General features: G+C 39.0%; 3 protein-coding genes across 9 annotated transcripts in view; 2 read left to right on the plus strand and 1 right to left on the minus strand.

Moving 5' to 3' along the window:
* magixa (MAGI family member, X-linked a) overlaps nt 1-6956 on the plus strand; it is a 66534-nt gene extending 59578 nt beyond the window's left edge. For all 4 annotated transcript variants that reach the window (XM_060882356.1, XM_060882353.1, XM_060882355.1 and 1 more), the window contains exons 15-17: nt 1-43; nt 269-407; nt 1744-6956. The exon at nt 1-43 is cut by the window's left edge. In XM_060882356.1, coding sequence (XP_060738339.1) covers nt 1-43; nt 269-407; nt 1744-2582 — 1021 coding nt within the window. In that variant the 3' untranslated portion in view covers nt 2583-6956. The remainder of the gene's footprint in view (nt 44-268; nt 408-1743) is intronic.
* An 11853-nt stretch (nt 6957-18809) lies between these two features.
* LOC132853895 (IQ motif and SEC7 domain-containing protein 1) lies at nt 18810-101523 on the plus strand. Of its 4 annotated transcripts, none has more exons than XM_060881923.1 (16): nt 18810-21061; nt 26511-26537; nt 88134-88422; nt 88848-89048; nt 89673-89867; nt 90510-91582; nt 91986-92147; nt 92451-92573; nt 92724-92890; nt 93916-94055; nt 94199-94324; nt 95242-95341; nt 95839-96000; nt 96260-96454; nt 96771-96820; nt 97250-101523. In XM_060881923.1, the coding sequence occupies exons 1-16, from the start codon at nt 20565-20567 to the stop codon at nt 98411-98413; spliced, it is 4671 nt and encodes a 1556-aa protein (XP_060737906.1). In that variant the 5' UTR covers nt 18810-20564; the 3' UTR covers nt 98414-101523. The 4 variants fall into 4 exon arrangements, with proteins under 4 accessions (XP_060737906.1, XP_060737907.1, XP_060737909.1 ...); XM_060881924.1 differs by having other exon boundaries at nt 89673-89849; XM_060881926.1 differs by lacking the exon at nt 26511-26537.
* Nucleotides 101524-101972: 449 nt separating this feature from the next.
* On the minus strand, nt 101973-117501 carry pdzd4 (PDZ domain containing 4). Its single transcript, XM_060882439.1, has 8 exons — nt 116634-117501; nt 112930-112968; nt 111972-112261; nt 110943-111030; nt 110681-110779; nt 110538-110600; nt 107996-108097; nt 101973-106666 (listed from the first exon to the last, which is right to left on the minus strand). Exons 1-8 carry the CDS (start codon nt 116691-116693, stop codon nt 104708-104710), a joined length of 2700 nt encoding a protein of 899 aa, XP_060738422.1. The 5' UTR covers nt 116694-117501; the 3' UTR covers nt 101973-104707.
* Nucleotides 117502-124459: the final 6958 nt, after the last annotated feature.

The following is a 124459-nucleotide window of genomic DNA, read 5'->3' on the forward strand; positions in this document are numbered from 1 at the left end:
GCTAATGGAAGGAGGACCAGCATCTCGCAGCCAAAAAATACAGGTAAACGTTTACACACACACATTCAAAATCCTTTCTGACACGTTCTGTACACATCGTTATATACCACATTCTTAACACAACCTGGAGCATAAGACACCTCAAAATACAGTAAATTCTTCCAATATAATCCAGCACAGCATAGCATGGCTTACCTTTGTGGCAGGTGGTGTTTGCTCGTTAATTTGCTCAGTAAATTGTTCAGTAAGGCCTGTCATGTCGATTTAGGTGAGTGATCAGCTGGTGGAGATTAATGGGGACAGCACAGCAGGCATGACGCATAGCCAAGCCGTGGAACAGATACGCAAAGGAGGACACCGCATCCACCTGGTCCTGAAGAGAGGAAATGGATATGTACCAGACTACGGTAAGGAGAAAGGGACATGTAGGTATTGCTCTTGGTATTTCAGTACTCTTCTTTTGGTCTTAGCGTGTGTAGAGGGAATCTCTCTGTTCACTTCCAGCACGATGGGCAACTTTCTGTTCACCTTTTCCTAACTATGCTTTGGGATTTTTCTTCTTTGTCTTGTCTGTTTTTTGTCCCCCCTCTTTTTTTTTTTCCCTATCGGTCTTCCATGCGGCTGTCATCCACCCTCCCCCTTCTCTTTCCCTTTTTTCTTTCTCTCTCTATCCCTCAGTGGAGCTTTCCAGCTTATCGCTCTGCATGACCAACTCCAAACAGGGCGAGCCTTGCTTCTATGTCATCGGCCGGACAGAAAACACACGGTTGGTAGCTGTTCCTATTAGTTTTGCCTGTTTTTTTTTTTCTTTTCAGGTTGCCTTAGGTTCTCAGCAGTGTTTTTGCCTCTTTTTGTTTACTCCCTGCTTCTTGTCTTTAAATGACTGCTAGAGATAACCTTTCACCTTCATCTTGTCTATTCTGTACACTCCTTGACAGCACTCACTTACAGATTACAGATTCAATCCGTCATTGCTTTCTAATTAGGCTTAGGTTTAGGGTTAGTCCAGTGGACAGGCAATATGCATATACAGGGTTAGAATACTGTACTTCAAGTCATCTGAAGTGGGTTTTTATTGTCATTCCTCTCTATACATTGAAACGAAATGTCATGTCTCCAGGAACTTGAGTCATGACATAACAATATGCAGAACAGTGGGCTGTAAACTGTGAACTGTTTGGTTGTGTAGCAGCAATAAGTATAGCATTAATTAGTGCCATTCTGACTTCACTGTAAATTGGTTTGTTCTAATATTAGAAAAAAAACAAGCCTAAATCTTTAACCTTAACTCTCATCCAACGAACAATAATGGCTGCCAATAGCTAATCATACAGTGAGTGTTTACCAAGTGTATGTCAGGTAGGGATTAGATAACACTGAATGATGCTTGATGCTATATTTTTATTTCTGAATATAATAAAGAACACATTATTATTTCAAATGTAACATGGAAAGGGTTTATACTTGAAGTGATGTAGTATGCAGCCGGCATGGTGTCTGATTACAGCGAAGTGAAAAGGAGATTAATGCAATGTGGCAGTTCAGTTCATAGCATTTCTGTTTACTCATTTGTCTCTTCACCTCACATTCATTCCAGTCTACTATAATAATGAGCTCTCATATGGGTGAGTGTGTGTATCATTTCAAGTTCAACTCTCTCTCTCTCTCTCTCTCTCTCTCTCTCTCTCTCTCTCTTTGTATCTACCTTTCTCTCTATCTTTCTCTCTCTATCTTTTCTATCAGGCCATGAAGGCGGAGCAGCCTCCCCCTCCTCCTTACGCTCTGAAGAACTGGGTGAGAGTGGAGTGGCTTTCTCCCTGCCAAGGAGCATTGAGAAAAGTGTGGACAGAGAGGCAGAGAGACAAAAGGGGCGGAAACAAGGACGTAGCAGCCGAGGAGGAGCAGAGGAGGAGAGGAGAGGCACTCCAGAGATTGAGCAGGCTTCAGGTGACTTGGTCAGCATCACAGCGAGCTCCCACTCAGGGAGGAAGAGAGAGAGAGAGAAACCAAGGCAGAGTACAACCAAAAAGGCTCCAAGAAGTACCGAGGGGGTGGAAGAGGACATTCAGCGAAGTGAGAGGAAGGAGAAGGAGAAAAGGAGGAGTTCTGGAGGCAGGAGGAACAAAGTGAAAATTGGAACTCATGAGAGAGAAGAGAGGGAACAGGAAGAGGAAAGGGAGCAGTCAGATTCAAGAGGGAGGTGGAGGAGAGATGAAAAGAAGGAGGGAAAAAAGTATGGAAATATAGAAAACAACAACAATGATGTGCCTGAGGGCACAGAAGAGGTTACTGGGGTCATACAGAAAGCACCCTTCTCCTTCCTCATGTCTCTGGGTGATGATGGCAATCTTTCTGACGCTGACTCTGCACTCAGCATTTCTGAAGTCAGCGTGTCTGCAGCTAGCATCTCGTTCACAGGGGCGCATTGGCCCATTGACCCCAGAGACCTCAGCAACACCCTAGAGATCTCTGCTACCCCAAACCTCACCCCGGGCCCATGGCTCGTCCCCAGCCCCTATAAACTCTCTCAGGTCTTAGAAGGTAACCGGTTGAGCCAGCATTCAGGAGGCCTTTGGTTATAAAAAGCTTACTCTCTCTGAACTCTCTCTCTCTCATACACAAACACACACACACACACATGCATGTCATTTGGAGACCAGCACACCACCTTCATCCCACCAGCTCTCGTCCATCTTGAAAAGAAAAAAAAAAAAAACACACCTGCTTTCACATTTTCAAGAAGAGCCGCTTGAATTGCAACCAGCGCCCGTGTCTGCAGTCCAGGCGAACTGAAAGGACCATCACTTAGAGGCCGGTGACACAAAAGGAGAGAGCATGCTGCCATCATGGGATGGTTCTGATTGGTTGCTAAACTGCAAGGCAAATCCATATGCGTGTATGTATTCATAGTGTTGTTCATAGCATGTACAAGTTCTTTTTTATCTCGTCATTTTGACATTTTTTTTATTTTGATATTTTTATTTTCTTATGAATGCATTAAGATTCTATTACAGAAAAATAGAGGAAGATTTATTTAAGATCTGTATTAGCTGCTTGCTTTTCCGTGACCAGACTGTAACCCTCTCCCCCACCGAGTGTGTCGATCTAGCTGTCCGTGCTGGGGAAAGGACGGGGAAAGAACTGTTTTATTATGAGGCTAGTGAGCCATCTCAGACTTCTCCAGGTGCCTTCTGCTTCTTTAGCTGGTGTTTACCAAAAAAAGAAAAAAGTATCTATATAATAATAAAAAAAAAAGATCATATAAACAAAAGATTAAATGACGTAGCAAAGTAGAGAGTGTGCAATTAAGCATTCTTCTGCCTCTTGAACTATAAACCTTTGCAAGACTCAGTACACAAGACAGAGGAAAAAAAAAATACTGCACACATTCTGCAACCGGTCAGCGAGTCATTACAAGTGCCTCATGTGATATTCCTTTACGTGAAACACTAGACTTCTGTTAGGACGTCTGTGTTGAATTCAGGATCCCGGAGTATATGTTTCTCATGTTTCTCATGTTGTGTTTAGAATTGCCGTTTCAGAGCCATTCCAGATTCCCAGCGCATTGCAAAATGGCAGAAAAAGAAACAAACCCCAAGACCAGATAGATCCCCTTTGCTCAGCCCTCCTCCAGTATGCATCAAGATTGCTGTTCCCACATCTATCACACACTCTCTTAGCTTCACGCGTCGATCCCTCGTTTCAGGAGATAAAAAGGGCATTTTGATACTGGTGTCCTCTATGCATTTTGTAAGACTTACTGATCAAAATTGCGGAGGAGTTTTTTTCTACCGAGGCCTAGATTGGGAATATTGTGTACTTTAATAAAGCACGGGAGGTTTGCTGAGAAATGACTGGCATGAAACAGAAGGGAAGACTTTCTGAGGTCATCTAGTGTCAGACGTACTGCAGCACCAGCTTATGCATCTCTCTTTACCTCTGACTAAGCAATAGGAGGCCATCTCCCTGTTTCCTGTTTCAGTATACACCACGTATCTTTACCCTAAAACAAATTTCACTACATAGCAGTATTTAAAAACGTTAATTAAGAATAAAAAAAAAGAACAAGTATTTCTTCTATAAGATTTATAACACTAGTAGATGCGTATGCAGGATATGTCATGTTATTCATGCTGTATGTAATAGCATGTCATAAGCATTTATCGAGTTACAAGGAGTCCAACTGTATTATAAGAGTAGAAGCGAAATGTGACGAGCTCACAAGTTTATTCTGGAGACTTTAACCAGCCTAAGTGTTCACTTTGTATTCGATTCCTAAAAGAGCAAATCTGCATTGTCGTGTTTGTATCGAATTGGGATGATGTTTGGTAACCTTTTTCACGTCAGAGAGAGACAGTACTGTAGCAGATGCTTCTTGTAAAGCAAGACTATCGTGCATAAAGAAAACTCCCAGAAAACTTGTAGGCTTTATACCAGAACAATATTTTAAAGTCTAGTCTGATTTATCAGCTACAAACATATCAGAAATACTATATGTAGCACAGAATATAATATTCTTCAAGCTATGTTTACAATAATAAAAACAACAGCATATTATTATTATTATTATTATTATTATTATCATTATTATTATTATTATAGTTATTATACCCTGGCACACAAAAACAGGCTAAAAAGTGCCGATATCTTCCATGATGTAACATGATGTTCGAAACATGGTGAAAATAAGTTAGATGCATGACTGTTAGATGTACTCTGCGAGCATCATCCTATAGAAAGATATGTTTTTATTGTCCTGACCTGTCTTTTGACACTTTGTCCTAATGTAACGTGGTGAAATGTGCAATGCTTTTTAGTGGCCCTTTAATCCCCTTGATAAGAAATCTCAGCATGGTCAGACCCTAGTGCTTTTTTTATTTATTCTGCAACACACAAGTTAACAGGCTCCTTGCTTTAGCTCCCTTCTTCGCTATCAAAACTAAGGTGAATAGTCACCCACAGTGCCAATGTATAAGTATGCGGTTCTGAACAACACGCCCAATAATCACCACGTCAAAGGCGTCTCGTCCTACCTGTCGATTAACTTCAGCCAGTAGCCCGTTAGACCATCAAGTGTAGGTTGAAAATAAAAACAAATAAACCAACAAAAAAAAACATGAGGTTGACTTACAAGAAGGAGCCATAATATGAGCCAATCATTATATTTAAGAAACGGTGCCATGTTTTGATACTATAACTTCTGAGGTCAATCTACTCGGCAGCGCTACGGCGCTATTGAAATGCTAATTAACGATGTCATCCTCGTTCTCTTTGCAGAAAGGAATAAGGCCTTTGTTCTTGTATGTTTTTGTAAGTGTCGACAGTCGAAATGTCAAAATGTGAAAGTTAAGGTTCAGCTTTGAATTTCAACTTGAATTTATTACATTAGCCTTGTTAAGGAATCAGCCATTGTACAGAACAATTAAGAACAAAACAAAAAAAAAAAAGAAAACATTGCTTTTCCCCACTAGACTATATATTCTGTAGACAGTAGTTAGAGAAGTAGCAGGAGCAGCTGGACAGCTAGGAGAAAGATGACTGAAGGAGAGGGCACAGCCGGCAAAGCAGCACATTTCTGCAACACCTTTGTTTTTTTACACTTGAAAACCGTTGCAGGAGTGTACATGCTTTTGTACATGCTTCAGTGGCATGATGCTTGCAGCCGAATTAGACGTATACGGCGCCCTGATGTGCGCATGACTGCTGCTGTGCCGCTTGCCGTGTGTAGCTGGTTTAAAAGAGCTACAATGATTAATGCTTCTGGCTTGAAATAAGGATGTAACCACATTATCATGTCTTGTATGGCAAGAAACTAATTTGTCAGCGTAAATGCTTTTGGGGTTACAAACATACCACCGCAAAGTAGGGATGCACCGAGATTTCCTCCAACACCTGTAAATAAATGGTGCTGACTGAAAAACTCACTTTTTAGACTGAATACAAGCAACATATTGTAGCTAATAATACATCACTGACGTATATGTAGTGAATCACTTTGTTCAGTGTTGCCAGATTATGCTAGATCCCACATTTCTGTTTGAACTCTAAATCAGTGGATCCACTCTGGAAACCCTGCATCAGTTTTTTTCTGTTGCATTATTTGTGTGCGCCATTGCACACACAAACACACACAAACACAACTACATTTTCTGGCACTATCCATAATGCACATGCCAACGATGGACACTTATTTGTAATTGCATGTGTTTTTGCAGTGCTGGATTTTTTTTTAAATGCTACCTGCTATGCAAACGATCAGTGATGTTACTTCATCACCATGTACTGCTTGGTTGAATTATCTGAACTATTCCAAAGCATAAATAAAAGGGTCATTATTTTAAGTAATTCCTGCAATGGTTAAGAAAATAAACACATTTTTTAAAATATATATAACTTTTTCAGTCCAGTGTGTCCTACATTTTGGTCTGAGACAGGACTTATTTTCGGTGCATCACTACCTCTAAGATGTAAAAGGCTTGATTAGACTGAAATATTTGCATGCTTGATATAGCACACTGCTCCTGGTTATATCCTAAACCACAGTCATTACTTTAACCCTAGCCAGAAATATACCTATAAATATATTCCTCTACAACTTCTGCCCTCTCCTTTGTTTTCTTTCTTCTGCTTCAGTTATACAGGAAGAAGATGTAGGCAGATTTTTTTTTATTTGATTTGTTAACCAGGTCTCGGATTCCCTCCTCCTGACTTGAAGCTGAACAAGTAGCCACTGTTCTCAAGCTGCGCTCGTGCAGCAGGAACTTTGACTATTACCTGAGGGTGTGTATATAGCAGTCTACTCGACACTTAATAGTACAGATGTACAGGTTTTTATTCTTTGCTCTTGATATGTATGAAGATAATTGTATTGTTTTTGAATGCATCAACAGGGAGTTTTGAATTATGAACAATGAAATAATGACATGCAGTTACCACAATAAAGTGATTAAACTGAATGGTGTTGCTCGTGTTCACTGATTTATCCTGGCATGTTTGCTTGATTTGTTTGTTTTTTTTTTCTCTCTCTGAACTACTTCAGTTCTGAATAACGCAGTACTCCTTTGTATAGACATGTTAGGCTTTACTCCTTTTAGTTTAGAGTTAACTGTTACATTTTTATCATGCTTTTATTTTTTTTCATTTTGAAGAAAATGTCCTTCAGAAACCATCAGGAAGAAATGCATTCTCAATTTCACCACTCTGTAATTTCATTCATAGGTTGAATCTGTTTAATTTCATTCTGGTACACACAAACAGACAGATTGGGAGATGTTTAACTCCCACACAAAGTAATACACAGTCTCCCACCTACACATCAGTCGTGTTACCGCATAGAGATCAGATTCTTCTCTTTAGAAAGAAATGCTTGAAGCCCTTTTTGAAGCACACACACAATCACACTCAATGATATCATCAGTAGTGAAACTGTTTGCATAATTTTACCCCAATAGATAGATACTTTATTGTCATCGCATAGTACAGGTACGTACAGCAACAAAATTTCGTTTAGCATCTACCAGAAAATGATATAAAAAAAATACTAAAATAAAAAAGTGTATATTAGTATATTATATTAAAGTATATTAGCACATATACGCATATTTATATGTACATAAATTATAATTTTATATATGTATAAATTTACATTTATACATAAGCATATACGCATAATACACATTAATATGCGTATATGTGCTAATTGTATAGACAGCACAATATGTCTAAAAAATATATGCATATCTGTGCAAATGTGTGCATTAGGGTTATTGTATGTACAACACTAACCGAGAAATATACAGTGTATGTACAAATAATACATGTAAATGGAGGCAAACTAGGGTGAATGAATTTATAGTTATATACATTTAGAATTAGGTAAAGAAGATGTGACGGAGTTTACAGAGTGAAGTAGAACTGCAATGTGAATACAGATAGTGATGTGTTAGAGAGACATCAGGGCACTAGCAGTGTAGTATAGAGTTCAGTAGGTTTATGGTTGTGGGGAAAAAACTGGTTCTGAACCTGCTGGTTCTGGTGCAGATGGTCCTGGTTGAACAGTTTGTGACTAGAGTGGAAGGAGATCTTGATGATTTTGTGCTTTTCGCAGACATCTACTGTGGTGAAGAGTCTCAATGGCAGGGAGTTGGGTGCCAGCGATGCGTTGGGTGATTTTCACCACCATTTGCAGTGATTTATTTATTTATTTATTTTGGGCACACTGTGAAGTTGCCGCACCAAACTGTGACGGAGATTGACAGGATGCTCTGAATGATGCAGTGATAAAAATTGGTCAGGATCTTTGGGGATTGGTGAACTTTTTTCAGTCTTCTCAGGAAGTAAAGATGCTCTTGTGCCTTCCTAACCAGGGATGATGTGTTCTCATAGACAGCCTAGACAGATGCTCCAAGATATGGACTCCCAGGAACTTAAAGCTGGAGACAAGCTCTACTTCATTCACATTTGATTTTGATAGAGGAGTACTGCTATTAGTTTTAGTTAAGGGTGAATCACATCTCAATAATGTGTCCCAATAAGGATCAATACAAGTTTTATATTTTTTACACAAATAGAAACAACTATCACAAATGATCTTATAGTTAATAGTAAATTCAATGTTAATTTACTTGCCCCAAAATGTATGTATAAACTGTTGGGTACTGCAGACTTCCTCTGCCCTATGTTCACTAAACCCAAGAAAACTTCTTGTTCTGCTCCTTGGCTTTCAGATGTGCTGCGCAACAATCGAAGAGAGCTAAGATCATCCGAGAGAAATTTGAAGAAATCACAAATTGATGCAGATCTTGATTCTTACCGAACACTTCTTGCCAAGTTCTCCTCAGATGTGACTTCTGCCAAGACTTCCTTCTACAAGGAAAAGCTTGAAGCTTCCTCACATGACCCTCGGAAATTCCACAATATCATTTCTTCTCTGCTCAACCCCCCGGCTCCTCCTCCTTCGTCCTCCCTGACTGCAGAAGACTTTGCTTCTTTCAACCAGGAGAAGATTGAAGAAATCTGCCGGACCTTCACAAGGATTCCCCTACACCTTCGTTGTCACATTTCTCAACTGTAGCAGCAGAAGAGATTTTACAACTCATCCAGTCCTGCAATCATACCACCTGCCCATTGGATCCACTCCCTTCCACTATGCTCCAGACCATCTCGCAAGACCTTCTGCCCTTCATTACCACTATCATCAATAGATCCATAGCATCTGGTCAGGTACCAACTACTTTCAAGAGAGCAAGGGTTATTCCCATCCTAAAGAAACCTGCTCTGGATCCATCAGATGTCAGTAACTACAGACCGGTATCACTTCTCTCGTTTCTTTCAAAAATTCTTGAACGCATTGTCTATAATCAACTGTCTGTCTATCTCTCACAGAACAACCTCCAAGACCCCAACCAGTCTGGCTTTAAAGCAGCTCATTCCACAGAGACAGCCCTTTTGGATGTCTCTGAGAAACTACATGCTGCTAGATCAGCCAATCTCTCATCCGTCCTTATCCTCCTTGACCTTCCAGCAGCGTTTGATACGGTCAACCACAAGACTCTCTTATCCACCCTCAGGAGTCTTGGGATTTGCGGATCAGCTTGGGAATGGTTTACTTCCTACCTGGAAGGACGCTCATATCAGGTAACATGGAGGGGAGTGACATCTGCTCCATGCAGACTCTCCACTGGTGTCCCACAGGGCTCAGTACTTGGTCCTCTTCTTTTCTCCCTGTATACTCACTCTCTTGGTGAAGTTATTTCCTCACATGGGTTCTCTTACCACTGCTATGCTGATGATACACAACTTATCTTCTCTTTCCCACCCTCAGATGCCACAGCTTCTGACCGGATCTCAGCATGTCTGGCAGAAAATTCATCATGGATGACTGCTAATCAGTTAAAGCTCAATTCTAGCAAAACTGAACTGCTGTTGATCCCAGGTGATTCATCCCCAGGTCATGATCTTGCTATATCCTTGCACAACGATCTGATCTCCCCTTCAGCCACAGCTCGCAACCTTGGGGTATCCATGGACAATCAACTGTCCTTTTCCTCTCATGTTGCTAATGTGACTCGCTCATGTCGGTTTCTTCTCTACAACATTAGAAGGATTCGGCCATTTCTGTCCACACAGGCTGCTCAGGTACTTGTTCAGTCTCTTGTCATTTCTAGACTGGATTACTGCAATGCACTGCTGGCAGGTCTACCTATGAACGCAATCCGTCCTCTGCAAATGATCCAAAATGCAGCTGCCCGGCTTGTTTTCAACCTGCCAAAGTTCTCACATACCACCCCGCTGCTGCGATCCCTCCACTGGCTTCCGGTAGCTGCACGCATCAGATTCAAAACACTGATGCTGGCCTACAAAGCCAAAAATGGCCCAGCTCCCTCTTACCTCAAAGCCCTCATCACTGAACCCCGCACCCTCCGATCTACCAGCACTGCTCAACTGGGTCCACCATCTCTCAGGGTAAGAGGCAAGTATACTACAAGACTCTTCTCTGCACTGGCACCAAGGTGGTGGAATGAACTTCCCCTAGAGGTCCGGACAGCTGAGTCACTGGCTATTTTCAAGCGGCGGTTGAAGACCTACAGTACTTATTCAGGAAACACTTCAACTAGCACTTCTTTCCTTATCTTTTACATTTAAAAAAAAAAACACCTTTGACACTTTTCTCATTGTAACTTTGAACAAATGTTTTAAACTCATGGTATCTTAAGTATGTACCTTAGTGAGCCAGCATTAATGTATTCAATGTTAGAGATTTAAGCACTTATGTATATCGCTCTGGATAAGGGCGTCTGCCAAATGCTGTAAATGTAAATGTAAATGTATTGGTTGGTATTTATTGGAGCCTAGCTGTTCACCTACCTGTTAACAGGTAGCGATAATTATATTTGTGCGTGAATTTTAATGCAATTTGAACTCCCTTTCCCAAACTTTGTCTCATACTTTTAAAAAATTAAAAAAATACTAGCTTATTTGCTAGTCACCTGGCCAAGTGGAAGCTCCCATGTTTTGGTTGTCGTAAAACCGTGTGGACTAGGCTAAAGATTCTGGCTTCCTGAGCTGGTTAAAGTGCATTAATAAGACACAAATCTTGTAATCCTTTTTATAATATAGTGTGTGATGTCTGAAATAGCACAATTTGTTTCCAATCTTGACAAAATGTCTGCATGTTGTTGGCCAAATTTGTTGGTGGCTGCATGCAGTAAGCAGGAACGTTATTTGACAGCTTTGTGGTTAACTTTATTTCGTTGATTTGTTGCTTTATTTTACATACATACATTTACACATTAGTATTCCCAATTCTGGAAATGTTCTGTCATTTACACATGTTAATTAATGCACTGAGTAACACTGATGTGTGTAGTGCAGCAAGCATTTGAGCAACGGTCTACAGTTCCATCACTACGGAGCATCACTACTGTGAAGCACTATGTACAGAAAAATACGCTGCATACCAAATGAAAACCTCGACAGTAAACAAAGTATAGAGTAAATAAAGCATGAAAACCTCTGGTAGAAATAAACCCTGTTTCGTCATTTATCACTTTAATCAGTGTTCAGTACTCAGTACTGTGATGCAAATCCGAAATCCTGACTAAAAGATGAATATTCCACTGTAAGTATGAGCTTTTCTGGAAGTTGGAGATAAAAATGGAGATTTGATATTGGTCTATAGTTAGAAAACAGTCAAGTCAAGGTTTTAAAAGGATTTAAGATTTGCTAGTTTCACCACTAGCCTACTGAACATATACAGTATAATGATACTGTATGCCCTTCCGAAAACAACTCGCCCATTTTTATTCTTGGGAACTGCACTAACAGTGTCGGGTTGGTTCTCTGCCCAGGAATCGAACCCAGCCCATGCAATAATGCAATTCATTCGAATGGAGTGAGATACGAGTGAACTGGCTGTAACACAAAATTGTTCTAATACATTGTGTCAAAGGGCATTATATTATATTATATTATCATTCCTTTGTTTATTTTTATTGGATACAAGCTGATGAGAAACAGAATAAGCCAGTTGGGGTGATATATTTTCCTTGTTTTTGTTTATAGGCAGTAGCTAGATATTTTAAGCACAGAGATATGGAAGTGAGCACTGGTAAAGTAGCTGCTGGTGTTTACTGCATTAAAAAAGTGGTTCAGGGTTTATAATTAAGTGTCATTTCTGCCAATTAATTAATGATATTTTAATCATTTTCAGTCCAACTGAACATCAAGGTATTTTATGACAATACGTAAAGATAAACTGTACTGTGCAAATCTGAGTGTTAAAGTGCATTGTGTTCATTGTGTAGTACAGTTCGAAACAGTAAGGAATGTCAGTATTGAATTTTCCCCCCAAGTGGAATTAAAGAGCCTCATTGATGGGAGAGGAACAGAAATGGAGATTTTTGTTCCTAACTGGAAACGATGTTGTGCAGTTGATGCTACAGTGGATGCTACATGCTACAGGATGTTCTAATATCTTTGGCCTTGTTTCTATTTCTATTCAATATAAAGAAACGTTAAATCAAGCTAGAATCAGTGAAGTAACCCTGAGCAACATTCGCACAACATCTTGCTCATCCAAGCTCAGTTCGTTGCTCTAAAAAACAAACATTTAATTAAATTATAAAACCTAAAATCGGCATAAAAAATTCTGAATGCTGAATGAAACATGTTTGTGTTTTAATATTGGCTTGTTTCTATAAGCCCTTTAATAACTCTTTGTCTCTCTGTAAACTTTAAAACACTCGCTTCCCACACACTCCCAACACCCCTTGTAGCATCACATCTCTAAGCACAGACATTAGCATACATCAAAACACATTTGTACCACTGATGATCACACTTAAGCTACACATTGTCAGCTGTGTCTGTGGGCTCCTCTGGGGAATCGTGAACAGTCTCTTAATTGCGCTTGCTAATTACACTCTCCATGCTCTGCTATGCTAACTCTGAAATAAGGGGGCGGACAAAATGGACGGGGAGTGTTGTGGAAATTTTCACCCTTGTCTGCAGATTCTCAAAACCTGATTAAAAGGAATTGAGAGCAGAAAATTTGCATTGGAAAATTTATGAGATTTTAAGGTTAGGTTTATTAAGATGCTAATTTCTTTAACCAAAACCTTTTACATTTTAAATGATCTGCATCCATGGATCTTTCATTCATTTTCACACCATCTTTTCAGTCTGCTGCTCATGCTGTATCACATGGTAGGATGTGGTAGCTCAGTGGTTAAGGTGTTCGACTACTGATCTGAAGATCATTTGTTTGAATCCCAGGTCCACCGAGTTGCCACTGCAGGGCCCCTGAGCAAGGCCCTTAACCCTCAATTGCTCAGGTGTATAAACTGAAATAAAATAAAAATGTGTCACTCTGGATAAGAGTGTCTGCTAAATGCTGTAAATGTAAATGGTAGTGTAACATGTGCAGAAAACTACTATCTGCCCTCTTCACTCATAGACATTTATGTGACCTTGTGACTAACTTTAATTTGATGTTATAATTTAATCATCTCTAAACTGGCTACCTGTTAAGTTTAGAATTGATTACAAACTGCTGCTACTTACGTACATGGTTTAGCTCTCATGTATCTAACCAGTCTTCTGACATGCTACAATCCTTTGATCACTCTTTGAGATCACAAAACTCAGAACTTCTGGTAGTTCCCAGAATATCAAAATCTACTAAAGGCCGTAGAGCGTTTTCGTATTTAGCTCCCAAACTTTGGAATAGCCTTTCTGACAGTGTTCGGGGCTCAGACACAGTCTCACAGTATAAATGTAGATTAAAGCCCTATCTTTAGTCAGGCATACACATAATACTTTCCATAATCTTCTGCCTTAGTACATGCACATTATCATCTAGTGCTAGTTCGATTCTGCGTATTCGGACGTTCTAAGAGGAGATGCCAACTACATGAGTCTCTAAAGACAAAACAACCTCCTAATCAATTCACAATTGCTGGACCGTATATTTATAATCACACCCTCCAGCATCCAAATAAGGATGGGTTCCCTTTTGAGTCTGATACCTCTCAAGGTTTCTTCCTTTTCCATCTAAGGGAGTTTTTCCTTGCCACAGTCGCCTCAGTCACCTTAGGCTTGCTCATTGGGGATAAATCCAAACACATTTAAATATAAAGTAATCTTGATTTTTATTGTATTAATCTTAGTATAATATTAAGCTTTTTGTATTATGTTTATGTTCTGTAAAGCTGCTTTGAGACAATGTCCATTGTTAAAAGCACTATACAAATCAATTTGAATTGAATTAAATTGAATTATAGTAATTGTACATACATCCATTCATTCATCTTAAACTTCCGGTGGAGGAAAACACTATTTACAGTAGTCGCAGTCATCAGTAGTCGCAGTCATCAGTTTATCAGTGGTCCACGAACATATAGTTTAATAGGTATCAGATACATTTCCTTTTTTGCCATCCCCATTTATTTGACAAATATTTTCAGCTTCATTTCCAAACGTTTGACTGCTTTTGGTTTCATCTGACCGCAACACATGGCTTCAGTTATAGATCCATTGAAGCTTAACATTCACCTTCATCAGCCTCACTATGGACTGTATTCAAGTTTAAAAAGTATGTAGGAAACAGGTTCAGAGTAATATTACACATGCACTAAAATTGATTTCTTGGACATCCCTTTCAGATGTGCAGAGTTTTAGTTACACCAACAACACTGCCAGATTTTACTTGATTAAAAGTATCTGAGATTAAGTTATTCAGTAGTGTTAGGGCCACCACATATAATTACAAGCACTTGCTGTTAAGCCTGAAAAAAACCCAAAATAACAAAAAGAAAAATAGTTGGATAGAAAATGAATAAGCAGATTTCTCTGATATCTAGTTCAATGAGCTAACCAAAAATAAATAATAAACAAATAAAAAGGATGCTTATTACAATGATATATGATCGAAAAGATGGCAAAAAAAAAACATTAGTCAATATACTTTACTGCTGCATGAGTAGTCTTAGTAGTAATCGCCATATTAATCACTGCAAATTTCATTTAACAATATGGCTTCCACACTTATTCAGCAATTTAAAAATAGCACCTCATTACACTGCACTGTACTGTAGCATGAAGAGCAGTTGAAAGATGCACCCTTACTGACACATACAGTAACCGAATACTGGGTAGAAACTTTGGTGAGCAAGTTTGGAAGAAAATTCGCAAAAATCTGAATTTCTAACCTGCTCCTCACTTATGCCCCTCAATAGTGTGAATAGTGCATTGCAATGGACTGGCATACCACTCTATGTGTTTTCCTGTCACACACCCAGTGTTGCTGGAATAGACTCTGGAACTACTGAGACCCTAAAGTCCTGAATGAATGTATGTTCCAACAATCTTTCAACAATGGCACTGGACTTCTGAAACTAATACAAAGAATCATAATTCATTGGAACTGAGAGACCACTCTGTTTTCAGAGTGCATTCAACTGTACAAGTAGTGCATAAGTCTGTAGTTGCAGGTCTTAATATTGATGCGCAATATATGTTACACTCTACAAACACTGAGTTGTGGTTGTGTCAACTCAAAAGTTTTGTTGGTGATTTTTTTATATGGTCATGAGTATATGTTTATAAATGCCAGTTACATGTAATGGCCAAGTGTGTTCACAGCTGATCAGCACAAAACACTGTAAAATGCAGATTTGAAAAATTTAGGCCAAAATTACAGCAAAGCTGTACAAGAGCTCTTCCTTAGTGTGTCCTAAATCATTCAGAAATGTTGCTCAGCATTGCAGAGCATCTCTTTATAATTTATAGATTGCTCATGAGTTTCACCAAACTTGTGTGTGTAACTGAAATAAACAAGCCTTATAATAATTGATGTAGAGGTTAATAAGCATACAACCAATATAGTATAATTGATATTAGTATAATAATATTATTAGCAAACTGCAATATTCATGCTCCCTGTGTGCCCTGGTCTTCATATTCAAATCTCATGGATGGTGAGCAATTTGGTATTCTTAAATGTCCTTCAATTTAATTATCTTCTTTAATTATCTAATTTAAGCCCATTGTAGGTGTGCTCACTTTCCTGTTGAATATTGGCAAGGTACACAGTGGGAGTCAAGCAGCAGGGAAATGTCATGTTGACCTTTTGATTCACAGCACTGGTGGATGCTCCAGATGAATTAAGGAGGGCCTGTGTCACTCAATCACACTATAATCAGCTCCAGGCTATGCCACTGCCACCATTTTATATTATTATAACATCTGTAATCCTTTCATAAGATAGAATTGTGCTCTCTGTGGCCAAGAACCAGGGTCACATAATAATTTTTTTTGTGTCATCATGTTCTGGAGAATTAGAGGAGAGGTAGAGGAGAATTATTGAAACAGCAAGGCCACTTCTTTTGTTTTACACTAAAGACATTTGGGTTTCAGGTAAAGAGATAAATATATGAGACGAAAGATCAGAATTTCAGCTGTTGGACCCTCAACCCTCACTGCTCCAGGGTTGCTGTATCATGGCTGACCCTGTGCTCTGACCCCAAACTCCAAAGTTGGAAAATGAAAGGTAAGAATTTCACTGTGCTGTAATGTATATGAGACAAAAGAAAGTCTTCTATATACTATTATATAGTATCTAAATATTTGAATGTATTTATTTACAAGTGATCAAATCTAGAATTTAGAACTAATTAGAACATCGGACTGAAAGGTTATTCTTTTTCCTGGTCTGGCCTGTTAGATAGATTCTTTAAACAATTAACATTGCACTGAACATCTACTCTTGGACGTATTGAAGACTGTGAAGGCTTCATTTGTTATTAAAAAGACCAGAGATCTGTCTATGGAAGAAATGCAAGTCATTTTAAAGCTGAGAAAAAATGGAAAATCTATCAGAAGTATTGTAAAAACCATCAACAACAGTGTGGAATTTCCATAAAAAAATTCTAAACATACAGTACAACCCCACTGATCAAGCATAGTGGAGGTAGTGGCATGGTTTGAGCTGGCAAGGCTGCTTCTGAAATGGGATCACCAATCCTTATTGATGATGTAACTCATAATGTTAGCAGCATAATGAATTCAGAAGTCTACAGACACATTCTCTCTGCCAATTAACAAAGAAATGTGCTTAATCTAATCAGTTGAACTTCATCATGCAGCAAAACACATTTGTTCCTATATGGTTGCTGACCTAAAAATTGGGTGGTCTGTCAATAAAGGTGCCAAGTTTTTTTTTTTTTTTTTTTTAACACATCTGATCAAATATATCAAGTAAATACCAAGAAAGACAACTATTTTTTTAAAATTATCTTTTGATCGCAAACCCAAAGTGTAGTGCAAAAACGAATGAATTAGCCTTGCTTTCTTTTACATATTTCTCTCACACTAAAGTTAAAACCAAAGACTTTTTTAAGTCTAATCTTATTTAATCCATGATTTCACTGCAGCTATTCACATACTAGACACAGTTATTCATTTCAACAGCGACTAATAGATTCCTCTTCTTCTCTCCTTAGATTTTTTTCACTACACACACAAGACACATTTAAAAACCAAATGACTGACTCTACAGTGTTAAGCAAATATTGAACACTTGAAGAATTTAAAATTGATATCGAATGTTTGTGTCTCCTTATGAATGTATACATAAAGGCAAGGAAGTATTTCTTAAAAAAAAAAAAAAAAGATGGATAGAAGTGATAGAACAAACGAAAAGCATTGGTTAGATGTCTCAGTAGAGATCTTCAGATTGTTGGCCCTTCCAATTCTACCCAGGCAGATGTAGAGACAGACAGGCTAATGAACAAACACAGAAAAAGCACATTAATACGAATGATCAGAATTCCTTTTTTGCTGCGGCTGAATAATTAAAGCCATTGTGTGGGTGTATCAGAAATGTATTGCTCTCTTCATCACTCTCTCTTTCTCACTCTCTCCATTCTGTCCATATTCACACTGTTACATAAACACACACTAGATATCATTATTCTCAGCGTAAAGGCAAAAGAAACACGATTTGTTCTTCATTTGGATGCACAAACACTTACTTGTCCTTGTTATTAGTTATGTGGAATCTGAAGAGGAAAGCAGGTGAAAAAGATGCAGTTCTGCCCATAGACAGAATGTTGTAAAGATTAATACAAGCTGCTCATCTTAATCGGTATAATCACATATTAAACCTTAACATAAACATCGGTGTCAACATTGCAGACACAAGGGGGAATTCAACAACAGCTTAATTACGTATATCCTATCCTTATCCAGCACCTATCCTTAGGTCTTTCCTTATACTTTTTTTTGTTAGTCTCACTGTAGTTACATATAATTATTGAGGTTTTATGACAATATCTAACTTTGCTCAAAGGAAGATTTCCACAAAAATGACTAAGAGGTTTTGCCCTGTGATTGGTTGGCACTCCATCCAGGGTGTATCCTGCCTTGATGCCCGATGACGCCTGAGATGGGCACAGGCTCCCCGTGACCCGAGGTAGTTCGGATAAGTGGTAGAACATGAATGAATGAATGAATGACTAAGAGGTTGTTGTGAGTGAGTAAATCACACCAACCAAGCCTCTCCACACCAACCCCAACATATGATGCAATTTCCAAACTTGTACAGTATTCCCAGTGAACCCAAGAGGAGAAAAATGGTGTATTAACTTGTGAACTTTTGAGGGACCAAAAAAAAGTCAGATTTAACAGAAATAAAAACTAGTTCAAATGGTGAATTTCGGAATAGGACAAAGCTACAGTTCACACTGCTTTCTCTTTCTGCAGAATCAATGCAGCACACGAGAGAGAGAGAGATTGTGTGTCACTGTGTCCATTGCGGCTCTGCCTGAGAAATTTCACCGCCGAGTAAAACGGCTCTTTAGATCCAAGATGGCCGCCTCATCGCTCCCAGTTTCCTTCATGTATCTCTAGTTTTATGCATTACGAGCACCAGAACCTCAGCTAAAGGAAATGTGTATATACTTTGAAAGTGGGACCTGAATTTTGAGCTTGAAGCCGGTTGGGACAGGAAATGAGGTAGGAAAAGGTAGGTTGTGAGGGGAGACACTGGCTTTGACGCATGTGGACAGCGTGGACACTGCGGTGGTGGATGCTGAATGGCGGCAGGTGCAGCACAGACCACAGCACAGGGAATCAGGCCACACTACAGCTAATGTGAATTCGTTACTAACGCGCTGGCACGCTAAGAAGCTGCTGAAATGAATCGTGTACAACTCGCTGTGTTTTCAGCCACCGTGTACGTGTGTGTGTGTGTTAGTGAGTGAGTGCGTGCGCGCGCGTGCGTGTGCAATGGGCAGCTGCGCGCTGCTTGCCAATTAGGAAGCGAGTCATAACGCACACGAAGGCGAAGTTAGTTAAAACGCTGCCGCACAGCCTACAGCTAGCTGTCCGTAATGAATAACAAGGCGAATGTGTTCACAGCTGATGGAGGAACCTAAAGCCGGGTAAAGCCGCAATATAAAACCTCCTCCTGCTGCTGCTGCTGCTGTAGAAAATGACTGCGAAAAGCAACGCGTTTTTAAAGCAAAGGAGAAGGAGCTTCGGGGATGAATAACGACGAAACGGATGAAGAAAAGCTATTTTGGACCTTACACGTTTTAAGTCCAAGGAGGAATATTCGAGCTGAACGAGAAACCTCAGGCGAGTGAAGGAGCTGGAGCGAGTTTGTGTGAGCATCAGCAGAGAAACAGGCTTCAGTCATGTGTTGTAGTGACAGCTATAGGTCCTAGTGTATGGATGTGGTCAGTCTGCCACTGCAATGCATGAAGGTGGGACGTGGACGTTGAGATGATTGAAGAAAAGGCCATGAGGTTGAGAAGAAGCGAGAAAAGAGCAGATCTGCTTTGGTTCCATTAAGACATGCGCACATCAAGCAATTTTCATTTTGCTCTGCGGTGGAAAGGTTCAACTTTTGTTACCCCCCCTCCTTTACTCATAGGAATGGCTCAGCGAGAAAATGTCTCCCAGCCTCTTCTCCACGCTATGAGTCATGAAGGCTCTGTGGCGAGGAAGCATCTGCACCGCTGCGACATTTGACATTCAGCTCCATGCTGGAGAAGGAAAGGAGACACCAGTATGTGCTGGAGACGCAGATGAAAGCAAGACGGTTCCACTTTCTTCGTTGTCTTCGTCTACACCGATCAGACATGTTGGTAAGATGCTGAATCTTTGAACCACAGAGAGGAAATAGATTAATCTGAGCAGATGATTTGTTCACGTTGTTGCATGGCGGACCCTGTGAAAGCTTGAGAATCTGCTGACTCAGACATTCCCATCCATCCCATTCTCTCCTATGTTCATGTAAATTTGAAACTTGGATCATCAAATGAATCGACCACTTTGATACAAATTATTCTTCCTGTCCTTAACGGACGTCAACAGCAGAGTAAAAACAGTGTGTATCTGTTCGATTCCTCCCCAACAGCCAGTATTTAGTTTGCTCTCTCTCCCCCCCCACTAGCATCACGTGGGGGGGAGAGCTGTCATATTTGGGGTGATTGTAATCCCACAGCTCCATCTGTGCTTCAGCAGTGAACAGCTGTTCCAAGGCACAAGGTTCCTTAAGCATGGACACGGGCCAGGGCAGCCCGGAGAGCCCCAACCGGGCTGTGGAGTACCTGTTGGAGCTCAACAACATTATCGAAAGCCAGCAGAAGTTGCTGGAGACACAGCGGCGACGCATCGAGGAGCTGGAGGTGCAGCTGGACCGCCTCAACCAGGAGAACAAGGATCTCCGACTGGACAGGCAGCCATGTCCACCCCCACCACTGCCGCCATTAGGGGCCTCCAATCAGACCCATGGGCACTCTTCACATGTGCAGAACTCAGCCACAGTGTACCCCATCCAGAGCCACAACAACGTGCCAGGCCCTAATGCCACATCTGCCCCAGCCCCTCCTCCACCTCCTCCGCCCGTGCCTCCACGAGACCGGCGTGTTGTCAATGCACATACGCGCCTCAGCCGTGGCCTGTCCACTGGGTCCAACCCAACAGAAAATGAGAGGGACAGAGAACGACACAGAGAGACCGTCAGCACCGGCACAGCCACCACTCTGCAGAGACAGTAAGTATAGGCATGCAAGCTCTTCTGCTGCAGACCTGTGGATACTGTGACTTTAAACTCTGTTTGTATGGCTGTTAGATAGATTGGGAACTTCTGCAGCCCTCAGAAGAGTTAAAGAAAGTGTTTGTTTATGCAGCTGTGATTTTGTTTCAGATAACCTTATGGTTATGTAACATTTTCAAGCAACTGAGCTCTCTGAGTCTGTAACGTAGAGTGTATTTAGGTGGACACTCGATTGTCATGGCAACCAGAAAGCTGAATTTCATACCCACGTTTGGTGAAAGCATTGCGTATCAGAAATTTTGATTTTGAACTGCTTTTAAGACTTGAATCCAAATTTGATTAAGGTGCCAATCACGTTGAATTGCTACCAGTTGATTTCACTCTCTGACTATCTTTTGAATCAGCTGTTGCATCTAAGATGTTTGTAATTTGATGCTATGCTAACTGATCTGATGAATGCTAAGCCAAAGTTCACCTAAATCCAGTCTAAAGTCATGCTCCTGTGGGATTGACATCAATCAGGCTAAATATAGAAAAAAAGTGGTGCTGGGATTGTTCAAATTTCTAATGAGATTATTTCAGATTCAGGTTGTAAGCAGAGGATATACCACACCTTTTATTATGGGGTAAAAAAAAATCTCAGTTTGGGATTCAATTCTTTTCATAGCACATGTATCACCATTTTTCTCTTCTGCTCTGGGTTCTCTGGTTTTGTGTCACCTCCCAAAAACCATGCTGTTTGCTAGATTGCCTACTTCAAATGATCCCCTAATTGTGTGTGCAGTATACTGCAGTGGACTGGCATCCTGTTCAGGGTGTATTCCCACTTCATCCCCACTGTTCCTGGGTTGAACTCTGTCTCCACTTTCACTCTGACAAGGCGTTGCTGTACCTGAATAAATGAATGGATGAGTGACAGTAGGTAGGCGGTCTTAGAGAAGACAACCTTAAAACTGTATGAAGCTGTAAACCAGACAAGAAATTCAAATTTTATTTGTCACATAAACAAGCATATACATCACACACACAAAATGGAGTAAAAGGCTATTTCGACTGTCATTAGAATCAAAATAAAATAAATATAAATATACAGGAAGGAAAAGTAAAGTATCGCCAATTGGTGACAAAACAGCATGACTTCTGTATAAATTGCAGATTTTTTCGGTTTAAATGAACCTGACCATTCATGGATGGTCAGAAACTACTAATGCTGTCATATTTGTTGGTAAAAAAAAAAATCGAAACTTGTCACAAACACACATGCTAGCTACCCTTAAAAACAGGGTATAATAAATATAATAATTTTTTAATAATATAAAAGTTGTTATAACTTTTACAAACACTGAGCCTGTTTGTAGTTTTCCCTAAGCCTGGAAGATTCGGCACTCACACTAATGTGAATGTCTACCATCATCTCACAAATTCCTCTGTCCTTGGGTTTCAGTTTACATTTTCACTAGCTAAACGGGTAACTGTCTTGCAAAGGGGTGTCCAGTCTTATTGGAAAAGGGCGATGTGTTTGCAGGTTTTCGTTCCAATCAAGCAGAATCCAACCATGAGTTTGTTGAAAGCCAAGATCAACCGATTAAACAGTTGGAATCAGCACACTGACATCCTGTGAGGATAAGATCGGACATGCCTGATCGAACAAGTCAAAACAGGATCAGTTTTGTGATAGCATTGCTGATGCTCAACCCGTTCAATCAGTCAACGAACGCCAACAGACAATCCAACGGACATCTGAGCTTTCCTATTTCCTTATAGTAGATAGTTGAAATACTAAAAGTTTCTGTCAGTCAAATTGCTTTCAAAATTTTGGACAGATTTTCTTCTATAATCAGTCACATGAGCAGGTTGAAGCTCTGAAGGTAGAGTGCTGTCCTGGTCAATCCAGACTTCTTGCCTTGCTTTAAATCCTTAAATCCCCAAACTGTTTTTCAGTTTGTCTCCAACACTGCAACTTGTAGTTCAAGGGCTTTTTAGTATATTTTGGGCACAGCGCATAGTTGAGTCTGTAGGAAGAAACTGAGGCATTGCTCTTCGAGAGGACTTTGGGGCCATTTTGTGGATTCGCATGAAGCACCGGCACTGGTTGTGTAGGAGAGTTTGTGATTAATATTCACTGCAGTGTCAGATTGTGGACTGTGCTTGTGTGGGAGCACAGAGGGAAAGAGAGAATGCTAGTGAGCATTTGTTTGTAAGAGAATGCCAGAAAGGTCAAGAGAAAGATATTTCTTTTCAATCTGAGCTCCCTTTGTTTTTTTTTCCATCCACACACTCCACTGCTTTCCCTCTGTCTCTTTTTCTTACTGGGAGTTGGCTAAACGTATACTATTTTCTACCTCTCTGATGGGAGCATAGCATAGTAAGTAGTAAGTTGAATACTGTATACTGGTGTCTCGTTACTTGAGCCAGCAGACACAAAGACGGTCCAGGACTGACTCAGTCTGTGTGCTGGTGTGTCCATCTGTTCCTTTAGCTGTAGTGCTGCTAGCATTAGCATTACCTGAACACACAGAATTGTAGATACTAAATCCTAACTGCTTAACGGAAAGGATTTGTGCAGAGGTTTGGCCGCTTTAAATGAAGAAAAATGTTTTTCGAACGTAATTTCTTGATCTTCAGTTCTTTTCCTTTCTCCATCCTTCATCCTTCCCTCTGTACTGAGCAGATGGTAGATCATGTGATCCTTTTCTCTGATTTGCATTACACTCATAGGGGACTTGGGAATCATCCTTTCTTTCTTTCTTCTTTCTTTCTCTCACACATATTTTATAAATTAGAGGATGTTTGTTGAGCCATTGTTGATCATGGTAATATAAAAATGTGTATTGTCTGTTACAGAGTGACACTTAACAAGCCTATGCTGTTTGTAAAGACTCATATTCCAAGTCTGATCTTCAGAAAACTGTTGCTGAGCCAAAATACAGGCAACAAGCCAAGAGAGAGCACTATCATACAATCAAAGCAATGAATTATTCCTTGCTTTTGGAAAAAAAGGGTGTTTTTAACCGCAGCTAAATCGAGTCGGGGTCAAAAAGCCATAAGCTCCCAGCAGATCTGTGGCAGAATAAAACGAATGAGTAAACATGAACAAAAAATTCAGCTGTTGTGTCAGTCATTATATATTGTGATTAATGCAACAAGGCTTAAACAGTAAAACCTTAAAGTACTGTTATCTTTTAAAAGTATTTTTCAGTTTTGTTTGCTGAAACGTCAGGACTAGCTAAGATGACTTAGCAAAAAGTCTATTTATTTTTCCTAAGAGTTTAAATTCATATAAATACAGATGTTCCTGAGAGACTGACACAGCTGTCAATATAATAGGAGTAACAATACAACAAGCTAACAATGCTGTTGTGATCCATAGGAACTTATCTTACAAAATATTCTCATTTTGACACAAAAGACCACATCGTGTGGATTGTTAACACTAGCTATCAGTTTTCCCTTTACCCGCACACACTTTTCCTCATTAAGACAAAGTATTAAATCTATCGTAGCAGGAAACCTCTGAGCATCGAAGAGCACTGTAACTGGAGACTCCTTACCTGAAATACACCATCCGTTATTATATAATGTCTTTTGTTAAATAACAGCACATTTCTTTGATCCATGTACTGTATTATCAGGCTTAGATTAGATAAAGTGTCAGCAATGATATTTAATGTGAACGAGATGTAGAGAAGATAAGGTTATTATTACATTAATAAACGTGTGTTATTTAAATTAGTCAGCACTGCCGTGTTAGAGAAAATGAATCAACACATTCCGATCAGCCAGATTCGAAGAATGTGAAATAATGTACTTGTAACTTTTATATCAAGGCTGATATATTTTAATATATCAGTAGTCACACATTGGGGTTTAGTTCATGACATAAACTAGGCATTCTACCTCAAGCTGATTTTTCTTTAATAGTCAGTATTGGCAACAGTGAGAACATGTTCTATACACAGCTCTTATTAATTAACTGCATTTGATGATGAAATGGAAAAAAAAAAAGCTGTGACTAATTCATCATTATCTTTATTGCCATTAAAGTCAAAACAGTAATTCCTGTCAGACTTCAAGTTCTGGGAGAAAAGTTCCAGTTATTGTACTAAATCTATCACAGTCTCAACAATGGTGGATTTAGCACAATAAAAGGTGTTAGCTATTGATAGATAAAATTTTGTCTGCACAAGTGTCTAGGAAATGTTTGACTGGTCAGGTGTGAACATGAATCTAAATCTGCCTAAAGATTAGTCTACTTGTCAGTCAAACAATTCACCAGTCGAGTTGCGAAAATCTGTACTTTTTCTTTACCATGTTTTAAAGTTCATTGTTTTAACAGCAAACTACACTACAGACCTATAGGAGTGATCTAATGTATGTTAATACTTTGAGTGGGAGAATAATTAGCGTGTCTGTGTTAATTACATTCGTCCAATTGATAGGTGGCAATTACTGTCATGAATAGGAGGCAGTGAGTAATATCTGGGGTGGCAGAGGTTTGAGCGTTGGAGGTATTGTCATATTAAGCCCCTAATGGAACACATGGATCAGGGACTTAGCTGTTCAGATTCAACACCTGTTCGGTTCAGCAGTCAAATAATTGTCATTGTTACTAAGCTGCCAGAACAGTTTTGAACCCCTTTAAACCATATTTGGTTAAGCACAAGCTCAATCCGGTAGCTGTCAGACCCAACTGAATGAGTCCAATGTAGGAACATGGCTGAGTTTGAATAAGAATACCAAAATTATTCAGTCTGAAGTGTACACGTGAATAGGAGGTGCACTTGTCTTTTTATTTATTTATTTATTTTTAATAAAAGCAGGCCAGGGAGATATCCAGGGCATGTGGTTGAGACTAGAGACTTTGCTTCAAAACTGTGATTCCCACATGATGCAGTGAAAAATTTGCATGTCTTGCAGGGACAAATGAGTGCCCAAATATCAGGCTTCCGGATAAACACAGACCATGTTCATTCACATTAACGTGAACGTGTGGCTGTGTAGGATTCATTTACAGCATTAATTCCTTCATCCTTAGTAACTGCCTGGTCAGGGTCATGGTGGTGTAATTTAAACTACATGGTGTTTATATGTTGTGAATAATAACTGTACAAACAGGATCAGAGGATCCTCTAGGAACAGGATTCATACTTAGATTCAAAGAAAGGATATTTGGAGCATTAAACGGATACAGATGCATAGAACTTAGTGGCATTGTGTTACATCTCTAGCCCAATCTGGTAAATTGTAAATAAAAAATGGCAGTATTTCTGTCAGGTCCTGGTATTTGCATGGGGCTATAACTGTTTATTCCTGTCATGATATTGTTGAACGATTGACCTCTTTCACTGCATTTACCTCTACATGTTTTGTGTCTTTCTTTCCGTTTTCCTGCTTCTTTTTCTCTCTCCTGTCTCTCTCACCACCCCTCACCCTGCTGGATGTGTAGGCCAGACGGAAACTTCAACAAACACAGGTCTGTAACGACCCTTTCAGTTCTCTCTTTCCTCATTTCCCCCCCTCTTGTCCTGCTCAAACGAGGTTGTAGACCGTATCCTCGACGCTGCTGGCAGACCACTGTTTAGGCTCGTGTTACTCTGCAGGAAGAGGGAAGTAGTCCCGGTTTGTTGCAGTAGCTAATCCTCAGTCATAATGAGTCATTGATTAGAATGACTGATTAACTTTTCTGCTGGAACACCTTCATCTAGGCTGCAGTAATGAGCTGTGGCCCTGCAGGTCACAGTCATATCGACACATTCCAAGAATTTAGTGCCAGAAGCTTGAAAGACTAAAAATTACATAACCTACCAAAGCATCATCTAAGCTTGTGTATCAGTTTTGAGATACCAATAAGCTGTAGCGATGCCTAGTAAATATATGCAGATAATCGTCCAGCGCTGCCTCTCACGGATTCAGTAGGACACACTGGTTATTATACAGCTGTTGTGAGGGGAAATGTCTGGTGGAATGTAATAGATTTCAAGGCTTTCTTATTCTATGCATAATTAAGGCATCAGTGATCCTACTGCATTAAAGCTATGATTTTGTGTATACAGATATATATTTTTTACCCACATTGCTCTGTTGGAGCTGGAGTGTAATACGGTTATCTCTAGGTAACTTTCTTTGCTCTGTAATAGGTTTAGGACAGCTCACTAGGATGAAAATGAACCATGCATCTGAAGGATAAGTGATGGGTTGTCATAGCAACAACTCTAGATGAACTGCATTGCTTAAAAAAAAGGAGAAAAAAGTTGCACGCTTACCTCGCAGTTCTCCCTTTATTCCTCTGTGTATGTGCAAGAGAGAGAGAGAGAGGGTGAGAGATGGAGTGAGAGAGAGGGTGAGAGACCGACAGCGAGAATGCACGTGCATGTGTCTTCCATCCCCAGGACAACTTATTTTGTGTAGCACATTCTATCACCATACACGGTCGTAGGACAAGGCAAGGACATTGCACTTAAGGACAAGGACAAATGATGTCACGTTTCAAAATAATTAAGCCCACTCAGTTGTCCTTGCGTTCTGGTTCACATGGGGCTCATAATGATTTTCAGGAACAGCATTTTCTAATAATTTGGCACGTCGTCAGTTTTGTCTGCATTAACGTGTTTTGTGCTTTGCTATGACACTTACGAACAAAAAGAATGTAACAAACGGCCGGGAGCGATTAACAAATTCGCTGTTGTGATCTTATCCTGTCATTCCGTACTTAACTGGATGTGACTGTATATGAGAGTGCCTTCTCTCCACTGGCTATCAGGGCAAAAAATAGCTCAGAGAGGGAGGTTTTGTGTGAGCCTACCATCAGCTTCCTTCGCATTGCAACACAGAGGCAACCGCAGTCATCCCACAACAATACATCATTCTGTCCAAGCCAGGGCAGCGAAGAAAGATTGTGTGTGTGTGTGTGTGTGTGTGTGTGTGTGTGTGTGTGTGTGTGTGTGTGTGTGTGTGTGTGTGTGTGTGTGTGTGTGTGTGTGTGTGTGTGTGAGAGAAATCTCTAGATGCCACTCAGTAGCTGCAACAATAGATATGATGAATAGTTTAATCTTATGACATCCTAAAATGACTGTGTGTGCACTATAAATATAACTGCAGAATTTAGTTGTAACTCAGATATTAAATTCTATGTGTTATAATACACACACACACACCTACTAAGCAAGGTATGATGTGTACAGTACATAGCATCATGGTAACCGTAAATATGCAGTACGACAAGAGGTCAGTAGACTATCGAGTTAAATATAAAGCATGAACAAGTCTTTTTCCCGAAAGATTTAAATGACAATAAAACCGATAGAAAATGTGATGACATACTGTACTGTAGGTTTATTCTGACTGTCGTGTGATTGGATTTAAATTTAAGAATATTTTGTTCCCAGTGTAATGTATTGTGTTCTGAAACAATACTGGCATTTACCAAATCCTAGAGTGAACTGACAAATAGAGTAGTGATGATGGGATGCATATGAAAGCTACTGATGGACAGAGAATAATATTCAAATGAAGCTTAAGCTTTTGAAACGTTTTCTGTTTAAGTCCAGATCACACAGTTTGATGGCATAAAGCAGAATGTAATCATTTTATTGCTGATCTAATCTGACCTGCAGAACATGTTATGATCTGTTATCTTGTGTAGTGAGATGATTATTCATCTTCAATGACACACAACTGGCTGAAGGGTGGTTTTTTGTTTTACTTCTTTTCTGTCCCTATTTGTGTAAATCTGACAGATCCAATCAGGCATGATCGTAGCACTTTCCTAGTTAAGCATTTGTTGCACAAAGTCAGCTGATTTGATAAAGATATTGATCATTATCTGCTGAGAATGCTCTCACACAATCTGGGAGTGTCAGGATGGACACTTTCTACTAAACGTACCTTCTGGTTAACACAATAATACCTTGTACCTAACGTAAATATAAAAAGTTTACAACAATTTGTTAGAACCTTGTTGCATTATTCTGTAAACCTCTAAACAAGCTAAATATAAAAAGAAATATATATCTGTTCAATTATATCTGTATGCTAAAATATCTGTTAATATCTACTAAATTCAGCATTAACTGCTTGTGCTCAGCCCTCTTCACATCATGTGACAGGTTTTTAGGAGGATTTCGATCTGCGCTTTCCCAAAACGTTGATCTACTTTGATCCCTTGGATCCTTCTTCTGTTAACTTGGATTTGTGTTTTGAGTTGTTATAAAGCTGAAAGGGGTTTTTTTTCTTTCTAAATCTTCAGCTGTCTAACAGACGTCCGGTGTTTTTTTTTTTTTTTTTTAACAGAATAGATTAATATTTGGATTTGACTTGAGCCCCAGTCCCAGCCGGAGAGGGATGTCTTTTATAGCATGATGCTGCCACCACCGTGCTTCACGGTTGTTATTTTGTTCTTCACATGATAAGCAGTCTATTTTTGTGTGTCTACTTACTGCTTTGAGTATTATGCACAAAAAGTTCTACTTTGGTCTCATTGGACTATAACACCTTTTGCCTCATGGCAAATCATTGGGGTGATTCAAGGTGGATTGGATGGTTTTTTAATACATATATAGAGAAAGATCTTCCATCTAGCCATGCTACTTCATACCCCTGGCACAAGCAGGTAGTGACCAGGACATGCCAGATATTCCTGCAGCTCCTTTAATTTTGCTGTATTGTTCTTCGCAGCCTCCCTGATAAGTTCCTCTCTTGCCCTTTCATCAGTTTTGAAGTCACATTTTGTTCTCGGTGCCTCATTTTTTTTCCACTAGGAAAAATCATATATCCTATTATAAGTTTGTGATTTAATGAGAATGCATCCGTAAATAAATGATGTGTCTGTGTGCAATATGAATACAGAAGAAAGGAGATCAGGGGAACCGACAGCGCTAAAATGGTGGATGAATTTTTGCTTGGGTGAAAGTTGCTGGAATGAAACACCACGGTCATCTGAGCAGTGGTGCTTATTTCTCACAGCATGGTTTAACATAATAACTGTCCAGCAAAGACTCTGCAGATGGAATTGAAACGTTTTTGATTGGACCTTGCTGAATCGAGAGGCGGGCTGGAGAGCTTTGCCACATGCCTTTTGGTATTGTACCAACCTTCCAAGCTGCTCTTTTCACTCTCAGCGGCGACGATGCCTTCAGCACAAGGGAATCGGATCAATTTCACATTACTGTAGTTGAATATTTGAGACCAGCATTGCTTTTCCCTTTTCCTGTCTTCCTAGCTCTCCTGTGCCTCCCCTTTCTCTTCTTCGCCTTCTCCCTCCCTCTCTGGCCTCCCGTCCTCTGCCTCGTGCTTTCTCCTGGGTTTCAGCTACAGAATGGTTGCTGTGGGAACGTGGAGAGTTATCACAAGTGCATTTACGTGAAGAAGCGAGTGGGCGATGGAGAGACTGAGAGGGAGAGAACGAAGAGAAAGAAGGGAACGGTAGTGAGCATTGAGCAAAAAATGGACGAGGAATTCTGCATGTAGAACAACAAGGAATGAGGAGAACGATAGCTCGACACATCCGGTGAAAAGAAAGAGAACACAAGCACACGTGTATACACAACAACTAGACACTTGTACACGAAATCTATACACAGATGCATTTCAGTCTGAGCGTTTGGCAATGTTGAAAGCACTGTGTGTGTCTGTGTGAGCGTTTGTGTAGCTCTAAGGGTTGCACCTGTTGTCATCAAAACCTGTCTTCAAAAGGTAGCACTTGTAGGAAAGGCTGCTTTATTTATTTATTTATTTTTTTTTATTGAAAGCAGTGAAGCCTTTTCAAATCCCGCTTGATTAGTAGTAACGTGTGACATCTGGCGGTCTCTCATGGATAAGAACATTTTCAGAAGGGCCATTATTTCTGATCTCTGCATCAAATGATGAACAGTTTTTATGCTTGAGCACTGCACTTGCCTGAACTCCAAATTTTTCATTTTGCGAGGTCAAGAGGAGAATTCCCTGTGGCTGATGGACAGATTTGTGTGTGTGTGTGTGTGAGTAGTTGGTCAGTGTATTTGTTAGATGTTATGTAAAGGCAGATTTTGCTAATTCTTAAAAGACTGCTGTAAAAGTTGACTTTGTTTAAGAACCGCCAATATTCATTTTCCATTGACTGTCCTCTAATCCAACTCTATTGTCCAGAGACAGTGTCTTTAATTGATCTGAGGAGGACAGAAAGGCAGTACAATACTTAGAGCAAGTATTGTATTTGTTTTCTTACTTGCTCCCTCTGGCAAATCATTCGAAAACACTTCCATGAAACAAGCAGTTAGTTTCCCGTAGATCCCTTTGTTTATTCACCTGGCACCTCCTGCCTGTTCTCTCCACACGCCGAACCAAGGATGTCCCACTTCGACAACCCGAACACACTCGAACACTCATTTCCTGCATCACTCCATCTCTCCCCTCTGCCCACACAGTCATCACTCGCTCCCATAACACACATTCATTCACACCTCCATTTCTGCTATACTTCTCTCTCTCCCCTCTCCTCACTTCTCTCCCTCACAGTGCTCTCTCTCTCTCTCTCTCTCTCTCTCTCTCTCTCTCCTCAGTTTATATTTCTGTTGCTTATGTCCCAGGTTTAAGTTGGCATCCCTTTCTCTCCCTCTCCCCCTCCTGTGCTGTGTGTCTTTGTGTCTGCTTTAGCTATTGATGCCGCTATTGCTGTATTTGATGTGTCCTTGTTCAGTGTGAGCCTAATAGATCAGATTAATCCACGACCGGTTGGATCCTTTCAGAAGATGAAGAAACGGCTGGAAGTACGTTTGGTCAGCAGCTGTGTTTTAAACGTAAGCCTTGGTAGCTTTGAAAGGCAAATTCTCCCCTTTATTAGAAAGGTATGCGAGATGAGAAATATATTACTTAATATTCCTGTAGGCTGCGCTGCGTATATATCTAACTGAGCTCATGCAAAATTGTGTGGAGGTGTGGGTGCATGCGTCTGAACGTAATTACTGTGCACCTTAAATAAACATGTAATTACGTTGCTCAACCTGAGCCTTGGTTAACGCTTTATACCCTACTTTCCTTCATGATTGATTAAGACCGAGTTTATTCTTATTTCCCATAATGCAGTCATGAAATGCTGTCTTTTATTTATATTTATATATATATATATATAAATATAATATATATATATATATATATAATTTGCTTATTTATTTATTTATTTGCTTTCATTTTCGTTTTGTTTTTTGCCTTTCACTGTAAGCTCTCTGACATGTGCCTTAGAATTCATCGAAGTGTTTCAGGAGAACTACTGTAGATCATTAGTTTGCTCAGTGAAATGATTCATGATTGGATTATTGTTTATTCCACACCACACCTCCATCCATTGTTTACTATCGTAATGCACGATTTGATGAGAATTTGAACAGTTGTAGAGTTTTGTTAATTTGCTCTCTTCTGGTCACTAGTGGCAAATGTAAGTATGTAAAGAAGTAAGTATATAAAGTGCAACAATTCCATCGAAAATTACTTCAGGTCAAAGTCCTACATAACCATACATAACTACTGCTTCATAAGTGTGACTTTGTGTCTGTATAACTCCATTAAAACATTAGACAAAACCTAATACCACATAACTCTATCTAATGCTGCCTAACTGTGCTTCTACTGCTGCTGCTAAAGTGTTTGTATTGTATGCATGTGGCTGTCTTTGTTGTCTGTTTCTTTTTGTTTCTTTCTTGACTTTTTTCTCTCTTTTTTTCTCTCTCTCTCTTCTCTGGCGTCTATCTCTATCATCTCCTCTGTACTTCCCTCTCTCTCTCTCCTCTCTTTCTCTCTCTCTCTCTCTCTCTCTCTCTCTCTCTCTCTCTCTCTGTCAGGTCACCACCCTATTCCACCTGTTCTACTAGTTGTACCAATCCTACCACCACCACCACTTCTGCTACTTCTCCTCCTGCTACTACTACTACCTCTCTCCACACCAGTCTGAGCGCAAACAGCCACTCGAGCCAGCACCAGTACTGCTGCCCCGCGCGGCTTCTGCTGCCCAAGCCGCCATGCCATGCCCTCCCCCCTGCCCGGCATCCGGAGCAGGCAAGGTAAGGGCCAGAGCCCCAGAAACCCAACCCCTCTGTCCCCATACTCCCTGCATCTTTCTCTCCACCTGCCCACACACTCACTCCTCATCTTCCTCCTCTGTTCATGTACAACACATTTACCAGACACTAAGACACACAACTCCCATAGTGACTGTCTGATCACCCCAGAGCACTCATCATTTATAGATAAAATTTTATTAGGTATAAATCAGTATTAGGATGTTAGGTTTACAACCCTGTTCTTAGTCCAGTTCACCTTCATTGTTGTTGATGTGCTGCAATTTAAAGACAAGACAGAAATGACATTTAGTAATATATTAGTATTGTATATGTATAAAGTATTTAGTAACAACCCCAATTTACTGTATACAGGACTAATTGTAAAATGGAAAAAATATCCACCCTGAACAACCTTCATATCATTCTTTAGAACTAACATGTGAGCTTCAGTGGAGTTCAGGATGTATTTAGTAATAAAAGCCTTTTTGATTTAAACCTGTCCTGCTACTTCACTTAACAGTTTCGTACATTACCCCGTTTAGCTTCCGTCTGGATCTAGCCCTTACTTCATCTAAAGAGAGCGATGCAGCAGCACTTTAGTCTTCTTGTCCTTTATCTGGCTTGGTCAAATCCTCATTTCTGTAACTAACTTTCCAAACAGATAATGTTCCAAAGCTTTGTGCATCCATTCGTGCTAATAGCGCAGTAGATCACTGTCTAGCCGAGGAGAGTCTCATTGTAGCTCAGCACAACTGGGGCTTTATAGCTGCATCGTGTTCTGGTGTTTTAAGTCCAATGTGTGGTCTCTATTGAACCCATATTATATTGAACCAACAAATATGGTACTGAATCTTTTTTGACTAACTGTTATTTGTTATGGTTGAGGCCACTGAATTTAGCGTAACCGTGTTCGCAATATTTCTCAGTACACAAGCACTAACATCTCTGAAGAATAACAAAACTACAGCACCGGCCAGCAAATTAGCATGAGATTCACAGGACACGTCACACTTATTTCAGTATAAACATGTTTTTCAGGGTGGAGTTGACCTCAAACACAAGCAAGATTTGTTATATAATATCCAGATTGACCTTGAGTTGTTCTTCTCGTTCTATGATTTTTATGAAGATGTTGAAGTGAGCCTCTCTCTCTCTCTCTCTTAACAAGTCCTTCCATGTTTTACTTCAGTGTCTCCGGTCACCAACGTGCAATTACGCCATCCGCACACAAATAACACCGGACCAAATTAGTTTGCAAAACAAGGCTCACGCTCGACCACACATGCCCACACCCTGATAGCAGATACTTGAACACGGTTCCTCGCACCGCTTCAGGCATGAATCACACACAGTTACAGATCACAGACGAAACTCCCTGCTCCCCCATAAACACACACACACACATTCTGAAGCCCACTCTGAATTCTCCCATGTGATGTCACTGCATGATCCACCCAGTCATAAGTTCACTCTCTGTCTCTATCATCTAATCATTTCCACACTGAGCAGATCTGTATTTGGCCTATTACAATATCAGTCATTTGTAAACACGTACACTGATAAGAGTGTGGCTTGATTTGTTTTATAATTTTGCGTTTGATGTGTTTCAGATATAGAGACTGCGTATAAATATTACAAACAGCTGAAACATTTCAGGAATTATTTTTATTAGGGAATCTATTTAGTTGCTTGTAGTTCAGATCAGAGCAGCCGTTGGAGGAACTAGGGGAGCGCGGCGGCCTTCGTGTGGCTAATGATGTAAGACTGCCACCTGCTGGATGTGATGCTTAACACAGCTTTGTTCTGGCAAAGAAATAAAAAAAAAAAATCCAATGGAACATATTAGCATCTTCTAACAGTGATTTACAATCCAGTCCAACGGATCCCTTAATGATCCATGTAAATTCTCTATTCCATCTTCCAACAAAATTCAACAAACAATCGAGAACAGCCTTTGTTCGACATTACTATTTAAACACTATCATTTACATGTATTTACACGGCCTTCCCTCAGGGAAGGGGAGAGTTCATCTTATGGGCTGTGTCATTACTGTATTAACTCCATTGGAGGGCGTTAGAGACGAGCCCTCAGAGAGCAGTAGGAACAAGCTGACGTCACTACACTACAGGAGCAATCACAGGAGTGAAGTCACAGGACAAGCTTCTTTTCAAGGAAAATATAAGCAGCAATGAAATAATTAACACACATCAAATGTACCACTTGCTAGGTTGAATTTTTAATTTAGCCAACGACTCCATATATACGGCTCCATTTATACATTGATCATGGCATGCACTCTGCAGAAGCTTAAGTATTCGCTTTAGTATTCACTCCTGTTGCCGTGAAACGCATAAACTATTTCCAGTTCAACCAGGATGTCACATAATTAGTTGTTTACAGTTGCAGAAATAAATACACCTGTGCCTGAAATGGTCCAGGGTCCTAAACAAATGGTCCTAAACAAACAGTAGGGAGGGAGGAAGTCCAGGAGAAAGTTCTGGAGAAAAAAAAAATAAATAAAATTATATATATAATGAAATTATATACTTTTTGTTTTGTTTTAACACACAACACATTATGTGCTGTCTTGTGGTCACTGAGCTCTGGATTGGGAAACATTGTGTGCTTCACGGTGCTTTTAGTGCCCTCTAATCACAATTACAGTAGATCTAAACAGAAGAAAGCAGTTCAGATGCTTTAGGCCAAATCAGAGTCACTGTCCATTATGCTCTTCTGTCATTATCTCTCCTCAGTTCATTCCTGGTCCATGCTTCGTCTTCCTTTCCCCATATTACCCCATTCATCCATTTTATATGTCTGAATCTCTGTCTCTCTTTCTCTCTGCCCTTCTCTGCTCATCTTCCTGTCGGTTGGCAGAGAAGAGGATGATGATGACATCGCCCATCAGTTCTGTTGCCCTGCCTCTGAGTGCAGTAGCCCTTCCTCTAGGTAACCAGCAGCACCTCGATCTGCAGTTTGTTCTCTCAGCAGCTCCTTCAACCAGGAATCGGTGGATAAACTCTCATCAGCAGGACGTTGGATCTCAGACTCAGTGCTTAGACTCAAAAACCTGCTTCAACTGAACTGAAAGCATAATCTAATAAAACAAATAAACAACGACAAAAAAACATTTCCTTTCTTTGCACTAGCATGCCACCTGCATCCTACCACCTCTCTGACATGGACAGATAACTTTCTTCATGCTGATGAAAAGGAAATAAATGCGAGGCGAGAGAGATTGTTACAAGCTGGATGAACAAGCTGGAGTGATAGAGTTGAAGAAACAAGGGATGAAAAAGCAACAAAAGGGACATTCGAGCCCTTATCCTCCACATCCCATTCATGTATTTTCTGCTTATTTTTTTGTTTAATTCTGCTCTCTAGAAACTCTTGCTTTGTCCACCAAGCCACTGTGATGCTACAGTGTCATCTGTGTCGTGTTGTCCTGTGCTCCTCACGTTATCTGTTAAAATAAGCGTCCGTCTGTGTGTTACTCTTTCTCTTTTTCTCATTAGGAATAACGTGTCAGCCATCCGCTTCACCGTCAAAAGAAACTGCAAAAGATTGTAAGTGAAGAGAAGATAGTCGATAATCTCATGCCACCTACGTGCAGTGATTCAGGTCGACTTTAGGGTCAGGTGACATGGGGATTCTCCTAAAGCCATATTTGAATGTACAATTTAAGTATATAGCGTTGGTATTTTCTCTACCTCCTTTTTCTCCCGTTTCTGGCAATTCTATCCTCTCTTTTGCTGTGCTGTTGATCTGCACCGGTTTGTATGTGCTGCTTGACCTCAGTCTATGCGTTGTAAGAACCTTGGTGTTATAAGAAGACCCATTATTATTAACACCACCCCCTTGTTCGATGCATCATTTGTCCTGTGGAAACCGTGCAGTAAGGTGACCATGATGGCATTTCCTGTTGGAACTGTTACACTGGGGGGCAGCACAGTGGCACAGCAGGTAACTTTTTTCCACTTCCCTGCCCCAGTTCAATCCTGAGCTCGGGTTACTGTCCGAGTGTAGCTCTGTCTGTTCTCTCTGTTTTTCTGTGGGGTTCCTCCAAGTTCTCTGGTGTCTTCTCACCCAAGACGTGCCAGTATATGAATTCGGCTATTCAAGCTTGCCCTTAGCTGTCCATCCATGCTGCACTGTGATGGATTGGTGTCCCATTCAGAGTGTGTTCCTGCCTCTCTGAGGGCTCCAACGATAGGCTCCAGATCCACAACTACGATCAGATTTGCTTTTACTGACGTAGTTACTGAAGATGAATGAATGAAACGCGCATCTTTTTTTAGCAGGCCAAACTGGTGGCCTTCCTGATTCTTGCTACCATACCACTCAAGCTAATATAATACCGTGTATGGTACTTTGCATCATAGTAGGGTGTGGATATATGAATATTATGCAGTGCAGGACACTATATGCTGATGGCTTGGAGGAGTGAAGTAACACATGATTAAACGCTAGACCTAGTGATAAACAAATTGATTTGACCACATTATTGAGAAATCAGTTAAATTAGTAACGACCTTATTTAACAGTCCACTTTATTGCACACATTTGGATCAACATGATGATGTAATATTAATATTGAAAGGTTTTTACTGTATTTTAATGCTTACCACACCTCAGGTATACAAATCAAACATAAATCAAGTGTTTACCGCTTACATTCTAATAAATCACAACATTCGTTTTTGATTCTTTCTAATCAACACTAATGCACGTCTGTGCACGTCAATATGGCTGCTGATGTCAGTAACTAGGCAACGTGACAGCTGGCCTGATGTCATACAACAAGGATGTTTCTGTAAAAGAAATCAGTTATCTCTGCAAAATTACTTATCTCATGGTACAAAGAATGCAGAAGAATGAAGCTCTTTCTTTGTCTCTCATTTTCAGTTTCTCTTGCTCTGTCGTCGTGTTTCTGTGTCTAACTGTTCGTCTCTTACTCGCACATTCACCAACGTGTCGACTGGCTCCGTGTTCGGTGCAGAAGAAAGCTCTCCAGAATAACCCTGACCTTACTGTTAACATGCACAAAATGAATAGCTGAGTGTCAGGTGAACCGTACAAAAATATTCACGTGAGCGTCTTTCATGCACATTTATCGTTATAGACTTTTTCCATCTCTGTACCTTTTTTACTTTAACAGACTCTTGTTTATTTTTCTTTTACGGTGAAACATTTCATTTGGTGTTTTTTAACGTTATTGTATAAGTCAAGCAGAACTAACACGAAGGCATCCAGCTCTCTACTTGTTTCTCAGTAAGATTTATTTTACTTTAGGTTCAGTGATCTTTTTAGGGAAGCATTTGTTCCCAGTTCCAATCTTTCTTTCAGTTGTTTGGAGACAGCTTTCTGACAGTTGTCTGTATCTGTTTGTTACCTGCAGTCAGTTAAAGTAGCAGGAACCGACATACAGTATGGATTTGATGGCCGTGGCACAAAAATGACATTTGTTTGCTACTGTATGATTTGAATTTTGGATTTAATTTCACATGAATTCATCAATTGCATTTCTTAATTATGCAAAAAGAGAATACTAACTTATTTACTGACTATCAATTCCTCTTGTAAAGTATCAGGCATTGTTCAGATGACGTAATACAGTATTTTGTGGATTTTTAAGACATTAGAATGGATTTTGAATTGGATTTTGAATTCCTCCAGGCTGGAATCCTGGGCGACTTTTATATCCCAAAGCCCTGACTTTGATGCTAGAGTCTTTAGTTAGAGCTGAGAACAGTGTTGGGGTTATGTTATGAAATTCTAATCTTTCTTGATTAACAAATTAACATAAAATCTCTTTTACAAATGCAAATTGGGTTTTGTAAGAACACGTCGAGGTTAAAAACAAATGAACTGTATGCACACTAGTGACAAAGCAGTTTTTCACTATTAAAGACACTTTTTTTTTTCTTCCCGTTTTTCCCCCCTCCTCTCATTCTCCAACCCAGCAGCCCAACTACTGTGCTCCATCTGGCCATTTAACCTTTCTGTTTGTATCAAGATTAAGAATTTCATGGTTCAGATAGGGCTTTTTTTTTAATTAATGCAAAAGTAATAAATGGATTAAAGGAAAAAGTAGCCAAATTTGAGATGAGCATCAGATTCTCCTGATGATGCCTCAGATACAAGAAATGTTTCCATTTATAGAAGTCATGGATTATAATTTGGGATTATTTGAGTTTAACACTTTAATTCCAGAATTCTTGGCACATTTCTGTACAGGATTTATAAAATAACAAACCAAGAAAAGAAAAGGCAAAATGCAATTTTTGTTTTTAGCACTTAGTTATTACTGAAAATGAAACTTTTTGCTAGACGGAAGGCCATATCTAGGTGACTAAACTAAACCCTCTCGATCACACACAAAGTCTCACGACGTTAAACGTGAAACTCTTTCTCCTCTACTGAACACATCACTGCTAGCAGTCAAGCTTCATGGAGCAGGCTGTGATGATAAAAATCGAGAAAATAAAATATGGCATTTGACTCGAGGAGATAACAGAAGACAACCGGGACCCTACGGGGAGAATTGGGAAGCGTGGCTTGGACTGCAGCCAGCGCAGGGTTGCCATATTGTCTGTATTTAGCACATTCTTACAGAGGGAATGAATGATGAAAGAGTCCTTCTTTACTATTTTTATTCCCCTTCCATCTGTCATTGCAGTGCTGTATATACAAATACGCTCTTACTCCTGCTACTTTAGGAGGTGGGCCATTCATTGTTGTCTGTATATTTCATGAATGATAACAGCTATATAATACTGAACCATTAAAGAATATAATTTACTGAATTCTATACGAATGTTAATGATGGTTATGATGTTGACAATGAATAAAAGCTCCAGTTATTCAGATAACTTAAGAGCGGACTATGCAGTCTGTCTGTGAATTTCTTTCTAGCAAAATCCCTCATGTCAGATGAACACTATAGAAAATATCTATAGCGACTTGTGGATCGTTGATGTAGACCCCTGCATGTGCAGCTGTCTGCACATGTTACTACAATACATTCTACAAGACAAGGTCAAGGCAGGGATAATCTGATTAAAGTCTTAGTGATTGAGAGCGAGAGAGAGAGAAACACCAGTGTTGGATAAGAAGAGTAATAACAATGCAGAAAATTGCTCCTGTTAGAAAGAGGAATGAAGATAAGAAGGACAAGAAGCAATTCCGTCGCCTTAATGCAAGGTGCACTTTTCTTTTGCTATTGATATAAAGGGTTTCAAGAAAATTCAACTTTATTCTAATTTAAAATGATGTAACATACAGTCATGTCTGTAAATATTTGTATTTTTTTTTATATCTGCCAGTGTATAACAGGAGTTTCTGTTAAATAATGTATATAAGCTCAAAAGGGAATTTAATTGAAGCTTATTTACTTCCAAGGCAGGTGAACAGTGTAACCCTTATAGACATCCCCAGATGCTGTGTTTTTTCCCTGGTGATGCTCTGCCAGGTCTCTACTACCTGCCAGTTCCTGCTTGTTCTTAAGGCATTTTGGCTTTAATAAATACAAGGAATCCAGATCCACTGGCAGTTATACATGCCCACGCTCTCTATATACTCTTCTCTTCCTTACATTCTGGTACAAGTTCATCATTTTCTCATCTGAGTCAGAACTGCACAGTTTTTATTTATTTATGTATTTTTTTGGCTAACACCAATCTGTGCTTCGTGTTTTTGAGGTTTATATCCTGTGGTTTATATCTTGTGAGAAACTAGATTTTAAGTTAAAGCTGAAACCTTAAAGCACGTTGACATATTATATAATTTATGACTCCTGTATACAGTAAAATAATAACTTTGTCTGCGTTTACATATTCATCTGTATATATTTATTGATTATATCTATCATAAAGTTATACTTTGTTTTTTCTTTAGCAGTGTTTAGAATTAAGACTCAAACTCAAAAAGAATATCCTCAATCAATAAAGGACGATTTCCAGGACAGATAGTGTTGTCTTGCCGATTGTATGCATTAGCTGTCTGTACCCCTTTCCTTGAGTAGGATCAAACTCAAGATTGTTCTCTGGCCACATTAGCATTTTTCTGAATATTTTACGGGCCATAATTCAACTCCGTTTATTTTTAAACGTGTTCTTATTCATTTCAGTTGATGCTGATAACCTTGATCCTACAAATAGAATAAAGAAGGGCAAACATAAACTATTCAGCTATATGAAGTATTGGGTGATAACATCTATTATACCGGTAAAGGTTTTGTTTGGTTGTTTTTTAAATATACACACCGGTCAGCCATAATATTTAAGTCGCCTGCCTAATATTGTGTAGGTCCCCCTTCTATCACCGAAACCTCTGAAGGTGTGCTGTTGTATCAGATTCTTAAAGTCCTGTGAGTTGAGAGGTGAGTCCTCCGTGGATCAGACTCGAACCATTCCTGGACAAGTTTTGCAGTGTATTATACAATACCTTTGCCATAAAGGTGTGTACTTGATGAACTAGGTGGTAGTTAAGTGGCATGAAAGCCAGCATTTAAAGTCTTCCAGCAGAACATTGCCCGGAGCAACATACTGCCTTCACCAGCTTTCCTTCTTCCCTTAGTGCATCCTGGTGCTGTCTCTTCCTCAAGGTAAACAACGCACACGCACCCAGCCATCCACATGATGTAAAAGTACTTGTCAGTGTCACTCCAGTCCTTATGCTTGCCCATGTCTTATGCTTCCAACACTTCCATCAACTTGGAGAACTGACTGTTCACTTGCCGACTAATATTCCCCAGCTGACAGCTGCCACCGTAACAAGATACTCAGTGTTGCTCACGTCACCTCTTAGTGGTTTTAATGTTGTGGCTGAGCTGTATATATATATATCTGTTTTTCAAATATTAGAAATCTATAATGTAAAGAACTTACAGTACATGGGATTGTCTCTTCTACATCTATCTTGTCTTCAAATGTTCATCAACATATTTATAGCTCTCTACACTGGCTGATACATTTCTGGTTTTGGAATCAATCAATGAATCATACTGATGCCCAGGACCAAGAGGCACAGCAGAAGAAGTAGGGATTTTGGGTTTATATAAAACTGAAATATTTTCTAAATGCTTATTTGTGGGGGATAAACAATATAAAGAGCAGTTGAATAGATGCAGAGCAAATAATTGCACTACAATGCTGTTCATATACAAAGGTCCATATTTTGAAAAGAAGAGTGAAACCATTTTTTGTTCTCATCATGTTATTTAAATAATTTACAGTGGAACTGTAGTACAGGTTGTTTATATGGAAAGGACTGGATTACTGTAGACTAAGTGACTAAATAACCAAATCCCATCACTGCTTTGTTTATTGTGTACCTGTAGCTTCCACCCAAAATGCAGGAGGGCGTCACACATTTTAATTTCACTGTACAGATGAAAAGGAGCATGATTTTATTTAGAATGTTCCCTCACCCCATTGTACCCTTACGATCACATATCTGCGGCTCTATGAGTAATGAGAAAATGTTTATACGTGTCGAGGAAAATTTTGGGTGTGCCAAATGAAATGATAGAGAGCTAATTTGGGACGGACCCTGAGTTTGAGGCATGTAATTTAAAATAACAGCCAGGCTTTCAGCTCAAGCATCATCCAGCAGACACAGTGTGTGCGTGTGTGTGTGATGGACAAGTACTGAAAAAAAGGGCCTTGACAGTTGTGTTGGGCACGCCTCATTCATTCACAGCATGGCGACAGGACTGAGTAGTTTGTAATAATAGTGTCAAGATGTCAGCAAGTGGCTGTGGCTATACAGAAGAGAGAAAGAAGGAGCTCGGTGTATAATATTTGTTGTGGCCTGCATGTATTCAGACTTTGGATATTTTTTATTGCTAAGTTCAGACAGAGCCTGTCACAGGTAGGTTAAAAGAGCTGCCACTATCCAAAAACACACTGTAGCCGAAACGAGACAGTTCAGATTTTTTAATTTTTGTAGATTTTGGCAACGCATAAATAAAAGTAGATGCAGTGCAGCCGGAACATACTTAAGTCATGTAGGTTTGGTTACAAAATCCAGTATCATGCAAAGTAATGAGCCATTAGACACTGATATGATTCCTTGGTCCCTGCTTTGCTTGTTGTAACAACTCCCATTCTTCTGGGAAGATAATCTATAGATTTGTCCATTCTGCAGCAAAACCATCAGTGAGGTTGGGCAGTGACGTCATGTGAGAACATCTGGAGTGCAGTCGCTGTTTCAGCTCATCCCAGAAGGTGTTCAGTGGGGTAGAGGGTCAGGATAGGTTCAAGTCTCTTAGCTCCAATAAAGGAAAATCTTAATGCTACAGCATGCAAAGCCATCCTATAAAGTTTGAAGAACAACTACATTTTTGTGTAATGGTCAGTTGTCTACAAACTCCTGGCCCTATAGTACAGAGTCTTGCATAAAGTCTCTATTACTACTTAAATCTCATATAACATTGTTAATGCAATGTCCAAACAGTTGTAGCGATTTTGGCTCGCAAAGCAAGGTAAATATTTATAAGTAATTATAACGTGTTATAGTGACTCCTAAATATTTTAACCTAAGGTGAAATTGACGGTAATGGAATTAACGTTACACTTATTTGGTCTGTTCGTCCGGTGAACAGGCCGTGTAACCTTTATTAATTCTATGAGGGCGGTATCTTCCCTTTTACTTTATACCGTAATTTCAATTAAATTAACTTAATAGAGCATGTAGTTCAGACCAGATGTTGCAGGTACCTTACGTTTATGAGCGATACTCAGAGACAATCACTTGTGGAGCAAAAATATGGCGTTTAATGAAAGAGACAAACACAACATAAAACTAACTACACGAACAACAAAAGAAATAGAGAAAACAAAGATGAAAATAAAACACACAAAAGGAATTGAAAGTGGGGAAAGGGAGGAAGAGACTGGAATGGAAGAAATTAGAAAGGAAGGAAAGGAATGGCAAGCTTAGACTACAAAATTAATCACACCCTGACTGGGAAATCGTCACAGAAACTTAAATTTACCTTACGATTCAATGCGAGATTCCTACTTGAAATACGCATCTAAATTGTTCGGTAAAGGGAACGGTTACTTGCATTGGCTTGCTGCACAAGAGTCCGGATGCAACAGAGAAATCTCTGAAGAGCCAGTTAGGGTGGGGTCAGATGTTCTTCCAAGATCAGAGCAGTTGTTGTTACTGGAAATGAAGCTTGTTGGAAGATCCTTGAAGGAAGATGGAGTCGTCTCCAAGCTGTTCCGAAAGTCTGACCACGGATTGGTGGTGTTTGTGACAATTTAAAGGTCCCGAACTCCACCCATCTTTGGGGAGATGGCCAATACTACGACCCGGATTTCGGAGGGAAAACTCTTTGTTTCAGGTGTCTGTGGGCGTGGTTTGGCTATCAAATTTTTAGATGACACTAAAGTTTTTATCCAAGGTGTATTAAGATGGTATAGCATCTTTCATGCTCAAATAAAATACACCATTGATTGAAAAATGAGTAACTGATAATTTTGTGGTCATTTGGATACTAAACATGAAGGGGAATGACGGTATAAAGGCATCGGTACATTATATACACAGATCAGTAATCAAAGTGTAACTGATGTTATTGCGATATTGTGTTCTGATAAAGGAGAAAGAAACAAAAATAGAGTATCTTATCTACTTGTTTTATTAGTAAAAAGGAATGTCCCATTGTGTTGTGTGTGTATGCGTTTGCAGGGGAGTGTGTGTGTGTGTGTGTGTGTGTGTGTGTGTGCGTGTTTGGTTGAGGTCCCTATGAGTTCAATCAGAGAAACAGCGTGGTCTTATCTGGTTTTTGTGTAGGATCCCAGACCTCCTGGAGCCAGGTGTGTGTGACACTGTGGAAAGTGGCCCTCAATAAAACCGTAAAACTGGGTCGCTCATTGGTTGGTTGAGGAGTAGATGCCGAAGTTTAGGGTGCCTTGGATATGAAATCTAAATGACTTGTACCAGACGCTACACAGTCATGTACTAATGTCTTAATGCGTTAGAGTTTCTTAATAATCTGGCAGATATTTCTTGCTTCTTTCTAGAAATGAATGCTTAACATTCGCAAAAAGACCTTCCAGGAGAGCAAGACTATTTCAAGTTTGAAACTAGTAACAAATGTCCAGAGAAAGGTTTAAAAATCTTAAATATGGTCCATTAGACTCATATATTTGGTCTAAACACAACAAGGCTGTGGTAAAGAGTCACAATCACGGCTGCAGGAATAAGTCCCAAAATGAGTTTCATCCGGTTCTGAAGCAAGCATATTTGGTCTGTGGTTAAAACAAGCTTAAGATATTTTCATTTTATATTCTACGATAAAAAATATACTGTAGCAGTTTTTACATGTATTGAAACAGGCAGTTGCTAACAAGCAGCTAATTTTGGACTATAGATGTTTTAGTAGACGTTAAATCATATCACCCTGAACAAGGAAACTCCTTTACCACAACCTTGATGTGTTTATATTCACACTCTTGCAAACTATTCCAGCAAACTTTTCATTTATTCAGATCCATCCACAAGAAGAGCACAGTGGATCTTTATCAGGAAACATCATCTTCAAATAAAGATTGACTGAGATGTTGAATGTTGTTATTGGCTGTGACTTTAAAGTCATGTGATCGTAGTATATTTCGTTTGTTGACTAACGAAGTAAAAGTTAAAGTTAGTCAACAAACGAAATATTGAACAAAAGTCAGTTGGGTTCATTTGTGAAAATTATCTTGATTAACAAAACATGTAAGATTTTGTTTTCTCTAGTAATCCAGAATCAGTGGAATAATCCTGTTGGCTTTTTGTTGAGGGAACCAGGGGAACTTTCGAGTCGGGCCTAGACAAATATATCATCATATACTCTTAACAGAACTGTTAGAGCAATATGACTGTATTAAGCTAGTTTTTGCAATGCTCTTATCCTCATTTTACTCCTCACGGTCTGTGACAGCAAGCTGTGTAACATGTAGAGTGCATTCCTACTAGTGTTACATTTTTAATATCAGTTTATCACATTATGATATTCGTTTCCCTTTCCTTGTTAATGCTTGCTGAGACCCTAAGCACCCGATACCGAGCTAATGAAGCTGAGCTTATCTCAGTCAGCCTCTAAGCAATCCCGATCCCACACTGCTGCTAGAGAGAAACCATAGCATGTGAGTTAAATCTAAATATAATCCAACAGTGCAATAACAGATTATTTTACATGTTACACATTAACAAATGCACAGTAACAATGTTTGCAGGCCTAGTGGGACAAGTATGCAAATGTGGCATGTGGGTATCATTTATTCTTACTGATGTATTATTGATTGTACATTGCATATTGATTACACTATTACGTTGACTGAACTGAACCAGTGGGCAGATTTGTACTTTGTTTGTGCACAGGTTCTGTTCGTTCTGTGACCTGATGCGCGCGTGTGTGTGTGTGCGCGTGCGTGCGTGTGAGAAATCTGCATATTATCATAAACCTTTGATTTGCACTGTAGATGGTTTTTTTGACCTAGTCTCACTTTCATAGAAAATTCATCAACACCTACATAATGTACTACAGCCATCTAAACATTACAAAGGCATTTTTAATTAAAGAGCATTTATTAAAAATAAATATCTGATTATCTATAAATGAAAACGACTGTTCTGACATTGTGGTTTTGTTTCACTACTCATAACACCTAAGGGCTGTGTGAGTCACCTGGATAGCTTCTTGTGTCCAATCACATGCTGAGACTTTCAACCAAACATGTTGCAATATTTAAAATTACTGTCGTTATACAGCCATCATTTCCCTTCATCTCTATGCACATACCAGACCTCATTTGCATCGTTTAGCTACAGCAAGCGAGTGTATTTTATACTTTTTGGAGTCAATGTTGAACTCTTGCTTTTAGCTTCAGTTGGGTAAATCTACCACTGTTTCTTTTTCCACGAGTTAGCTACGAAAAATTTTCTCTGTTTTTTTCCTCAGCGCTGAGTTGTTCTTTTTTTTCCAAGCCATCTACAGAGCTGCAGAATGGAGAGCACATGATTGAGTGGTCCTCCCTCGTCATATCATATTGCGGAGTGCGGTAGAACGCTTGTTACATAGAACTGCACCAACCCTGTCATTGGGAAGCAGTGCTGATTCGGGGGATCTCCTTGAGAAGTTTCCAGGGAAACAATGGCTGTATGACAACAGTATTTATATCAGATACTATATCATACATCCACTTTGTGACATTGTTGAAGGTTTCAGCATGCTTGTATCTTTACAACAGAAGGATCCTCGTGATATGCACCACCCCTGGCACTAAGTGGATCTCTTTTATATGCATTCAAAAGGAAAGTCTTCTTTGTGCAATACACACGATAGAAAATCACTTCCAGAAGTCATGGTACTGTTTCCATGATCTACATTTTATGCAGTAGGTTTGGATTGGCACCAACATAGGAATATTTTCTAGGAGCTAATTAAAGGTGTATTGGCAAGCATTTGTTATAGTGGTAGAGTCCAATTAGCAGGTGAATTAAGGACATATGTGCTAAAAATAACGCCATCTTTTCTTCAGTGTTAAATTTTTAATTTTTTTGTGTAATCTGCTACCTACAGTAAATCACACTTGTAATGAAAACACGGATGAACACTTCAATCCTGCTAACTAACCCAGTCCATCTGCTGAAATGATGTTTTTCTGTTGGGAAAAAAATTCATGGCTGATCGTCTTTGGCTCTGGTTTGTGGTAGAGAGTTGGTTTGTTAGTTAAGGCGGTATGGTTGGGCGGGGGGCGGGGCTTCTTTGTGAGATAGACCACAGACTCTGTACTACGTTTAACAATTATAAAAACAGGCACGTGCAACCTAGCTAGCAGGTGAAGAACTCAAACAACAAAATCACCAGCTAACTTACTTTAAATTTGCAAGAACTATAGACTAATACAGTAACAGGCTTAAATAAACCCAAAACATAAGTCCACTTACAGTTCTCACGGATACACGTTTTATCAACTGGCTAGTTATCCTCCAGACAGTGACGGACCACGTCTTTCTCTCATTTCGGCTGTGTGGCGCGCGTGCCCACTCGCGGTGTGAAGCGCGTCCGCGCTATTCTCCGAGATGTTCTTGACGGCCTTTTGTGCAGCGGAATTATTATTTTTTTGGACGACCTAGTTAAGGCGGTAGGGTTTCCCAGCTTAGGCAGGCCGCCCGAACTGCAAAGTGCTGCGGGAAACCCTGCAAATTTTTCACAAATGCAGAATAAGCCTATGAAATTGTATGTTGTTACAGTCCTAATCATCATTATGAGCTTTGACAATTGAAATATGCAGTGTGTATGTGCCACAACATCTGCTTTCCTTTTCTGACCCATGTCTTTAGATTTTATATACAGTATAATGTAGAGTAAATTTGGATTTCAAATATACCTACACATTTGGTCATATAGGAATAAACTGTGTGGGTAAAGGTTTGTGGATGCCTGACCATCACACCCATATGCTCTTGTTTACCATCTGATTTCAAACCCATGGACATTACAATAGTGTTATAATAACTGCCAATCTTCTGGAACGGAGTTATCCATTCAGGTACAAGAGCTGGAGTGAGGTCAGGAACTGATGAAGACTTTTACACCAACCATGTCAAGCCTTTTTTTTATTGATTTGATATATTCAACATAAGGGGCATTGTTATGATGAAATAACAATGGTCCCTCAATTCTAAGGTAAATTTTGCATGTAAAGACATTTGAGACAAATCGGTTTGGAGACAAATCACATACAAGTGTGAAGGTCAGGTGTCCGTACATTTTTTTTTTAGCCAGCTAATGAATATACAGTACTAGTGCTGCCAAAATGAACATTTGCAATTCATTTATATAAAATAATAAATAAAATATTTAATGCATTACTTCCTGTGTCAGCTGATCTTTGCCTTGGGATGTCATGTGCATCTCTAAACCAAATCATCCTGGATAAAGTAAGAACTAAATAAAGAACTTCTGGCTAGAAGGAATTTTAGGTGAAAAGTTTCACTTTAAAAGCTGAGAAAAAGCTCTGGGCAGCAAAAAAAAAAAAAGGGGGGGGGGGGGGGACTGCACAGTTTGCAAGCCTGAATTTAATTTCCTCAGAAGTAATTTGCCTTTTTAATGTATGACCTCAAAGCAAAATGTCTTCTATCTCTGCGGCTTCACCAGTCTACATTACAATAGTGTGCTACATATGGACATATCACTAAACCCGTATGGGAGAATGTAAGAAGGTTTTCACAGAATTTAACTCTACGTTAATGTGAGATATAAATGAGGTCAAAGATATTTCTTTTACATTGAAATATCTATTATTACAATAATTAGCTTTTACAGGCTTCTTAAGAAGAACAAATTGTGTGATTAACAGATCTAGTACAGTACATGCACAACTATTTACCATGAAGCTCGCAAAAAACATCTGATTTAGGAATCTTCTTTGTTTGACTGAGCTAGAAAATTCTTCATTTTTTGGATTCAGTCATATGGAGACATTAAGGTGTTTGACATTATTTTCTGTATCTGTTTAGTGTTCCAGCTATCGATTGTCTGAACTGGATTTAAACCCAAAGTGATGTGTGGCCTGAACTGGAAGCTGTGGAAAGTTATTTTTGTTTGTACCTACCTGTGATATTTTTCTAATGAGATTAGTTGGTCTGGTTCCTAAAATATAGACAAATTAATACCTTGAACCTCGGCGAACCTGAACAGGCAGTTACTAAGGAAACTGTAAATGCACAGAATCAACACGCTTAACATGTACACATCACATAAATGTCACGTTCTTCTCATCTGACTGTTTATTTGTGTCAGTAAAAGTAAAACTTCTTGTGAGACATTTTCGGTTGTGTCCCACAGGATTCCAGTCTTTATGGCATATACAGTAGAACATTATATATGCAACTATAGCCTTAACCATATTCTTTATGAACATCTTTAATCAATGAAAAGAAATATGTAGTGCAAACAGAAATGAATACTGCCCTTCCTTCTCACAACTTTATTACTCTCTATCTTCTTTACTTCCATTTATCTTTACCTGTTTAGAACACGTTATCGGTTCAGTTGTGAATAACGTATTCCCGTTCAGTCACGTCACTAAAAGCGACACATGCAGCAGAAAAATTTGAAGAAACCACAATATGGCTCAGTACTGAATTTCTGGATTACTGTAGAGACGGATTATATGAATTGCATACAGACTTTTAGATGAATATGTGCACTGTGGCTGTTCACCTGATTTGTGGCATGACAGCATGCTCATCTCATTTCTGCAGTTCCTCCACATGCAGTGCACAGCTTACAGCTCATTCACACATCTGTGTGTGTGTGTGTGTGTGTAAGAGTGAAAAGGAATGCAGTCATGCATTTTGCCAGAGAGAGTGAGAGTGTCAGAGGAATGAATGAGGTAGAGAGAGGAAGAGCGAGATAGGGAACGAGTGGGTTAAGGGGATCGAGAGAGAAATGGCTTGTTTTCCAATACACTGATATACAAGATTAAGATTTTTTTTTTGCAGGACGCCTCTCTGAACGGTAAGGTCCTGTTCATTCATTATATCTACCTGCATGATTTTGTCTCACTCTCAGTTTGTGTTTGCCAGAATCTCTGTACTGTAATATTTACTGCAAGCATGTATGCATGTACATAGAAGTGCAGCGTAGTGCTATATTTTTTATTTGCTTATGTATATCTCTTCTGTAGTGATTTTTCTTTATTGGATATTACAGTGTTCATGTTTGGGACAGTTCCAAGTAGAGATTGCAGTAGCTCAGCTTTAATTAGGCATAGCAGGCCTTTGCCATTACATTGCTCTTTATCATAGCGTTATCTGTCTGTCTGTCTGTCTGTCTGTCTGTCCGTCCGTCCGTCCGTCCGTCCGTCCGTCCGTCTGTCTACAGAATCGTAAGTGACTATTGTTTTGATTTACATTGCATTAGTTTATTGAGTAGTTTATTTCAGTATGAGGTATTTATGGCAAGCTTTACGTGAATGTTGTTCACATAATATAAACCCTCAACCCATCAGGGCCTGAATGAAGTGAAGTGTAATGTACCAGAGTGAAGCAACTCAATAATTTACCACTCTGGAATAGCATTGTGCAGCTGCACGCATGCTTCGCTGCTTGCTGTGAGGGTAGATGGGAAACAGAACGAGTAGGACGTTTTCCCTTTTCTTACTTTACTTTACTTCTCAGTGCTCTGATGCTGAGGGAAACCGTGGGCAGAACACAGAAAAGAGGTCACACGTCATTACGTTACCCTTAAACAAGAGAGGTTCAGATCCATGTTAATGAAACTTGTTATTGCTGATTCTTTGACAGAATGTGTGGGTTTAAGAAGGAGGGAAAAAAACAGCATTAATGGCTTTTATGCAGTGTGGGTTTTATTTCTTTCTTTTGTTTGGGGGTAGACAGTGATGAAATGACACCTGGAGGAAAATAGTGACAGCCTGAGAAATCAACACAAACATGTTATCCTGTTTTATACATGTTTTTTTTTGTTTGTTTGTTTGCTTGGTTGGTTGCGTTTTTTTTTGTTTTGTTTTGTTGTTTTTTTTGTTTGTTTTTTTTGTTTGTTTTTTTGCATCTTGATTCTGGATTGTGTCCTGATAAGATTTTAAGCACATACATTTATACTTCTATAGTATACTTTTTATAATACTATCAGTGCATCCCTTCTCAGGCAGACTGGGGTATTGACATTAATATGCGATTTAGCTCATTCCCTTTAAACGTCAGCTTCCACTAGTGTTCGTGTTTTTTTATTATGAATAAGGTGGTGGCAGCTCCAAAAATAGTGATTCTTCATGACCATTTTTTTCAATCTTGCTGTTGTTTTAAAAGTGCAAACATGACCATGGAGTGACGGCGTGTCTCTGGCTGGGAGTGGTTTTGGCTGTCAAATGTGTTGTAACACTTGCACAGTAAGGGGGATCAGGAAATAAGTGCTTTATTATTTAAAGCAAGAAAGAAGTGCAGCTTGAAGGTGAGTAGTGAGGGTGTTGGTGAAGGTTTTTGCAGCAGGGTGGTGGTGCTGGGGAGTGTAGGGAGGTTGAAGGCCCCCAGAGCTTGGATCAGCTCAGCAGATTGGGCAGCATTGTTTTCTTCACACAGGCAAGTCGTTAGAGACACAGAGGGAAGGAGGCGCCATTAGTTCTTCCCGAAGCTCAAATCTTACCTCCCCTTACTGCTGAGCCAGACTCTTTCAGCGTGCCTTCTCTCGGAGGGTGAGGAGTTAGAGGATGCTCCTGATTGGCTCCTCCGGTTTTGTCGGGCTACAAGACGAATACATTTACACTCATGTTACTAAACCGCCTCCTGAAGTGTTTTTTTCACCATCAGATTTACAGTAAATCTGCTGTAAAGGAGTCCTGTGTGCATTTAAACCATTATTTTATATGAATAAACTGTGGGGGATGGAGTGTTTGAGAGGAAACATAATATATGGTTAAATAATCTGTATTATCAACAGTATAGTAGTTAATATCAATTCGACTATTATTAGAATATTTAAATAGACTACTAGAGGAGGTAAAGAATAGACATTTTAAGTGTTATTGGGTTTGTCTTATTCAGCTCCATAGTTCAGTAGACAAGTCACTCATCAATCGCAAAAATGTTCACTCCCTGAAATAATCCCAGACGGCACCACAAAAACCAGGGAGCACTGATGCTCACTATGTTCCCTTACTGAAACAATGTCAGATCTTCTGATGCCTCTTAGCTCCAAAAAAAAACCTCTCAGGTAACTTTAACATATGTAAGTAGCCATTTTTAACTTTATTTCACATTCTGCATGTTTTTATAAGTCTAACGACTTTTGAATGTTTAATGGTTATTAAAAATCCACTAGCTAGAAATGGTACAAGGATATGTAACAGACCAATCAAAGTCTTTTCCATAATGCACTTTAACAACATAAACAAATAATGGCAGAAAGATATCATTCCTGCCTGATCTTCATAAATGCCAGTGGTGAGGATTAACAATACAAATATGTAGTCATGTCATAAATCGAGCTATCGGCAAGTCAGCCTTCTTACCGGTGCCTAAACTCATGTACACTATATACTAATTCATAGTCTAGAGCTCTGAGGATGATTGAGATGCACCCAGTGTCAGTTTCAAATGACTGGGGAGCTGGAAAGTCCTAAAAGCTTGTGGGTGAAGGACGAGAGAGAAATGGCGTGTCAACCCCACGGTCCCCTCCGAGCACCAGTCAAATATCCATGTATATGTTTTTAACACAAAAAATCCTCCCAGTCACTAAATCTTTAATGTTCCACAATCATTCAATGCCTATTTGGCAGCACATAATTATAGCTATTCATTAGAATACACAAAAGCAGTCAGCGTGTTGTCAGTAATTGTAATAATCAGTGATGCCGATATTATACGGTTCTCTTTCTAATATAGTGCATAGGAACTTTGTGTAGGATTAAAACACCATGCTGTGTATGGAATTTGTCAAGTGTTAATTTGTTAATACATCCTGGAAGGAGAGAGGACATGGAAGGATAATCCGGCTGGTTAAACCGTGGCTGTCAGGTCATCATGACGGGGAATGAAGCAGCAGATTAAGGAGCACACATCAAAGCCACTAAGGCTGTTGGAAACTTTTTATTCTGGTCTTCTAGATTGAAGAAATACTGTAGGTTATTGTCCCTGCCAGGAAAGAAATTCTGAATGCCAGCACTATTTATATTACATCAAAAATGAACAAAATAATGTGGCAATAGATCTCTTTAAAAATCTCTTTTAAAAGAGTGACCTGGCCAAGAGGACAGCAACAATTAACATATTATTTAAAATATTGCATTGGGGCGGTCATGTATATTATATCACCATACTTGGGTAAAAATGTCGCAGACACCAAATACTTTATGACAATGATAAGCAAAGGTTTATTTCCAAAATAAAATCATAAATTTAACAATATGATCAGTGTGTGGCTTGAATGTCAACTACTTATCTAAGACAATTACTAGGTACATATGATTTTGAACAAATTCAAATAAATAACAGTATTTCAATTTAAATCTACAATTCCTTTGTGTTACTTTTACATAATTCTACAAGTACAAAGTTTAAACCTGAAAGAAAAACAACTAATTACAACTAATTGTGTGATTAATTTTTTTTATTGATCGACAACACTAGATGTTACATGTAAATGTTTAATTCCCCATTGGACCAGTTAAATTTTAAGTATAACAACTTTTTTAGCTGACTAACTCTTCAAAATATAAAGCAGGGTTTCAGTAAACAGACATATTTATGAAACGTCATCAATGCAGAGAAATCAGCAGTCGCTTAATAGTTATAAAGAATTATATAAGCAACACAGAGATGATAGTAAAATAAAATTGGACCTAAAAGTGACCCCTGAGGAACTCCTTTGACAATTGATACCACAGATCACTTCTGTATATACACACACTCAGTTCTTTTGATTAGCTTAGTGAAGTATATTATGAAGTTGGAAAATAACTTGGCTCTGTGTTTTTGGAACTGGGAGTTGGTCAGACAAATCTGGAATTTTCAGCATGGCCTTCAAATTAAAATGTAAATATTCTGTGTATATATATATATATAATTCTACTAATGGCTACAAAGGCTTGACTGGGGTAACATATGAGACAGAAGAGTGTTCAGCTACCTACAAGTTTCCTCCATGACAGTAAGTTTCAATCAACCTGTGTCAAAAAAAGAAATAGCAAAATGATAACCATCTGAACTGATTTGTGCAAACCATTCACACAATGCGGAGCAGGAGCTCGGAATCACATCATTTTCAAGAAAGCAGTCATGTTAATATGAAGTCAGTTCCTAACTAGAACCAGGCCAGAAATGATGAGTTACAGGTCAGGATGCTTGTCTGCCAGAGACTTTTATATATTTAATATATAAATATATTAAAAAAACCTTGAAATACCCTATAATTTCTACTTGTGTAACTAAATAAAAAAAAAATCACAGACCCCTGGGGTTCCCAGAACTCCACTTTGAGAACCATTTCTTTAAAAAAAATCTAATAAAAAGAACTATTGCTTTGGGGCAGCAGACCTCCAGAGATTGCTTTGCTGTTCTAGCATGCCAAAGCCAGTTAATGAAAGTCTGATAAATTGAGTCAGCTGTGTTTGACCTTCCAGTAGTATAGCTTGACACCCTGCTGTAGCTGGTCGCACAGACCACATGATGCACACAAGGCTCATTATGATCTCAAATCAAATATAACAGCTTTGTTTTGCTTTGCTACATTATCAAGCCTTCAAACACAGTGATTGGCAGTCAACAAAAACAAGAAACTGACCATGGACACTCCTCATTATCAGAAAGATTTAGGGCTGTGCAGCGAACCTAAATCCAGCAAATCCTCTGAATCAGATATTCTGTTAGACTGATAAACACTCCACTGTGCGAAGCAGCAAGGACACGCATAATGAGAAACCAAGAAAAAAAGAGGTAAAAGCTGCACATTTAAAGCACAGTCCTAGTTAAAGGTTTCATTTCCTGGTGTAGTATTAACTAAAGAAATAATCTGAAACTGAAAATAAAGATGTGTTCTAAGAAGTCAGGAAATGGGAAATTTTTAAGTGGATTGCTGGAGAAAAATCAATGCAAGGGGAACTACAATATATGGCACATGCTTTTGCTTATAATAAGCTCCATGCTCTATACATGAACACAAACATAATGCCTTAAAATATATTTGTGCTACACTGCAGTACTTTTGTTAATGATCTGGAAGGGTAGCCAACTAATGAACTGTTTCATGTGTGTTTCCTGTGCAGTTACATCTCAATATGTCCAGGTTTAGGCTGTTCCTCCAGCTTTAATTCCTACTTACATTCATCAAAATGAATCTTTGCTCTCTCTCTTACTGCTGGAGACTCTGGAGGTGCTGAACTTTGATCAAATCAAGTAGACTTTATAGTTATTAAAGTTAGGAATAAAATATTGTTCCCTCACGATCACAGTGTTGTGTTAAACGTGAAATGACGAGACAAGAGGTTTAGTAAAAGAATTAAAAAAATGGAAGAAAATACTAACAGTACAGAGTAGAATAAATACTGAGAATAAACTATACTGTAGGTTAGATGCAAGCCAGTAAACTAAGAATGCATAGAGTGCAAAGCAAATTCACAGAAATATTGTGAGGGTCCAGGCATGTGCTCAAGCAGCCACCCATTTAGTCTCTTTTTCTCTCTCTCTCTCTCTCTCTCTCTCTCTCTCTCTCTCTCTCTCTCTCTTTATCTCTCTCATTTGATCTATTTAGTTAGATAGATAGATAGATAGATAGATAGATAGATAGATAGATAGATAGATTATGTTGTAGTTGTTGTTTTAAAATCTTAAAGCCCCGGTTTTGAGCCACAGCCCCGGTTTTTTAAGTTTTTCTGCCATTTGGCTCTTACTCAGTTATACCCTTATCCCTTTTCCGAATAAGCTAAATTAACTAATTAATTTCAGAAGCTCTTTATTGACCCTGATTTGTCTTTTATGCTGCACTTTTTTTTTCAGCACTAGTGCTATAATGTCTATATTCAGCTCAGTGTGATGTCACTGAACGATTTAACGGTTATTAAACATTTAATGCTTAAAATCAGGTAAAATAAGAATTCATGGTATGAAGCATAGAAGAGAGATGGATCTAGAACAAAATTAAAAGTGCTTTGGTCAGAAAAATGAAGACAAAATGAAATGGGTGAAAATGAGCACCTCTTGTAGGGCAAGGATGGCTTGAAGATAGTTTACTAAAATAACTCTTATGCCGAGAGAAGAGTCTGTCTATTTGAATAGTTGTGTTCTGTATCAGATACTTAGAAGGGCTGCTTACACAGCATCTTGCTGTAAAAAAAATGAATTTAGTCCTTCAAATATTTGGAAATAAATATAACTTTAAAACTAGTTAACTACGAAAAGTGTAGGAATTCCTTTGGTATTTTATTCTGCTGCCTGTTTCAGGTCATTTCTCTGTAAAGTGCTTGTTAAAATACAAAGCACGGTTTCCAACCACCCACTTCTGTGCTTCTTTTGCCTCCCTTAATTAGCGACCATAAAAAATAGTGTTCAAACCTTGTTAGCAAGAAAAGCTCTTATGATTAACCCGTTAAACTCTCAGCTTCATATTCAATTCTCAATCTTAGAGCATATTATTAAGCGACTGCTGATTTCTCTGCATTGATGATGTTTCATAAATATGTCTACTTACTGAAACCCTGCTTTATATTTTGAAGAGTTAGCCAGCTTAAAAAGTTGTTATACTTAAAATTTAACTGGTCCAATGGGGAATTAAACATTTACATGTAACATCTAGTGTTGTCGATCAATAAAAAAAATAATCACACAATTAGTTGTAATTAATTGTTTTTCTTTCAGGTTTAAACTTTTTACTTGTAGAATTATGTAAAAGTAACACAAAGGAATTGTAGATTTAAATTGAAATACTGTTATTTAATAGCATCTTTTTTGACTTCTGAGAAAACCATCAAGTCAAGCTTTTGTTGTCATTTAAACCATATATAGCTGACGCAGTACATAGTGAAATGAAACAACGTTCCTCCAGGACCATGGTGCTACATAAAACAACACAGAGCTACATAAAACAAAAACAAGACCCTCAGTATTGACTGTTGGCTTGAACGGCATATTTCTTCCTCTTTCAACTGTGTAAATTGGGTGGCGGTTTTGAACTACCCAATTAGCCAAAGCATTAGTCTCATTCTCACTTACAGGTTTTGTACTCCTGTAATGTAGGATGTTGAGTCCCTGTAGATGCTTCAGTTGCCAGTGTATTTCCTCCTAAGTCATAGGTCAAAATTACCACATTTATTCAGATAGCACTAGTAAAATGACATTCCTTTATAGCAATATGCAGAAAAGTGATTCATTTATAGATGATTAAAATGAAATAGATAGAGGAGTGTTTCTCACAGGTCATAATTATGTGGCGTTGAACTGGTTATGAAAGGAACTGTTTCATTCAGTCCATACAATTTACAATACTAAACATTTCCACACTAGCTCCAGCTCTCTGAGCAGTCAACAACCCATCAAAAATATTTCTTTAATACCTTTAACCACTGCAATAAATGTTATCACCTATTAATGCCTAGTATATGTTAACTCTTAGTCATGTCTTCTGCTAGATTTGGGTTCGAACTCTATCCCAGAATGCAGCACATTCTGTGTTGTGCTGTGTACTAATTCACCTTACCGTATAATATGCACTAAAAGTATTGTACTCATTTTTTTGAAATAGTTTTGAGTGTGTAGCAAAAAAGTATATTATGCACTGAGACATACTAACAAAAGGGAAGAGTTGACTAGTTATGCATGCTGTTATCAGAAACAAGCTTGTCGGTTCATTTCAGCTTTTTGTTTATTCATTTTTCCTTATATAATGTATACATTATAATTTAAATGATTATTCATTTGACTTCTTTTTGCTCATTTCATTTAAACCTATTTACAATGCACTGAAGCAAACCATCAAAAAACGTCTCCCTTTCCCAAGGAGATGTGGGCAATATTATAAAAAAAAGTGTTCACAGATTTCCACTTCAAAAATCTACTGGAAATTCTAGACCATCCCAGTACCTTTGGGAGTTTCATTTCAGAATACTACGATTTGAGGCTAACCCTGATCTCCTTGGACTGCAAGATTCACACATTATCACATTCACTGTCACTTTCAGAGTCACCTGATTACTAAATACACAAACCTGGACTTTATCATCACTCAACTCTATATAAACTCACTTTAAACATACCCTTACTGTGAGAGAGCCACTCTTTTTCACAGCTGATGTACCAAGCCTTCATTCATATTAATGCTTCAGATTGTTTACCTCGTTTGTGATTTTTATCTTGATCACTGATTGTTCATTACTTTGTGCCTGTCTCTCCACAACTGTCACTGCCCCAGCCATCTGATGCTTGTCTTCTTTTTAAACCATCCTGATGTACTTTCAGAGCGGCAGGTTTTATGGTTAATCAATAGAATTGGAAGTAATACAATTAAAATAATTGAATAACTTTTGTTAATGGCACTTAAACTCCCTGGGAAGATCGAGGATGATGCTTCTGCTCTAATGGACAGCATGTTTAACTAAAAGAGCAGGGAAAGAGAAGGGTTCTTTCACATACACAAAATGATCACTCTATATGAGTAAGGGGGTCTCAGTCAAAAGAAAAGTTGCAGTCACACAAAATGTCTTCATCTAGTTGTTAGTATAATTATCTACTCATTTATTGAGTGCTGACTCTGTGTTCTCCATGCTTGGGTGATTTGTGAGAATTCAGTAAACACTCAGTGGTGGTTTGTTTGCCTTTCCTCTGCACTGTGTGCTTACACATTAATAATGTACTCATTCAAAACCAAGTCATTTTACTCCACACTGTTCTTGCCAATAATTGCAGTAATGGCAACACAAAAATAAACAGGATCACAGTCTTATGCTTGTTAACATTTTGACTTTCATTATGTAGTTCAACTTTCACTCAGAATTTTGTGAGAACGTCTCAAATATACTCAGTGATGTAATTAAAATTGCTAACCTTAACAATTTTTTTACCTTTTGCATAGAACCTTGGCCATTAACCATAAAATAAGTTTTCATTTATTATTTACAATGGTAAAATATAATTGGATATTCTTTTATGTTCTTTGCATGCACATTATCCCACGCACATTATTAGGAACACCTGTACATCTTATTTATACACTTATCCTATCAGCCCATCATGTGGCATCAAGATAATGCATTAATTCATTCAGATACAGGTGGTCGGCTTTGTGTTGATAATTGGATAACTGCATAAATGAGCAGGTGTTCAGGCGTGTGTGTGTGGGGGGGTGTGTGAATGAAGAAATCCAGATATATAGGATCTCATTTTCACCTTGTGTTTCTTCAGCACCATGGACAGTTCCTCATAAGCATGTTGAAAACATTTTGTTATAGCACATCTGTTATCCTTCTGTAAATCTGTATATTATGCTCATAGTACACACACATCTGTAAATCACTTCCATATTACCACTTTATTTAACTTATTTAAATCTTGTAAAAACTGTATATCCTGCACTTGCTGCTATTGCACTCTGGTTAGACCTAAACTGCATTTTGGTGCCTTGTACTTGTACATGTGTAATGACAATAAAGTTGAATCTAATCTAATCTAATCTAAAACTTGCCTTACCCATCAGGACAACGCTTTTCTTTACCTACCACCATGATAAACATGCTAAGAGAATCTAGAAATAATGTCTTAGGTTCATGTTAGAGTCTAAGTATGATGTTATCTCTCTGTTCTCCATACTTACTATTGATATATATTATGCAGCTTATGTAAAGTTTAATTATGTGTGTGTGTGTGGGTACTGTTCCTATATACACTATATAGACAAAAGTGTTGGACCGATACATATTGCATCCTAAATACATAACCATTAATACGGTAATCGACCCTCTTTGCAGCTATAAATTTATTTCTTGTACTGTAGCTATAAGCAAGTATTTTTGTGTTTTTGTGGGGATTTTTGCTTATTCAACCAGGAGAACATTTGTAAGTCAGACACTGATGCTGAACTTAAAGGCCTGCCTTGCGATCTCTGTTCCAGTTCATCCTAAAGGTATTTATTGGGGTTGAGGTCAGGGCTCTGTGTTGGCCAATCAAGTTCTTCCACACCAAACTCAACCGTGCCTTCATGGGCCTTGCTCTGTCCACTGGGAAGCAGGAATTCTGGGGAAAAAAAGGGTCTTTTCCAAACTGTTATGACAAAGTTAGAAGCATATAATTATCCAAAATGTCTTGGTATGTAATGCTAAAGCATTATCATTTCTCCTCATTGGAAGTCAGGGCCCTAGTCTAACCTCTGAAAACCAGCATACCTAGAGCATTATTCCTCCTTTACCAGACATGACAGTTGGCACAGTACAGTCAGGCAGGTAACAATCTCTGCAGTCAGGCAGGTAACAAGTGTAATTGGTGAAGGCTTAAAGTGGCATTTCGGCCATGGTAACCCATTTTTTATGAGGCTCCTGCCACACAATTTTAGCCAGTTTGCAAGTTTGGAACTCTTCAGCTATGGAATCAGCAGTGACTTTTACACACCATGCACCTCAGCACTCAGTGACCTTGCTATGTTTGTGACTTTACGTGGTCTGCTGCTTTGTGGCTGAGTTGCTGCTCTTTATAAACATTACTTCTTTTTACAATAATACCACTTATAGTTTAATTTGCTGAGCTTTTCAGAATGACCCATTTTTTCCAGTAATGTGTGTAAATGCAAATGGAGACTGCATGGCTAGGTGCTTGGTATGTGATAGATAGATAGATAGATAGATAGATAGGAAGATAGGAAATCACATGCATATTTGCATAGGGTGGAGGGGGCTTTGCACATATGTGCATGTGTGTTTGTGTGCATGTGTGTTTCTCTCTGTCTGTGAGCATATGTGGATGTGCATGGGCATAATCTGCTCTTTGAGCCCTCCTATCTTGCGACAAATTCAATAAGACAGTGTGAAACCTTGGTTGCCAAGGCAACACCACTCTCAACTCCGGTTCACTGCACCCTCCCACATCCGTTACTCGGTTACTGTTACCAAGCAACCCTCCCCTCTCTTGCTCTCTTCCATTTCTCTGTCTCTACCCCCAGTCTGACATGATTAGGAAAGATTGACAGCATAGGGATGAGAGTGGAGGGATGGATAGAGTGACAGAAGGAGAGGTATAAAAAGCAGAAGAAGGGTTAGAAATAAATAAACAGAGGTAATTATAATCAGTGGTTTCAAACTCAAGAAATAGGGATGAGGGAAATGCAGAGAGATAAATTATGAATGTTAGGAAATAAAAAATAAGCGACAGGAGAAAGTGGTTCATGTTATCATTTTATAATGTTCATCAAAACCAAGCAAACCCTTGTTTTTATGTTGTATTATTTTTCTACATAGTAACTTAACTTGATGTAAACTAAATGTAGGTGTTAACAAGCTGATTTGAGAAATAGAACTTTATAAATATGTGATGTAAAATAAGATTTTTATGTAAAGGGGAACTTGAACTAGAAGCCAACAAACCTGGACAATTGAAGACTGAAAAGGATTGAGGATTTTTTTTGTCTAAACGTCACCTGTCCAGTGTGGCTGTGTCTGTGCCCATTACAGATGCCTCAGATTCCTGTACGAGGCTGATTTGCTCTTCTGCATTTGTTGCTCATCCACATGATTTGTTGTGCATCTTGAGATGCTTTTATGGCTATTTCCTCTGACCTCTCTTATAAACAAGGTGTTTCGACCCTCAGAACTGTCACTCACAGGAAGTTTTTGTTTTTGGCACCAGGCTGTGTAAACTCTAGAGATTGTTGTGTATGAAGAACAAGGGGAAATCATTTCTTAAAACTATTTCTTAAATATTCAAACCAGTCCAACTGGAATCAATATCTATACAATGGTTTAAGTCACAGGCATCACAGTTTTTCTTCATTCTGATGATAGATGTGACCGCAGCTGTAAAGATGTTCCTATTAAAGTGGACATTTTATAGTAGCCTTCTAAGAAAAAAACGTTAATAGAAGTTGAACACAAATTTATGAATGTATTTTTGAGTAAATTACATCATCAAATCTCTTGAACAGGAGAGATTCAATTCAATTCAAGTTTATTTGTATAGCGCTTTTTACAATGGACATTGTCTCAAAGCAGCTTTACAGAACATAAACATAGAGCAGAAGGTAAACATAAGGAAAAGTAAAAAGAATTAATACAATACCTATATTTGTAAAGTTCGTTGCGACAAACTTTGATGTTGGCTTTGACGAGGCAAGTATTCGCAAAGGCCGGTGCTTTTTGGAGGCGAGTGGACATAAGGGTCAGTGTTACTTTTGGAGGCAAGTGGACAGAAAGATAGGGTGCCAAAACATTTGGAGGCAAGTGGAGACAAGCATGTGACGTCATTCGAATACTCCTGAGGAAGTTCCCCTCATTGGGCTGAGTGTTTTGATATGTCACATGTTCATGTTGTGCTAATTTTTGATTTTCACATGACGTCATGTGACATCATCAGAATGCACGTGTGGAAGTTCCTCTCATTGTTGTGAGTGTTTTGATATGTCACATGTCCATGTTGTAAAAAGTTTTTTGATTTTGCATATTTGGGGCGGGCCTGCGGCACAACCAAAAGGCCAGTCGGTACACCAATTTAAAACTTTGTTCAGAGTATCACCCTAAAGGAGCTGGCCGAGTTTGGTGTAGATAGTTCGAAAGCTTGCCGAGTTATAAACCTCCAAAGTTTATAATGGGAGTCTATGGGAAAAAAGGCCAATTTGAGACTCAGTACCGGAAGTACCGGTACTCGGAATGCTTAGAAAAGTAAGTGCAACAAACTTCAGACCAGGGTCTACAACATATCCGAATTTGGTGCATGTGGCTCGAAAGCCCTAGGCCGCATTAAATTTTATAAATTTTTGTCTAAGCTTAAATAGGAAAACAGAATGTTGGCTTCTACAAAGCCAACATAAAAATTCAAGATATATATAGTTCACAGTATGTATGTATGTATGTATGAATGTATGTACGTATGTATATGTATTTATCCCCAATGAGCAAGTTTGAGGTGACTCAGGCAGCAGTGGCAAGGAAAAACTCCCTTAAATTGGTAAGGAAGAAACCTTCAGAGGAACCAGACTCAAAGGGGAACCTATCCTCATATGGGTGACACTAGAGGGTGTGATTACAAATATACAGTCAAACAAATGCTGTATTGGTGTAAGGATCACATGGAGTTCAGATCTCCTCTTAGTATCACAGAGTCCAACTGGAGCTGGTAGATCTGTAGATGTCTCAGGATTCTCACAGAGTCGGCCTCATCTCAGTGGAGGTCCGAGATCTTCATCACACGGAAGATGATCGGAGCTGGTACAATGTCTGGATGCCTCGGGATGGGTAGAAAGAGAGAAGCAGTGGAGAGGGATTAACATATCTGCTGTTCATAAAAATGTGCAAGTCTAATGTAATAGTGCACAAGATTATGGGATGTATTATGTGTATGCCTGACTAAAGAGATGAGTTTTTAATCTGCTTTTGAACCGGGAAAGTGTGTCTGAGCCCCGAACACTATCAGGAAGACTATTCCAGGGTTTGGGAGCTAAATAAGAAAACGCTCTCCCACCTTTAGTGGACTTAGATATTCTGGGAACTACCAGAAGTCCTGAGTTTTGTGATCTCAGAGAGCATCAGAGAGAATTGTAACGTGTTAGGAGACTAATTAGATACGTGGGAGCTAAATCTTTAAGAGCCTTGTATGTAAGTAGCAGCAGTTTGTAATCAATTCTAAACTTAACAGGTAGCCAGTGTAGAGATGATAAAATTGGGGTTATTTGGTCATACTTTCTTGTCCTAGTGAGAACTCTGGCAGCTGCATGTTGGACTAACTGTAGCCTATTTATTAAAGATGCAGGACAACCACCTAGTAATGCATTACAATAGTCCAGTCTAGAGGTCATGAAAGCATGAACTAGCTTAAATCTGATCTGTTGTGAGTAAAAGAAAATCACAAGAGCACAAACATCCAAGCACAAATCAGGCAAAAAATGTTCCAAAGCGTTCTGTAAGGTAAAGCGCATGGGTGGCAACAAGACCCTGTGTGACTCTTTCTGACAAGTTTGGGGCAACCTTCTAATGAAAGCATTAAGCCAGCATTTTTAAAAATGAAAACCTGGACACAAAACCAGTCAAATGTTTCTAAGAAGGGTTGTGTGTTTAAAACCGCAGGTAAAGCTGATGGATTAGAAAAAATCTTGAAATCTGAGCTTGAAATCTCAGTGGGTATTGTTAGTCTAATAATTTAGACCAAAAGATTTCAGTTGAAACAATGGTTAAACCCCCCTGGTTAGCACATGGTTCAGTTTAAGCCAGCCGAAGTTTTTTCTCTTTTTTCCAACAAGTTGCTACATCAGCAAAACCTTTCATTTTAAGGGCATCTATGTTGTTCTTGTGTGATAAAATAGAGGTAAATTTGTATTAGGCTACATAAAATTTCTGTAGTGTCTAAAACCATTAAAAAGACAGGAAATTCTTATAAGGCTGTCATTTCTGGGTAAGAACTTCATTAGAGATTGTGAGTGCTCCCATAGACTATTGCATGAAATTCTAATCTATTGGAAATACTGTATCAGGACACATTATATATCATGTCAAGACACTAATATAAAAAAAGCCATTTTGGATAAAGGCATCTGACAAAATTAATAAATGTAAATGTTGTTAATTTGTATATATACAATATTAAAATAATCATAATAATAATAAGTCGCAGGCATCACAATTTTTCTTCATTCTGATGATAGATGTGACCGCAGCTGTAAAGATGTTCCTATTAAAGTGGACATTTTATAGTAGCCTTCTAAGAAAAAAACGTTAATAGAAGTTGAACACAAATTTATGAATGTATTTTTGGGTAAATTACATCATCAAATCTCTTGAACAGGAGAGATTCAATTCAATTCAAGTTTATTTGTATAGCGCTTTTTACAATGGACATTGTCTCAAAGCAGCTTTACAGAACATAAACATAGAGCAGAAGGTAAACATAAGGAAAAGTAAAAAGAATTAATATAATAACTATATTTGTAAAGTTCGTCGCGACAAACTTTGATGTTGGCTTTGACGAGGCAAGTATTCGCAAAGGCCGGTGCTTTTTAATAAATTAATAAATGTAAATGTTGTTAATTTGTATATATACAATATTAAAATAATCAAATAACCAAAAATATGGTTCATGCAGAAGATAATAAGTAATATAATAATACAATTCACCCGGAACAAGTATGAAAGATGGAGGTTGGCACGTCCTCTCAGCCATCGTTGTAATGAGAATGCGAGTGTAAGGAGTAGAGCCAGTGATTTTGCTTGTATCCCTGCTGGGAGGGATATGCAGTCTGGGTGTGCTTTATAGGTCTAGGTGCACTGGCACAAGGCCACTGAAAATGAATTAATTCATTTGTGTGGCATTTTTTTTGAGTCGCCTTGAAAAAAGAACAACTTCAAATACTCAGACTAGCATGTGGTTCAAACATGACTCTCTGTGACTTATGATTATTACTGATCTTCCGTACAAGGTAAGGATTACAGAAGGGAAAATATAAAGAATAATATGATGACTGTGATGCAAGTGATTAAACCTTATTGAAAGGACTTTTTAAAGGGTGCCGTAATCATTTGCTGCCCAAATTTGCAAAATGTGATACTGAATAGCTTCTCCCCAAACATTTGCTTAGAAATATTGTCATTCCTTAACTGTGGGCTGTATCATATATGCGAACAGTTAAGAAAGAGAACAACACATAAAAATAATATAAATACAAGCCTTCAGAAGTGTACTAGTGTTGTACTTTCAGCTTTTGGTGGTCTACTGCTAAAGAGCTCATCCTTCTCTTAGGTAGGTAGGTGGATGTATGGATGGATGGATAGATGAATGGATGGATGGATGGATAGAACCTTACTAAGAAAACATTAAATTATAAACTTTATAGGCATTATACAATTACAGACTGTTACTTTATCACAAAACACATTCTGTTGTTATACATATATACATATACATTATACTGCTATATATTTCTGACCTCACAATTACACCTGCTGTTGTATTTTATAAGAAACAAGAAAAAGAGTGAAGTTTTATACTGCCAAGATAAAAAAATGTGTAAGTCACAGAGGACCACAGACTGGTGTGGTTTATAACAATGAAGAAGTATAAAAAGACTAGCATAAACATATGGAAGCGATTCAGAGCCATAGTGAAACACACTCTCAGTAGTAAAAAAATACAATATAAAGATAATACTGCTTTTAATTAGTTACATGCAGAAAGTGCACCACAGTAAGAAAACCCATAACATAATTCTTTATATCTACTGTGAGTTGTATTTTAAGTCATATTAAAACATATTTTTAGCAATTCTGAAATCAACAAGAAAGGTCATCCCTTTATATAGTAGGTTGCATTTTATGGAAATGCACTGCAATTGGGACTTCTGGCACAAGGTCTGTGTGTCATCCTTTTACAATATCTCACTGACATTACTAAGAGTAATGGAGTGAACATTTAGCTTTTTAATATAAAATGTTTTCTGCAAGTCATCATTAAAAATGTACCGAGCCCTGACCTTAATCCCACTGAAACCTTTGGGATGAACTGAAGTACAGTACTGACCTGAAGCCTTCTTCCCAGAAGAGCAGAGGCTAGTATGGAGATCAACTCTGGGTTTGAGAATGCGTACATATGGGTGTGACAGTTGGGTGTCCACATACTTTTTTGGCATATAGTGTATACTCCAATAAATTAAGAAGTGTTGAATATGCAGTAATTGGCTAAATGATAAAAAGGCTTATACAGTTTGTTATGAGAGGCCGTTTAGGAAATAATACATACTCATGTGTGAGAGTATGATTGTATGCGTGCAAGATTATGATAGTGTGTGTGTGAGTATGATTGTATGCGTGTGAGGGTATGATAGTGTGTGTGTGAGAGTATGATTGTATGCATGCGAGGGTATTATAGTGTGTGTGAAAGTATGATTGTATGCGTGCGAGTGTATGATAGTGTGTGTAATAGTATGATTGTATGCGTTCTAGGGTATGATAGTGTGTGTGTGTGTGTGAGAGTATGATTGTACATTGTGAGAAGCCGTTTAGGCCATAATACATACTCACATGTGTGTGAGTATGATTGTATGCATTCTAGGGTATGATAGTGTGTGTGTGAGTATGACTGTATGCGTGCGAGTGTATGATAGTGTGTGTGTGAGAGTATGATTGTATGCGTGCGAGGGTATTATAGTGTGTGTGTGAGTATGATTGTATGCGTTCTAGGGTATGATAGTGTGTGTGTGAGTATGATTGTATGCGTGCGAGTGTATGATAGTGTGTGTGTGAGAGTATGACTGTATGCGTGCGAGATTATGATAGTGTGTGTGAGCATGTGAGAGTATAGATGTATGGTTGCAAGTGTATGGTTGTGTGTGTGTGTGTGTGTGTGTAAGTGAGTACAGTTATGTGTGTGTGCAAGGGTATTACAGAATGTGTGAGGAAGTATGTATTATGACCTAAACAGCTTCTTATAGTTTGTTACCGACAGTAAGTTTTGACGTTTTTACTGAAGGTTTTAACTGAACGAATTAATGAGTCGAATCATGTTACTAAACTCAATTACCGATTCATAAAAAGAATCATTTTGTTTATCGCAACTGCTATGAGTGCTGTGTCACGCCGAAGGCGCGCGAGCCACATTTTACCGCGTCGAGGATTTAAAGGCGGGAGCGAGAGAGAGAGAATGTGAGAGAGAGAGTGAGCGACAGAGTGTGTGTGTGTGTGAGAGAGAGAGAGTGTGTGTGTGTGTGTGTGAGAGAGAGAGAGAGAGAGAGAGAGAGAGAGAGAGAGAGTGTGTGTGTGTGAGAGAGAGAGAGAGAGAGTGTGTGTGTGTGAATGAGAGAGAGAGAGAGAGAGAGAGAGAGTGTACGTGAGAGAGAGAGAGAGAGAGAGAGAGAAATGGAGAGAGCGACGCTTTGACGTTTCCCCTCAGCTCTGTAGCAGGAGTTCATCTCACAAACCCTGCCTTTTATTCCCGTGTTGTAATGGAGACCGGAGACAAGTGAACGCTAAAGAGCTAAAGCGGCTACACGATTAGCAGCGATGTGGTGCATCAACTGCGCGTCGGATAAGACTCCTGCTATTCTCAATAACAAGCTTGTTTACTGGTAAGACCCTGTGCTGTAATTCGCTTTATTTTTAGTTCATTGTATTTATTTTAGAATTTGGCTCGAGAACCTGTTTTTGAAGGTCATAATTGTAATCCTGTGGTTTTAAGCATCAGCTGAAGTGATGTGATAGCAGCTGGAAAAGGACACAGCGTCAATGCGCGCGCGCACACACACTGCAAAACAAGTGCGCGTGAGTGTGGTGTTTTCTGTTCCAATGTTAGGATGACAGGCATCAGGTGAAATAAATGCAGCGTTGATGTGATATTGTGTTATACTGCGTTAGTCTGGTGGTCTGTGTGTGTGTGTGTGAGTGTGTGTGCTGTTACTCAGACAGAGAGGATTTGTGCAATCTGCTTGCACACAGATGTGCACTGGAAGAGCTGCAAGCTGTCAACAGATCAGTTCAGCATGAGGAATCCATGCAGTGGCAACATGACATTTGATTCACACTGTAACCCTTTTGCGCAGTGAACAGAACGCAGTGAGGTGTTGGGAGAAACATCAGTGCCATGTTAGATGCATGATTCACTAATGATCCTAGTGCTGCTTTTTTTTGTTGTTCCAGTTGCTGTTGTAAACCAGTTGGATTAAACATACAGGTGTGAAATGTAATAGTGTGGAATAAGTTCAGGGCAGCAGGGCAGTGCAGGGGGTAGTTTAGCTGCTTCAGAGGTCCAGGATCCTTGGTTCCATCCTGCATCATGCATCGTCTGTGCATGTCGGGGTTCTGTCTTTTGCTCGTTGTTCCTGTGCCTGTGTGTGGTCTCTGGTGTCCTTTTAGCTCCTAAAAACATTCATGTATGCAGGTGTGCAATGATGAAATGCCCATAAATATGAAAAAGTGTCTGAATGTGACAGGTGGGGTCCTAACACCCTGCCTCTCGCCCCGTGTTCCAGGGTCCGCTGCGACCCTGACTAGGATAAAGCAGTAAACATGAATGGTATCAGTGTTCGTTCAGTTCTGTGTGCACAAAAGCACCTGGTCCTTCTTTTTTCAGCAGTAAAAGCAATGGACTTGCTTGAACTAGGACTGTAATACTGACATGCTGTCAAAACTTAAATTACAGAATAATCCCTCTAGGCAGTGAAGTGGTGATGTTTGTACAGTGCATGTGAGACACTCGTGAGTTTTTGTGTCCACGTGTTGTGTCCACTTTTTTTTTTTGGACTGTCTGTTTTTTGTCTCTCTGGTCCATCTGGATTTACATAAACACAGTAGGTGTTAAATTAGCACTATTGGTGTTAATCCAACACTGTAGGTGTTAATCCAGCATGTTTTTTTCAGTGCTACAGATTTGGCAGGGTGTATTTTAATCTCAACATAATTGCTCCTCTGCAATGTGCACAATCACTGTTTTATAAATGGACTTGACATCACTGACAATGTACAGTATAAATACTGATATGCTGTCAAAATATTGGGCTCATAGCCTTGTTCAGGAAATAGTTTATTTACAAAAAAGAAAGTCGGTCCAAAGAATGACATACAGTATACTGAAATATACATATACTGGAATATAGTCATATGTATGTTGTTTTCCTGTTATATGATTAGATTTAAACAAACAATATGATTCCTTTTTCTTTTCTTTTTTTTATTACTAGTATTACATTTGAAATATTCTTTTAGTAGATAAATTATTCTCATATTAAGATTTCTTTCAAGAAAGAGGCAAAATTATTAACTAATAAAATACTCTAAAACAGGCTGAAAATGTTTAACTTATAACAATCGCATAAAAAGAGAACGTTGCTAAAAAGTGAACACTTGCTAAGATATCATTTTTACAGTGTTATTTCCATTCTCTTTGAAACATCAGCATTGCTGTTTATTTTATGGTAAGTTTACTAACAGAGTGCCAGCAGTCATTGTACAAGAAATGAAAAATTGTGTTTTCTGTAACTCTTACCTTACACTGGGTTGAAGGGAATCTTGCGCCTGCACAAAGGTCCAAATAACTTTGTGTTTTTGTAAGCAGCAATGTATTAGGCCAGTTATATAAATGTATAACTTTGCCATAAGCCATGTAACATCTTTCTGTTCGATCACATCCTGCAGTCACGACATAAGGAATGTGTTTGAAGGGTCTCTAAATAGTGTTGATGGCCTGGGTATTATCCCGTCATTTTCTTACGGTCTTCAGAGAGCTCATAAGAAGGAAAATCAGGTTCTTCACAGAGGATGTACTGTTAAGATGACAGCTGGTTATTAAATCTCACTATATATTCATGTATGTCGTATTACCATGCACATTGTAGTGTTCTACAGTCTGGTAGAACTGTTTAAGGTTCTTGGTTGGACTTTTTAAAACAGTTTCCCTGACAGAAAGGCTTCTAAATAGGAAAGTAGGCACACTTAACTATCCAACACACACATTTTAAAGAACTTTTTATTGTGTATGAATGATGATAACCTATAATGTAATTATAAATTCTTTAAACATTGGGTTTATTAAAAAAAGAAAAAGGAACCCATTGGTGGAGGCTCAATCATACAATACTGTTTAGATGCAAGAAGGTCCTGCAGACATAACACACACACTGTGAATCTACTGTAAATCCTATTCATTTGAGTCTTGTGTGTGTTTTGTTTTTCCACACACATATGTCCTCATCACTCCACTTTCTGTGCTGCTGTTTATAGTGGTGGAGAACATGTCTGTTACAGTGTAGAGGAGATGTGTAATATTTTCTAATATTTGTATCCAGATCCTGGGCTGTTGTGCAGTGTTTCGTAACATTGTTGTTTGCTTTAGAACTTGTGTTGAAATGCAAATGCTTTAGCACTGCATGCACTGAGGGCGACTACAAACGGGATGCACACTGAGCAAACCCATACCGGAGTGTTTCACCCTCTCTCTCTCTCGTCTTCCTAACACAGGGTCGTCGGATTCCAAAAGACTATTCGTGTGATCAAATATCTGGTGACGTTTCGTTTATCTTTTACAGGCCGCTCTGAATTAGCGTGCTTGTCAGGCAGAGTAGGCTGTAGGGATTAAAGGTTATGTCTCAGGATTTTGCAGACATTGTTCACCTGAGAGGTGCTTCCTGCAACTTTAGAAGCAATTAATAAGCCAGTGCTTCATATTTATAATGCACTGTTTCACTGAAGTGATTTGTTAGGTGTAATAACATAAGAGTTTATGATGGCACCATATCTCAGTGGTTGACACTAAGGGATTTTTATGACTTTCATACTATATTTGTGTTAATTAATTAATAAAGTGTATGAAGCTGGTCAGAAATGTTTAAAAGTGATTGCTCCTATTAAGGCAGCTAATTTATTAATTGACTGACTGCCTTATTTTCCTTTTTGTCCCATCACTGCTTAGCAACTGTTACTGTACTATTGCTATTGTTTCTACTATTACATCATTTGTGCTTTTAGCACTTGGCCAGCATTTTCTTTGGTGTTCCTATATAATTCCATTAAAACATGTGACGGGAGGACCCATAAAGCAACCCCTCATACCCTGATTGAGTACAACTGCCCTCTGGTAATATGATACAAAGACTTATACTGTAGATGTGATGTCTGTGTGATTCCCCTCATCATCTGAACACTGATACTATAACACACTGTACATCTGTATGGTTAGGCTAATGTAAACATTGATAATAATGCTGTAATATGGTTTGCTTGGCTGTGACTAGCCTTTAATACTGCCCTCTATGCATTATCTGCACTCTAACTCCATCATCTAGATGTAGTAAGTAATCTAGAGCAGCTCAGGCTTAGCTATCATCCTTTAAAAGTCATTTATTGTATATATTTATATTAAGTTGCATATTATATTCAGAAATATTTATTAAACAGAATCTTCAGAGAGAAAAATAAACAGCCGAGGGTTAAGGCTCTTGCTTAATGACACCAGTAGTTTGGTAGTGTGGGGGTTTAGCTTTCTTCCAACTATTGGCTCATGTTATATAGATTTTTCCCCTGCTCATGATTTACCATTTAATAAAACTTTAATCCTACTGAATCATCCAGATGGAAAATGAGCATTTCTACCATTTCAGGTTTAATAACAGTAGGGGAGGGTGTACTAATTTTATCAGCTGTGCGGTTGGCAAGTGTGAGGATTATGAAACCTTTGCTGGCTGGTGGATTTTTAGGTGATTGTGCCTTTATGTGCTGTAAACTTAATACATACTTAATATAATCTTTTTACAAATTGGTTGTCCACGTGATCAACATTTTCACTGTAATCCTGCTGCTCAGCGTGTTTGAACACATCTGAAATAACTGTTTAATCACTTTCGAATTCTCACCAAATGAACATTACCTTGAAGTAGGCCTGTTAAATTGTTTAGGTCAAAATCTTTGTCTTCCATGTCTCTTATTTGTTTTTCAGTCGTTTCCTAACCAATGTTAACTGTTAACTATATAATTGTGGGAGTCTGTTAAAAAATAAAGAGTTCAGATCTATATTGTGGCTCATCTTCCATTTTATGATGATGATAAAGATTGCTCTGTTGATGAGTTTTAAGGAATTACTAATCTTTAAACTGTTGATCAAGGTTGGCTGGACTGGTAATTAAATGTAATCGTCATAAATGTCACTGGTTATAGTGGCAATGTAATATTGTTTAAAGACAATCGAACCTTTATATTGCACAAACCTACTTCTAGCATCTGTCTACTGTGCATGAGACTGGCCTTTTGACATGATCTGTGATGAGCTGATTGATCAGAGCACAATGAAGGCTGCAACTGTGAAATATTCGGTACCTTTAATGAACTTCAGATAGTTTCTGGGTAATGGAGTGAAATAGGAGGAGATTGAGAGCCTGTCATTAAGCTCAGTGTTCAAGTTCAACAAAGCCAGAGCCAGTGACAGTCTTTGTTTTGGTCTTCCGAACAGCAGATTTGGTTGAATCTTTTTTTAATATTCAGATTTGAAGAAGCTAACAGTGGTGAGTGGCCAAAATCATTAAAACAAAAAGTATTTTATGGTAGCTTGCAAAAAGGGTCTCTTTCTTTCTGTGACTCTCCCTTTTACTTTCTCTCATGTTGTGTCTATTTCTGGTCCAGATGTGGACAGCAGGACTGTGGACACACTGCCAAGTCTGTCTGCATGCTCTCAGTGTTGGTTTTAGTCCAATGTCAGACTCTCTCTCTGCACAGGACAATGTGGTGATTCAGTGTCCTGCGCAGTTTTCAGAGCGGAATGCTTACAATGTGGTGTAATAAAATGTTACATCTATTTTCATATACAGTATATTTTGCATTGTTTCATTCAATAGTTCAGTACTGGAAATTTAATTGTGTGTGTTTTAGCTCCACCATATTGCCTGTTACTTCTCTTCATTAAAATAAGAAGCAGGAAATGGGCTTTAGTTTTCTGATTTGCGTAATGTTAAATGTAATGGACATGCTCTGATGCTCTCACTGCTGCTGTGTAAATACTGAAATGATCTCAGGCATGTGTTTTGCTCGCCTCTCTCTCTTTCTACCTCTCTCTCTCTCTTTCTCTCTCCATCTCTGTCTGTCTCTCTGTGTGTCTTTCTCTCTCTCTCTCTCTCTCTCTCCCTCTCTCACTGCATGAGGCATCCTCCGCTCATTCTGCCTTTGCCACCTGTCTGCTCGTCCTGTGCTCCAGCCAATAGCAGCGGTTGACTGGTCCTTGTATACTTCTATGAGATCACACCCATGTCTCTCCTCCTCATCTTCCTCCTACTTTTCATCATCATAGTTCATCTGCTCATGTTATTTCATTTATACTTTTTATACTATTTTTCTCAGCCTACTTTTTTCTCCTTTACAGTCTTTCCATGGTACAATGAAGTTTCCTTTCCATTTTTGCTGGTCGCTGGACTCGAGTGGTGAACTCTTTTGGTCTCATTATAAAAGAAATGTGCATTAATACAGTTTAATTTTCACACCTATGCTCATGTATATTTGCTCCTGTATACTGTATACTCTATATCTCTATCACTTTCAGTTAAAACTAGAGCTAAATCATAGTCTACACTTTGTAACTGTATAGAAAATGCCATCTAGCAGGCATTGATTCACACAATTACAATGCAATTGTCATATAGTCAGTCAACAAACTCTTAAAATAATGATTGTAGCCTGTATTAGGCTTGGGCTCGACAATTGATTACCACTATTGCCATGGCTATTTAGATGGATGAGTTAAATATCTGTCAGTGACTGCAGCTTTAAGGTCTACAAAAAGAACTTAGTGTCGTGTTTCTATTACTTTGTATTCTGTACGAACCTTAATAAGCTGCTCTCTGACACCAGAGCAGAGCAAATAAACATCTTTTCCTAATGTTTCTTAGCTTCCCTCGTCCGTGATGCAGAACAGATGAAGACATTTAGCAACTACAGCCAGCTCATATCCAGCTTTCAGTGTTTTTTTTCTTCTGTACGTGACATATTATAGGTGTCTGGCCACGCTGCCATCTTTTCCCCCTCAACGCCACATTTGAGGCTGTTGTCAGTCTGTGATAGTTTGGGGGGCACAATAGGACGATGGCATGTTCCTCGCCACCATTACATTCAGTAGGCTCTCTATTGGTGTAGCTGTTCCAGCTCTTTTCCAGATATGCCCATGTTTATTTGTGCCAACAAATGCTGTACTGTACAGAAAAGGATCCTGCTTTTTTGAGAGGGTGCAGACATTAAAAAATGGTGAGCCGCTTTAAAATAAAAGCAATCGACACATTTGTGTCATTGTCTCTCACTTATACCTGCAATACATTACAGTGTGTGCAACACCCAGCTTTCTCACTTGGCATCATGTGACTTCACACACACAAGCACACACACTTCACACACACAGAGATTCAGGCTCAGATTTAAAAACGTCTCTGATGACTCAGACACGTTACAGTACTATTTTAAGAATTAATTAAAAGCATATGATACTCAGCATGATTAAGGAGTCATAATTAAGCATTAAGACCGCCTTCTCTCTCTCTCTCTCCCTCTCCCTCTCCCTCAATTAAATTAAATTCAAATGAGCTTTTTTGGCATCACATGTATTGCCAAAGAATTTAAAATGGCAAGGAATGAATATAAAATGATAAGTAAATAAATCTTCATAGAAATAGATAGTAAAATAAAAGCTCAAAATCTATAGGCATAAGTGAGGTGTGGTTTTATGAGGGCATTACTCAGGTCGACCTCTTGTTGTGGCACGTACAGTATGGATGAACCAAGCTGCTAAGGAAATGCAGTCTCTCTTCTTTCTCCCAGCAAATATTGGAGTTTTGTGCTCTCTCTCCTGCACACACACACTCTCTCTCTCTCTCTCTCTCTCTCTCTCTCTCTCTCTCTCACACACACACACACACACACACACACACACACACACAAAATACACATGTAGGCACAAATAATGCAGTATATTATCCAGTCAACGGGTAGTAGTTGCATTGATCAGCCAAGCCTGAGCTGGGAGCACCGTACACTCTCACAAACAAGAAGTAGGAACCTCCACAATTCTGCAGTCATCCCAGAGACCACATTCAGTTGCACGCTTGACCTAGAGTTATTATTATACATTTTGTATTTTTTTCTCTGTATCTTTTGGGTTGTTTCTGGGATATGCATAAGCTCAGTGGAAAAAGAGACTCCAAGAAGACAAACAGTATTTGTTAATATTTTGATAAAATATCCATAATAAAAATCTACACAAAAGTGTCAATCTGCAGAGTATTATGAAATAGTACCCTCAAGTGTCCAGTTCTTGGCAAGTACATAAAGAGGCTCTAGAGCCTGGCTTTCCAAACAAAGGGTCACAACTCCATGTGGGGTCACTTGATTTACCAATGGCGTTATGAGAGAAATTGTCTTATTTTGTTTTATTTGTTAATTTTACAAATTAATGTTATAAATATCCGAGACTGAGTTTGTGTAATAGTATTTAAAGTTTTTACTGGGAAGTCACCTTTAGTACGCCACATTTAATTTAATAAGGTACATGTTATTTTAGTCTTTTTTTATGCCGCTAATGTAATTCGGCAATATAAATTGACAAATTTCTCTGTCCATCTTCATCCACTAACCAAACTAGCATCATATCTCAAATTGCATATTTAGGCCTATGTACTATTTTAGTAAAAGTGAGGAACACAGGGTGTGAAATTTTTTCAGGTCTGTGAAAATAAAGAAAGATTAAAAAAAAGAAATAGTGGATAAACAAAAATGCAATTAATTCACATAGAACTGAAGTATGCATACAAGATGTTTGTCCCAGGTCCGTAAAGTTATCTGAAATATTTTAAAGTACATTTGTGTTTGTATTGCTTCTGAGTTTGTCTCAGTCAGTCTGTGGCATTGTCCCTCTTCAGTAAACTTACTGTATGGTCACTCTAAAAGCAACTCTTTCTTTTTCTTCTTCCTATTTCCTACCTACTCTTTTAAACATGTCACTAGACTCAGCCATGTAGACAGGTATTATGCAAGTACTGTCTGCTTCTGCTCTCCAGGCTGGTATGCCATTTTTACTCTTGTCTGTAAGTTTGAAGAGGATGAGCTAGCAGATCATCATGCTGCTCACTTATTCCGGCTCTATCAGATGGATACAAGTACAGTCATATCAGAGGTTGCTTTTCTAGCTTCAGTGTATTGAATGAAAAAAGAGTGTGATTTGTTTCTAGTGTCCTGCCATGACACCATTTTCTCTTGTTAAAGGCATATCTGACGGTTTCTCTCTTAAAAACATAAAACTAAATGAAAAAAGTGCAATAACGTTTTACAATATAGATTCATCCTCTAATGTAGCATGTACATAAGGTTCTGCACTTACGCTCTCTCTCTCTCTCTCTCTCTCTCTCTCTCTCTCTCTCTCTCTCACACTCTCTCACACACTCTCACACACACACACACCTCACACACACACACACACACACACACACACGTTGTTGTTTTTTAAACAGAGGGGATTGATTAAACTATGTAAGCTCTAGTTAGACTCTAGTGAGATGCACATGCCTTGAGACTTTCTGGTGGGATCAGGCATTTATTTCTTATTTCCCGTATAAGCCAAGATTTTTAGAGTTCTTAAATCAGTACACCACAGGACAATGATCATGTCTGCTAAATGAGCCAGCAGGGATGTGGGCTAATGATGATGGTAAAATGAAATGGAAAGAAAGCACCTGCTGAAGCACTGGCAAGAATATTTTCTGTGTTGTTGCTAACGATATCGATTAGTATTTGATCCAAATTTGAGTTCATCTACAGATAGTGGTGTTTCGTTCATGAATGAATCTGTATTTTTGAATGAATCTGTTAAGTGAACAAATGCGTCACTACTTTGGCAGTGAAGGAGCATGTTATTGGTTGGACGTGTTGAAAGAACATGGTCCTTACTGAACAAAAGACTTGATGTTGAGTCTGAACAAAGCTGTACTGATTCTGTACAAACATGTGGTTCAGTGAGAACTTAAGGAACTACTGTAGTTTGTGAACGATACGATCGTACTGGGGTTTGTTGATCATGGACGAACTGAACGAAGGAGACACTTCATTTGTTCAATTCAGATGTGTCTTTCTGGTTCAACAAGACAGACCTTTCAGGAGCCATGCTCATGGAGTTTAGCTATGAAGAAGTTTTGTGTCCTAAGCATAATCCCAATTTATAAATATGTAATGATTGATGATGACCTAGCACAATGAAAATGACCTCAACTCAAAGATGATTAATGCACATGTCATGTTTTTTTTTTTTTTTTGCTCAGCATTTGACCAAATATCCTGCTGTCATTCAAAGTGAAAATAGTTATTAAACCCCCGTCTTTGTACATTTTAGACATGCAGCAGGGACAAGGGTCACTGAATAAATCAAGTGAACAAATCTGAATGAATTGTGAACGGAATCTAAAGATTTGAGTCCCTGGGATGAAGTGAAATTACCAGCACTAACCCACAGCATGGGCTGAAAGTGTTTGATTTAAAGTGACAAGTGAACTGAGAAACAAACAGTGCCTTATAGTTCTGTATGGCATAGCATACACTGTACAAATTTTCTGATTAGGTGTTATGATTATGGATTTGAATGTGAGGTGGCACTCACTTTTTTGTTGTTGTTGTGCTTAAATGTGGGTTTTTTTTTTTTTACAATTATTAAATTGCATTAGTCATTATCAAGTTTCCTTTTTATGCCTCATTATACCTCACTGCACAAATACCCAGCTTAACACATCAGTTCATTTCATGACCAGAAATTACACATCTCAAATAAACTCTTTTATCAAAAGACTAACACTGCTTTTCTTCAGAGAACAAAGTTTTTACCCAGTTTCTTTATGGAAGTTCTGTACTTTATACGTATTTTGTACGTTGTACATATTGTAATTCATTTTCAGTGCTCGGTGGAAAAACACTTCTTTATTGACTGTAGCGAATATACCATAAACAAAATGGGGGAAAATCATATAAATGTAGTGTTTGAAAAAAGAAGAAAACAATAGTTAGTTTGCTTATGCTTTCCACCTCTTATGTGTGATTAATTAGCAGTAAATAATATAGGCGGAAAAGTCACTGCATATTTGAATGGACTGGAAAGTAGTGTGTGTGAGAGCAAGAGGGTGGTGAAATAAATGCCTTGTTGTTTTATGCAAATGAGCTGCATGTTGTTGTTTTTTTTCCATGGAGGTCATCCAAAAATGAAATGAGCCACTTTATATTGTACGAGCCAATTCAGGATTTGTGGTATAATATTCCTGCACACATACTGTGCTGTTGTACTGTGCACAGTGCTCTGAATCAGAGACTTCACTGTGGCTATAAGCTTTTCATTAAAATCAATATTCTATTTATTATTTAGTTAACTGCTACCAAATTGGCATCTAATTGCTTATTCATTTGCTTTTCAGTTTTTAATGTAATCAGAACAACTGTTTTGTAGAGGCCAAACGTTTGTGAATATCTGACTATCACACCCATATGTGGACCATCCCTAAACCATTAGCAGTAATTGTATAAATGTTGTTGTAGTTTTGTAGCCTTGCAGCAGACCTGTTCAGCATGACAGTACATCTGTGCATAAAACAAGCTCCATGAACATGGTTTATTAAGGTTGGAGTGCAAGAACTGGAGTGTCCTGTACAGAGCCCTGACCTCAACACCTTTGGAATGAACTGAAACACTGACTGTGTCCCATGTCTCCGCACTTGACATTAGAGTCTGACCTCAATAATGATCTTGAACAGCCAGCATGCAGAATGAGCAAATTTCCACAGCTGTGCTCCAAAATCAAGTACAAAGTCTTCTCAGATGAATGGAGGTTATTATAACAGCAAAAGTGGTTTACAACAGAAAAGGAGATGTTCTTAATGGTTCATTTGGGTGTTGATAGTCAGTTATCCCAAAATACTCAGCCTTATAGTGTTTGTGCTTTTGAATCTGGTAGAAATCAAAAGAAAAATACATAAGGATTTTAAAAATCTTGTTCACTAAATTTGTGGAGTATAGAGTTTTAAAGAGGTAAACTTGGTAGAGATTAATCTTAGTTGGCAAATTGGTGATCTGGTATATAGATTTACAGTGAGCTGTGATGGTAAATCAGTAATGTTCTCTGTGATGTTCTCTCTCTGTCGGTCTCAAACGGATTACAGATAGTGAACCAGCTTTAAGCGAAAGAGATACTTTCTCTTTTACTTTTCTTGTGTAACAAATCAATATGTATTCATTAGGATTAAGGAAATGAACATTCTGTTTCAGTAACTGGGATATGGAACCTGATATTATTGGAGATATTAATGGATATTAATATTAAGAAACAGATAATTATAGATCATTTTCAATATAAATGCTGTTTTTAATTAAAAATTGTGACAATATGTTTGTTGAATTTGTTTAGTTTTTTTTTTTTATTTCTATAAAAAAAATCTTTTTAAAGAAATGGTGGAGTGTCTGTAAATTGCCCCAAACCTCAGGTTTTAGTAGTGTCTTTCAGATATACTGATGTGGTTAAGGATACAGTACAAATAACTCTAATCTATAGAAAAGGAGAAAAATATCTTCAGCAGATTCAGCCCCCAAAAAAAGAAATTGTTTTGGAAAGCTGGAAGTTTGGATGAGGGTATGGTAAAACTTGATGTACCTGCTATTTAGGCAAATTAGGTTACTGTAACATTAGTTGAATAGATTTTGGGAAATTCAGACGTTAGCTACATGCCATTCATAAACTGAATGTAAATTTAAAAAAAATTGAATTGAATAAATATATCTTTATTACATTGTGGAGAATATTTTATCTATACTAATACTACTACTAAAAAAATAATCATTTATGAATTATTTATAAAAAACATTTATAAAAATCTTCTTCTTCTTCTTCTTCTTCTTCTTCTTCTTCTTCTTCTTCTTCTTCTTCTTCTTCTTCTTAATTATAATACAAATGTTTCTCTATTACCTGAATTGCTAAATTGATCCAGTTCATATTCGCTCTCCTTTTTTATAACAATTAACAGAAAAACAGTGAAAAGGATTTGTAGTATTTCGTAATTAATGCATTTGTATCAGTGAGTGTAACCTGTTTATAACCAGATTTATACAAATAACTTTTTTTTAATAAAGGTTTGTATCCATTATAGGTTGAGCAGTGGGTTGAGAACATCCTGTGTGGTTTGTGCCAGGCTCTCTGGACAGAAACCTCAGCAGCAGTCTGTGCAGCATGTTTAATTAACAGCCGTTCCATTAATCACACAGGATTGTTAATTATAGCCAGCACTGACCTCCTGTGACCTTGTGAAATCTCAACTCTGTCTTTCCCTCCATCTTTATTTGCCTCTACACACATTCTTTTACACAGACACTCACTCTAATCCATCCTGTCAGTGAGGGTGAAAAAAAAAGCCTTTAATTCCTTTAAATTTTCAGGTCAGTAATGATTTAAAGAAATTATAAAGATACGGTACAAGAGTCTGTCATTTGGGGTACGAGTCCTCAGCACTCTCACTCAGTGTAGCCCAAGGCTGCCCTCTCACTGTCTGTCTAAGTTCTTCTTTATTGTTCCTATCTAAGTGAAACTGGGAATAATTCCACGCCTCTGCATTGCAGACCCAGGTTCTGCAGTGAGAGTTCCAGCTGAGGTATTTGAGCTGAGATTCGGTGTTTGAGTTAAATTGCGTTGTTGCTGCTGTACTTTCTGAGCATGAAGCTCTGTGGGGAAGCACACCAAATGTCCTATTAGAGAACAGCATGAATAAGGGAACCAGACCCCGGCTCTTGGCGTTACTGATGGATGTTGTGCACACTGAAGGTTTGAGATAGCTGCATGCATCTTTTGAGTGGATTTGGCGGAAATTTAGAACGTTTTTGAGAATTTTAAGCTTTTGATTATTGCATGAATATATAGAGAAAATCATTAACAGAAAATCGTGTTAGAGATTTAAATTGAATTAAATTCACTTCAACTTAAAAAAGCATTAGTTATTAACAGCATACAGTATATTTACTGTACAGAAATATGACCTATACAGAATTTATAATAAAAATGACTAGAACAATAAATAAGGCAAATTTTCAAACAAATTATTATTTAAATAAAATCATAGCATTATCAAAAATTAGTTTTTTTTAAATACAGTTGTATCAAAGAATGTTTGTTACATCCTCACTTAATACAATTGACCACTTGGGGGTATTAATTCTAGTTATTAACAGTCATTAAACAAAAGTCAAAGTCAGTTGTGCTAATTCATCTTTGTATAGACTGTAGTAAATGTTAAATATCTCCCTAAAAGTTTCATGGATTTGTTTCACATTTTTAGGTGGACTGACCTTTAGTGGTATATAAAAACTTGACTGCTCTGAGGAAAGAGACTTTACAGTTATCACATGCATTAAGAAGATAGAAGAAAGAGAAGTCTATGAAAGTGTGTTAGAATTTGTTTGAATGTATATGTTATTTGTACCATTTTGTAATGAGTTTAATTATCTAACTGAATTTCATTAATTATTTTCATGTCTGCTGCTGGGAGACATTAGACATCTGAGCTGGAGTAAAATTTACTCTCCAAATTTCCTGCCAATTCCGACTCCTGACACATCACTGACTGTGAATCACCATTACAGGATTGACAGGGAGGACTGCCAGAACCTAAAAAACATCTTATTCTGAAATGTCTTTGTCTCCTGACTTAACAAAAATTCCAAGGCACTGTAGGTTGTTTTTATACCAGAATTATGCGCATGCACATATGGTACACATTATAAAAATTAAATACAAAATATTAGGATGCGCTGTTATCAGTGCTGTTTATAGCTTTTACACTTATTATTTGGCAAGCTATCGTTGTTAAATTAAACCAGATCTACCCATATACATCACCAGATCCTGGGCTTCTTCCTGGATAATGCTCTGCCAGGGCTTTACTGAAGCTGCCTTCAGTTTCTGATTGTTCTTGGAGCATTTTGCCTTTAGTTTCAGCAAGTGATGGACTCAGGTCATGTGATTGACTGACTGGTCGCTGCAGAATAATCCATGTCTTTGCATTAAAACCATTGGGTTATAACTGGGTTATTAAGTATTATTTGGGTAATTTTCCATCTGCACTTTGAAGCATTGTCCAGTGAGTTTGGAAGCATTTGACTGAATGTGAGCTGATAATATGGCCAAACACTCTTGAATTCATCCTACTGTTTTTGTCAGCAGTCACATCATCAAAAAATACAAGGGAACCAGTTCCACCAGCAGCCATACAGTACATGCCCACGCTATAACATGAGGTGATGTGCTTCAGATCATGAGCAGTTCCTTTCCTCCTCCATACTCTTCCCTACTCATTCTGGTACAAGTTTAACTTTTTCTCATTTGTCCATAGGATGTTTCCAAACTGTACAGACTCGAATGTTTAATCTGGTCTTCCTTTTTTAAGGCTTACCAGTGGTTTACATCTTGTGATAAACTCTCTGCATTTACTCTGGTGAAGTCTTTTCTTTATTGTTGACTTTGTTCCAGATACACCAGCCTCATTTTTCTTCACCACATCACCACAGCATTTTTTTCATCCACCAACAGTCGTTTTCAGTGATGACTTCTGGGCGTTTTGGTGTTCCTGAGCTCAACAGTGTGTTTTTTCTTTTTTAGAATGTAATAAATAAGTGAATTTGGCTATATCTAATGTTTTGTTTTTCTTTTGAATGGGTTTATTTAGGTTTTTCAGTTTAATAATGATTTGCTTCACTAGCCATTACAGGTCTTTGGAGTTAGTGAGAGTTGACAGCAAAAGGTTACAAAATGCAAATGTCACACATGAAATCAATTCTAGACCTTTAATCTGCTTACTAAGTGAAAAAATGAGGGAATATCACACATCTGACCCGTCAGTATCCTCAAATTAAAGCTGAAGGGCAGCACTTTGAGGTCATACTGCAATAAACGTGGAAATGAAGCTCATATACTGTAACAACTTTGCCGGTCTCCATGTATTTATGGACCTGATAGTATGTTTGGTATTAAATGTCAAAATGTACATTCGCATGGTTTTACTAATGTGTCAAACGTATCACATTTGCTGCAGCCCAACCTGTTGTTTTTATTTTAGTGTATTGTATTGTATTGCGGTTCTTCTAATTTGTAGCTGGTTTCTCTGCTCATTACAACACATCATTGTGTTAGACACACTGTTTGAAACGAGAAATAGATTGTGTACTGGAGTTGACCTAGGTCTTATCTCAGTGTGTGCTGCCCTGAGGGATACACAAACAGACACATGCGTGCGCACGCACACACACACACACACCAGCCATGTGATTGGTTGCTGCAGCTGCTAGAGTGTCATTGGTGTACACACATGTAAATACTTTCTCGTATGAGAGAGAGAGAGAGAGAGAATGGAACTGAAGATGAATTTCAGTGTAACTCAGAATGTAATTCATTAGACATCTAATTGGAGAAGAAGGTTAAATGTACCAGGAGGATTCAGTTGTTGTAGAGATTTTTTACACTTTCCATTTAAATGGGTTGGGTGTATTAACGTTTTGTTTGTTGTTGCTGTCGGAAGCTTTTAGCGGTTGCTAATGCTGTACCTTTATGTTGGTGGTAACCAGTTGCTTGCTGTGCAGAGAGATTTGCAATTCTGTGAGAAGGATATAGAGAGAGGAAGAGAATCAGATAGAATAGACAGGTTGAACTGGCTGGTGCTATTTCTGAGTGCACTACTGGTGCTTTTTAGTAGTGAGGTGATGAAGCTGCAAGTAGAAAACATTAGTGATTGCTGATTGACAAATCATCAGGAGTTTTTTATACCCAGCATGATCCTGTATCCGGTAAAGCTTAAGAATTTAAGTCCTGGGATTTCCACCATGCTGTATACATCCATATCTAACCTGCATACCAGGCCTCAGAGGTAGCTGGGACTGTGTTTAAGTGTGTGTGCGTCCTGAGCCATGTGGTTTCATCGGAAGAAGAAACTCCCACATAGGGCGAAAGCCTACATGTGAGTATGAAGGAGAAAGACAAAGAAACTTGCGATATATTTAATTTTCATCTGTTAATTTCTCAAGATTAAAGATTAAGTAAACTCAATTATAGCAGATCATATCTGATTGTTGTTGATGTTTATTATGCTGATGACAGCTGTTGATGGTGATGCAGTTACATTCTGGACTAGATTCTAATATCATTTAAAAATTTATGAAGAATATAATTCATATAACTATAATTAAATCATCAACACAATATAAAGGAGCTTAAAATGTTAGATATAGCAGGACGACACTCGGCGCTCTTGTTATATCCAGGGCCAGTGCCACAAAAATTGCACTACATATAAAAACCTTTCAAAAAGCACATGTACCACTAAAACTATACAATATTCATATATTCTTGAGCTAAAAGATCAGTTATTGATTGTCTTTCTTTTCTTTCTTTTTAGATTTTACATTGTCATGAAGGCTGGCAATAATTCTGTAGGACATTGTAGAGAAAAATAAATAGTTAAATATGATTAAACAGCATTTCTCTGTAAGCAGCGGTCTGCAGGTTCGTCTTTTCTTTTGTTTAATAATCTTATTTTTGGTTTATCGCCATATTATAATAGTAAATACTAGATCATTCTGCCTATATTTTCAGTTGCTGTCATTTTTTGCAGTGTTCCTCCACCCCATGGATTAGCCTCATGGCTGTGATTGCCAAGTCAATAACCATTCAATGAGAATTCAGGGCTGTGTTCCAAAAAGCCTACTGTGCACTTCAATTGTGTCCTATTTACTATGGTAGTATGCAGTTTGGGATGCTGTCTAAGTGTACAGTATTTGTGACTATGAGGGTATAATTATCCGCTGTCGTTTCCTCAGAATTATAGAAGTTATGAGAGCTTGATTATATCAGACTCTGTCATGTTCTTCATTCTGCACCTGCCCTTCACTGTGGAGTCAAAACTTTTTTTCGTGCCTGAAGGGATGTTTTTTTTGGCATCTGTGCTTGAATACGACACACATTTCCTTCTAGTTTTGACCTGACACCCCGACACAGCTCTGACTGAATTACTATTATAGGATTGTCAAGGAGACTCTTCTTGTTATAGAGTGTATCGTCTGCTGATTTACATGCATTAAGCCATATTTAGAGCAGAGCTTATTGGCATAGTCCAGATTTAATACTAAAACTGGTCACATTGATAATCAGCACATTGATAATTTACAATATTAAAAAAAAAAGATAAACTGCTGGTAAATTGAAAAATAATAGGATGTGCTGGGCCAAGTGCTTTTTTGCTTTAAATAATTGCAGTAATTCATTTAAAATACAGCAAAGACTGTTTATGATATATATTAATAATATATCGTTAATACTTTTATAGATGATTATTTCAATACTTGTCATGCTCTCATTCAACTTAAACACGTGTGTAAACCGTCTCTGAATACGAGGTGCTTTCTCTGTCTAAACAGTGGGATGACCTGAGGACTGAGGTCACAGACTTGGTATATAGATATAGATTTAAATCAGTGAAAGGTACAATAATATTAACTAGAACGTACATTTCCTGAAGAAAATGTGAATGGTGCTTGCACGTGGCAAATCCCGGAGGCTAGTCGAGACGAGCATGTGACGTCATCTGAATACTCTTGAGGAAGTTTTCCTCATCGTGCTGAGTGTTTTGATATGTCACATGTCCATGTTGTGCTAATTTTTTATTTTCACGTGACATCACGTGACTTCATCAAAATAGCCGTGAGGACCTTCCCCTCATTGTTGTGAGTGTTTTGATATATCACATGTCCATGTTGTAAAAAGTTTTTTGATTTTGCATATTTTGGGGGCGGGGCTGCGGCACAACCGGAAGGCCAGTCGGTACACCAATTTAAAAGTTTGTTCAGAGTATCACCCTAAAGGAGCTGGCCGAGTTTGGTGTAGATAGTTCGAAAGCTTAGGAAGTACCGGTACTCGGATTGCTTATAAAAGTCATAGCACACCTCTCCTCAATGAGCCGGTCGATTTGACGTGTCATTCATGGGTCTAGGACAAAAGCTGCGGGAGAAGTTACACGCCGAAATTTTACCCAAATTTACCCAAAATTAGTAGGATAGCAGAACCTTAAATCCAGCTACCTATTTTATCTGTATGTGTAGATGCATTGTATGCAGTGTGAAGTATGGAATGTGATGCGGTCAATGTCTGTGGAGCGGGTGTGTTTATGTAAGGGATTTGTAATGAAAGTGGGAGCTGGGAGGACCAGTGTTCAGTAATGAATCATTCATGTTGCACTGTTTTAGCTAATACAGAGAGCAGAGTGGGTGCAGGTACAGTGAAATGGCTCTTCACGCTGTCTTTGTACTCTGTCCAGTATTTCTCTCACTCTCCTCTCTCCTACTCGCACTTTCTCTGACTCATCGCTGAGTGACTCAGAGCTGCAAAGCTGTCGCTACCCATGGTGCCTGACTTCTCTCACATGACAGAGTGGCACACATGGTGCCCTGTTTTTTTCCTGCCTTCCCTCCTCTTTGTCTCAGTTTCTCTCTTGCGCTCCACCATGTCCTCCCTGCATTTCTGTTCCATGCTCCCTCATCTTCTCTGGTTTCTCTTTTTTTTTTCTTCTGCCAAATGACTGAGCTCTGGGTGTTTGAGAGGCTAATGTTGTGTTAGCATGCTAATATGGCTGTTTACACACTGTGTATCATCAGTGGTCTTGTTTTGATCTTGTGTGTTGGCATCATTTCATTCTATTTCTGTCTTTGTTTCTACCTCGACTGGATTAAGCTTTTTTTAAATTATATTTATATCCTTCTTCTCTCTCTCTCTCTCTCTCTCTCTCTCTCTCTCTCTCTCTCTCTCTCACTCTCTCTCTCTCTTTATATGCATATCTCAGTGTGGAAGGGGATCCTCACTGTGGGGACACAGGCAGTTTCTCAGAGAGCTCCTGCAGTCAGGGCCCATACCTGGCCATTTCGGACCGATACGGGAAGGTTACAGGAGAGCCTCTGGGCTCCCAGGGGCCTCCTGTGGCCCCTCCCAGCCCAGCAAGTCTGGCCTGGGCCCAGCGCACACGCCTTCAACCTGCCAGCCTGGCTCTGCGTAAGCAGGAAGAAGAGGAGAACAAACGCTGCAAAGCACTCTCAGACAGCTATGAGCTCTCCACAGACCTGCAGGATAAGAAGGTGTTTTATTTTTATGAGAGAACTTTTAAAGACCCTTTAATTCAGAGTGAACTTTAATCCAAGCAGTGAAGTCTGTCAGGGAAGTTGTCATCTAATCCAGTCAAATACTAATTAATGCATTCAATTTACTGACAGTTGTTTTTACCGTTGTCTTGTCACACCTTTACATAATCAGAGTAAACATAAGTGTTTCTTTACATTGTTTTAGGGTTGAATTTTTTTTAACCATTCAATCACATCAATGTCCTAAAATCTTACTAGTGCATTTTCAACTAATAGCCACTTTCAGAATGTCTTAAAGAAACTTCCTTCTACACTGAGATTTTTTAAAACTCATATTGGTTAACAGATGAATCTTTAGGTGTAGGGAGGATAGGAAATGTCATTCGGAAAAAATCTTTCTGATTTCCTTCTCTCTCTGCCAGGTGGAGATGTTGGAGAAGAAATATGGTGGTTCATTCCTGAGTAGACGAGCAGCACGCACCATCCAGACCGCTTTCCGTCAGTACCGCATGAATAAGAACTTCCAGCGACTGCGTAGCTCTGCCTCAGAAAACCGCATGACACGGCGTATTATCCTTTCGAATATGCGCATGCAGTACTCATTTGACGAGCGTCCGCCACAGGTACCTCATTCTGGGCTATTTTTATGTACCCTGGTCATGTACCCTGATTAATTTTGGTCTAACAGTAATTCCCCTACTTAGCAAGCACCAAATCGAAGGGCATTCATACAAAAATGCCTTACATTTACAAGACAGACCTGACATGTTCTATCCTTTAATTACTGCTATACATTACCTCTTAACATCCTTTAACTAGGGGTGTAACACAGAATTCAAAGTTTCATATGATGCAATACAGTGGTGTCTCGATATGATACAGCTATTATACAGACATAATTATTGCCCCAATATTTGCCTTAGGATACAATTTATAATTGATTAAAAAAGTCAGCATTATAAAATTCTGCTGTTAGTTAGTTGTGCAGTCAGCATCACCTAGCACAATGTGCATCTTCATTCGGTTGTCAGTGTTGTAAGTGGACCTTAAAGATATGGGTGACTCTTCCAGTACCTGTTTGCTCCTGATCCATAGCCATAGCTGCTTTTCTGAACAATATTGTATCGTATCAACTTTTCACCACCCCACTCTACTTTTATCCCATCATTTGATAGGGACAAAATAACAATAGGATGACACTCAATGCGTGATAAAAATACAATATACTATTTATGCTGGTATAACAGGTGCAGCCTCAAACCCCCCAACAACAGCAGCAGCTCTACCCTCCTCGTCATCCTGCTTCCCTGGCAATGGCCGGCCAGCAGAGTTCAGCTGACACAGAGCAGGAGACAGAATCACCTTCACACTGTCCTTCTGACCGGGAAGATTACTCGCACACAGACGATGCCTTCACCAAACAAGTGAGAACTCTGTGTGATGTAGGTTAAACACAGAATTTCACTTTTTTTCACATTTCAAGGTTTTTGACAGCAGTTTCTGATATAGAACGTATATTAAAAAAACATTGTGATAGAAAGCTGTAGAAGAATGTTAAGTGATTGATTTGTACCTGTAAAATTGCTTTTGTTATTGTAGCATTAGCAGATATAAACAGAAGGCAAAACATTATGGAAACTGTCTGGAAGAAAACAGTCAGAATGATGTCCATATTATGCAGAATTGTTAGAACAAGGAAAATGAAAATGAGATGGTACAAAGGACATGTACACGTATTTCTTAGGACTAGGCCAGAAAAGTTTAAGTTAAGCATACAACCAGGAATGGTTAAGACTTGGTCAAACCTTCACTGCACATTTATATAAATGAGTAAAATGTAAGGATAGATAAGATAAATGCCTTAAATGTTAGTGTGAATAATGTGTCACTGAACAAAAATCAAGTGCCTGTGATAATGATATTGAAGTTTTTGTGAGTCTGATGTCCAGAAAGGAAGAATAGGTATAGACATTTTTCAGCAAAATGTGCCTAAGTAAAATTACAGGATAAATGCAAAGTGAAAGTGAATGCTATTTCCTCTATCTTGAATGTTACATGTGTGTACATTTGTATGTGTGTCTCAGGTGACATCGCTGGCTGACTCAATGGATAACACTCTGACGTGTCAGTCTGAGCGTGGCGACTCCCAGGAGGGTGATGGTGGAGGTGAAAGTGAGGATTTCAGTGAGTGTATTTGGAGTAGCAAGGTCCCATCTCGGCGTATAATACCGACAAGTGAGCGAGAGCGGACAGCAGGGACACTCGGAGGCATGCATGAGGACAGCACAGCCACATCATACAGTGATGTAACTCTCTACATGGAAGATGGCGTGCCTTCATCACCGCTTTCCATGGAACGTGCACCCAGCAGCACTGACACCGAGTACTGGGGGCTAGGCGGCACAACAGTAGGACGAGAGGACAGTCGAGATGCGGAGGGTGGAGGCAGCAGCAACAGCCGGCGCAGCACACCGTGCACTGAGTGCCGTGACCATCGGCTTCGTGGTGCTCACCTCCCTGTTCTGACTATTGAGCCACCCAGTGACAGTTCTGTGGACATGAGTGACCGTTCTGACCGAGGCTCCCTCAGCAGGCAGCTACTGTATGATCAGGAACCAGCAGGAGGTGGGGGCGGAGGAGGTGGAGGTTCACCCCAGGGAACTCTCAAACATAATCCAGCCCAGGGCCAGACTCGCCCTATGGGTCGCCCAATTCCCTCACCACTTCCTACACACATACCTCCACACCATGCAATCCTGCTGCACCAGCAGCACCACCCACACCTCCATCACCCGCTGCAGCATCATCACCACCATCATCCCCTGGCTCATCTTCACCACCCCTATCCAGACTCCTCTGTATCAGCTACCCAACCCCCGCTGACGCCGCTCTCTTCCACCTCATCAGCACCACTGCCCTCTACTGGCCTGGAGCCATCTGATGGTGACAACGACTCTCTTAATTCCACCACCAACTCCAATGAGACAATTAATTGCAGCTCAGGCTCATCCTCCAGGGACAGCTTGAGGGAACCTTTACCCGCACTTACTAAGCAGACCTACCAGAGAGAGAGCCGCCACAGCTGGGACTCACCCGCATTTAACAACGATGTGGTGCAGAGAAGGCAGTACCGCATTGGGCTCAACCTTTTTAACAAGTAAGGGCCATGGAGCATTTGTGAAATCATCTCTGTTTTTCATTCAGAGATATTGATATCATATGTTTTTGCATCCTTACTTTTCAGCTTATAGCTCCACACTCCTGTTTCTGTGATCTTATGATCACTTAACACTGCAGCAAAAGAACATCTCGTATTATGTTCAAATATTTAGTTTTTACAAGAATAATGAATTGCTAGGCCCAACACTTTAGTAATGGTATGAAAGACAGACCATTTCAAGTTAAGCTTAAAGAATGGGATAAAGATGGGATGCAAACACAAATCATTTTTACCTGTGTCTTTGGTTTAAGTAAATTCAGGATAGTGTTTTCATGCCTCTTATTTTTTTTCTCTCTCCCATAACTATCTCCCCCTCTATCTACATCCCTGTCAATCTCAGGAAGCCAGAAAAAGGTATCCAGTACCTGATAGAAAGAGGGTTCATGTCTGACACCCCAGTTGGCATTGCACGATTCATCCTGGAGAGGAAAGGCTTGAGTCGTCAGATGATTGGGGAGTTCCTGGGTAACCGACAGAAGCAGTTCAACAAGGATGTGCTAGAGTAAGTCCTGCCATGCCTACACCCTGAGTCTGTTGTAACCCCAACAGTTCAGACAGGGTCATGCTGAGTCTGATGACTCAAGCAGCATAAGCTGTGATAGACTCAGAACAGGCACATAGCAGCTAGCATTGTGGGTTCAGACCTTTAGATGGAGAGGCAGCAGATGGTGGATTAAGCTGGAAAATTCATAGAGAGTCATAAATATTGCAGTCTTATATGCCTTTTAAATACAATTCAATTGCGTGATTCTAAAAAGGGGTCAGAGAAAATATGCTAAAGTACGAAGTGGTCTATGTTCCTCAGTTGTGTGCTGGATGAAATGGATTTCTCTGGAATGGATCTGGATGATGCTCTCCGCAAGTTCCAGGCTCAGATTAAGGTTCAAGGAGAAGCACAGAAAGTGGAGAGGCTGGTGGAAGCCTTCAGGTGCCCTAAGATCAGCCTTTATAAACTGTCTACTGCTACATTTTGGCCCTTTAAATGCTAGTATATTTGATATCATTGAGTTCCAAAAGTGCATATTATTAACCCTGTTCTTCTTTTTTTATTTTTTATTTTTTTATATCTTTTTATCAGTCAGAGGTACTGTGTGTGTAACCCTGCGTTGGTGCGACAATTTCAGAACCCTGACACCATCTTTATCCTGGCCTTTGCAATCATCCTTCTTAACACAGACATGTACAGCCCTAATGTCAAACCAGAAAGGAAGATGAAGCTGGATGACTTTATTAAGAACTTAAGAGGTACCGGCCATTCAATATACCGAAGTTTCCTAAGTACAGTGTTTACTGTACTTGAAGTTCAACTGAAGTTGATTTATAATGAAACTTGTTATTTATAGCTTGAGACATGACTTTAACTTTAATTTTTGTATTATTAATACATAATAAATTCCATACATTCAACCTCGATCCAACCTGGTGGCTGATAATGAACAACAGAAGACCACAATAGCTTCCAGTCCTATTAGTCAGAACAGGAATCTGAGGCTTCAGTGTGCCCAGAGTCACTTAAACTTTACAGTTTATGACGTTAAGACTTAAGAAAACATCACCTGGTCCTTTTCTAATGTTCAGCTAGCCTATAGCCATTGTATCCTCTCAAATTCCTGTTCTTGGCTGACAGGATTGAAACAAGTTATGGTCTTCTGCTGTTGTATCCCATCAGCAATGAGGCTTCTTTTGCATTCTGAGATACTTTTCTCATCACTGTGGCTGTAAAGAGTGCTAATTTGAGTTACCGTAGCCTTCCTGTCAGTTTGAAGCAGGAATTCTTATTAAGGTGTTGCCACCGAAAGAACAGTTTTTGCACCGTTTGGTGTAAAAACTAGTCTGCTTTGCATGAAAATCCCAGGAGATCAAAAGTTTCTTGAAAACTGTAGTAAGTGAAGCTCCTGGTTTCTGTCTGCATGATTTTTGCATCATGCTGCTGCCACATGATTGAATGATGGCTAATTGCATGAATTTTTTCTTTGACACAAAGATACCTATTCGGCTTAAACACATGAAGGTGTAGAATCACTTACACAGGAGGAGCTGGATGACTTTGTGGCATTTTGAGTTCAGGGCAACTTTAAGAACATTAAGTGTTTGATGTATTGATGGATTTGGAAATATGATTAAATAGACTCAGGGTAGGTGGCAATAAAATGTAAAATGGCCAGTGATAATATGCACTACTAGGTTGTAGTTAAAGTAGAAGTGCCTTCCCTAACTTTTTTCCTTTTTCTTGTGCTCTCAATTTCTTTCTCTCCGTTTCTGCATTCCAGGAGTAGATAATGGGCAGGACATCCCAAGGGACCTATTAGTTGGAATCTACCATCGTATTCAAAAGTGGGAGTTGAGGACCAATGATGATCATGTGTCTCAAGTACAGGCAGTGGAGAGAGTGATTGTGGGCAAAAAACCAGTGAGTCCGGAAATCTGACTTGTGTGAATAAGTGCTCAACCGTGTTTAAATTTGTTTAGGATCTTTTAATTGATTCCGCTTTGTGGTATTTATACAGTAGTTACCCATTTTCCTGGGGATGTGTTTGTGTTTTATGTGGTCAGGTGCTCTCTCTACCCCATCGCAGACTGGTGTGTTGCTGCCAGCTTTATGAGGTTCCTGATCCTAACAGGCCACAGCGGAGTGGGGTTCATCAGAGAGAAGTCTTTCTCTTTAATGACTTATTGGTGGTAAGAATGTTTTAAATCCACAAATACAATGGCAAACTCTATATTTTCTTAGAGTTTACAAATGCTATAAAACAGCTATATATAATTCTACTCATATACATATCAGAAGAAAGTGCTAACGTGCTAATTATACTCTGATGGTGCAAACATTTTTCATGCCACTCAGAGCCAGAGAAAGTGACATGATATGACGTGACATACGGCTAAGTATGGTGATGCTACACAGCATCGTTACCACATCTAGCATAAATTAAAAATTGGACTAATACAACTAACCAATCTCATTATAAAATATCATGGACTAAATGAAATAATTACAGGACAGGTCAGAAGTGTGCTAAAATGGGTTTAATATATAAACAGTCCTACAATGGCATTTCAGATATAGCCCAAATCTGCACAAAATCTGCACCTGGCAACACTGACTACACTAGCTCCAAGCAACATGCATAGCACTGATTTACAGCAAGCTTTAGGAGATATACCAAATCACTCACAAAATTGGACAAAATTGGATGGTTCTTATTGCTTTAAAATCTAGCACAAGAAATGGAAAATGTAATCACTTCCTATTTTTTCTATTTTTTTTTTTTTTTTTTTTTTTTTTTCTTTTGCACTGATTTGCCTCTATTTTGCAGAATCCTTCATCAAATGCATATGTATGAAAGGGGGAAGCACAGTTGCTCATGGTAATTAAACTGGCTGTTTAGGCTTGATTGGCACCTTTGTACATTACAAGGAAGGATTTTAACAAAGAATACAGTCTGAAACAAAAATCTTTTGGTAGTTATGCCAGCTTATATGGGCATCCTGATTATTTCCAACACCATATTCTCCAACACTTTAAAAAAAAACTTAGTGATTAAAGATAAATTATAAAGCTTTATTAGATTTAACCTCCATGTCTGCATCTGTAGGTCACAAAGATCTTCCAGAAGAAGAAGACATCAGTGACATATAGTTTCAGACAGTCTTTTCCTCTAGTGGAGATGCAGGTTCACATGTTCCAAAACTCCTGTAAGTATATTCATTCCTCCATCTGTCTCTCCATCTGTCCCTCCTTCTTTATTTATGTTATCACTTCGTTCTGGCTCTGTGCTTCAGTGTGACATTTAGCCACTCTCTCTTGGCCCTTGTGCATTTGCTGATGACAGATAAGTGATAAAAGAAACCTAGTTCATCATGGCTTGCTATTGTTTATACTGTATATTAGTTCACAGGGTTTTGCAGTTTGTTTAAGGGGAAAACATTTTGGGTGGCATTTTGCTTCATTTGTACAGAATTCATGGTGTATTATGGTGTAGTATCTTTAAATACAGTCAAAAGCTCATCAAGAATTATTTTTTTCGTAATCCATTGTATATTCTTTATGATCAGTCATGTTGTCTCATTAAATGAGCTTTCAATTGTATGGATTGTGGTTTATTTATAATACTCATGATTTATCATCTTTCAAACCTTCCCCCACCCCCCTTACACCCCCTCTATCTCTCGCTCTCCCTTCTTTCTCTCAGATTATCCACATGGTATTCGGTTAACTTCAGCCATCCCAGGAGGGGAGCGTAAGGTCCTGATTGTCTTCACAGCACCGAGTCAGCAAGATCGGGCACGTTTTGTCAGTGACCTGAGAGAAAGCATTGCTGAAGTGCAAGATATGGAGAAATATCGAGTAGAGTGTGAGCCATTATACTCTGCTTTTTCACATGGCCCTTATGTACCCAAGTTCTCACTGTCATTCTCAAAACGATTTAATAAATGAACATTTGTTGAATATTAGCAATACTAATTTGCAAATGTTGTGCTGCCTAAATCAATAATGAGATTGTATGAAGTTTGCCTTTCCTGACTTTCTCTCTCTCTACCATGATGGCCAGAATTGGCCACGATGTATTTACTCTCTCATCATTCTCTGATTCACTCTGCCTGTCTCTATAGCGGAGCTGGAGAAGCAGAAAGGCGTTATGCGGACTGGACTCATGAGTGGAGATGTGAGCAATGCGGTGGATGGAATAAAGACTGAGGCAGTGAATGGCACGCTGGGTAGGCCCAGCCTCGATGACACATATGCCACAGCTGATGGGCTTAAGCGCACAGCGCTCAGCTCGTCACTCAGAGATCTCTCAGACACAGGTAAAGCTCACAGTAGTGCACAAATAAATGCAGTTTCCTTAAAACAGGTTTACTTAAATAAATAGTGACTTCTCAGTGATTAAGACATTGAATTCTTATTGGAAGATCTTGAGTTCAAATGCCGGTACTGCCAAGCTGCCCTGAGCAAGGTCCTTAACCCCTAACAGCTTAGTTGTGTATATATAAGATAAATGTAAGTCACTCCCAGAGCGTCTGCTAAATGACATTAACGTGAAACCTATGGTACGATATAAATTTAAAAAAAAAAAGCAGACTGTAATTTTGACATCATTCTACTCTTCTTGACTGGACACAGGAAAGCGGGGTCGCAGAAACAGTGTGGGCTCTTTGGATAGTACCATTGAAGTAAGTTTTTGATGGTGTTATTGTCGAGTCATTGTCTTCCACCTGTTATTACATTCAAATGTTATTATTCCCTGCATGGCTTCTAAGATGGCACTTCCTGAGTTTTTATCCCGTGCTGCATTTTCCTTAATGTTGCCTGATGTTTGCACTGGTCTCTGTGAGTGAGTGAAACACACAGTTGTGTCTTCTGTTTGTAAAACCAACAACTTGTTGTGGCATGTGCAACTTCCCAAATCCATTTCAATCCATTTTTGTAATGCAGCGTCCCCACTGAGGTTTTCAGTAATATTAATTGTTGAATTGTTTCCATCTGAAAACTGTATGTGCACAATAGTTAAGTGTGAGTGCATGTATTACTACATGCAATAGTAGACTATCATTAATCGCAATTTATTGACTTTATTTTTGGCCTGCCACTTGTGTTTACAGGGATCCATCATTAACAGCCCAAGGCCTCATCAGCGTCTGCCTATGGGGGGCGCTCTTCCCAGCTGCTATGGGCTGGAAGACTACCGGCCTCACCGCCCCATCCTGAGCCCCGGAATAGGGGTGGGGGGTGGGCCGGGGCAGTTACACAACGCCGTAGGGAACGCTGGGGGAGGGGTGCTTCCCAACACTGGCGACCAAGGGTCCGGCGGCAGCTCCGGCTCCTTCCTAGGTTCTCTGTTTGGCAGCAAGCGAGCCAAACCCCCGGCCCCGCTTATTCCCCCAGGGCCTCCCTACCCTGCTCCCGTAGCCCCGCCTACTACCGGGGGCCCGCCTCCTCCCTCACCTTCCTCCCTCAGCCAGTCCGACCTTGGCGGGCCCTCCAAAATCCAGGCGCTGCACGCACAGTACTGCCACAACAATATCGGTCCGCCTCCACCTCCATACCACCACCATCAGCACCACCGTTACTATGTACAGCTCTCGGCCGCTGGCCATCCACACGTTGTGCATCACACTCTGCAGCGCAGCTCACTTCCCCGCCGCACTTCACCCGTTCCCTTACACGCTCCTCTTCAGCAACAGCACTCCCATCATGCCGTGCATCAGCATGGACGCCACTCCAGCATGGGCTGCACCCCTCCCCCGTTGTCTCCTCACTCACCACATTCACCTATCAGCCCATTCAGCTTCTTCCACACTCATGCCCCACCACCACATCCCGCCAAGCTGCCACTGACTTTGTCTCACTCCCAACCTCACCCCCACTCTCACGGCCACTCCCACGTTCTCTCTCATACCCACAGTCACAGCGGCCATATCCACAGTCCCCATCCACTACTTCATCATTCCGCCCATCAACCTCACTTTGTATTCGCCCCACCTCCACAGGCCCCCTCCACCATCACAGCACGTCACGTGCCACAGGCCCCCACACACTACCTGCCTCAGTATCCGCCCCTGTCCTCCATCCCTCCTCCTCCGCCGCACTCGCCTTTACCCCCTCCTACCTCCCCCCTCACCCCTCTTACACCGCTTACACCTCTCTCACCGCTGCCACAACAAATGGTCAACCAGGGGCCCAGTGCAGGAAGCACAGGGGGCAGCGTCAGCACAAGCGGCAGCTGCAAGTCAAAGCCCATCAGCCGCATCAGTACAGTAGTGTGAGACGCAGCAGAGCTCGCAGGGCAAGATTTCACCGGAGGAGGAGCCGAAGCCCACGCAAGCGGAAACACACTGTTGTCCGACTTTGCTATTTCCACATCCGCTTCCCACATCTGTAGAGTGAGGGTGATGGAGGGGAACCTATAGCTGGGCTAATAAATGCATGTGCCATTTGCTGTCGTTTCATGCTGGCACTCATAACAACCAAAATCATTCATCACTGCAAATGGAGGAGGCTGAAAGAGACAAGTGTTGAAAGAAGAGCTGATTCTGTTATTCCTCAGAAATGGACCGATGGAAAGTGAGCTAGAAGTGCAGCCTTGCCAAAGGTGGAAATTGTGAGAGGTTGCTGCCAACCTATAATGAGAGAAACAAAATCCCCAAATTTTAAGGGATCCAACTGTCATGCTACAGCGGAGGTTAGGATGTGAGCTCCACTAGCTAGCCTAAGGAGAGCGCAGAACACAAAAGAAGCATCAAGTTTCCATGAACAACAGTAAAAAAAAAAAAAATGCATGGACATTAAAGAAACTGAAGTTTCATGGAAATCCTGTTTGTTCCATTTTAACAGTTCATTTTTATGTCAAATGACAATCATTCCAGGTTGAAGCAGTTTTTTTTGTTTATTGTTTGTTTGTTTGTTTTTAATAGAATTGAGTGATACATTCCACATTCCCTCCTTTGGACTAAATTGCTGTCAATGTTGGACAACAGCTTCACAGCTTTAAAAGACTCAGCCACACACTTTGAACCATAACACATCCTGTTTATTTTAAAGGTATTTTCTAATAAAACATTTTGTGGAAAGAGACCATTATAGGAGAGAGCCATTCAGGAGGCAGCAATCCAGTATTTAATTATGTTTATTATGTATTAAAATTTGGAGTCTAAAAGAGAAGATATTTGAATATGGAACATCATACGTAAATGTAATTGTGTTCTGAATTTCAAATCTGCAAAGCCTAGGCATAGCCCACTAATTTAAAAACCAAAAAAGTCTTAAATACTTAAAGATACTTTAGTTCTTTCCATTCAGTTTTTTTTTTTTGATGAAATGGACTGATGTCTACAAGTAGGTGGAGAATTTAATATTTTTATTATATAATTATTGTTATTACTATATAATATTTCAATTATATTTATTTTTTTCAGAATGGAGTAATTAGTTAATTGTGATATATAAGTGTCAAAATTACTTGATAAGTCTGACTTGTCTGGTAATTTCGGTTTAATGACTTTTTTGTTCCTTTTAACAAACTTTTGAGTCAGTACTCAGACAGGCTCATATGACTTGCTAAATACTTGTATTTGGCAACTTATTGCATAGCCTTAGTGCCTAATGTGAGGTTTTAGGATCAGTTGATCCTAAATGTGCAGCAACTGAAGTTCCCCAAAAAAAGAAAGAATATATTTACAGCGCTTGCAAGGCGAGCGCTGTATTGTTATTTAATTTAAACCTTGAAGAATTCATTGTATAAATACTTATTTTTTACTCAACGGTCAGTTGAACTGAATTATAAACATTAATAGATGAAGACATTCTCTCAAGCATTGATTGTACAGTACAATTTACAAGAATGATGTGTGTTTTTCGTTATTAATATTATGATGTCAAATATTACTGATATTATCCTTGATATATTGATGTAACACTTACTACTAATATGGATATTGTTTCTGTGCCGGTTTGTTTTCTATTAGCCTTTTTTCAATCTAACACAGTGGTATTTCTTGTGTACAAATGGAACTTTTGAGAACTTAACTGGGCTACCTATTTCAGGAACTTGTTTTGCTTGGGAAGAATTCTGTATTTTGCAACAAACCCCATTGCCAGAAGCCATACACTTGTACTTAAGCCAGTCCCTCGTTTAAAGAATGTGAATTTTCATCAAGTAACATATCTTTGCCCTCTTGTTTATATATGAAAGCATGCTAATATGATTGGTGCATCTGTGCACACCCGCTAGTACATTTCGCACTTGGTTGTCAGTGCATCTCTTTGTATGCTGCTTTTACATTACTGCAGATAGTGTTTGCTTTAGGTGCAAAACAAAAGCTTTTAGTCTGTGCGCACAATGACTCAAGGCCTACAAATGCAGTGCCTTGTTAGCAGATCATCTCCTGTCTTCAGCACCCCAATATATGCGCACACACACACTCACATCAAACCCACACAGAATAGTACACCTCCCCAATCGTCTCTTGACGTTCTGTCGCTATACATTTATTTTCACATAGGCCATATTCAGAGTTGAGTTAGTTTGATGAGGTGTTAATACAGAAATTGTGCACAGCTGTATTGATTTTTTTGTTTTGTTTTGTTTTTTTTTTTTGTAGAAATTGATCAGAGTTTGCAGTTTTTTTGTTTGCTTATTATATCATTTCTTTCATTTCTTTCTAAAGCACACATTTTTTTTTTTTAAGAGCATGACCTAGATACAACTGTGGAACTTAACACTAAGCATTATTAAACAGGTTATTTCAACTAAATTGAAAAAGCTGTTGATTTTGATTTTGGTAACTCTGAATATGGCTCTAGACGGTTTTGAAATACATTTAACCAACGAACCCACCTTCTGATGATTTCTAATGTGTTTTTTTATGGTCTATTATGTATCACTATGTGGAATCTAACATTAGATTGTCATCTAATCTGGTTTATGATAGTTTGTTATTATAGGGCTGTTTAGCAAAGGACATATGTACAGCAGGCTAGGATGTCACATCTAAATGTTGAGCACAACTCTGAGCATTGTCCCATCACTCTTGAGCCTCCTATGAGCTAGTTTGTATCACTCTTGTGCTTGCATTAAGTGTTATGAGGCCAACAGGTTCAAAAACAAACGACAGATGACTAACAGACTTATTAAAGTAGTTAATTCAGTAGTTTTGGAAAGCGTCTTTACTCCTGATTGGATATGCTGATGTCTTGCGCCAGTGTGCCAATGTGTTGCATGTTCTACTGCACTTAACTGAATGACGCTGTATAAAAACTTGAATGTACATATAAGCTATAAATATAAATACTCTCTATTTACTCTGGAATGGGCTGTGTTATAATGTCTATAACTGGCTGGGAGCAGGAAGATGAGCTATTGTTTACACTTTAGGGACTGGGGAACAAAATGTAACTGTAAAGTTGTACCAGTATGTGTTTCAGAGCAGTAACTATATTTAAAGAGATGACATTGTATGAAGTTTTATTTGTATATATGTACGACGTTTCCATCACAACCTAATTCATAGAAATTGTATGTGATTATTTATTGCTCTTATTCTATAAAATATGTTATTGCTGTTGGAAATTGATCATCTGTATGGATCAGTTACTCTGGTCATTTTGAGTGTGTGTGTGTGTGTGTGTGTGTTGATTTGTGCATGTATTTCTGTACGAGTGGTTTATTCCTGTTGCCTCAAATCCCAGTGACAAATGCATTTATACTAAGCAATACAAAATGGTTTTATTTCCTAAAATGGCATAGATTAAGACATATGTCAACAGCACACAGAAATAACCATTTAAGATTGTGTAAATAGGACCACTGATATGAATCAACAGATAGCAACTGTGCTAACAATATAATAGAAATCTACTTGTAACTAACATACCAACAAATCAATAGAAACTGACAGAAGAAACACTGGTCACATAAATACTATACTGAGCAATGGATATACATCAATATAATCCATAGAATAGTTCTGTTAATGTGTGTTAAACTTTTCATTTAAAATCATGCAAAAATGTCTGACAGTCCGAAAGTTGGAAAAGATACTTCGTAAGCATAGAGTGGATAGGGTGACAATGGTCAGAATAAGAAGCAAAGCGTTTTTTTTGTTGGTTTGTTTGTTTGTTCACACAATTATTTACAACATTAAACCTTATTGTAGTCCAGAGATCATTCAGCAGGACATCAATTGGCTGGGTAGATACAGATTTGGCCTTTTTTTTTTTGGTCTTGTGCTTTAGTTGTTGCAGTTGGCCTTGTTTGCTCTAGGAATTCGACATCATGGCTGTACACCCATTCTCAGCAAGAATATCCACTCACTGGCCACTTTATTAAGAACACCTGCACATTCTTGTATTTATTCAATCAGTCAGTGTTCACAGTAACAACACAAGAATGGAAAAAGAAAAATCTGATCTCACTGATTCAAATAATCACTCTTTACAAACATGATGAGCAGAAAAGCATCTCAGAATGCACAACGCATCAGACTTTGAGGCGGATGGGATACAACAGATGAAGACCATGCCAAAGTCAAGAATGTGAGGTTACAGTGGGTACAGACCCACCCAGATTCGACAGTCTTTAAATGTCCAATTTCTACTAACTTGTAGCCAGAGTAGCCTCAGCTTTTTGTTCTTAGCTGACATTGGTGGAACCTGAATTGTTCTTTGCCTCAGGATTCTGTGTGCTGAGATGATTTTCTGTCCACCATGTATGTAATGGGTGTTTTTTGTTTGTTTGTTTTTTTGGGGTTTTTTTTCGGTTGTTCTCTTCCGACCTCTTTCATCAGTCATTTCTGCCCCAAGAACCTCTCCCAGGTAGATGTTTGTTTGTTGTTGTTTTTTTTTTGCCATTCTGTATAAACTCTAGAGACTTGAGTAGAAATCCCAGATCAGACGTTTGCCACAATTAAACTAATCTTTCTTTACCTCATTCTCACATTTGCTTTAAACATAAACCCAAGCTCTTATCCTGTATTTGCATTATAGTTTTCACAACTGCTTTACACAATTGGCTGACAGGATAATTGCATAAATGTGCAATTATACGGTTTTCTTAATAAAGTGGCCAGTGAATCTATCCCTCACAGTGTACCACATTGTTACTATCATCCTTACCTTTTCTATACTGATATAACAAGATATCACTGATATGATCCCTGTAGTTACTATTTGATTTTATTTGTGTGCTGTGATTATCTTAACCAATATGACCTAATTAACTAATAGCATAAATAATGAATTATTCACACATTAATGACTAATCAGTGTTTTTAACATATTGCAAAGTATACCAAAGTCACAATATGTAGCTGTATAATGATGGAATATTGTCCCTATTGTGTGATCTCACAATGAGCAAACAAGGCATCGCTCCATTGTGTAAATGTTACGCTGGTTCTAGTGTTTTCATGCACGTTCACCTTGTAGTTTATAGGGTTTAAGCTGTATTTTTCTAACATGCACCATGCCCATTGAGCACCATATTGTCTCTCACTGGTTCTACAGTGTATTCTCTGGCAAGAACTGGCATTTACATCTTACTTTTTTTTAAATAATGGATTAAGAGGTGAGAAATGTGTTTAAAATTAAGTCATTATTATGATTGTATCAGCACTGTGTAGTTAAATAACCATTAAGGATTCTACAGTTACAGTATTGAGACCCATTTAGTAATGGTTTGGCTAATGACATGAAACAGGGAGTTAATTTAGATCCTTCTTGCTGTGCCATTTTCTGCTTTTCTGGTGTAGCATATTAATGGAAACCAGAGATATTTGCCTAGTACCAGAACTGACTTTGTCTTTGTTTGTTTGGAAGAGGATATCGTATATAGAATGCAGACAGGTACTACTTCTGTGCCTGGGTAATCACTGTGCTGTCATAAAAGTTGTGCTGAAGTAACCTTTTGATGAAAAAGCAAAAGCTTGAAAAAAGTGCTTTTAGTATTACCTGATGTGAATGTCTAGCTGGCTAATGTCCCTAGTTTGCAGATTTACAAATACCATTAGAAATAATAAACACATTTTTAGTTGCTAAATTATTTCATATAATTTAAGTCCTCCTGGGTAAAAATGGCTAATCAGTTTTCAGGCATATCCAATGCTGTATATGTTTGTAAATGCTACTACATGTTTTATCACTTTCCAGTATTGTCTTAAAGTAACATGCTTACTTTGTCAAAGCATATTTTGATGATTATTTGGTAAATATAAGTATATACAATTTTATTTTTTATGTTTTTAACTATTGGTGCTCAATGCATCCCAGCTCTTGGTCTGGATTTACTTTACCAGTCACTAAAAGAAGCAAAACATAAGGCTTTACATTTGGGATTAAGTAAGTAATTAAATATGTGAAATAGCCAGCCAGCAATATGTAAAACCAGAGCATTCACATGTTAGGAAAATAACCACATTTACCCCAAATCAAGGTTTTTGAGTTTGGTTGAGAGAAACACTGGCAATGTAAAGAATGTGCTTGTTACATTGATGCTGCCTTTATGTAATAGTGATGTGCTACAGAGCAGGTTTTGGAATTGTTCAAGCTTTTTCTGTACTTTTCTTTTATACAGTAGTGACAGACAGAAGGGGGTTGTAGACTCTTGTCCCATCTGGAGAGCGAGAACCATGAGCCAGCAGCTCTTGGATGGTGATCCAGTTGTCCAAGATGCGTCGGTTGCGCTTTTTTGAACTTTTCTTTTGGCTTATCTCTAGAATGGAGGTAGGAGCCTGACCTGACTCCTGTTGGCCATCCTTCCCTGGGTCTTGGCCCTGATTACGTAGATAATCTAGTCGACATTGCATCATAAACTCACGTCGTCTACGTTGCTCGCGGGCCCTCAGCAACTGCTGCTTGCGCTCCTCTTTGCTCCAGTACCGCCCCATTTTCATTTCACTTACAGCATCATCATCAGTGGTCATGCCACTACGCTCCTCACAGATCTTCATGGCACGGGCCTTCAGTAGGCGATCACGGACAGGTCGTTTTACCACATAGCGTGTCCCGTCACTGCGGATCTTTACCTTCCACTCCATGCGTGGTGAAGCAGGTGGAAGTGGCAAAGGCAAATCCAAGGAGTGTTTAGCTGGGCTTGTGTGAAGCATAGGGTTAAGAGTGCTGCTTGCTAAACTCATAGGGCTTGCGCGGCCACTACTGCCAACTGGAGCCTCACTCTCTCCTTCCACAGTTCTATCCAAAGTGGTCTCTGTAAATGAGGAGCCCAGCTGCATGCAGCTCTGATAGCGCTCAGGCTTAGGTCGGTTAGAGTGATGTCGTCGGGTAAAGTAAGGACTAGATTCAGCACTATGGCCACCGGTTCTTTCATGAATGCTATTGGCTCTCGAGCTCCTGCCCTGTGTACCACCATCTGCTAATGAACGAGCGGTCCCCTCCCGAGACAGAGAGTGGAATTTCTGGTTGATATTGGTGTTCATGTGGAACTTCTTGTAGCTACCGGGTGAATAATTGAAAGTGCCACGACCCCTCTCATTCCAACTGGGTCGGTCTCGGTGCCTTACCTGCACAGATGAACCAGACTCGTCTATCTGAGCGACAGGAGAAAGGTGATCACTCACCAAAGGTGTGCTCCTGCAGCTTTCGCCTCCAGTGTTGTAAGCACTACTGGTGTCCTTGTCTGATTTCTCTCTCTCAGGGAGTTCTGTGATATCTGACAACTCATGATGTGGGGAGCCCTGTAGGTCAGTAGGCACCCTCACGGAAGCCTCCTCCTCCAAAAGCCATGCCTTCAGGCAGCGCTCTCGTAGCTGCTGCATCTTCTGTGCCCGAAGAATGTTCCGACACTTGAATTCAAGGTGCCGTAGCTCCTCCTCCAACAGTGCCATCTCGTGAGGTGTCAGGCTCTCATTAGAGTTTTCGTCCAAAGACGCATCTTTCTCTTCTTCCTCTACATCCTCCTCTTCTCCTTCCCTCTTCCTTTCTTCCTCAGCGCTTTTCCCTACATTACCATTCTTAATATTTCTTTCGTAACGACACTTGATTTCTAGCAGCTCTCTGTACCTCTCACATTCCTCTTCAGTCAGGCCGGGCATCATCATTGCACTCACTGGATCATGGACGTATCCTGCCCCTGCACCACCACAATCCAGAGAGTCCGTGCTAAAGTGGAGTTCTTTAATATGAAGTAATGGTGATGGAGTATCCCCTCCACCTCCACTACCCCTGCTAGGCCGGAACTTGCGAAGGCTGTGTGGTGTATTAGTGGTGTTGGTATTGGAGGCACTGGTCTGCTCATCACCAAGGAGTATATCGTGCTCGGATGATTCCTCGTTTTTAGTGCTCTCGTCTGTGCGACCCACACCACTGTCCAGCTCCTGGCTGTTATTGAGGGTGGTAAGGCTTAACATAGGTGTTTCACTGTGTAGTGGGACCTCATGGATGCTCATTTGGCCTCTTTGCTGCCGATGGTGGTATAGATTGGATAAGTGCGAGCTGTTTAGAGTGTCCACACTCATGCCTTCTGGCAACTCGAAATCCAGGTCCTCAGGGTCCATTTGAGTCTCCAACTTGCATTTTTTTTATTTGTGTCAAAGGAATATGAATGGTAGAAGAATAACAGTGGTCCCATAATATGTGGAAATTTTTATAGATTTTGATGATGTTTGAAAGAGGAAAAAGACAGAAGGAAAAGCACAAGGTTGTTACCCCAGAACAGGTGTAAAACTTTCAGTATTATTTAAGGTCTTTGACAGAATGCATGCAGTTACACATTTTAACACTAGATGGCAATATCAATATACAGTGCTACAGGCAGTAGGATTCAAGTATTCAATATCACAGAAATGTTGTAACTGAGACGATACTGATCCCTAAACAAACATTATTGTTTGAAAGCCTGATTATATAAGGAATCATGTAGCTCCGAATCGATTGACTATTTCTGCCTGAGGTTGTTCAAGTGTTAATCGATTACACTGCTATCAGATTGGTACTCTCAGCTGCAAGAAAAGTGGCATTGATTATCTTCACCATCTGTCATGTCTCAAGCACATACACCTTCTCTCTCGTAATCTTTATTTATTAAGCCTTTAATCTCTGCCTTCTTTTTTCTTCACATGTTCTCCAATATTTCAGTATCACTGTGTATCACCTCCTTACTGCGTTCCTCTCCAAATTTGACAACTACCTTCCTCACCAAATGCATCAATCATTACTTCTTTTTTCTCCGTGTTGAAAAGATTAAAAGAGGAGAGGATCGGTTGCTGCTGAAATCTTGCCTCACTTCCTTTTTCCTTTATAATATTTATTAATCATTTGCCCATGAAGTCCATGAAGTTTAGACGTTATTTTTTACAAATAGTGCTCTTTTAATTAAATTAAATTTTCATATATACCATCATTTCATAATATTTTTGGATATAGCTAAAGGTTAAATTAAAAAATCTTGTGAAGGATAAAATCTATTCCACTGTGTGCAACCATTGTATCTTTTGTCTTATATTCTGCACAGATCTCATCTCCCTTTCCTCTTTGTCCTCTCCTCATATCTTTTTAATGACTCTATCTGTAGTCAGTTAAAAAAAAAATCTGTATTTTTCTCTCTACAGTTCTCTTCATCTTCTCCTTGTGGAATAGCGTTAATGGAACTGCATTAAAGCCTTGACAGACATCACTAAGTGTGATCACATGATTCAATCATGACTGATGTGAGTGCTCCATTTCCCTCCCGTCAGCAAAATAAACCATTCATTTTGGGATCTGTTGTCAGTAGTCGATGGAGATGATGTATTAGTTGTGTATCTTGTCATGGACAGGTTGAGTGTGTGAGTGTAATGCATGCATATATGCATACATGTGGAATATTAAGCCATTTCCATATCACTATTTGTGTTTACCTCCATCTCTGGTCTGGCAAGTAGCAGTGAAAAATTTGTGCTATCTTCTCGGGTAAGGATGGCCACCGCCTCTTCTCTATTCTGGACATCAACTCCATTTATCTGGAAAACAGATATCACTTAATACAACCCCTGGCAAAAAGTATGGAATCACCCCTCTCAGAAGATGTTCATCCAAATGTTTAATTGTGTAGAAATAAAAACAAGCACATATATGCCACAAAACAATTTTCACTCAACAATCCAAACTTCTGGCTGTATAAAACACTTAAAAAAAACAAAGAAAGATAACTATAGTCAATTACAACTGTTTTTACAGATCAAACAGAGGAATAAAATATGGCATCACATAAATCTGAGGAAAATGATATGGAATCACCATGAACTTTGCATTTGTAAAACAGACACCCGTATCTGATTACAACTGCTAATTAGTCTGCAGTTAAAAAAGAGCGCTTGCACACATTAGTGATGTGTTGAACCAAGATGATTGACATAACTCATGGCTCCAACACGAGAGATGTCAGTTGAAACAAAGGAGAGGATTATGAAACTTCTCGAAGAAGGTAAATCTTCACGGAATGTTTCAAAAGATGTTGGTTGTTCCCAGTCAGCTGTGTCTAAAATCTAGACCAAGTACAAATCAAATAGAAAGGTTGTAAAAGGGAAGCGTACTGGTAGACCAAGAAAGACATCAAAGCGCCAAGACAGAAAACTTAAAGCAATATGCCTTGAAAACAGAAAATGCACAACAAAACAAATGAGGAACAAATGGGCAGAAAGTGGAGTCAATGTCTGTGACCGGACTGTAAGAAATCGCCTAAAAGAAATGGGATTCACATCCAGAAAAGCCAAAAGAAAACCATCATTAACATCTAAACAGAAAAAAACAAGGTTTCAGTGGGCTAAAGAAAGACAATCTTGGACTGTGGATGACTGGATGAGAGTTATATTCAGTGATGAATCACGAATCTGCATTGGGCAGGGTGATGATGCTGGAACTTTTGTTTGGTGCCGTTCCAATGAAATTTATAAAGACAACTGCCTGAAGAAAACATGCAAATTTCCACAATCATTAATGATATGGGGTTGTACTGTATGTCAGGTAAAGGTATGGGAGAGACGACAGTCATTACATCTTCTAATGCACAAGTTTATGTTGAGATTTTGGACACTTTTCTTATTCCATCAGTTGAAAGGATGTTTGGTGATGGTAGCATCATTTTACAGGATGATAATGCATCGTGCCATGGGGCAAAATCTATGAAAACATTTCTACAGGAAAGACATATAATGTCAATGGCATGGCCTGCAAATAGTCCGGACCTCAATCCAATTGAAAATCTGTGGTGGAAATTAAAGAAAATGGTCCACGACAAGGCTCCAACCTGCAAAGCTGATCTGGCAACTGCAATAAGACAAAGCTGGAGACAGACTGATGAAGTATACTGTTTGTCATTAGTTAAATCCATGCTTCAGAGAATTCAAGCTGTTATAAAAGCTAGAGGTGGTGCAACAAAGTACTAGTAGTGTTTTTATTTGGTGATTCCATATAATTTTCCTCAGGTTTGTGTGATTCCATATTTTATTCCTCTGTTTGATCTGTAAAAACAGATGTAATTGACTATAGTTATCTTTCTTTGTTTTTTTTTTTTTTAAGTGTTTTATACAGCCAGAAGTTTGGATTGTTGAGTGATAATTGTTTTGTGGCATATATGTGCTTGTTTGTTTTCTACACAATTAAACATTTGAATGAACATCTTCTGAGAGGGGTGATTCCATACTTTTTGCCAGGGGTTGTAGAGTGTTCCTCCATTCATATAGTGTCATACGTGCAGCTGAGAATTACACTGAACATTGTGACACGTTGTATTCCAGGTTTTTTTTTCAACTTCAAAACACCTTCATAGCAAAGGAATATCATGTTGTGTATAAAAATAGGCTCCAACAGTGCTATGGAACCACGGAGGATCTAGTAAATAGAACTTGGCAATTTGTGCAATGTATTTCACATAATTAACAATTATCAGTCATTTATCATTTGTCTTCGGTGACTGCTTTATCCTGTCCGGCTCACAATGGATCCAAACGCTTTGCCAGGATTAGTGGGGATGATTTGGGAATATACTCTAGATGAGATACTAGCTCACTGTAATGTGTATAATGTGCACACATTCACACTCGGGCAATTTCTTTGGAAGGTAAAATGAAACCGGAGAACATGGAGAAGACCCATGTAGACACTACGAGAACATGCACAAAAACTCCATCTAAACACTAACCTGTGCTCAGCGTTAAACAAGGGATTCTCAATATATACATACATATATATATATATATATATATATATATATATATATATATATATATATATATATATATATATATATATATATATATAAATGATAGATAGATAAATAGATAGATAGTATGAGAAGGTTTTGTTAAATCCTGTTGTTTAGAATGTGGCTTCTTCATCAATACTTCACCATTCCTTTGTTTATATTTTATTTTAAATATCTAGCATTTGGTGCACACTTGCCTGCAGTATTCGGTCCCCCTTTCGGATGCGTCCATCTTTGGCAGCTATACTGTTGGGATTGACCTAGGAAAATGAATCAGTAAAGTGAAACTTGCACACCTGCAGTCTGGAGATAAACACATTACAACTGAGTTTTCATTTACCTCCCCTACGTAGATCCCCTGATCCTCCTCTTCATCAGTGCGGTAGCACACTGTCAAGCCAAGCTTGTCCTGCTGGCTGGATTTATAAAGCTCTACTTCCTAACAGAGAGAAATGACAAGCTCACAGCAAGGCACACATCAAACACACTATATTGCATACTGGTTTCCACAGAAGCAATTAAATCTTGTGTTGATAGAATATTAAGATGTTAAATTGAATATTTGGTTGCTGTGGTGTAGTATTTGGAAGCTGCATTCAAACCTCATATTCTAGCTCTTCTTGTCGATCCACTTCGTGGTGAGCAACATCAAGGTAGTCATTAGGATCAGCAGAGTCATGCTCCAGAGTGCTATAAGGAAACATTTAATAATGTAACTGACCTGAATTAAACAATATGTTACTGTAGGCAGCGATATCACATACTGCTTTTCCTTTTTCTCTTTAATGAGCTATTTAGGACAGAATTTATGCAGGAGACAAGTCACAGAAGGACCCTCAAAGCAGTATTCTGCATATAACAGTCCTATTTCAAGTGTTTTATGGAATATTTGTGGAAACCACATTAAGAATATCTGATTTAACTACATATACAGCTGTTTGTTTATGGTAATTTGTTGACAGTGTAGCTACTGTGTGCAGATAAAGCAAGTCATTATGTTGTAGTTGCTACTTTAATATTCATAAATGCGAAGCCAGCGGAGACAAAGACATACTTTAAATAGTTGTTAATGTGCTTTTTTCTGTTTTGTTTTCTGCAGGATTCATTCACTCTGTAATGTCACATGTTTCTACAGACTGCTTTTTTTATTGCATCATCCCATTTTTTCGTATTATGCAGATTACTTTTTTTTTTGTTTTTTTGCTGGATAACATTGCGTTACAGTTGACAATGCAAACAAGGGAAAGAACATGAGCCAGCGAAAGAAGTAATAAAACCGAGATTACTCTTGTGTCTCCTGAGAGCACTGTAAGTTTGTCTGCGCACACTGGGATAAAATCAGATTAAACCAAAATAAATTAAAATGCACCGTTCTTGAATCAAGCCACATAAACGTATGGAGAGGAAATCAGAACGCCTAACCAAACTGGATCCATATTACTTACTTATTTAATTAGTACATTATAAACAAGGTGGAATATATTGATGCACACAATCGAAAGGCTGGCTGATATAAACCAGCTGTGCTTCCAGCTGTTCCTATCCTCCAGATCCTGATTTGATCATCATGCCTATAGTTTTTATTCCACAAGAATAAAGGACATTTAGCAATATTTATATAATGCACTTACAGGTCATTCAGTAGGTATGACTCCACCATTGGGGGCAGTGGAGGAGATGGAGGGGGCTTCGGAGAGCTGCAGCCATTGTAGCTCCCTCGACCAGCACCAAGAAAGTTCTGAAAGCTGATGTCCGTCTGCGTGGAGTTGTCCACACAGTCTGTGATGGCCATAAGTCTAGCACTTCCTGTGGAAGTTCCTGCCTTCCTCCTGTGTCCCTTCCGAACCACTTGAAGTAACAGAGGATCGTGGGAATGACCATCCTTATCTTGCGGCAGGTGAGATGTTCTTCTTCCTTTAAGCTGACAAATAAAGGTGAACAAGGTATGAGTGATTAAGAAGCTTGTTTTGTAGCTGTCTGTATAATGATTAAGTGTTTCAGCTTACATTTGACAAAGCAGCAAAAAGAAATAATAAAAATAAACAGAATTTTCTAGGTTAATATTAATCTCAAAATCTACATGCCCCATCCACTTTAATACAAACACATGTAGACTTGCACATTTATTTATTTTAGGATTCAGCCAATCATAGGGCAGTTGCACAGTGCATTGTCATTCAGATAGAGACAAAGTGCTTCAGTTATTGTTCACATCAAACGTCAAAATAGGAACAATTGTCCCCAACAGTCTCTAGATTTTCATAGAAGGGTAAAAAAGACATTGAGTGAACAACAGTTGTGTGGATGGAAAAACCCATTCCCAAGAAACAGACTTTTTTATGCCGTCTATGGAAAAGTGGAATATGTAAATGTTTTGGAATCTGTTTTAGAAACTAAGCTTTTCAACAATATGAGTCAGTAAAATAAAAGACACTAATATAAAGCGACATTTGATTATATTATAATTACTATGTGAGATTGCGTGAATTATTCACATTTATATTAAAATACCTAAAACAATTAAAGTCAACTAGTTTTTAAAAAAATACAGTTTTCTATTATATAGTAATATGAATCTTATACTTCAACCTTTATTTCAGCATCAATGGGACGCATCATGTTGCCCTTCTGTTGGAAAGAACAGATAAACCCATGTTAATGTTACTGAATCTGAGAAAAAGATTCTTTTATAGATTTCAATATTTCATGTGATAATAATTTTTTTTTGTGTCCAAACAGCTGTATAACATCATCACAAACTCATCATCCAGACAAAATGCATCTTCAGCATTGTTTCAAACATCTTCACTCTCTCTGCTGTCATATTTTTTTCTTCATCAATTTTCCACTACATTGCCTCTTTGCAAAGTTGTTAGATTTCTTGAGAAGAACCAAATGGAATATGCATTAACTAATTCAGTGATGCAAGCCTTCATCCTCAACACCCTCTCAGTCCTGATCAAAATATCTCGATTTATACTGCAGGAGTGCAGTCCTCAATCAATACAGACTAAATCCTGCTGACACTTTTGCCGTGACCTCCGTCTCATTTCTCTGGTACTGCTCATTCTCACCATAACTGACCCCGGGAGACTGGACCTCATCCCAGTCCTTAGTAGTATTCGAGTCGATGCCTTTGACTGTCCAAATGAGAGAGTAATCCATTTATTATCCCAATGTGTATGTAGGATTATTGATCATGTTGCTGAGCTTGATTAAAAATAGCTGGTTTGCACACTGTTGCTGCATCACGATGAAGTGGAAGATGACACTGATTGACATGGAATGGTTTTCCAACACACACATATATATATATATATATATATATATATATATATATATATATATATATATATATATATATATATATATACGCTTGTGACACTTTAATATGTATTTGAATATTTATGTATTTATATTTTAGAATTCTAGGCATGTCCTCTTTGTTAAAAGTGCACGTTTATGAGTGGAGCAGTCATTCTGTTGAGGTGTTTTGGCCGAATCAGATATTTATCTTCAAATTGCATTCGCTGTGATGGAATTTTTCTGCACTATTAAACGGGACACGGTTTATTCCAGGATAAGGCTGTTTGTCAAAACAAAGCCAGGAGACAGCAATTACCACTCTTTATCGCCTAATACACTTTATTGACCTTCACCCACAATATTTATCCCTACGGAATAATTGCATTTCTAATGAAGTAGCCTGCCAAATACAGACCTTGGCGTTCTCATCAGATTTCACCTCTTTTTTTTTTCTTCTTTTTTTTTTACTCTCTCTGTCAGAATCCCAATGTAAAGAGTTCCCTTGCTGACTGAATCCTGTTTATACTTTTCCATCTACAACACTGCAGATGTGACTGCTAAAAAATGAGTTCCTGGTTATTGAACTGCTCAATTTTTATTTCTTTTTTTTTTTCACTCTCTTCACAGTGCTCTTGACCCAATTGTATGATGTCAGCATGTATTTTTATAAAGGTTAGACACATTATGGTTAAGTAGGTCATTTTTTTCTAATCACTATTTATTGTTCATCAACCCATTCTGCTCTCTCTCTCTCATCCCTGTAACCTTTCTTGCCTTACCAATTCAGAGAAGATTCGAGTCTCTCCCTTTCCTTGTATCTCTCTCTATCTCTCTGTGACTCACTATCTCAAGCGTAGCATGAACCTTAACCTCTATTAATGGTGAGGATCTACTGATGTACTTTGAACCAGACAGGTGTGAACTGAATGGTCATTTTGTCTGTGTTTGTACTGGTTTGTGTTGGGAATGGGGAAGGTCTGTGAACAAAGGTTACTGGTGGCTTAATATTATTTATTTCCATTTAGTTGCATTTAACTATGTTAGGAATTTAACTGTGGAGAGGAATATTGCCTGGTTTTGGTGCACAGACTCAAAGGTAAATATTGCTCTGCAGCATTAATAGATTGTGTTCATTTGTGTTATTGTGTGTTTAAGTGTGTGTGTGTGTATATGTGTAGCAGACTTGGATACGTGGTGCTGCGCCTCTGCCTGAACACTACGGTGAAAAGCGTATAAGTCTTTCTTAATTACCCCAGTTGCTATGGCAACCGCATCCCATAGAGATGCATTTGACAGAACTTGTTGTTGGGGAGGGGGAGACACACTCAGAGAGAGAGAGAGAGAGAGAGAGAGAGAGAGAGAGAGAGAGAGACTGAGAGAGAAACCGACTAGACATGGAAGGTGGGGCTGCATAAAAGATTAGTAAAGTAACAGCCTACTTGAAGCATATTAGAGCAGCTCAGTATTCAGCATCAATTCAATGTATTTCAATGGGGACACCTGCATTTAAACCTCATTAAAAGCATAGAGTGTTGCAGCTTGTTAGTACTAAAAAAAAAGCTGTGAAATCATTTGTTTAATCTGTGTCACTGCTCGTTGATAGAAGCTGTGAGCTTTGCTAGAAGAACCAAATGGTCACATCTCTTGATGATGACAGTAAAACATTATTTCTGGTCTTCTCTATTGCCACACTATGGTTCAGAGAGAAGAGCAAACCATGAGGCTGTGAGGCAGACTCACAAAGCATGAGAGAGAGAGAGAGAGAGAGAGAGAGAGAGAGGATGAGAAGAAGTGAGTGATGTCTGTAGAGCATGAGCTGGTGTACGTGACTGATGGCTAACCCTGAAGGACATGAAAGGGTGCACAGCCAAAAGTCTCCTTGATCACTGAGGAATGTCAGGGTACCTGGAACTAGATAAGTGATGTATCCAAGGAATGATTAACCATGAATACGGTGAACCTGATTTATTAGAGCATGTAATGCATGAAAAAATGTTTGGCTTTCAGGTTTTGGCATCATGTTTGAATTCCATGCTTGATCAAGTCATTAAACTTAATGTGACAAAGCTTTTTAATGTAATCAGCCCAACGTGTTTTGTTTAAAACGCTTTTATCCGGACCGTAAATGTGAGTAGAAACATTACACTGCAACGCTGAAGAAGTAATTCACACGATAAGGACAAACGTTGGCTCCTGGCAGGCTCAGCTAGTGATCATTTTTCATTCTCCACCAAACCTCAGAGAACACATATATCACAACCATGCAGTATTTCATTAATTCTTTCGATTCAGAATGCCTCCAAGCCGTCTGGTTGGAAAGAGTTAAGGGGTCTCTGAACACTTCCTCTCATCAGTGAGCATCATTTTTAAGGGGCCTTACATGGTGAGGGCTCCATGTTTCATGCTGAAAAACTAGTTCTGGAACGAAGCACATGAGCTACCTCAGGCTAAAGAAAGAGCTAAAAGAAAAGCTCTAGAAATCGTGCAGATATCGTTGAGATCAAGCAACGGAGCCATCTCAAATTATATACAGCACAATTCCACAAATACATCACGGGTTAAAGAGTTTAAGGTCTTTATGATAACCCTTATCGAAATGAATAAATTCAAAAAATGTCTGATCTGGTTTTAGATCTGATCTGTCTGATCTATGTGTTGTATTTGAATTGGCAGTTTGGACTTGATACCAAGGCACTCACTTATAAAGACAGAAAACAACAAATATTAATATGCAGAGATCATGCATAGACATTTCACACATGAAGCTCATTTTATAAAAGGAAGCACCAAAATGAAATGTGATGTGTTGGATACATCAAGCCTGGAGCAGTGCTGAATGGTGGATGTGTTATCCAGAAATATCAGAGAAAGCCCATAAACCTTGTATTTACCAGCCGGCTTCATCTAATTATTCCCTCGAGAAACCCAGTCAAGTGTGAATACGGCTGCAAAAGACAGTAGCACTGATGAAGCACATGTATTCTCACCTGAAACATAATCCTGTACTGCTCCTCGGGCCGGTTTACTACACACATGTTACAGCCCATCTTGGTTTTAGTTGAGTTTTTTCCCCCTCTCTGATTCTGTGCTGTGAAAAGGAACAAGGTCTTAGTTGACTTCTGGAGATCCCTCCCTAAAGGTTAAGACTCTTTCCATGAAAAGCCTTTGAAGTTGTGTTCTCGGTCTGTTCTTCTTCTTCAGTCAGAATACCAAACTGCGAGGCAGGATTAGAGAATGCCTTCAGAAAAGTCTGGGAGTGAGAAAATTTGAGTTTCTTGTAAAAGCGCTAGGCAGGAAGAATGGAAGCAATGGTTTGTCTTGGTAAAATCCAGGCACTCCAAAACACTGTGGTTGTGTAGTATATTTGTGCTTTTGCCATTATATCATATATTGTCTCTTTCTCTCAACATAGAAATATCAATAATGGAATGCATGGAATTGATGGAAATGATATCTATATCTTGGTTTGTATGCATCCATAGCATGTCCCTTGTGTATTTACTCGCACTTTATAATCTGTTTAGTTAAAGAAGACATTAATATTGACCGTGATATATGCTGTGTTCACCAATGAAGTCTCTGAATTCCCAGTTGAATTAACCGCTGTCTTGGATTCATTATGCTATTATAAGAAAGTACAGTTATGTGTAGTCTTGCATGCATATGATACCTTTTACTAATTGATGTCCTGCAACCTTTCAGAGCAATACACTTAACCTGTTGAGTTTCTGTGCTTTAGCTATCCTGTGCAAATATCCTGGCTCTTTTTCCAGACATTTCTCTTGAGATAAGAGCACATAGTAATGTTTCAGAAGCCTATTTCATGAAGCATCTCTAATCATGTTAGTAGAACAAAGTCTCTTTCTCATCTAAGAATAAGGGATGCCTTTGTCCGTTCCACGCTCGGACTCTGTTCAACACGGATCCCTTGTCATTCAGCAGTCACATTTTGTCTCCTTCTTTCTAACTGCAATGTGTGCATGCCAGAGACTGGATGAGTGACTGCACCTGTCAGAGCACGTCTGAAGCAGTCCCCCACCGCGACCCCCCGACTCCCTCTTTCACACTCTTCCTCTCTATCTTTTTCACTCACTGTCTCTGTAATGCTCTACAGATTTAGGACTGACTCATTCTGAGTGTATGGCATCAAACACATGTAACAGTCCATGTAATAGTGTTTGTTTAACAGAGAGTCTTAAGAAAAGCATGATATGATGCAGTGGGTGAGAATGAATGATGGAGTTTATATAGCGAGATGAAGATGTTACTGAAGCCTGGTCATGGTTTACTAATGAAGGAACAGTGAAGATGTGTGAGATGTTTCCATATTCCGTCAAACCCAGGTCCAGGGTGTATTCCTTTCTGTAGAAGAAAGCCGGTTGTCTTCGAGCAGAGAAACGGCAACTGGTGATGAGCCACCACCTCTTTTTGGCTTTCTTGTCCTCCCTTCCTTATGCAGCTCCAAAATGTAATGTAATCCAACGTAGAGCAATGAGCTGAAGCGCTTCCAGAGAGAAAATCGGGATCAAGTGTGCAGTCTATCAGTACAGAAGACAGAGGATCCAGCAGTAATCCACAAGACGGATCCTCTCAGGCTGCGCTAGAGCAGTGCTGCCTACATGTATGTGTGTGTGCGCGTGTGTGTGTGTGTCTTTAAAGGAAGGAAGGCAGAGCTGCTCGGTGAGAGAAAGTGTGCAGATCAGCACCGCTGCACGCGCCGGAGACCATTATGGCTTTCCAGCAGCTCTCTCTTTCCTCTCACTGCAGCACCAGCCAATACTCAGCAGCCTGCTCCCCCCTCCCTCTCTCTCTCTCTCCCTTCCACCTCCCTTTTTCTCCTTACCCCCTACCTACTTTTCCCTACCATTCTCACATTTACTGCTCTCTCTATCCATCACCTGTGCTTCCGTTTGGCACTCCAACTCTTTGTTGCTTGCTGTTTGCCAGAGCAGGAGCTTGTGTGTTTGTCGAATATATTAAAACGCACTCACACTCACACACACACACAATTTCATTGCTGCATATGCCAGACCTGCATGCTCATGAGGCATGGCTCTCTAACCAGTGGACAATTGGCTGCAAACTAAAACACTGCAGCTATTTTACGTCTGACCAGAGACATATGTATAAAAATGTGTCCTGGTATAGCATGTGAGTGGGTAGAGGCTGAAGAACTGATGATATCTTGCACCTCCACCTTGCGACTAAAGCAAAGCATTATTCACAGAGCCCCCTCTGCCTACAGCAATGCCATGGTAAATTAGATGTGATGGTGTCCCCCTTGTGAATTGCAGATATCTTGTTATCTAGCTCCATCCCTATGCCACCCTTCTGCAACACTGCACACTGACTAAAACCATTTTACTGAGCCCAACTGTGATCCCTGCAGCAGCTTAGTGCAGAACACAGATTATCAGGCGTAAACCAATAAAATGAAAACACCCCTGTTACCTTTCTCCCGGGTGCTCTCCTGTTCTCTCGCCATCTCCTGCTCGCTCACCTTTAACTCACAGAATTACTCGTATCATATCTTCAATCTTCTCACCACTGCTACATGCTTTGATATAAAAGTATCATAGGGTATTGATTTCTCTGATATTCCTTCAATTTGTGGTAATTTACTCGAACCACAGAGCCCACGGCTGAGTTTATATTGGTGTTGGGTTACAGGTTAGTTGAATATCATTTCTGTTTTTTGATTGCGTTGGTTTTTGTTGTTATTGGCTGGGTGTGTTGGGGGTGGTGTTTGATATCTGATATTCATCGTGCAGATAAACCGAAGGAGACATTTCTGTTGCACTCTCACTCGACACGGAAAATAAAAAAAATCAATTCATTTCAAACAAAGCAGTGTTTACTTCTTTTTTATATGCTGCATTTTTGTTTTAAGAAATGTTTACACAAGATATTGTTTATATCAAGTTCATTAGTGGGGATCATGGTGGCTTCACACCTCCATCCTGTCATTCATTCATCTTCTACCGCTTATCGAACTACCTCGGGTCACGGGGAGCCTGTGCCTATCTCAGGCGTCATCGGGCATCAAGGCAGGATACACCCTGGACGGAGTGCCAACCCATCGCAGGGCACACACACACTCATTCACTCACGCAATCACACACTAGGGACAATTTTCCAGAGATGCCAATCAACCTACCATGCATGTCTTTGGACCGGGGGAGGAAACCGGAGTACCCGGAGGAAACCCCCGAGGCACGGGGAGAACATGCAAACTCCACACACACAAGGCGGAGGTGGGAATCGAACCCCCAACCCTGGAGGTGTGAGGCGAACATGCTAACCACTAAGCCACCGTGCCCCCACCTCCATCCTGTGTGTGTGTGTGTGTGTGAATTGTGCATGTCCCTTTGGATACTCCAGTTTTCTCCCTCAATCCAAGAGCTCACAGTGTGTGAGTGTGTGTTGTCATGCCTTGTGATGGAGTGACACTGCGTCCATAGTGTCCCCTTCCTTGTGCCATATGTGTCCCCTGGGATAGTCTCCAGGTTCCCTGTGACACAATCTTCTCGTGTGTGTGTGTTTGTGTTTGTGTTCATGCTTGAAACACTGTCGTATATTGTTTTAATAACTGTTAATGTAACATGGCTGGTAATAAGGGAAACCATTCAGATATTCATTGAGATCTTTTTCTAACCTTGGTTTGGCAGTCTGACTGTCTTAAGGATACGGAGACAGTTTCCATAAACATAGTGGTAAAAACAGGCAGACTGACTAACAATGTCAAAACACTCACAATCTAAGTATGATTTTGTCACAGTTCTGTTTTTTGCTTAGTTAGTTGCAATGCTTAAACAGACATATGCCTAACCAGTTCAGATACTGGCACGATGTCTGCGATGTTCCTGAGCTTCCACATACTGTACACATGATAGCAGACCATTTTTTAATGATCTAGTCAAAAGACATTAATCACAGCAATGCAGGAGCAAAGATATATCAGTTAAATGAAGATCCAGTGATGGGATTTGTATTTAAATGCCAAGAGTGACTTTTACCTCAGCATCATCCACAGCAGTCTGATCACCTGATCATCAAAATGAGAATTCATTTTCTAATTACTTTATTTCATTTGGCAGTCATGTTTTTTTTCCCCAGAAGTAGATCATTTTATAAATTTCGAGGCATGCACGGTGTCTTTTAAAGAGTGGAATGGAATTTCAAATTGCATTTTTTTCACATTTTCATTTTTAACAAACCATCTGGCCTCTATTGTTATAGCAATCTGTATTATCTTTATCCTGCAAACATCCCACAAATTATTGAATTATTCACTGTATAATTCTAATTATTCTGTAGCTACTATGTATTTTTTAGTAATAACAGTGTCATTAACATGTAGTTATGAGAGTCAGGAATGTGAAGCTGATGTGTCCTGGAGGTTTAAAGGGATTCAAAAAGAATAATGTCACATATCTGTGGATAAAATATATAAAACAGAATAGATTCTATCTGTACAAATATAACCAGACTTATTCATGTTCAAACCTTGATGTTTGATCTTGGATGTGAGATGCAATAAAATCATTTCAGGAGCACCTGTAGATTTTCAGAATCTATCTATAGTAGAAAATGTCAAACTTTGAAGGTTTTTCTCACACATATACAGTATGCCTGAATCTGTCACAGTGAGAGAGACAGAAATCGGTCTCATGCTGTGCTCACACATATGGCAACTTGCTGCGACAAAGCAACCGGAGATCATTAATTTGCGATGAGAGCAACATAAGCGACAGCAAGAGTTGAATGCTACATGTGGGCGTGTCCAGCGATGCAAGAAAGCTGTAAAAGTTTAACTTTATCCAAATATGGAGTGACTTGGTACATCGACTAGGAATGGAGAGTGCGCATGATCCGTTTCAGAGAGAAGAAACTGCTTCATCTTGTATGATATGATGCACACTGGTTGTCAAGTGGAATGCTAGCTGCACCACCCACTGGTAAATGTTATTACCATGGCAACCAGTATAAGAACATCTACTGGTAACTTCAAAATTCAGTGACTGGTGACTTGCAGCAATAAAATCACTGCGTGTGTGAACATAGCATCAGTGTTTTGGTGGACACCGTTGCAGCCTGAGTCATAACCAATCATTACACAGACATTTGGTCAACCTGACGTTAAAGGTCATTCCCACCCGCTGCACCAGAAAACCCCGGCTTCAAGTAACATCTAATCAAATTGATTTGAACTTGATCCGATTCAAGTGACACAACAATTCTGTAGCTATGCTGTGATGCTTCATAACAAACTCAGTATCAATAAGCTATCATTTATGTCATAACGTTGCCACCATGAATAAAATATAGACTTCCCCTAAAATAAACACAAAACTCAGGCTCACATACACATGTTATGTAGAAAAAGATGACTTGGCAGCTCTGCTTGACTAGTTCCCTCAATAGGCTTAGGGACAAATATGTGCTCTCTTGCTTATCTAAATACGAGTGTTAGTATTCATGAGGCTCAATAACACAAAGCGTATTGCACTGAAATGTAATCCACATCGGCACACTGCTTCACTGTAGTGCTGATGAGCATTAAGGCAAATAGGAACATTTACTTTGAATGTATAAACGATTTTCCATTTCAACACCCTAAGACATATTTGCAGTATTCGTCCTTCTGCTGGTAGCTAAAATGGTAACCTGGTTTTCTAAGTCTTACATATTAACTCGGCAAGTATCTAGTACAACTCTGGAACCACATTAGAATACGCTCCACAAATACACAATATGGAAATGTTACATAATGATGAATTCATATACACTCTAATCCTTAGCACACCAGGACTTAATAAAGCATACACAATAACAGCGTTATGTCATATACAAAAGTAACAACCATTAGTAATGCTAATAGTTTCTTGTTTTTAATATTAATATCCAGACTCTATACTATAAATATCAATTCAATAATCATATTGTTCATAAGTTTTCACATCAATTTGATATCTATACACAAAAATCACACACAAAAAAGTTAGGACTTACATTTATTAACATATGCCACAGTCCTAATGGTGTTTTTGAATTGATCTACTGCCTGCAAAGATCATCATCAGTGATCAAATGTGGTTGGATCATATGATCTAGATCTGAAGGCAGCTTGTTAGTGGTGTTTCGCTTTATCAATTGTCCCGAGTTTCTCAAATAATCCGAGGGATTGTCTAACAGTCATGATATTAATTAGCTGAAAGAGTTAACAAGATTTATTTTCTTAAATAAAAGCATTATTAATGGTTATTCATACAGTCCCATCTAAAATGACTACAAAGGACCTGCCAATATTTTCTTTTTTTATACACTGAAGAATTTACTGATGAACTCTCCTAGACTTACTAGCTTTTTTTTAATGATTAACCAGCATTTAAGCATTTGTACTGCACCCTTAGTTAACACCTGGAACTTAATACTATACTATAACTTACCATAATCTGATCCCCCTGTTTTGGCTCCTAAAGCAGATTTAGTTTAGTGTGTAAAAATACTGTGAGTCAAGTATGAGAAGATGAACAACTTTACAAGAGGAGCAACTGAGGGACATGTTGCCTGACCTGGACTGATTGAGATAGGTGCTCAATATCAAGGCTGAGGGTGTGTCATAAAAAAAAAGGGGGAGCTATAGAGTAAGAGCTATTCAATACCGTTTCCCTGTTTGCTTCCAGCAAATAATAATTAAATTTAGCTTGTGGTGTGGAACAATAGAATGAACTGGAGATAGAGGAGGATGGGCCAGGTCGGGCAGATGGATGAAGGCGTTTTGTATTCATGCTTTCTCATTATAATAACCATCATGTGCATTCGTTTTCTGCACTAAGGATAACGTAGTTGGTGGGTTATGTAGGTGTATTAACATGCATTAAGGCAGGGAGCTAGAGTGTAACTGCAGAGTTCAGGGCAGCTACATGAATTTTAACAATACGCTCATTACTAATTTACTGCTCCATGAGGGGAAAGTGTGCCAGAGAGCTACAGTAGAAAGGGGAAGCAAGCATGTGTTACAGATGTCCTCTCAGTCTGCCAGCATTCTTAGATTTTTTTTTTTATTCCTTTGTTTACTGTTTATTTATTCGACTTCAGTCTGACCTTGAGTATGCATTGCTTGAACTGACATTGATCCATATGTGGGCTTCATGCAGAAAAGAATTGCTTTTATTTTCAGGTTAGAGCTTGCATGTGGTGCTTTGTGAAAATCTGAAGGCACTGAATATTCTTTTAAATAAACAAAAGGGCTTGTCTGTGTATATGTATGCAGACATGTGCATTTAATGCATACCTCTCAAGATGCCATTAAAGAAGACAGTGTTCTTTCCCCAAACAGTCATTCTAAATGTTAAACCTGATGCTGGGTTGAGTTGAAAGAAATGAGAAATGACAAGAAAGAGCAGGATGCGTTCATACTACAGAAAGACAAAGAGAGAGGGGTCATTAGGGCAGTGCATGTCCTCACTGGGGACCTTTAATAAAAGATGTCACAAAGCTCCACACACCATGGTATTTGACAAGCAATTACAGAGGTAAAAGCAACAGTCCCTGCAGCAGAGTGGACCTACTAGATGGAAGAGAGGGATGTCAGTTACTGAAGGATAAGAGAGGAGCACCGATGTGTGCTGGACCAACAAAAGATAAGAGATTGCTTTCACCAAAATGAGGGTAGGGTTATAGATTAAGTCCCTCCGGCTGGAGTGAAAAGAAAATGTCAACCTCTTTTTCCAATTAGCCAAAGTCAAAGACTTTAAAACTACAAAAAAACTCATATTGCCTCATATTCCTGATTCTTTTTCATGAAATG

This window comes from Tachysurus vachellii, chromosome 11 (assembly GCF_030014155.1).
Source record: "Tachysurus vachellii isolate PV-2020 chromosome 11, HZAU_Pvac_v1, whole genome shotgun sequence".
NCBI classification, from domain to species: Eukaryota; Metazoa; Chordata; class Actinopteri; order Siluriformes; family Bagridae; genus Tachysurus; species Tachysurus vachellii.

Excerpts from the sequence above, each read along its gene's own strand:
- LOC132853895 (XM_060881923.1), top strand. The coding sequence starts at position 20,565 with ATGGACACGGGCCAGGGCAGCCCGGAGAGCCCCAACCGGGCTGTGGAG. Across the intron at positions 21,062-26,510 it reads GCCACCACTCTGCAGAGACA|GCCAGACGGAAACTTCAACA; the intron begins GTAAGTATAGGC and ends CTGGATGTGTAG. Across the intron at positions 89,868-90,509 it reads AAGTGAGAACTCTGTGTGAT|GTGACATCGCTGGCTGACTC; the intron begins GTAGGTTAAACA and ends TGTGTGTCTCAG.
- pdzd4 (XM_060882439.1), bottom strand. The coding sequence starts at position 116,693 with ATGGGCTGTAACATGTGTGTAGTAAACCGGCCCGAGGAGCAGTACAGG. Across the intron at positions 112,969-116,633 it reads AGTACAGGATTATGTTTCAG|AAGGGCAACATGATGCGTCC; the intron begins GTGAGAATACAT and ends TCTTTCCAACAG. Across the intron at positions 110,780-110,942 it reads AAGAAGAGCTAGAATATGAG|GAAGTAGAGCTTTATAAATC; the intron begins GTTTGAATGCAG and ends TCTCTCTGTTAG.